Here is a 132,546-nt window from a genome sequence, read left to right as displayed (position 1 = left end):
CGACACCGATCGTAAGGTACAGAGATGTCTCTGGGTGAATGGGCGGCGAGGAGGCAGCAGGGGGAGAGAGGGTGCAGGTGATAGCACACACACACACACAGGCGAAAAAGAGAGAGCCAGTCGATCACTGCAAGCGCTGAGTGCTTGGCCTCGTAAATGCGCGTGTATGTGAGCGGAAGGCACGGGGAGGCGGTGCGTGAGTGGGAGAAGTACTCGGATGCGTCCGAGAGGGGGAATGCCCCACAAACACACAGGAAGTGAAACTTGTAAGCGGAATGGAAACAGCAACGCAGAGCAGAGAGACGGCGGAATCGCAGAACAGCGACGGAAACGGAAGAAAAGTTGACTGCGCCTCCTCAACCGTGGATGCGCAGGGAAAGAGAAGTACGCCAAGAAAGAAAGGGGAAGAAAGTTACCACCACAGCCCCCACGTAGCGTGTAGAGGGGGCCGGGAGGAGGCAAGCGTGATCGAATAGGTAGATCGCGATCGTAAAGGAGACACTTACACGCACACACGCAGGCCGGCACGCGCGGTTAAAAAAAAAAAGAGGCTCGCCGGGAGTTTACCCTCACCTTCCAAAATTCGAAATGATAAGCGGGTGGACAAACGGACGCACCTTCAGGTGCACGTACGCGCCACCCCACTTGTCTCGGTGAGAATCGCCTCGTATTTTTTTGCCTCGTCTCAGGGGAGACGACGGCGACAGCCGCGACTTCCACTCGTGTCTCTGCAGACACGGCAGGTGGGGGCGCCGATGCCAAGCACCGTGTGCTTGTGCCTTTGTGTGTGCGTGTGTGTGTGTAAGGCCACGCTTCACGAGTCTGTGCCGAGGGGACGAAGCGGAGGAAGAAAAGAAGGAGACCGGGGTTGCTTCACCGATTCAACACCGTGTTCGTCCACAAGCCTTTGCGCACGCACCGAGAAAGCGGCAGAATCACACAATCGGTGCGGCAGGCGCGTGTGTATTCGACCCACCCCTCCGCAGGCGCACACCTCCGCCGCTCGATGAAGAAAAGGGTGACCGACAGCGACACGCGGCTACTCGACGCGGAGGAAAAGAGGCGGAAGAAGGGGGGGTGATGGCGAAACCGGCAGCAGCAAGGGCACAATAGAAAAAAAGAGGGTGGGGGAGAGAGAGAGACGGGCAGACAAATACACAACGGAAAGACGACACTAAAAAGACGAGTGCTACAAGAGAACAGAAAAAAAAGCAGAGAGGGGCGAGAGGGTGAGAGGGAGGCACTAAGACATCTCTACACCGGCGGTAAAAGCGAGAACAAGAGCAAACACGACGAGATGACGAGGGGGAGGGGGGAGCAGGAACGGCCGCTTGCGCTGGTTGTTGTATGGTGCGGGAAGCCGCCGAGGTATAGAGTGCTGAAAAAGGCGTGTTGAGCTTCGAGGAGGAAACTCTGGCTAGAGATCCAAGAGGACTGTCCCGCCTCTGAGTGCTTCTAGTGTGAGCCGTGGTGGTGAGTGCTGTGAGCGCCACGGGTTCAGTGAATCCGTAAGTATGCTGATATCGAGGCTATTGTGAGTGGCACGCCGTGTGCGCAGCGCAGAGGAGTGTGGGGGGTGTGCCAAACAGACGAGCGCGTGGATGCGAGGAGGAGTCCGAGAAGGGTAAAGAAGAAGGTGAAGAGGGAGACGTGCGGGAAAGAGGAGGTCCAGCGGATGAGCACAAGCCGAGAGGGCGTCCCGAGATGAAGCGGCGAGCAATGTACGGTGGGAAGGAGGCGGGTGTTGCATGCGCTTGCGGTGCGGTGTGTCTGTCTGTGTGTGTGTGTGTGTGTTCCAGCAGCCATCCTCTACTACGACACACATACACACACACACAAACGCACCGCCACGCCATTTAATCAATCCCATGGGAGAGATGATCGGACAAAAAAGTGCAGGGAGCCAAGAGGGATAGGGGCAGTGCACAACACACACACACAGAGACGCAGATAAAACGTTGACAGGGAATACGCAACAGGAAGACAGATAACGTTATGTACACGTTCCCAGCACCAAGAGGAGAGAGCTCCCCCAAGTCTCCATCCGCAGACGTATAAATGCACACAGGCATGAAGCCGAAACACCAAGATGAGTGAGCTTTGGTCGGTTTACATCCTCTGCCTTCTTCCATTCGGCGGCACATACAGACACGCCTCAACACAGACGCAGATGCCCGGGCATAAACCTCACCGTGACGTGTGTGTTGCTTGCTCGAGTACTCGCGCGCAGCAATTCCCTCTCATGGCTTCTCTTTTTCCTGTGCATAGCCAGCCGCATTACCTCCCCCCTGCGCTTCCAAGCTTTGTTGTGCATACGTGCAGCAGCCGAGGGAGACGAAAAGGGAAAAAGCTGCACTTGAGAGTGAGGCAGACAACTACTCTCGAGTGCGATAGCAAGATGGGAAAGGCGGACACTACAGCATTGCAACTCCATCTGAAAGCATATCGTCGCCCTACAACGACGGTGGCGAGTGGGTGAGTGGTGGGCGGCATCGCTTAAAGTAAGCGGCTTCGTCCTCCTCCTCTTGGTCGTAGTAGTCGTCGTACTCCCCTTCCGCGTCCTCGTCGTCGCAGTAATAGTGGAAGTAACCGTCCTCGTCATAGTACCCGTACTCACCCTCCTCATACTCCTCGTCCTCCTCACTGTGATAGTAATCGCCGCCCGCATCAGCCGGCGAGCGAGGGTCGGCATGCTTCGGGTGGCTCTGGGGCGCCATGCCATGCCTGGTGATCGCGTCGAGCGTCGCAGAGCCACTGCGATGGCAAGGAGAACCGGTGGGCTGACGAGGCATGAATGAGGAGGCGGACGGAGCACCGCCTGCTGGTGGCGTTCGCTCGTCTACCAACTTCACAGGAGGAGGGAAATAGGCGCTGCCGCTGTCGCTGCGACGCGGCGGCGGTCGACTCATCTCCTCAGCCTGCGCGGACGGCGCTAACACGTTCAGCTGACCTCGCACGAGAGACGCGGTGACGCCAAGAACATCACGCACATGCTGCACCATGCCAAATGGGCCCCACTGCTTGCTTTGCCGGTGACTCGCGGCGGCGACCGTGCTGCGCCTCGTGTCTGCCTCCGCGCTCACTGAAGGCCGCCCCGCTATACTAGTCTGACCCGCTTTTGTCGATCCCCCTTGCGATGACGGTTTCGATGCCTTGCGGCCGCCGTCCGCGGCGCCGTACAGGCCGAGTGCGGTGGAGCCCGCTGCCGCACTGAAGTAGCGATGGGGCCCGTGAGGGTGCATCCCAACCGACTTGAAGAGGTGCATCGGCGACTGTCGCTCCACCGATGGGGGCCGCAGCGGGCTCGGCGGGCTACAACCCAAGCGGCACAGGTGGCGCACCGAAATAGGGCTGGGCGGGTCGGCAGTACCATGAACGACGCTGAACAAGCGCGTCGTGACCGCCGGAGGGCGAAGCAGTGCGTCGTGGATCGGCAAAGGTGGCACCGAGCCTCCAAGGCACGATAGGAGAGAGGGTGCGCCGCCTGGCAGACTCGCCGTGGTGGGGGCACTCCAGGTACTGTCCAACAGAGTGGTCGAAGGGAGTACTGCAATGTCGGAGGTGCGGGGCGGAAAGTTGGAGAGGTCGGTCAGGGGAACAGTAAGACACGGTGCGTCAGCCGCCACTGCCGCATCGGCAGGGGACCGCGAGTTCGCAGTGGCGCTGACGGCCCCGTGCGCCGTCTCGACCAGATCGCTCGCCACTTGAACCCTCGAAAAGCTGCGCAGGCCAACCTCCGAGGATAAGGTGGTCCCAGTGGTCTCTTCTTCGCCCCCAGCCACCTCGCTGGATAAGCCTGGCGTGCAACTCGCTTCACACACCGCGCCGGTCTTGCTGCTCTCTCGGTACTCTGCGAATGCGGGGCCGCTTGCGGGCGACGGTTTCGGGGTGCTGATAACTCGGGCGGCAGTTGGACCCGCGCTGGTGCCCAGTACGTAGCTGTTGAGTGGCGCCATCAAGTCGTAACGCAGCGCAAGCGCCTCCATCCAGACTAGCCACTGCTCCACCTCCGATTCCTTGAGCAGAAGATCGAAATCCAGGAGGTAGAGGAAGTCAAGCTCCAGCCGCGACATCTCGCTCAGGGGAATGCCGGAGGATCGGGCAAAGCAGGCGTTCAATCGGGAAGAGCTGTGGTCGTCGTAGACCTTGGCGGCAACGAGAATGGCAGTCGTGGTGAGGCGATACCAGTTGGCGCGGGTGACGCTCAGAAACTCGGAGGTGCACTGCGCGGTCACGCGCGTAAGGTAGGCCAGGCCAGCGATGAACACCATGGGCGCCATTTTGCCATGATACCGGCCCAGGGAAGCAAGCAGCGTCGACAGAACCCCATCGTCTGCTGTGTTTTTCTCTTCCTCCACCTGGTGGTCCTGCTCGGCAGTACTGGTGAACGCCATATGTGAACTCAGCGACAGCAGCGACGGTGGCTGATGCGATTCGGCGGTGCGGTGCGGGCCGGCTACGATGTCGTCGCTGAGTTCTCTGTGGCGAAACCGATTTGTATTGAGCGGCGAGTTTGCGAAGCACGGCGGATGCACTGGGGTGTGGCAGCTGAGTGCCACGCTGGAGGGTGCGCCGTCAAGCCGGGACATGGCGCTGCTACGTGGAGAGTCGAAGGAATGCGTGCTTGTAGCCAGGTCATGATTCATGCCGCTACCTATGAGCCGTCGCTGAAAGTCCCGCCATGCCTCTGGCGCGTTGGCGACGCGGCGCTCGCATTCGTCCATCAGCTCCACCAGAGCCACCTTAAAAAAGGCGGCAAAACGCTCCATCGAGAAGGCGTCGGCGGCGATCAAAGGCTGCGCGGATCCTCGTTGTGCAAGCATTGGTATTCCCAGCGAGCTGCCCACACCTGAGCCGGGCAGGTTGTAGAGATGGCGCATCCCCATCGGATCATTCGCAGAGGCACCGCCGACGAGCGAGGACAGGTCGCTGCGAGAGCAGTTCAACCGAAGAGGCGGCCCGGCAGTCGAGGCTTGGAGGGCGATGGCCTGCATGGCCCTCGACGCGAAGGAGCCGGGATTTTCTGGCGCCTTGGGCACGTTGCGCACTCCCCTGCCCGTCTCTTGGAGCGAGATTTGCAGAGGGGGTGAACAAACGAGCGAAGCGGCACCTGCCGCAGAGACGGCGTGCGAGTCACCCCCGTCCGCGCTCACCGGCGCAGTGAGCGGCAACCCCACCGCTGAAGTTGCAGCACTAGGCGAGGGTGGTACGACAGCCTCCTCGTCCCCACTGAACAAGAGGCTGCAGTTCACCGTGTCACATGCATCGTGCTCTTCCGCTTCTATTGTATGCAGAGAAGCAGCGGCGTCACCGTCCTTGACGCCGTCGCCGCCCTTAGGCGTGGCCGCAGGCTTCACGATATGGCCCTCTCCCCCTTGGCGACGAGGCCCCAGCGTCACCGGGCTCGAGTTGGTTAGCGGTTCTTTATCGGCATGTGGTCCGCAGTGTGTTGACCTCGTCGGCAGCGCCACCGCAGCGGCGGATTGCTCTGCCGACCCATCGGTGAGCATCGGTACTTGCATTTCCATTGTCGTCAGTCAAACGAAGGGAAGGCGCAGAGGGCGGGGAGAAGCGTTCAGCGTGCGCACCTTTGTGTGAGTGTGTGTGTGCCCTTCAATAGAGTCCGGTGACGGTGCGAAACAGTGGCAGTGTTCGGGGGGGGATGGGGTAGACAAATTGTGGCACCAGCAGAGCCGCTCAACAACCAACGCGCACGCACGCAGAGAGGTAGCGAAGACTCCTCTATCGAAAAAAAAAGGATATCAGTGTATACATACAGATAGAGCGAGCGAGCGAAAGGTCTGCACACCGCTCTTCCAGCAGGACGCCTACGAACCAGAAGCGAATACACACACACACACATACACGAGGGAAGAAGGAGTAAGCCCTAGTAATACACATACGAGACGCGATCCTTCGCCGTCACAAGCAAACGAAAAGAGGGAGAGACCCACCGGCGTTACTCTTTTCCGCAACGCCCATACGCCGTTACACACATACAAGAATGCGCAGGAGCATAAACTTAGATGTATGTGTCTGGGTGTGACGGGGAAGGGGTTTATGCATATCACAGTGTCTGAGTGTGTGCCTCGGGTATGGGAGAGAGGGTGGAGCACCACGACCGCCGCGTTCGCTTCCTCTGTGGGTGCGGTCGGTGGACTAGAGAAAGAGGGATGACGGAAGGGGGTTACGGACTCGCGACCCTGCGTGTGCTCGAACGAAAAAAATTTTGGCTTAACTCTCTCCTTAACGTCTTGCCTTCCGCTGCCAACGCTTGTAGTTTTCACGCAGATAAAAGGAAAGCAGAGAAAGAGGGAGAGCAGACTTACGTCCATGTACGCACCTGTGGCCTCCCTCGCAATGTGTGCGTGCGGCACCACAGAAACGCGAAGAGAGAAGCAATAGAGATTTGTGTGTGTGGCCCACCAACGACTTGAGCTCGCGCGCTTGATTATGTACGTGTGCACAGCACTCTGTCTTGAATTGTACGAGGAAGGAAGTCGTCCCTCTTCGCACGTTGAAACTGCCCGTGTGGTGGCCTTTTCCTTTAGACAGGAGAGGAGAGAGAGGTGAGAGAGGTGAGATAACAGCAACCAGGTAAGGGAAGCCCAACAAGTATACAAAAAGGCCGCGGAAAGCACTTACATGCAAAGGGCAGAAGGCACCTGGAGGAGAAGCGACCAGCACCCCGTCCAGATGCCTCTACCGCCACAGCTACCCCCCCCACATACACACACACCCGCAAGGGCACAAAGCGTGGTGGAAGCTAGGAGGGGTGGTGGAAGATGCTGCTGAAGCGGCGGCCGCTGAGGGGGAAGAGTATACGCGGAAGAGAGAGAGAGACAGCCCCAACGATGATGCCCGCTCTGATGGTTGTTGTATGCGGACCTTTGTGCGCTCTGCCTGCCGCTTCGGTCAGTCGGTTCGATGCCTTTCTTTTGGGGGGGGGGGTACCGGTTCGCTACTCTTCTGCTCCTTTCCCGATGCACACCTCGTGACAACGCGCGTGCGCGGTCAGTCGGTGGTGAGCAGAGGGGGGAGGGAGTGGGGAGTGGGGTCGATAGAGAGGGGGCGCGCAACAAAAGCACGACGCCTTTACTTTGCTAAACGCTGAGTCTCAGCCCCTTTTTACGTCCACAGGCGTACGAACACGCACGACGTTCTTGCGCGAAACAGGGAGGGGGGCAACAATTGTGTTGGGGGCACCGATAGTGAAAAAACGCACAGGCACATAAATATATATATATAGGTGTGTGTGTGTGTGCATGTATGTGTGACAGAGAGAGAGCGGGGAAGAAGTAGGGGCGTGAGAGCGGAAGTCAGAGAAGGGAAAGGGAGCACCAAGACGATTTGGCCAAGACGAGACGAGGCCACCGGGGGGAGGTGAAGTCGTCTAGACAGAATCCGCACAACACAAAAGCAAAGGGGATGAGTGCAACGGGGCACGGCATGCACTCACACTCACACATACACACATACACACACACCGTAAACACCTCTGCACCTCCTCCTCTCCCCTCTCTACATAAAGAGGCCCTCGTCAACGACTCTGAGAGGCGAATGCAAGCTTACCAAGACACAGTGCGCAGCCGCTCTCCCCCGCCCCCCGCCTCTTCTTCGGCGGCGCACTGCGATGGCCGTGAGGGAGCAAGAAGCAGCACTCCAGATCAGCACCTCCACCCTCCTCATTACCTAGGCAAACGTGAAAAAGCGAGGAGGTTCCCATGCAAGCAGACTATTTCTGTTCAGGTGCGTTCGCGTGCCAATCCCGCGACATCATGAACGGAAGAGAGGGCGAAGTCGGCCTGGGGTGACGCATAGAAAGGGAGAAGGGAGAGTAGGGTGGGCCAATTACGCTGAACAACGGCAGGAAAACATGGGTGTACTGAGAGAAGCCAGGCCAATGGAGCTGAACATATACATCAGCAGTAGCAACTACAAAGGCCCTTTTTCTCGTTTGTTCGCCGAACGTTACTGGTTGCTTAGAGAAGGATGGCCGCTGCCTTGAATACGTTGAGTAGTCTTCGCACATCCACGAGGGGTGTCTGCCGTGCACAACACGCCCTCTTCGGCACACGACGGCGGAAGCCAGGATGAGCTACGTGGTGACGCTGAGCGATCCTCGCACTCTCCGAGATCCTATCGTAGGCCGACTAGGGGTCTTCCACGAGGGATGGAGATGAGGCTCCATAAAATTCCCTAAGAGGGGCGCGGACATATATATAACAAAAAAAAACGCCCGCTGCCTCATGGCTCACACGGCCACTCTCCAGAGAAAGCACGCTCGCGTCCACGCTAGTTGATCGCCTTGGATGGTGCGCGGGTGGAAGGTGGCGGCGCGGACTCCAGCGACCCCGACGTGCGTGTGACGGAAGGTGAGGCAGACTCCGCTGCTACTCGGTGGAGGCCGCCCGCGTTGGCGGGTGTGCTTGACTCGATCTTCTTCACGCGCTCCAGGAGGCTGTTACTGGTGCTTTCCAGCGCGTCCATCCGCTGATGCAGCTTCTGCATCGACGCGGACTGGTCCTCCATGAAGTCCATCAGACGCTCCAGCAAAGCATGCGAGTCATTCCGACTCGTTAGGTGGGGGCTATTCTCTGGAAGCGAGCGTCGACGCACCACCTGAGCGTTGAAAATTGGCCAGCTGGCGCTGCTGCTGTTGCTTAGCACCCACGAAGACCCGCGCCGCCTCCCGGCGTCTACCGAACTTTCGGCGAAGTATTCGGCCATCTCCGGAGTGCTAACCCCCATCTCCTCCATCCTCATGGGCGCAACCGTAGGCGCGGCGTTCTGGCCTCGGGCACCGTTTACACTGCTGTCGAGCACCGCCTCCGCTGCGATGCTTCCCCAGCCAGCTCGGCTGCTCGACGGTGGGGTGCGTTGCATCGAGTGGCGTGGCGTCGACAGTAGCGACGAGGAGGGCGTGACGGCCTGAGACGGACTCGCTTGCACCACGTCCTCGACCGGCTCGCCGCGCAGGGCGAGCGCAGGTGGCGGGCTTCGGCTGTTCGCACCGCTTACGCGTCGATGTCGCTGAATCCGTGACGGGGTGAGGCGACTGTTTCGGTAGGCCTCCAGCGCCTCAGCGACGGTCTCGCCCTCGTCAGCCCCCGCCGAGTCGATTATGCCTTGGAGTATACTGTGAGAGGACGGTGACGTGGAGGTGATAGAGGTGTGACGAGCGCGGGCTGCGGCGTTCGACCGCGCAGCCATGCTTGCGCTCGGCTCCGCCAACTGTAACTGTGGCGAAACTCTTCCGCCAGCGCGTCCTTGCACAACGGGGTAGTGGTACTCCTCACCGTCACGGGTGGCGACACTGATGACACCGTCAGCGATTTGGACAGAGGAGCTCACGCGCCGGTGAGCCGGGTCACCATAGTGGAGAGAGAGGGCACGGTCGCATGCCTCCAACGACGGTAAGACAGGCGTCTCTGGGGCGGCGAACACCCCCGTCATCGATTTTTGACCCGGCGTCGCACAGTTAGAGCCGGGCATTGGCCTCTGCGAGTTGTATAGCGTCTCGGTAAGGAGTTTTTGCGAGAGGTCTGCAAGCATCAATCACACCACCCACAAGACACACACACAACCCCGATGTGCACCTCTTCGACTCCTCCTCCTCCTCCCCCTTCGGACGCTTCGATTGATCTGGTTCACTACCAATGCACGAGAAGTGAGCTGTAGTGCCCTGCTCGGCCTTGTCGACGAAGCGGTGTCGGGAGGTGGAGCCGAAGAGTAGACGCAGAGGAGGTGTACTCACTGCAAAGTCGGTGGAGGAGGGGAAAAAAGAAAATGGGCGACGAGGAAGGAAGGGTTGTCGTTGAGCGGCGTGGACGTGTCTCGCAGAGCAAACACCAGCGCCGTAGAGCAACTCGGCGGCCACCTGTGCAGAGACGCAGCTCCCTTCACACGAGGCACAATCGACTTCGTTGTCTGTGCCTGTTTCGCCTCCTTGATTCGTCGTTCAGGTGCACGAGGTAGAGAGGCGGACGGTTGGGGAAGAGCTTGAGGGGAGGAGCCTCACCGGAACAGCGCCGAGGAGGGCAGCGAAAAGACCATGAGACCCTCGCTTATCCGCAACGAAGGTGGCGCTGTGAAGAATCGGTGGGCAGGAGGGGGGGTTGGAGGATGGTGAGATGTCAAGAAGCTGCGCAAGCGAAGAATAGATGAGAAAGTGAAAGAAAAAAATGGCCGATAGCGTATAGACCGCACAGATATGCACACGGCGCGTCACAGGCAGAGTGGTGAGGAAAACATAGAGGAGAAAGACTGCTGGTAGAGGGCCGCCCGGGGCAGCAAAAGCGAGCGAGTTCGTGATAGGGGCGTGATTTGGACGGATGCCTTCACACGAGAGAGACGGAGAGACGAAGTGATGCGGGCAATGCCACCGATAAATCAAAATTGGTTACGTTGAGCCACAGAAATTGTACTGAGAGCACCGATATGAACCCGCGAAACTGAGGACGGTGTCGGGGAATACAGTCGGAGAAGACAAGCAAGTGTGTGTGTATGGGAGGTAAGGGAGGGAAAAGAAAAATAAGCGTCTGTCAGAATAGCCCTCACAGAGAGCGACGCGGGGTGTTACGGGAGACGCGGCACGTCTCCTCACTGCGGCCCTCTCAGCAGCCACCCAGGGCCTCCGAGCTGAGCAAGTCGTACGGCATCGGGCCGTCGGGAAGGGGTAGCAGGAAAGGGCGAAGGAGGCGTGGGGAGGGAATAGAAGGGTAGGAAGGCATGCGCGTAGCCGTCTCTCCCCAGCTGGAAGCGTGTTTAGCTGCTGTGACCGCTGCCCCTCGCTCCCTCCCTCACGAGCCTCGCTTTCTTGTATCCTTGAGCGCAGCCAAGCGGCTATGCCGCCTAAAGGGCCCGCCCCACCCCCTTCCCCCGTGCGCCCCCCTCACTGCTATCTCCTCCCTCCGCTTTCCTTCTCTCCTGCGTGTGAGTGGCATGCATGTGTCTGTTCGCCTCCGTGGGCCTGTGAGGTGACTCGGCATTTATTTTTTTAGCACGAGGGGGTGAAAGAACGGCCTGGCCAACAATGCGAAGACGCCGCAGTCACGACCCTCGGCCACCGCTTTTCCCTTCTCGCGCCTCTCTCCTAGGACAACGACGCAAATAGAGAAGCACCAATCCGTTCATCGCAGCGACGCGCGGCTGCGACAAGGGTGGCGTCATTCGTGCCACGGCAACTCTTTGCTTGACGCATGTCAAAGATCAGTCGTGCATGCGCGAGTACGGCGCTGCGCGCATCATCCGCTTCCTCTTTCGGAGGCACAGCAGCAGCAGGCTTTGCGCTGCCCTTCGCCTCCCCTGCTTCAGCACGCGACGCCTCCTTAGATTCCGGCGTCGGCGGCGAGCCTGGTGCTGTGTCGTCGATAAGGTCTTGAAGCTCAGCGAGAGTTGGTAAAGCAACTGGGGCCGAGTCAACGCGCTCCGCTGATGAAGATGCTATTGGTGATGCCTCCGCCGTATCGCGAACTTCGCTGAGCGGTGCCGCTGCAGCCGCAGCTGAGCCAGAGGAGCTTTTCTCTTCCAGTAGCGGCGCTTTCATGATACGTTCATAATAGTCGTCGGAGCCCAACTGACACGCGAAGGGCGACACGCCATTCCCTCCTGTGGCAGGGTGGCTTGTGCCCTCTAGGTGCCGCAAGTACGCCGCTAACGGGCCGTCGCTTTCGTCGCTGCTGCCGTCATCGTTGTCGTCTTTCACCTTCGACTGAGGCCCTGTGCCCATGCCCCCGCTGCCCTTCGCTGTTGGGCGAAGGTTGCGCTGTAGCAGTGCCTTGTAGGAAGCTGTCACGAAAACACCGACTTCCATGTCCTTCTCCGCTAATGCCTGAGCCCCGATGCTCTCTTCCTCAGCCTTGCGCTGCTGCTCCAGCCGCTTTAGCAGCGTCTTCTCCCTCTCCTCTCGGCGAAGGTGAAGCGCCGCAGCAATGGAGGTGCCAAACTTACCCGCCTCGCAGCAGGTGGAAGAGCCTCTCTCCGCCTCTGCCGAGGACGCAGCTGTGTTGCAGCTCTTAAGGGCCGCTGCGGAGGGCCCAAGCAGCTCGTTGACCCACCGGGCCCCGCGGGGGTGCCATCTAGCAGCATCCAGCTCAGCCATGCGGCGCCGCTGCTCCAGAATGGAGAGAGGCGCAGCGCCTTTCCCACGGCCGCTACTACAGGGGACGGCCGCTTTGCCATCGAGCGGCGCCGTCGGCGGAGGCGGAGGCGGGCAGATGGGCAGCGTGCCCTCGTCCCTCGAGGTCGTTGACGCCTCGGAGGAAGAGCGGCTATTCTCCAGATCGAAAAGCGACATGGCACTCGCCTTTGGCTTATCCCTGAAGCCGAGAACGGGGCTCTTCACGTTGAAGCGCTCCAATCCTGCTACATGCTGGTATGTTAACATATATATATGTAAATATATGTGTAAACATATATATATATATGCGGAGGTCCCCGTCCATTTGCCGGGGAAAGTGGAGAGAATGGGAGGAAAGCGGAGGGGCGTATCGCTGAGGTGCTTCTTGGCCTCATGGGCTCAGCCACGAAAGGCTACTCGAAGGGTCATACATACCGCCCTCTCCTCCATCGTCGAGAAAGGGTGATCGCCACCAACTGCTGAGACGAAAGCCACGCACTATGTTTGCCCAAAAATCAGTCTGCAGGGCGCCATACACTTAAACGAAAGCCTTCAGGCACCGCTTGCCTCCGCCACAACCCGACTTACGTCCTTGCCCTCCCGCGACCCAAAGAACGATCGTACGCCGCTCAGCGTATCCCCTAGGTTAACACTTCTTCGAACTAATCCATCGAATTCGAATAACCCACAGCCAAAAGCTCTCCGCTACCACCTAAGAAAAATCACATCATCAGCAAGGCTCTCGCAACGCACAGGCACACCAGGTGACGCCCGCCGCACCGCTCAGCACTCCCACGGCGGGCACCGCACACGCACAGGCAGCAGCTGCCGCACACAGACGCTCCCGAATCTAGGGGTTGCGAGATAGGGTCGTACCTACGGAATGCAAGGGGTCACGCCCAACCGACAACGCCGTACGGGGGTCAGCGGAAGCAGGGGTCCGCAGCGGCAGCGCACAAACAGCAGGCGCCGCATACACAGCCACGCGCGCCACCGGCAGCAACTCAGAAGATATGTAAGAGAGAAATGTGCGTCACGCGGATCTGAAACACGGACCATATCAGCCTCATCCCGGTCGCTAGCGGCAGCACAGCAGAGAGAGAGAGACAGTGGGGCGGGGCGTGGGAGGGGGGGAAGAAGCCTTGCCCGGCGTACACATGCGCGCACCCACCACCACAGCGCCTTTGCCGTTCAGTACCGCTCGGCATCACACAGGCGCAGCAGCAGCAGCAGCCGCTCGGAGCCGCCGGCACCCGCGAGGGTGGCCGGGACAATGAGGGGCGCCGCCGCAGGCCGCACCGTGAGAGCGTCAGCTGGTTAATTCTGCTCTTTTGGAAGATGAGAGGAGCGCTCTTCACACATCATCAGCAAGGCTCTCGCAACGCACAGGCACACCAGGTGACGCCCGCCGCACCGCTCAGCACTCCCACGGCGGGCACCGCACACGCACAGGCAGCAGCTGCCGCACACAGACGCTCCCGAATCTAGGGGTTGCGAGATAGGGTCGTACCTACGGAATGCAAGGGGTCACGCCCAACCGACAACGCCGTACGGGGGTCAGCGGAAGCAGGGGTCCGCAGCGGCAGCGCACAAACAGCAGGCGCCGCATACACAGCCACGCGCGCCACCGGCAGCAACTCAGAAGATATGTAAGAGAGAAATGTGCGTCACGCGGATCTGAAACACGGACCATATCAGCCTCATCCCGGTCGCTAGCGGCAGCACAGCAGAGAGAGAGACAGTGGGGCGGGGCGTGGGAGGGGGGGAAGAAGCCTTGCCCGGCGTACACATGCGCGCACCCACCACCACAGCGCCTTTGCCGTTCAGTACCGCTCGGCATCACACAGGCGCAGCAGCAGCAGCAGCCGCTCGGAGCCGCCGGCACCCGCGAGGGTGGCCGGGACAATGAGGGGCGCCGCCGCAGGCCGCACCGTGAGAGCGTCAGCTGGTTAATTCTGCTCTTTTGGAAGATGAGAGGAGCGCTCTTCACACATCATCAGCAAGGCTCTCGCAACGCACAGGCACACCAGGTGACGCCCGCCGCACCGCTCAGCACTCCCACGGCGGGCACCGCACACGCACAGGCAGCAGCTGCCGCACACAGACGCTCCCGAATCTAGGGGTTGCGAGATAGGGTCGTACCTACGGAATGCAAGGGGTCACGCCCAACCGACAACGCCGTACGGGGGTCAGCGGAAGCAGGGGTCCGCAGCGGCAGCGCACAAACAGCAGGCGCCGCATACACAGCCACGCGCGCCACCGGCAGCAACTCAGAAGATATGTAAGAGGGAAATGTGCGTCACGCGGATCTGAAACACGGACCATATCAGCCTCATCCCGGTCGCTAGCGGCAGCACAGCAGAGAGAGAGACAGTGGGGCGGGGCGTGGGAGGGGGGGAAGAAGCCTTGCCCGGCGTACACATGCGCGCACCCACCACCACAGCGCCTTTGCCGTTCAGTACCGCTCGGCATCACACAGGCGCAGCAGCAGCAGCAGCCGCTCGGAGCCGCCGGCACCCGCGAGGGTGGCCGGGACAATGAGGGGCGCCGCCGCAGGCCGCACCGTGAGAGCGTCAGCTGGTTAATTCTGCTCTTTTGGAAGATGAGAGGAGCGCTCTTCACACATCATCAGCAAGGCTCTCGCAACGCACAGGCACACCAGGTGACGCCCGCCGCACCGCTCAGCACTCCCACGGCGGGCACCGCACACGCACAGGCAGCAGCTGCCGCACACAGACGCTCCCGAATCTAGGGGTTGCGAGATAGGGTCGTACCTACGGAATGCAAGGGGTCACGCCCAACCGACAACGCCGTACGGGGGTCAGCGGAAGCAGGGGTCCGCAGCGGCAGCGCACAAACAGCAGGCGCCGCATACACAGCCACGCGCGCCACCGGCAGCAACTCAGAAGATATGTAAGAGAGAAATGTGCGTCACGCGGATCTGAAACACGGACCATATCAGCCTCATCCCGGTCGCTAGCGGCAGCACAGCAGAGAGAGAGACAGTGGGGCGGGGCGTGGGAGGGGGAAGAAGCCTTGCCCGGCGTACACATGCGCGCACCCACCACCACAGCGCCTTTGCCGTTCAGTACCGCTCGGCATCACACAGGCGCAGCAGCAGCAGCAGCCGCTCGGAGCCGCCGGCACCCGCGAGGGTGGCCGGGACAATGAGGGCGCCGCCGCAGGCCGCACCGTGAGAGCGTCAGCTGGTTAATTCTGCTCTTTGGAAGATGAGAGGAGCGCTCTTCACACATCATCAGCAAGGCTCTCGCAACGCACAGGCACACCAGGTGACGCCCGCCGCACCGCTCAGCACTCCCACGGCGGGCACCGCACACGCACAGGCAGCAGCTGCCGCACACAGACGCTCCCGAATCTAGGGGTTGCGAGATAGGGTCGTACCTACGGAATGCAAGGGGTCACGCCCAACCGACAACGCCGTACGGGGGTCAGCGGAAGCAGGGGTCCGCAGCGGCAGCGCACAAACAGCAGGCGCCGCATACACAGCCACGCGCGCCACCGGCAGCAACTCAGAAGATATGTAAGAGAGAAATGTGCGTCACGCGGATCTGAAACACGGACCATATCAGCCTCATCCCGGTCGCTAGCGGCAGCACAGCAGAGAGAGAGAGACAGTGGGGCGGGGCGTGGGAGGGGGGGAAGAAGCCTTGCCCGGCGTACACATGCGCGCACCCACCACCACAGCGCCTTTGCCGTTCAGTACCGCTCGGCATCACACAGGCGCAGCAGCAGCAGCAGCCGCTCGGAGCCGCCGGCACCCGCGAGGGTGGCCGGGACAATGAGGGGCGCCGCCGCAGGCCGCACCGTGAGAGCGTCAGCTGGTTAATTCTGCTCTTTTGGAAGATGAGAGGAGCGCTCTTCACACATCATCAGCAAGGCTCTCGCAACGCACAGGCACACCAGGTGACGCCCGCCGCACCGCTCAGCACTCCCACGGCGGGCACCGCACACGCACAGGCAGCAGCTGCCGCACACAGACGCTCCCGAATCTAGGGGTTGCGAGATAGGGTCGTACCTACGGAATGCAAGGGGTCACGCCCAACCGACAACGCCGTACGGGGGTCAGCGGAAGCAGGGGTCCGCAGCGGCAGCGCACAAACAGCAGGCGCCGCATACACAGCCACGCGCGCCACCGGCAGCAACTCAGAAGATATGTAAGAGAGAAATGTGCGTCACGCGGATCTGAAACACGGACCATATCAGCCTCATCCCGGTCGCTAGCGGCAGCACAGCAGAGAGAGAGAGACAGTGGGGCGGGGCGTGGGAGGGGGGGAAGAAGCCTTGCCCGGCGTACACATGCGCGCACCCACCACCACAGCGCCTTTGCCGTTCAGTACCGCTCGGCATCACACAGGCGCAGCAGCAGCAGCAGCCGCTCGGAGCCGCCGGCACCCGCGAGGGTGGCCGGGACAATGAGGGGCGCCGCCGCAGGCCGCACCGTGAGAGCGTCAGCTGGTTAATTCTGCTCTTTTGGAAGATGAGAGGAGCGCTCTTCACACATCATCAGCAAGGCTCTCGCAACGCACAGGCACACCAGGTGACGCCCGCCGCACCGCTCAGCACTCCCACGGCGGGCACCGCACACGCACAGGCAGCAGCTGCCGCACACAGACGCTCCCGAATCTAGGGGTTGCGAGATAGGGTCGTACCTACGGAATGCAAGGGGTCACGCCCAACCGACAACGCCGTACGGGGGTCAGCGGAAGCAGGGGTCCGCAGCGGCAGCGCACAAACAGCAGGCGCCGCATACACAGCCACGCGCGCCACCGGCAGCAACTCAGAAGATATGTAAGAGAGAAATGTGCGTCACGCGGATCTGAAACACGGACCATATCAGCCTCATCCCGGTCGCTAGCGGCAGCACAGCAGAGAGAGAGACAGTGGGGCGGGGCGTGGGAGGGGGAAGAAGCCTTGCCCGGCGTACACATGCGCGCACCCACCACCACAGCGCCTTTGCCGTTCAGTACCGCTCGGCATCACACAGGCGCAGCAGCAGCAGCAGCCGCTCGGAGCCGCCGGCACCCGCGAGGGTGGCCGGGACAATGAGGGGCGCCGCCGCAGGCCGCACCGTGAGAGCGTCAGCTGGTTAATTCTGCTCTTTTGGAAGATGAGAGGAGCGCTCTTCACACATCATCAGCAAGGCTCTCGCAACGCACAGGCACACCAGGTGACGCCCGCCGCACCGCTCAGCACTCCCACGGCGGGCACCGCACACGCACAGGCAGCAGCTGCCGCACACAGACGCTCCCGAATCTAGGGGTTGCGAGATAGGGTCGTACCTACGGAATGCAAGGGGTCACGCCCAACCGACAACGCCGTACGGGGGTCAGCGGAAGCAGGGGTCCGCAGCGGCAGCGCACAAACAGCAGGCGCCGCATACACAGCCACGCGCGCCACCGGCAGCAACTCAGAAGATATGTAAGAGAGAAATGTGCGTCACGCGGATCTGAAACACGGACCATATCAGCCTCATCCCGGTCGCTAGCGGCAGCACAGCAGAGAGAGAGACAGTGGGGCGGGGCGTGGGAGGGGGAAGAAGCCTTGCCCGGCGTACACATGCGCGCACCCACCACCACAGCGCCTTTGCCGTTCAGTACCGCTCGGCATCACACAGGCGCAGCAGCAGCAGCAGCCGCTCGGAGCCGCCGGCACCCGCGAGGGTGGCCGGGACAATGAGGGGCGCCGCCGCAGGCCGCACCGTGAGAGCGTCAGCTGGTTAATTCTGCTCTTTTGGAAGATGAGAGGAGCGCTCTTCACACATCATCAGCAAGGCTCTCGCAACGCACAGGCACACCAGGTGACGCCCGCCGCACCGCTCAGCACTCCCACGGCGGGCACCGCACACGCACAGGCAGCAGCTGCCGCACACAGACGCTCCCGAATCTAGGGGTTGCGAGATAGGGTCGTACCTACGGAATGCAAGGGGTCACGCCCAACCGACAACGCCGTACGGGGGTCAGCGGAAGCAGGGGTCCGCAGCGGCAGCGCACAAACAGCAGGCGCCGCATACACAGCCACGCGCGCCACCGGCAGCAACTCAGAAGATATGTAAGAGAGAAATGTGCGTCACGCGGATCTGAAACACGGACCATATCAGCCTCATCCCGGTCGCTAGCGGCAGCACAGCAGAGAGAGAGAGACAGTGGGGCGGGGCGTGGGAGGGGGGGAAGAAGCCTTGCCCGGCGTACACATGCGCGCACCCACCACCACAGCGCCTTTGCCGTTCAGTACCGCTCGGCATCACACAGGCGCAGCAGCAGCAGCAGCCGCTCGGAGCCGCCGGCACCCGCGAGGGTGGCCGGGACAATGAGGGGCGCCGCCGCAGGCCGCACCGTGAGAGCGTCAGCTGGTTAATTCTGCTCTTTTGGAAGATGAGAGGAGCGCTCTTCACACATCATCAGCAAGGCTCTCGCAACGCACAGGCACACCAGGTGACGCCCGCCGCACCGCTCAGCACTCCCACGGCGGGCACCGCACACGCACAGGCAGCAGCTGCCGCACACAGACGCTCCCGAATCTAGGGGTTGCGAGATAGGGTCGTACCTACGGAATGCAAGGGGTCACGCCCAACCGACAACGCCGTACGGGGGTCAGCGGAAGCAGGGGTCCGCAGCGGCAGCGCACAAACAGCAGGCGCCGCATACACAGCCACGCGCGCCACCGGCAGCAACTCAGAAGATATGTAAGAGAGAAATGTGCGTCACGCGGATCTGAAACACGGACCATATCAGCCTCATCCCGGTCGCTAGCGGCAGCACAGCAGAGAGAGAGACAGTGGGGCGGGGCGTGGGAGGGGGGGAAGAAGCCTTGCCCGGCGTACACATGCGCGCACCCACCACCACAGCGCCTTTGCCGTTCAGTACCGCTCGGCATCACACAGGCGCAGCAGCAGCAGCAGCCGCTCGGAGCCGCCGGCACCCGCGAGGGTGGCCGGGACAATGAGGGGCGCCGCCGCAGGCCGCACCGTGAGAGCGTCAGCTGGTTAATTCTGCTCTTTTGGAAGATGAGAGGAGCGCTCTTCACACATCATCAGCAAGGCTCTCGCAACGCACAGGCACACCAGGTGACGCCCGCCGCACCGCTCAGCACTCCCACGGCGGGCACCGCACACGCACAGGCAGCAGCTGCCGCACACAGACGCTCCCGAATCTAGGGGTTGCGAGATAGGGTCGTACCTACGGAATGCAAGGGGTCACGCCCAACCGACAACGCCGTACGGGGGTCAGCGGAAGCAGGGGTCCGCAGCGGCAGCGCACAAACAGCAGGCGCCGCATACACAGCCACGCGCGCCACCGGCAGCAACTCAGAAGATATGTAAGAGAGAAATGTGCGTCACGCGGATCTGAAACACGGACCATATCAGCCTCATCCCGGTCGCTAGCGGCAGCACAGCAGAGAGAGAGAGACAGTGGGGCGGGGCGTGGGAGGGGGGGAAGAAGCCTTGCCCGGCGTACACATGCGCGCACCCACCACCACAGCGCCTTTGCCGTTCAGTACCGCTCGGCATCACACAGGCGCAGCAGCAGCAGCAGCCGCTCGGAGCCGCCGGCACCCGCGAGGGTGGCCGGGACAATGAGGGGCGCCGCCGCAGGCCGCACCGTGAGAGCGTCAGCTGGTTAATTCTGCTCTTTTGGAAGATGAGAGGAGCGCTCTTCACACATCATCAGCAAGGCTCTCGCAACGCACAGGCACACCAGGTGACGCCCGCCGCACCGCTCAGCACTCCCACGGCGGGCGCCGCACACGCACGGTAATAAAGTGTGCGGGCAAAGATGAATGGGTGGCCCAATCACAGGAGGAAAAGGCTGGAAGAAGAGCAGCTTGAGGAAGAGATAATGAGGGAAGATGGAGGCGGAGGCTTAGAGGGTATGCAGAGCTGCGGATGGTGGTGCTCGCAGATCGCAGAGCGGGAACGGCGACGACTTATGCCTTTGCACTGAAGCGCTAGTGCGGGAGGGGGTGAACCTCGTGGGATGCGTCGAGCTCCGTGTGCGCAAAATGGTGTCTGCGCCGCGTGGAAGTCATGGGCACTTCGAGAGGAGCATGTTCGCAATGTCGTGGCGTTTAGCGGAGAAGCTCGGATGCATGGAGACAGAAAAGAGCAGTAAAGCCCACTGTATCGCTTTACGGTGCATGGCGTGTCAGTGAAGACGTACGGCGAGGGCACAAACAGAGACGTGAGCGGCCGTGCTCTCCGGTTGCGCGCGATGCAGATGAAGAGGGGCGAGAAAGAAGCAGCCGGCACCGGGAGAGACGCTTGCTAAAGACGGAATAAACGCGCTGCTGCCACTCCGAGCAGCGTCCACTTCGATGGTTCGGCCAGGTACTCGATCAGACGCTCGCGAATAAGCGCATGCGATGCCTCCTCCGCCGTTGCAGCTTCCAAAGCTCTGTCTGGGGCGCCAGTGAACGTCTCTGGATCGTAACTTGGGGACGAGGGGGCCGCAGCACGGACGGCGCGCTGCAGTTCTGCGACATCCGATGGCGAAAATTCGGCGTGCAGGCCACTCGCCACATCGCTGCTGCACCTCCGCCAGCACCGTCCCAATCGTTTCAACAGAGTCGCCGCATAGCGCAATGGGTGCGATCTCCAGGCGGACACCATATCCTTCGCCACGAGTGTCCTCTCGACGGCCCGGTAGCGGAAGGCATTGCCCACCTTCTCGCTAAGAAACACACCCTGAGGGAAGAAGAAAAGTACATCGAGGGGCGATGTGTTGATGCCAACAACGCGCACATTACTGGGCAGATGCTCCAGCACCCATCGCTCAAAGCGATAGGGAGTCAGGCACGACTGGGTGGGGGAGTAGAGCAGCTCGCATGTGTAGAAGCGATCCTCCAGCGTCTCCCGCACCGTCTCGAGAAAGGCCGTTGGATAGGAAGCGCCGCAAGCCATGGTGTTCCGTCGTCCCACGTCGAACCACCCGCCCATCCACTGAGCTGCTGCCAAGATGGCCTCGGAGGCTGAAGCCCATGAGGAAAAAGTTCCAGAAGGGCATCGCTGCCGCCGGTACGGCCGCACCCGCCCTTCCTCTTTGTCACTGTGGATGCTGTCACCGACGGCAGCCCCAGCCGTGACGGACGCTCTCTTTGTCGCAGCCTCAGCAGATACCGCAGCGCCCACTTCGACCCACTCCACCGCCCTCGTGTTCTTTGGGTCCAGAGCGCTTTGCTGAAACTGCACCTCGTCCTTCAGTTGCCTTACGTACCCGGCAGCAGCGCGCCCCTCCACAAGTATAGTACACGGGGCCGCCCGCACAATACGCGCAGCCCAGTTGCGCAGCGCTGCGGGTGAATAGCCGCTGCCGTGCTTGGGGGGTATCAGCACAAGCACGCTGCGCCAGCACCAGGGCGGATAGTACGGTCGATACGCAGCCACCTCCTCCTCAGGAATCAAGGACACGGACACAAACTGCTCCTGCACAAGCTCCTCGAGCAGCCACCGCACATAGGCAACGACCAGCGGGTGGTTGCTGCTGAAGCTCACCACACGGCCCTCTATGAAAAGACTTGAGAGGGTCGCCGCGTGTGCCATTACACAGTAACGCACGAGAGCCTCCGCCTCCGTCCACTGCGCGCTACCGTAGGTAACGGCCGCTTTGCGATTGCTTTGCGGAACGTAGATGAAGATGGGCACTGGCGATGCCTCGCCGTCTTGATTCAGTGGGCAGCCCTCGCCACGGTTGTCGTTGCCGTGGTAAGCAGCGTCTATGAGCGGCTCTGACTCGAGCGACACCGGCGGCAGGCGGCGCGAGGCATCGCAAGCAAATTCAACTGAGGTCGGGCGCGTCGAAGAAGCGGGGGACGACTCCGCAGAGAGGGAGCTGGGCTCTAGCGAGACAGATCCGCTTCGCCGCCGAGGGCGGCGACGTTGGCGGCCACGCGGCGAGACGCCGTTCGTTAAACGAGCTGCTATTTCGTCGTCAGCACTTGCCCGGGGCTGCAGTCCCTGCACCCGCTGTAGCAGCGACTTCCCACGCAAGCGAGCTTGGTGGTGGCCATGGAGTACTCGCCCCGCATCCAGCGTCACGGTGGCCTCCGTCGCTGCGTCCTCGATGGTCTCTGACGTCTCGGGATCCCAGGTGTGCGGCGCCGGGATCTGCTCTGCGGTCGAGTTCAATTGCGCGTTCATCTTCGTCGAAACAGTAGTGTGCACATCAACCCAGTGTTCGTTCCAGCGGGTTGGAAATACGTCTGCCACGGTGTACCGCTGTAGGCGACGCACCACAGCGAAGGGCAGCTGCATCCGTGCTAACGTATCCTGGACATCGGCCAGGCAGTGGATCCACAGAAGCAGCGAAAGACAGAGATGAAGGCGTGCGGTGTAGGGTAACGCATGGCATAGCTGCCAATGCGCCTCTGTAGCTTCTCGTCCAAAGCGCACCTTTGGGTCGGCACCCCCTAGCAGCGTTGCCTTGCCACGAACTTGAATGTAGACTGGCGTCGACAAGTCCGCTGCATCGTGCGCTGACGGCGAGGGCCGAGGAGTTGGTGCTTCGATCAAGTATGCGCCACGTCGACCGAGGTCCTTCAGCAAAGTCCAGCGCTCTACTGGGTGCATGCGCATCCACATGGCGCGCCGCAGCTTCGCGGCCCGTGAAACGGAAGTGGCACGCATGTGTTCTGGCTGCTGGAAACGTTGATCATGCCGATATCGGTACAGAAACATGAGAGCCACGGTCGGAATGCAATGCGCAGACGTGCCTGCTAAACTGCCGTAGGACCCACGTGCGCAGCATCGACTTGAAGCAATGCGCCGGAGCATGATCATCTGCCACGCGCACGTCCCAGCACTGAAAGCCGGTATGCATTAACCAATGAACGAGTGCTCGCGCCGAAGTGGGCGGGCGCACATGAGTGGGCCGTCGGGAGGCAGAAAGAGAAACAGAAAGAAGTTTGGGATGCCGCTGGTGTATAGACACGGCGCACAATGCCGTTGGCATACGCAAAGCGCTGCCGCTCGGTTGCTCCCTCCTAAAGTGCGCCTCACGCAGCACCGTTGTGCCTGCGTCTCGCGCTGGCGTTTGCCTTGCGAAATCGACGCAGCGAGATGGCGCGCATAGCTGCGCAGCAACGGCGAAGAAGGCTAAAAAGAGAGCAAAGATAGAGAGGTGTGCCCTAACCTTTCATGCAGGCCCCACCCGGTCGTCTTCTTGGCGCTCGAAGTTTCCCATGGTGAAGGCCGGCGCGTGCAGCGCAGAAGGAGCAAACGATGTGGAAATGCGAGGCGCTGCCAGGAGCGTACAGGTGCGAGCGCACTGCCCCAAATCCGCTTGGCGCCCATTCATCCATCTCCCCCCCCCGCCCTTCCTCTCGTTTGCAAATCAGCGCATGGCGTTCTGCGAGTGTGCCGAGTGAGGAGGGGCCCCAAAAACAACAGTCTGATTAATGCCGCGGCACTGACATGCAGGTAGCGAATCCGGGGCACATACGCGCACCCAATCGCTTTGCTCCCCAACTTCGGAACGCCAACGAGAGAAAAAGGAAGAATGGCGGTGACAGTGGTGACTTGCGCTTTGCTGCTCCTGCAAGCACAGCACTATCCTGTGGCCGCACTTGGGGAGGCGAGCAGGGGTGATAGAGTGCCGCACCAGAGGTGTGTCTTCTGCTGATGTTTAACGCTCATTGGCCCTCACGCCTTCTCACATTCTCAATGTCTCCTTCGCACATTCGAGGCCCCGCGCTATGTTTGAAGAGGGAAGTGGCCTTCATCTCATTCCATCTAGAAGCGCAGCCCTTCGTCGAGCAGCCCAGTAGGCGCCGCTCTGTGAGTTTGCGCCTACGGGCGGGCGTTTGTACGCACTTCGGACTGCATTCTTCTTTGTCCCTCCCACCCCACCCGCCCCCTCGGTGGGGCAGGTTTGCGCTGCAGGCTCCGCCTCTTCGTGAGATGCTGCGCAGGCGAATCACTCGTACGCGCGAAACGAACTGAGAATGGGTGCCCCATCGGCAGTGAGAAGCGGGGACGAATGGCTGTGGGCTTCTCTTGCATGTCTCTTCCACTAGTGGCACTCGCGAAGTCTCGCAGCGTAGCCCGCGAAATCCATGGGCTTGCCGTCCACGATGTCCTGCAGCAGCAGCGTCTTAATAATGTGCAGCCCCTCACGCTTCGCTGCCACGGCGTTGCAAGACGCCACGTATTGAGCATGCACATTCCTCGACTGCGCCACGTACGCTGTGTACCGCGAGTTCCGCTCACGGTCCTCCTGCGCCCGCTTCGCGGCGGCCGCCTCGCTCGCTGCCTTCTTGGCCTCGGCAGCGCGCAGCGACGGTAGCAGCCACGGCTTGCTGTAGTTGAGCCATGGCTTCTGATTCCGTGGTGCCTCAGCTGCATCGCCTGCGGAGTCACTGGCAAGCACGATCGGCGCCTGTGCGTATTCCTTTGGGTTCAGTCCAGGAGAGGTGGCCGCCGCAGCGAACGGCAGCGCTGACTCCGTTGCGTCAGTGACAGAGGGGATGGGAGTAAGGGCTGGGGCACACCGCAGCAGGTGCTCAGCCGGCAGAGGCGGGTAGTCGCGCACCGAAGCGCACACGCCCTCGTCGTCGTCCTCGCCTCGCCTTCGCTTGAGGTATGGCTCTCCAGACTGCAGATGCCGGTGCAGCGCGCGCAGTGCTGCTGCGTCGTGGTTGGAAGCAGGCACAAACCGAAGCGAGAGGCTGTACAACCAGTGCTGCACCTTTAGGTGCCACAGAATGCAGGCCGCGCTGCTCTGTAGCAGTTCCGGGTGCAGCGCCGACAAAGGCGCGTCCGGGAGCGCCAGCGCCCGTGCGGCTTGACAGAACACACGCAGATTACCCTGACGCTGAGATAGCAGCGGATTCGTTGACCAGTTCAACAGCGAGAGATCGATGCAGTGGCTCGGGAAGCAGGCGGCCAGGACGAGAGCGTAATCCGCACCCGTGTAAAGGTACGGCGCTACCCATCTAGGAGAGTCTGTGTGCCGGCAGCCTACGGAGGAGGCAGCTTCGGTCTCGCTTCCCTGCCGCTGGTCTTCTATGTGGAGCGCAAACGGGAGGCGTCCAGCGTACCATCGCATGAACGCCGCGATTTCCTCCCTGGTCGGTGGTCGCGCGTACGGGCTGGACGGCGCTGTGATGCGATGCTCGGCAGACGGCATGGCGTCCTCGATCGCATGCACCCCGGCCGCTGCCTCCGGCCCACAGCCGCGGCTTGGAGAGGAGGCAGCAGTTGCTATGAAAACGAGGCCCAGGCAGAACAGTGAGCAGAAACCACTGCAGTGCAGCCTGCCGCGTCTCCAAGAGCAAACTTCGACCCGTCGAGTTTTGCCGGCGTCAAGAGGCAGAAGGGCAGTGGAAGCAGCGCCCTTCGCACTCCACAGATGCACAGAGCCCCACACGCCAAGAGAAAAAAAAACAGCTGCAGCCAACGGCACCTGAGGGAGGGGAGCGGGTGGCGTCTTGTCTGGATGACGCGCCCCCTCCCTCTCGCTTTCCGGTAGGGTGGCCGCAGGGACGCGAGGAGTCCTGACTGAGCACTGGTGTGCGCCAGCGGTGAACCCGGTGATCGGGCTGGACGGGGGGATGGGAGGGGCAGCACGTAAACTGATGACGTCGAATAGAAGGAGAAAGAGGAGGTTGAGGCGAGGGATAGTGAGAGAGAGAGGCGCGCAAAGACAAGAAGCACAGTCGCCCCCTCAGAGAAGCGGAGTGCGGCTGTGGTTCAGAGCACAGCACATCACTTCGGCCACGCTTATACAGCCATGTGCACGTGCCTGCAGGTCATGATATAAGGGCACATCTGCAGCTCAGCGCCCTTCAGTAGGCGTGCGCCGTCTGCGTTCGAATGAGGGCTACCCTCCCCCTCCTCACCTCTCCCCGTTGGCATCGTTTCATCGCGAATCTGTTCCGTTTTTGATTCGCTACTCCTTTTCGGCCATTCATCCATCCATCCAACACCCCTCTCAGCGTGCCCACACGCGCACGCTGAGGCAGACGTGACGCCCAGCAACGAACGCAAAGACTCCGCCACGTCTAAAACAGATCGTGGATGAGATCGATGTCGTCGTCGTCGGTGCGCGGCGCCTTCTCACCGACGGTGCGCCCGTATCCCACCTTCTGCGGGCGTGTCTGCAGCCACGCTTCGATCGGCTGCGGGGTCGTCGCAGCGCTTGAGAAGGCGCGGTACACCACCACCTCTCCGGAGCTGAGGCCGGCGAAGACGCAGCCGTCAGCGCGACTGGTATCCGCGCATGCGCAAAGAGCGTCCTCGTCCTGCATGCCGGCCTGCCAGACAAACGTCGGCTCCAGGCGGTAGCCTTCCGTGTAGCGGTAATGCACTACGTGTCCGCCCTTTCTGTGCGTGTAGCCGGCACGGCTCGTGCACGTCAGTAGCGTGGAAGGGTCACCACCGCAGCCAACCGACAGAGCGGTTGTGTCGAGCACGTGAGGCAGCCCAGTAGCCGCCTCGTGTACCACAGCTTTGGGCGCACTAGCGGCACCGCTGCCAGAGAGCTGGCGGAGGTCGATCAGCTTGACGGTAGTCCCCAAACGGACAGCAAGCGCGTAGCTGCCAGAAGCACCAGAGGCGCCCAGCCCCTTCTGCCCCAGCTCCATCATGCCGCCCACGTGTTTCTCCATGAAAGGGTCTTCCACCACCTGACAAGGACCCGCAGGTGCTGCTGCGGCGTACACGTCCACCGTGGCGATAGCCCCTCCGGGGCGGTACTTGGTCCTGCTGTCCCACAATTGCACTCGTCCGTCTTGCCCACCGCTGGCAAAGACGCGCCCCAGTCCGCTGTGAAAGTGATCCAGGCTGGCCACGCTCTCCACAACACAGGTGTCCGTCACCTGCCCCGATCCGTGCTTCACCGCGTAGGTGCTGCGCTGCTTGAACGTGGCAGTGCTCCAAAGCCGCACCGTGCCATCTTGGCTGCCCGTGAAGAAGGCGCCTGCGTCGTGGGTGTGCGCAGCGACGCACGTGACAGGAGCGCGATGGCCCTTGCACTGAACCACATCCAGCAAGCCACGCTCCCCGGCCGCGCAGTACCCCGACTGCTCCCCCGACGCCCGCACTAGCACGGGGCTGTCTCCGTCTTGGCAAGCGACGAAGTACGCGCCATCCCTCGCGCAGGCCAAAGCGATGATGGGCTGTAGGCCGGAAATGCGATTCACAAACGGTGTCAGAACCCGCGTTGGCTGCACGCGATGTGATTTGAGAGGAACAGTGAAATCCCACATGCACAGCTGTCCATCGTCGCTGCCGGCGCACAGCGTTGTTCCAGCTGGATTGAGTACGAGGCAGCGGACGCGGCCCTTGATGTCGCTCTGCAAGCGGTAGCCACCGTCCAGATCGCTGCCCCCATTTCTCGAGACCAGCAAGGAGGAGGAGGCGGAAGCGACAGTCGCCGCCCTAGGAGTCGAGGCAGAGAGAGACACCAAAGTTGTGGCTGCTGTGGACGCCTGCTCCGTTTCCGACCTCGACGAAGGCACCAATGAAGGGGCCACAGCATCTCTAGGAGACGGCGGTGCCGCGATTGTGTGCACGGCCACCTCTGCTGGATCGTACTCGTCCCCGCTACTGCTGCCACTGATGTTCATGAGTCCTTGACGCCCTTTTGCCCTTTTAACGGGGTAAAATCAGTATGCGTGCCCCTCTGCATGCATAGATGCGTGTTTAAGTTTTGAAAGGGGGCCGAGCAGAATAGGCGGGTGCGTTCGTATGCATTCGGCCGCATACGGCAGCACCATCGCCATCAGGAGAGAAGGGGGAGGAGGGGGCCACGAAGTGAACGCAGCAGGGATCGCGTCGCGATAGACACGCAAGCACACATCCAAAGCGCAGAGGACGGTCGCGTGAATTACGCCAGTGTGTGTGTGTGTGTGTGCGAGGCGGGAGGGAAGGCAAAAATTGTGTTCCAGAACGGAGAACCACTTTTGAATGGGTTGGAGAAGGGAGAGGAGAGGATGCGTGCCGCGATGCCCATAGGAGCCGCCGCAGGGCTTCCCACCATATCGGCACGGCCTTGCAGACGCCTTCGAAGCCTATACAAGTAGCTGAGTACCAGAACGCGCCCCACGCAGCATCGAGCACGCAGCACCAGCAATGCAACCACGGCGTGCACGACTACCAGTGGCGCAAGTAGACGACAGAGCTACACCAATCCGTACAGCCCACCCAGCTCGCGCCGATTCGCAGGACCGTGATGATTCCCTACGGTTATGTGTGTATGCCCTTTTTTTTTCGTGGGGGAGGAGGGGTAGGGGAGAGGGTCAGAGGAAATCAAAAAGAAAAAAGAACGGAGCAAACGGCGTGAGGGCCGACCAAAGCCGCGTCAGACCGGCGTGCCTTCTCTGCACCGCAGCGGAGGAGAGGCTGCAGACGTGGCGAGCCTTCGACATGACCGGTGCGCGGCACACAAGAGTGCGTACGGATGCCGTCGGCTTACCAGTTCCAACGGTGTGGCGCGTCACCGGGCTTCACTGTGAAGACGGAGCGCAGGTATCCGGCCTTCTCCTTCCCCTGCACGTCCTTCTTGATGGCCGCAATGAGGGCCGTGTCGATCTTCTTCTGCAGCTGGGCACGTGCGTCAGACACCACAGCCTTCTTCTCCGCCTTGGAGGTCTTCTTGGCAGCCTTCTCCGCCTTGGCCTTCTGCTTGTCGCCCATGAAGTCCGCCTCGCTCTTGACCGGCTTCTCCGCCTTGGGGCGCTGGAAGACCTCGGGGGTGATGGCCGACGTGTCCATGCCGGAGATGTCGACCTTGGTGCTCGTGGCGATGACGTAGCGGGAGTCGATGCGGCGGATGGGGACGCCGTTGTACTTCATCGGGCCGGACACGACCAGCGGGCCGTTGTGCGGCAGCTGCTTCAGGATGACGGCGCGGCGGCCGCGAAAGCGGCCAGCGAGGATGATCGCGATCGCGCCCGGCGCACAGCTCTTACGCAGAGTCGTGTACTCGGGGCTCTTGCGCGACACCTTCTTCGCGGCCTTCCTCTTCATGGCAGACGCAGCTGACTTGGTGGCGGCCATTTGCAACAACTTCCGTGGAACCCACACTGTGTACACGCACCAGGAGATTGGCAGCAGAGGAAAGTGAGGGAGAGAGAGGCACAGCGACGTGTGGGCATGCGCAGCAAGACAGAAAGGGGAAGAACAGTTGTGGGAAAGAGAAGTGTGTGTGTATGTGTGTAGAAGAGGTGCCGCCACTGCGGTTGACCCGGGTGCGGCGAAAAACTGAGGGGATGGGGGGGCGCCACAGGTGCGCGCGCCGAAAAAAAAACACGGCACCCTTGCACGGTGCGCGGCAACGTCGAGCCGACCACGACTGAACTCTTGTGGCGCCCTTGTTCATGTGTATCGTGTGATGCAGGGTACGGAAAGTGCGCAGCTGTAACGCGCACGTGTGGTGCATGTCGCGCCGTTTTCCATGACTCGCAAGCGTATCGGCGAATCCTCCTCGTTGATTTGTTTATTTTTTCGGTAAGTCACACACACACACTTCCACGCGCGTATGTCATTCCTCTCTACGCGTACGATGCGATTTGTGGAAGAAGAGGAGATGTGAAGAAAGAAGCAGAGGTGCGCCAAGCACATCATTGCCGTACCTCAGGAAAGGATACCACGAGTGTGTGTCACTGAATCGATCGCAAGAGGAGAAGATGGCAATGCCCCCCCCGCGCTCCACACACACAGATACACACTACCCACGTTCAGTAGCTGCCCCCCCCACTCACACACGCACACGCCTACCCCGCCATCTTCTACGCACACACACACACACAGGCACATGCCTTCCGATCCCTCGCATGCCCTTCTCCCCTAGCCACCGCGAAGCCGCAAGGAAACCGATACGCGTGAGCCTGTGAGCGATGCCGCCGCTTAGAGTAGGCTAACCGAGGGAGAAAGGAGGGAAGGCCGAGGTGGAGACGTGACGGCACCTCACCTTACGCCTGCCGCGTCCGTTGCCGCTGTGGATGTCGTGATGATATGAAGCGCAAGAGGGAGAGGGAGTCGTGTACGTATGCAGGTTTCGCAGCGAGAAGAGGCAGCGGTGGCATTGCCATCGAGAAATGGTGCTTACACAGAGTCGCATGAGCCCCCAAGTGAGCACACGCCTTTGCTGCCCCCGCGCCGCTCCACCTAAGAAAGGAAGAAAACAAAGAAAGAGGGATACGAGCGCTGCCTCATATGGCGCCGTAACGCGATGCCCAGGGCACCGACTTCAGTATCGGCCGCAGTTGACGAAGTAGAAGAGCACCGACACGGCCATCTGCGCCGCAGCGAAGCAAAAGAAGAGCGGCACCGCCTTCTCAGGCTTCATCACTGGTGAGAGGGCGAAGCCCAGAAAGCCGCTTGCACTCGAGGCGGCCCAGTACAGCCCCATCACTGTCCCCCTCATCCGCTCTGGGGCGTCGCGGTACGCAACCTCCATCACACTAGGGTCCACGAAGGCAGAGGCGAGCCCTTGCAGAATGTACGGCATGACTAACCACCCTGCCGACAGCTTTCGTTGGCCCTCTCGGAGCACGTAACGTTCGTCGCTCTCATAGTAGCCGCGGCTGGTGATAAAGCACTGCAAGAAGCCGCACCACAGCATTGAGGCGCACATGCACGCGAACCCCGACACAATGCGAAGGCAGGCGGACGGAACTCGGTGCCGAAGAACGCGTGGGAGCAGCCACTGATCCCAGAGAGCCAAGAAGAGCAGCATGGTAGCGGTGTTGATGTTGTTGAAGAGCTCTTCAGGGGCGCTTACCGGCATCTCCAGCGCCGCGGCCTGGTACATGAGGTTCGTGCTGAACTGATTGCAGATCAGCCAGTAAATAGGCAGTGCTATGAAGGCCTTGCAGATCTGCAGCGTCGCGCGACAGTCTGACACCCAGAGTGAGGTGCCAGTGGCGTCGCCGTCAAGGCCTGAAAAGGAAGCACTGCCGCTCAATGCGTGCGATGCGGCGGTCGGCTGCTCGAAGCTCACCGCCCCTTCGTCCAGATCGACGTGCGGGGCATCAGCGATGCCCCATGACCCGGATGAGACCGACCGCAGCTTCAGGCTCGCATAGTCGAGCCAGTCCTCGGGATCCGATATGCCACCACCGCGGCCGGGCACTGCTTGCGCGGTGCCCCGCAGCACCGCCCACCTGTTCTGCAGCGCGAGCACAATCACGCGAACAAGCACAAAGTTGGGTGCGGGATCGTTGCGGGGCAACCAGGCAAAGCACCAGCAGAGCAAGGCGCCGCCGACGCCGACCGACAAGGTCGCCAGCAGGAAACTGTAGTAATAGCCAGTTGTGTGCTCCTCACTCCCCTGCACAAGGCGTCGGCTCTCAAAGTTGCGCACGAGCGGGGCAACGAAGGTGCCAACAAGGCCGCCGGCGTTTCCCACCCAGTAGGCGTACACGAACAGGCGAGAGAGGGCCGCCTTCACGTGCTCTTCGCCGCAGTGAGACGCGGCAGCATCTATGCTGTTAGTGGCGCCGTAAAACGAGAGGCCACCCATCGGCGCGTCTCCCGCTGCTGCAGTCACACCCGTGGCGGCACTTTCGGTCCTACTAGCCGAACTCACCCCCGTCTCCGCATCGTCGCCGTCAAGGATGGTTGGCGCCTCATCGAAGGTGTTGCGGTAATGCAGCACGACACAATCCGCCATGATTGGATTGGTGCACACTTTCATCGAGCCGTACCCGGCGCTAAACCCCAGCAGCGCTAGAGCGAACAGCGCCCTACTTTCCCATTTTGGATTGAGGGGGAAGGAGGTGTAGAGCCATGGGGTAGCGGAGACGTACAAGAGAAGCAGTGCGGTTGTGTAAGCAGCTACCGCCATCGCAAGCACACGCGGCCTACCGGCCCGACTGTCTGCCACGCCCGATGCAAGGAATGCCGCAGCGGGGACGAGGATGTACACGATGCTGATCAGCGCATTCGCCATCGCAGGACCCGTTTGAAGCATGACGGTACAGTAGGTGAAAAGCGAAAAGGCAACGGCGTAGTAGCCGAGGCGCTCGACAAACTCGAGACTGAGCACAGCCCAGGCAGCGCTTGGCAGCCCGAGAAAAAGGCCCATATCGCTGGACTCGCTCCGTGCTTTGTGCGCGTCGCTGTGGGTGCGCTACACTCCTGTGGCGGCGAGAGAGGTACCAAGGTCGAGCGGAGAGCCGCTCGCGCCTTCGACTGTTTATGCTGTGGTCCAGCACGAGCCACAATCCGCATGTGTGCACCGGAGCTGTGGAGGGGAGGGATGGGAGGCGGGGAGCGGCACACGTGAGGCGTTGGCCGCGCAGCGCTCCAAAAAGAGGATGGGGCGCACAGACGAAAGAGGGTAAACAGAATAGCATCCCGTTCATGGGATTCACGGAGCAGCACACATGCTCAGAGAGAGAGAGAGAGTGCATCGAAGATTCGCTGCCGCTCTCTCTCACATGCTACTCAGTGCTGATGTGTTTGTATGGTAATGGTGGGGAGGGGGGGAGGGGCGCTTGTTGGCAGAGGTGGGCAGGACCCATCGCTGCATACCTGGAATCTGTGGATCCGGCAGGGTTACGCAAGCGGAAAAAAGATGCGAGCTCAGCTCTGCGCAGGAGCCTTCAGATGCGCACGGGCATTTATATTTATATACAACGACAAAAAACACGAAACGTGCACAGGGGAGGGGGGAATGAGCAAGTAGAGTGTGCCACAGCCGCCAGCGACGTGTCAGTAAGCCCTTGCAGAGCCAGCAGGAGGACCAAGAGCGTGACATCAGAGAGAATACGCATGTCAGGGCACTCCTAGAACCAGAGAGAGACACACACATACGAGCACACACACGCACCAAGCAAGTATGCTCACGCACACACCTCCTTCGCACTCTTCGCTTTTGAGACCTTACGAAGTGCACACACACTCTCACCCAACGCAGTGGATTTGGAGGCGGTCCACGAGCTCGCTGGCTTTGCACACAACGTGCAGCACTGGCATCAGCTGCGGCATCTCGTAGGTTTCTTTGTGAAACACCTCGAGCAGCGGCCACGCCTGGTCCACCTCGTAGTACTGGGCCTCATGGACGCCATCGCCGATCTTATAGAAGACAATAATGTCGTCGAACTTTTGGTAGCGCCCACGATCGTCCCACGGGAAGGGCATGAGCTCATCAAGGAGCTCCGCGGCGCAGAGATCGCACGCAACGTCGTGCATGATGTCGGTCTGCTGGTACTCGTCGTACATGAAGAGCAGAGGAACATGCAGCATGCCATCCGTATCGAAGTACGGCTCCGGGTTGCCGTAGACCCCCATCTGCTCGCTCGTCACCTCTGCCTTTGGAGAAATCTTGATACCGCTGGAGGCGATGGTGCGCGCGACGTTTGACACTTTTGCGGCCTTCGAGAGCGCCAAGCGCCGCTGCCTCGCCTCCTCGGCCGTCTTCTGTTCTTTGGCCTGCAAACACTTCTTTTCCATCTCCAAAAACTCCGCCTGTGTCGATGCGCCTATGGGTGGATCAGCGATGCTCCGCCCCTTCTCCAGCAGCTGAAGTCCCATGTCGTACCTCTTCAGTGCGAGGGCGCACTTTGCCGCTCGGTAGTATGCCTTGCGGTACTGCGGGTCAAGGAGGATGGACCGCTGCGCGTCCGCGAGGGCGTGGCCGTAGTTGCCAATGAGAAAGTGGGCGAGGCTACGGTTCGCAAATATGGTGGACGACAGCTTCTTGTCCTTTCCCTTGGCCTGCAAAGCCTCGGTGTAGCTGTAGCAGGCAGCACGCGCCAGGTTCTCGCGGCGCTCTTGGCTCGGGTCGAGGGCCATCTTCAAGGCGCGGTTGCCATGCTCCTTTCGATTTGCGGCAATCTCATCTGGCGGTACCTCGTCGTACACAATAGACGCGAGCGCGGCGCAGTTGGCATTTTTGTCGATATCGTCCGGTGTGATATTCTCCATGAAGAACGGCATCGTTTCCCACGCATCCGGGTCGATCTGATAGTTGCCGCGCCGACTCCAGACGTCGTCGATCTCCTTCTGAAGCTGGTCAATGTGCTCTTCCTGCTCCGAGGTGAGCGCGTCCGCGCTGACGAGGCCGCGGAGCATGGCGAGACCACAAGAAATAGGAGACGAGAGAAGGCGAGAGAGGGGGAGGAAGGGCAGGTGCAAGCAGAAAAGAGAAGCAGAACGGATCGCGCCACAGAGAGACCGCGTCACTGTGAAGAATAATGGCGAAGGAGATGCCTGGAAAGCGCTCGGCTCTCTCCCTCTCGATGTGTAAGAGGTAGAAAATGGAGAGCGGATACGCTTCATGCGCACAGGCGGGAGCCGCGTAAAGAGTTTCCAAAGTGAGGGAGGTGAAGTGAAAGTGAGGTAAAGATCAGTAAGATGGCCAAAAATAGCCCATGGCATCTCGCAACGAGCAGCCAAGGCACGAGCAATGCATACTCACACGTCGACGCACGTGAAAAGGTATCAAGTGGCCCCCCGAGGGTGAGCCGGAAAGAGTGCGACGGGCATACCAGTCAGCGACGGCTCACAGGGAACACGCACATGTCTTTGCGCATACGACGGAGCTCTCGCACGCACCGCTACCGACCGCTTCCGGGATAACGCAGCGCGCGAAGACTTCGGTGACCTTCTTCCCGTGGCTCTTTTCTTTCGCTCACTCGCTCTCCCTCTCTTGTGCTTCGCTCCGTGTGCGTGGCACACACGAACACAAACGCAGAGTCAAGTGTGACCGCGGCTCTGAAGCATGCAGCTCCTGCGCTGCTTCGACCGCCTGAAAAAAAAAAATCTCCATCGAGGACCTCACCGAACGTGAAGTGTCGGCCAGCAAAGCCGCAGGCGCCGTCCACACGCACACGCGCATCGATGCACGGAGAAGAGCTCCCTGACATCCATGGTCGCGCACGGCGCCTTGAGAGAGGTGTCTATGTGCGAGCTAATACCACGTGCGGGGAACGACTGGCTTCGTGCGCTGCATGTAGTCCTTCCAGCGCGGGAGGTTCACCGGCTTTAAGAACTTCGTGTCTGGATCCTTGGCGTAGTCGACGAACCGCACGAACGGTGCAAAGGGCAAGAAGAAAGTCTGCTGCGGCTCTTTCCAGAGGTTCTCCTTCGTGACGAGGGGCAGAATGGTGCGCTTCTCGCGCGTGACGTCAGGGTCCTCGACAAACGCGAATTGATGCACAAATTCGTGATCGTTCGAGACCCACCAGCGATTGTATTTATAAGTCACCTCGCTTGGCTGCACCCCCGAGGCGGCCGCCGCCGCTTTGGCCTTCTGTTTGCTGAGACGAGCCTCCTCCCGCTTCCTATACCGCTGCAGGGCAAGGCGGCGTGGGAGGTGTACTCTGTGGTAGTGCTCCTTGAAGCTGTCCGCCAACACGCGACTAAGATGCAGCATGGCGAACACTAAACAACGTTTTGCGATCTTCAAGCTGTGTTAGAGTGGAAGTGGGCACGCGCGTGTGCAGCGAAGAGAGCGAGCGAACGACGATAAGGAGAAAGGAGGGGAAGCGGCCACGAGAGATGAAGGAGAAAATGCAGACATGGCACGTTCGAGAGCGAGCAAGTGACGCGGAGCAACAGAAGGTGGAGGTGCGTCCTTTGGGCATGCCCCGACGAAGCGCAATAAAAGGGGTGGTGACAACGTGCTTGCGTAGGTGCCTTTTTGTGCACGCCGCAGAAAGAGAGAGGCCGGAGAGGGAGAGAGCGGCAAAATCAGTCGTAGACGCGGACGGGAGGGGAGGGAGGGAGGGCGGCAGGCGACACCAAAAGGGAAAAGAAACGAACAAAAGGGCAACACACAGCGCCCCCACCCCCTTCTCCCGTTGCACACCGCATCGTATAGATCGGCACACACACACACGCACATACACTTGCGCACGCACGAGCGAGACCAAAGGGAAAAGGAGAAGCAAGCGCTGCCTCCTCCCCGTCTCTCTTTTCCTTCACTCAGCTAGGCACACATGCTGAGGTCTCACGCTCCTCGATGGCATTGTCGCTTCTCATGTGCGCACGCAGGTATGTGGGAGGTGGCATCTAGATAAGGTGTCCAGTACACCTCGTTAAAAAAGGCTCACCGCTACAATCGCTGTGCATCAGTCCTCACACCTCCGCTGCCTGTCGACTGCGACACGACAAACAGTGCTTCTGCATCAGTGTGTGTGTGTGTGTATGTGTGCATGCGCGTTGTTGGTTCGTCCCCATTGATTCTTCCTCTCCTTCTCCTCCTGCCCATTTCTCGTCGGGCTCATGCGTATGGTGGCTAGGCACGTATGCCCATGCACACACACACACAAGCGTACACATGCTCTAAGAATACTCCTGGTACACCGCGAAGAGTCAGGTACGGAGGAGGATACCACTCACGCGCTCATCCGTCAGCGTCTTCACAGAGACCAACGGACGTTCTCCTTTGCCTGCCTGAGCGCGCCGGTGTGGGAGCGCATCCACGTGCGACGCCCAGGCAGCATTTGTTTTTTCTCTCGCTCTCTGCTCTTCTCTGTGAGTGCTTTGAGAAATGCATATGGAGGACCGGCCCATGAGCAGGATGGCGCATGCCACTAACGGAAGCCACCGTCGGGAGACAGAGGAAGAAAAAAGGAGGAGGTACGGCGTCCGCTGATTACAAACGCCTCCTCCGTCATTTTGCCCTTCCCGCCACTCTTGTCTGCCCCGTACGCAAGGCCCCTCTTTTGAACTTTCGTCATCGAGTGCTGCAGGGCGGGTGCCCACGTTTGTGCGCCGTTCCTCGTCCGCGTGCGCTTCTCTATAACTTTGCTGCACCGATGTGGTGCCACATTCAGTACATTAGCTTTTTTCGCTTGCCTCTGTCTTCGGCTGCCGCCGCGCCCCTTTCGTCCGCTCACGCATGAGGCACAGCACACACACACACAAACCTCCACCACTCAGAGAGAAGCGGCGCATGAAAGGGTGCGTGAGTACATGAGCGTCGAACAACAAGACGGAAAATGGAAAAGAGGCCTCCTCCCAAGCGCGTGCGCCCTTGACACATACGCACACGTGGCGAGAAAGGCGCTTGTATACTGGGCGATGCGGCATCCTGCGCCACTGAATCAAGTCGGTGTCGCACAGGACACCAACACGAGAAGAGAGATCACCAAAACAGCAACCCAAGCGAACAGTGGAAAGAAGAAAAAAATCACTCAAACGAAAAACGATCGGGGCGACAAACAGGACAACAAAACCCCCACAGGAAGGACCCCAAAAAGAGACTCACAGAGGCAGAGACACGCAAGCGGCATCGCGGAGTCTGTTCTGGAGGTGATTGCAACGCCTCAGAGGACTGCACTCGTGGGAGAGCGTACTCTTCCGAGACCTGCATCTCTCTCTCTCGCTCTCCTCCTCCCCCTCCCCACGCCACACTCTCGTGCGCATGCACACCCACATGAGAAAAGTCGGACACAGGGGCGAACGGCCATGACGAGAGCAGCCCCCTTCTTTTCCTCGTCCATGTTTGCCTTCAGGGTGCAATGTAGGTAGGCGCGCGCACCGTCCCAATCATGTCGCCCTTGTGTGCCCGGCATATGTGGCGGGGTGGGCACATGCGCGGTGTGCCGATGGGATAGTACGAGAGGGAGAAATGAACTACACGGAAGCAAAAGAAAGAGCCGATGAACGCGCATACGCGTACGCACAGGAGAGGATAAGAAGGACAAACACAAATGGAGTGGTGTGTGTCTGAAGCGTACAAAAAGAGCTGAGGGCAACGACCTCCCTGCAACTCAGAGAGGCTCTCGCTCACAGTACGCCTACGCCGATCTCACACCACTGTTCTCCCTTCTTTTCTCTTCTCCTCCTGCCACCGCCCTCTTACGTACACATCTTTTTCATGTATGTGTGTGTACCAAAAACGCCGTCCCATCGCCACCCCACACGCACTGTGTCTCTATCAACGATGGCCCATCGTTCTTTGGTGTCGTCTCCCACCCACCCCGCTTCGCTCACAGTCACACCGGTCGCCCATTTTCTCTCTCGCACACCCGCACCGATCGCTCTTCTCCCCCCCCCACGTATCCCCCCTCTCCTTCTCGTGCCTTTTTTCTTGCCTTTTCTTTTTTTTGGTCCGCCGCATCCTTTGCATAAAGCGAGGGCCTTGCTAAGCATGTGTGGCCCACACCTGCTACTGTTACCTCGGCAGCTCTATAGGTTTGTATGTGTGTGAGTGCGTGTGCCTGGTAGTGCGCCGCCCACTACTACGGACAAAAGGAAAAGAGGTCGCGTAAGAGAGGTGTGGGTGCCACGCTCGGAATGCGCTCGAAGCTTCCAAAGCGGCAGGGCGAGATCAGTGAAAAGGGGTGGGGGGAGGAAGAAGAAAAAGACCTCAAGAGGAAAATCCCTCTGCCCCCTTCCTCTCTCTTCACCGCTGTCACCACGCCCCCTGCCTGCCCCGCCCGCCCATTGTAGGGACTCTCTCTCCCCCCACCCATCCACCCACCCTCACATGGCCATGGCCACCTCGAGTGCGCAGCATGGCTCCCAACGGTCGCGGCTCAAGCGCGCACACACACGCGTGCGAAGCAGTGGCCTCTTTGGCCAAAAGTCGGAAAGCGTTGGCACACCCTCGTCCCTTGCCAACCAAAACGCTGCCACTGCTGCCGCTGCCGCTACGGCGCACTCACCCCTTTTTCATTCCCCTCTGCGGTCTTTCCGTGTCCGTCAAGACTGAGGCGGTGGAGATGGGCGAAGGCAGGTGCGCTATGCGGGGCGATGCACACCACAAAGGAACGTGGAGAAAGGCGTTATCTAGTAGATGTAAGGAATGAACTTGTACGGGACAAGCTTCACGTAATCGTCCCACATCTTCCCATACTTGGCCCTACAGCGGTTTTCGTCGCGGCGCTCGCGATCAACGAGATGGGCGAGGAAGAAGAAAAAGTAAAAGAAGGGGATGAAGGACTCGAAGCCGCACGCGCTGCCCCACAGAAACGCCATCACCAGGTCCACGGTGTAGTGAAGCTTGCGGCCATAGCGGAAGAAGCCGTCTACGAAGAGCTCGCCTGTGGCACTCTTCAGCGTGCGGGGATTTTCGATATAGCACCACGGCATCTGCGGAAAGGCGTTGCTGCGGATGATCTCCATCGGCACGCCGCTGCGGTGCATGCGAAAGTGGTTCTTCTGCGAGTTGATGGTGTCCCATAAGTAGTATGCAGCCAGGAGGATGCACACCATCAGTCCCAGAATCCACCGCGGGTGCTCCTTCTCCTTGAGTACCGTCTGGATGTACATGGCCTGCATGCAGTAGAGGAACGGCACACCGCACGTGTTCCAGTACGCCAGCATCCAGCCAAACTTCTCGTACGCGATATCCCACGTCGAGATGATGCACTCCTCGCCTTTCTCGACGGCGTTGACGTATAGCAGATGGGCGAGGATCATGAATATCATGTTGCCAGTGAGATACCCCAGCTCTCGATACTGTTCCGCGGCGCAGCTGAGGGTGAGCATCATGAGCAGCACCCACGAGTTGCGGCACTCGGCAAACAATTTCACATCGATGTTGCCCGGCAGGCGGTAGTTCAGAGCGCTTCCCATGAAGAAGTCGTAGATGAAGTTGCCCGTCATGCGGATGCGGCGCTTGTAGCCGGTGACGTATACCCACACGGAGATGAAATCCGCCGTGATGGTGGCCGTGGTGAGAAAATGACCGTAGTTGCGGCGCAGCTCATTCAGCGGATAGATTCCGTAGTAATGCAGAAGGCCAACAATGATAAGCACACAGTACCACGCACTGACGGCGTTGCACTTGTACGTCAGGCGGTATCCGTTCTCGGAGGGGAGAGGCAGCCCTTTCACATAGATCGCAGGCAGCATCAGGGCCAAGACGTACTCCAAAAGGAGGAAGCCAAGGAAGACGGCAGCAGAGCCGAAGGTCGGGCAGGCGTGCTCCGCGAGGAAGGAGAGGAACACCGTCTGCATCTTCTCGCCCCTCAGCATGTGATGGCCGGGGTAAATAAGCGTTCCCTTAAACTCTTCGATGCACACGTAGAAGTAGAAGATCAGCACGTGCGACAAGGCCATGATGGCCAGAACGCCAACAGGGCCGTTGAACTCCCAGTTGCCACGCCAGGCATCCTTCTCGGGCGTAAACTTGCGCTCTACCGTGGCGTGATACGCCTCCTCGGGGGTGAGGGCCTTAGGCCGACTCGGCGTACTGGAGCGCGCGCGGCTTCCCTTGCGCGAGCGAGAGCGGCTGCGAGAAGCAGCGCGGCTGGTGGACCTCTTATTCGACGACATGATGCCGTCTCTGGGACTTCGATATCTGTCCACGGAAGAGACCTGATACAGCTGAGAGACGAACAGGAAGGCTGTCGGCCCCAACCACCACTCTGTCGCACCGTGTGCGTTTTTGTGTTGTGCGTGTAGTTGGGAGGAGGGAGTAGGAGAGAAGGCGGCGTGTCGTGCCCTTTCTTTTTTCCTTTTTTTGCGTTCCTTTGCCTTCTTCTCTCTCTATCTGCCCAGGTGCCACACGACAGCTCTCACTGATGTTTCACCATAAGAAGAGGAACACAGTAAAAGGGGGAGCGTAGCACAAATCTGCGTGCTTTCCCAAATTCACGTGCGTCCGTCGACGAGAGGAGCGGACACGAGATCTAAAAAAGACAATCACGAAAGGGGGAAAAAACAGGCGCTGCCGAAGAGGCGTGCGTGCCTGTGTGTGTGTGGGGGGGGGGAACGAGCTGGCAGTCCTACTGAGTGGAAGTCGTCGCGCTGATGTGTCTGATCGAAACGGAGAAGATGCGGTACAGGAAGGAAGGAGGGAAGGACACAGAGGCGGTGACCACCCCCGAACTTACGAAGGCGCAAAAGAAAACAAAAAGAAAGCCGGAGATGTAATCGGACTCCGTTTGGGCGAGAGAGAGAGAAAAAACTGACCTGACCGATTATGTGCGACTGGGAGACTGGAGAGGTGCGGCGGTTATGGTGGGGAGGGGAGAGGGGGAGGACAGAGACGAGATGCTAAGTGGGCTCTTCATTTTGCGCGTTGAGTGCAGGTGTGGATGTGTGAGTTTGTGGACGTGATAAGGCATAAAGGGGATAACAAAAAGCGGTGGTAAAAGAGGGAGTCGGGGGGTGAGGGGGGGCGATCGAAGGGAGAAGAGGGAAAGGCAGCGGTAGAGAAAAGACGCGCAGCAGTGCAGACGGGCGCGCACAGTAGGCTTATGTGTATGCGTGCGTGCAGAGAAGGGCTGACGTGAAACGGTCGTGGATGGAGACACGAGAGCAAAGCAGGGCTCCCATCACCGAGGAGACCTCCACTCCACGCAGCGACCACCTCAGAAGAGATTCGCCACCCTTTTGGGGGTCGAGCGACGGACATGATTCGCATCATACACTCCAGCTGAGCGTAGCAACACCCCACCCTACTGCTCCCCACTCTACAAGGATTGCATTGAGCTGCACGAGTGCGCGCATTCGTATATGATTGGGTGCAGATGCATGCCGGCAACGGCAGACGTATCTAAAAGCTCAAGAAGTGGCCAAAGAGAGAGAGAGAGCGAGAGCACTCACCGAACAACAAAAAGAGTGCGCGAAGGAGCACGCGGACAGTGAGAGAAAACGGGATGCTAACGTGAAACAATTCGTGCATGAGCACATTCCCGTTCCTCCACCGCCTCACTTCGGTAACCCATTGTAGCTGAGCTGCAGCACCGCTTGCCCACACGCCACCATCATCCCGCACGTCCCACTCATGGACATGCACGGACGCGACATGAGCGTCATGCGCGAGCCGAGGCCCTGGCCAGTGCTGGTGCGGTCCTCGCCACGTCGGTGCGCCGAGACGGTAGTACGGCGGAATTCAGAAATGCCCTCCGTCTTCAGTAGCTGAAAGGTGCGAACGTCGCCAGCGGTGTCGGCGCTGCCGCTTTCCACGTCGATGGTATAGAGTGTGTTATTGAAGCCTCCGGTACACACTTGTCGGCTTGACAAAAATTGGACGTCGAACCTGTCGAAGAGAAGATTTGACTGGTAGATGGTGTCGAGGTCGTCACGCAGGTGGGGGTGCAGAGCCCAGCGCCGCACCATACTGCACTCGGCGTTACCATCGCCGCCGTGCGTGGTCGAGGCCTGCCGACGCAGACTTTCCGGCGCGTTGCGTGCGCCACCGCTGCCAGCCATGCGGATATCCCACAAACACACAGACATGAAGTCTCGGCCGACGATGTACCTTCGAGAGGGACTGAGGGCGCAGTCGCAGATGCCATTGGTGACGTTGCTGAAGGGTTCCTCCTCAGCGCGGGGCGGGTTCACGAACACTTGCGCTGCCTGATCGGCCCATCGAAGCGTCTGCCGCGTGTCGACTACACGCACGCTGCCACCTGAAGTAGCGACAAAGAAGAGAAACGGCTCGTGCGGGAAGTTGCGGACGGCATGAATGGTTTCGTATGGGCCATCCTCGTAGGGGGAACGCAGGTCGTACACCTCAATCGACGTGTCGGGGTATTCGGTGCACCACAGCAGCACTGTGGCGTCATCGGCGGTCACGAACTGATCGCTGTACGCAATGGGGCAGATGGAGTTGATGTTGTACTCGTGGTTCATGGCGTAGCGAGCGACCGGCTTCATGGCCACTGTAGACGCGCGCGAGCTCGAGGTCAGTGGGCCAATCGTCTTGGTGTTGATCTTGTCTACTGCGCGGAAGGGATTGGCCGACTCCCGCACAGACATGACCTTGTAGAGCTTCGGCACCTTCTCGTTCGCCGCAAGGAGGTAGGTTGTGGGGCCGCACTGCGGCAGGAACGCCAGCGCCATCACCGTCGGCGACACCTCGATGCTGTTCAGTGTATCAATCACAGGCGCGTAAGCTTGCTGGGCGACATAGAAGTCGTACGGGTCGCGCGCGCGATTTAGATTGTGGGTATGGCGAGACGGGGAGGGCGGCCATGAGGCTGTGGACGTGGCCGTCGAGCGCCACTTCGCAGACCCGCTCTCTTCGGCCTCCCCGCTGCGCTGGATGATGTCAAGGAGAAAGCGACGCTGGCCAGCCGCCATCTCGCGCTGGCGCATCACTACGACCCTCCCGGTGCGGTCACCAACCGCGACGTAGTCACCTTGACTGGCAAGAGCGGAGATGTACTGCGAGGGATTGTGGTGAAAAGTTGCTGCGATGTGCGTACCAGACGCGGCCGCGGCCGTAGCAGTAGGGACAACATTGCCGCTCGTGGCCGTGGGTGTCGCCGGCACATCCGCCGCTGAGTGTCGCGTAGAGGCGGCGCTCATGTATGCGTGGAACGGCCTGCCGAATATGTACAACTCCTCGGCTGTCATGACGGAAATGGCGCCCTTTGCCGGAGGAGACGAGCTCGTAGCACCAACACTGGCCCCTGCGAGGGCGGGGACGCACTCGCTGGAAGCGCGTGAGGAAGGAGATGGAGAGGCCACCCGGCGCTTCACATTTGGGGGCGAGTTGGAGGCCATCCTCAGTACCGGAGAGGCGCCTTCAGGCGTACTGCTGCAGTTGTCCCTTTCGGCGGCGGCGCCTTTTCCAGATTCAGCGTCGCCCTCGTGGGATTGTTGACGCACATCGAGCCGCGCTTGCTGGTGATCGGCCAGCGCCGCGAGAGGCACGGCGCGGCGCTTGCTGAGAGGCGAGTGGCCGCCAGGACCCATTCCGCCGCCGATGCCACCGAGTGCGTCCATAGGAGGAGAGCGCTCGCCCGAGCCGTGGCGCGACTTGAGAGAGAGGATAGAGGTCACTTCTGTGTCAGAGGTGCCCACCACCCCGCCCTCCACGAGCGATAGTTTGTGCGGGGACAGCTGCGGCGGAGACAAAGAGCTGGCATGGCCCAGCGCAGAAGACGCTGGGGAGAACGAGCCGGCCAGAGAGTCACCGCCCAAGTGTGAAGGGACGCTGAGGCCTTTCGGTGGCTGGCTGGCTGCCAGACGAGGGGAATACATCCCAGGCTGCCCCTCCTCCGTCATTCGCTCCTGCACGCTGGAGGGGCGCTTGTTAAGCGTGCCATCCAAGTTCAGCTTTGGCAGCATGGGCGGCAGCGAGGTGTGTCTGCGGTAGAGAATGCAGCGATGCACGATGCGGTTGCAAGCGGCGCGCTGACCAATACAAGGAAACGTCTATGTGTGCTCGTATGTGAGCGTAGGACTGTACTTTAGGGGTGGCGCGACCGAGTCAGAACAAGAGAGAGATAGGTGGAAAAGTGGCGATGCGGCATCTTGAGCGGGAGACGCAGAGCCGCCTTGATGGTCGCAGACCAACTCGAAGCTGGGGAAGGAGTGCGGACTGGCATGCAGGGCCCCGAAATGACGGCAGGACGTCGGCGTCGGCGCCCCTCTTTAGTGGCAACTGTGCCACGCCGCCAGCATGCGTGTGAAGAGGCGCGCACGTAGCGAAGCGAAAAGGGGAGCGCAAAAAAAAAACACCCGCGTACTCATGTGCACCTAATGCAGAGAAATAGCGCCTCACTGCCACCCTGCACACACGCACACGCGTTCTCGCTTTCCCTCTTCAGGACTGGCGCCCCTGGAGGGCCACCCGCCCACCCACCAGCTCACCCCCCCCTCTTTTGCCCAGCTCACAAGCCTGTCTCCTCCTCACGGCCTCGGTAGGAATTCTTGTGTGTTAGCAACTCAGCAAGCAGGAGCAGTCCGCGCGCTGGCCACGGTGGGGTGAAAGAGAGACGCATGCGCCGCAGGAAAGAGCCCCGACTCGCTCATCCAACGTCCATCTACACACATCCACCACCACCACTGCCCCCAGCATCAGTATCAGCAAATATGCCATTCAGCGTGGCCGCCATGTGGAGCGCTCTCTCAGTTCTCCCGCACATCCGCAGCCGCAGCAGAGGTGACAGACGCACCACCAAAGAGAGCCGACGCACCGGGACAAAGAGGACCAGCCAAGGAAGCTGCTCTGCCCCCCCTCCCCCCACACACACGTTGACTCACATACGGCAGGTTTCTTGGTACCACCCCTAACCCTAACCTGCGCGCGAGGGCGAATCAGAAGGAGAGATTAAGAATCAACACTGACTGGACTCGCCCAGGGCACAATGACAGTGACACAGATAAAAGATGCCACCTGCCTGCCTTCTTGAGGCATTTAGCTGCGCATATCCTTGGCGTTCGCCACCACATCTTCGTAGGAGTACTCAAACTTTTTGCGGAACGCCAAATCCTGGAAGTCGTACTTGAGCTTGTCCTTGGTGTGCATGCGGAAGTGCACCCACTCGGTCGGGCACTGGACGCGCCGGGCCTGCAAGTCACGCCACCAATACGCGTCCTTGTACTCCTTCGGGACAGGGATGTAGTAAAACTGCTGGTCTGGTACAAGGTGAGCATTGTGCTCCCAATGCGGATCGTACCTCTCTTCATAAGTGTCATGATCGACGTAGCGGTTAGCGTGCACAAGCTTGCGAGGGTCGTACATAGGCAGCGAATCCCAATTGTACTTGTGCAGCGATTTTTTGTTCAGAATGCGCTTCAACTGGTGCGAGAACATGCCCTGCCCCTGCTTGAACACCACCGGATTCTTCCGGATAGCATGCGTGAAGCGGAGCATTGTCGTGCGTGGTCGAATAAGACTCTCCAAGCGTTCCCCTCGTGGCGCGCTCCGCTGCTGTCCAGGATGTAGTCGCCCAACGTGCCCCCACTCCACCCCTATCTGTATCCGTATTGGGAGGGAGCGGCAGAAGAGGCAGTTCTCGCCCTGTGAAGGGCGGGGGCGGGGGGAGGGGGGACGAGAGGCGAAAAGTAGATGCGGCCACGTCCCCGGACGCACACACGAATATCCCTGTGTTCCTTCCCTTGGAGAGACGGAGCTCAGGAGCTGACGTTCTCTCTTCACCTGCAGCCGTCACACACCCGCAGATCCAGCACACCCACACCGATGGAGAGAGAGGGAATGGAAGAATGCGTGCCTCGAGGGGCCGGGGGGAGGGGGGAGCAGGAGGAAGGAGACGGGCGACGTGAGAAGGGAAAGGGGAAAAAGGAGAAAGTTGCCAGTCGGTGCATCAGCACGCGAAGGAGAGAGGCAGCGCTTCCCATGACAGCAAGCGCCGGCACCGACGGGTTAGCAGATGGGTCTGCCTCCCTCATGAGAGGCCATGACCAGGGGAAAAGTGATAGCAGTATCCCCTCCTGCGCCATCTACACATCAAGGAAGAAGCGGGTCGCCGAACCCTGCGCAGCAGGCGCGTGCATCGGTCAACGCGACGAGACAGGGACCGCTGGGGTTGGGCACGCCTGTCACACATTATAGCAGCTTTTTTGGCTCATGGGCAAGGCTGATACCACCACCGCTTGAATGAGGCTCTCCCCCTCGATCAGACGCACATACAAACAGAAACGAAGGGATGGAGGGAGCCCAACTCATGGATTTTAGGAGGGTCATTGAAGATTTTTTTCTCTACACACACACACACACAGGAGGAGAGAGAGGCGGTCTTAGGTGCTACACAATTTTTGTTGGCTTGCTTTCTCTGGGCCGCGTGCAATACTTGACCTTCTTTGGTATCTATGCAAAGAGAAAGGGGAGGGAGGGGAGGGGTGCGGAGACAGTGGTTCACTTCTACCTACCCACCACGCGCGCACACAGAGAGAGAGACAAGCAGCGCAGGGAAGCGAAGTTGAACAGAGGGCCGTGCGACACAAAAAGGGGAAGGAGCGAGTGTGTGTGTGTGTGTGTAAGTGAGTGAGAGAAAATGGGGAATACGCGTCGAAGCCGACTCGCTGGCGCTAAATGGGAGCGCCTATTTCAGGCAAATAGAGAGCGCACAGGAGACATACGGACAAACAGTTTCGCTCCATGACAGGAACGCGTCCAGAAGGAAAAGCGCCAAGACACTAAAGACGCCCACCCCGCACCGATGCGCGCGCGCGCACACACACGTCAACAGCACTTTCACTTCTCTTGTTCTATGGAATGCACCCGAGCTCCCTATTGCCCCTCTCCCCTCCACCGCTTGATAGGTCTTTTTTTTGTCGCTCAGTTATCGCTACATTCCTCTCCGTCCAGCAGACAGCTGCGGAAGAGGCGGTCGAAAGGCACGAGAATCTGGACGTGCATCAGCAGTTTTTGCGTGCGGTGCTTGAGGGGACCCGCGCAAGAGGGGACGGAGCGCCCTTGCAGCCCCCTCCCCTATCCAGACGTCACGGCGGCTGCCGCATGAGTGACTCTAACGACGCCGCTGCGTGGAAAAGCTTCGGGCGGAGGCGCGAAGCTTTTTGGATGCCATCGGCACACGGCTAGGCTCGCTCTGCTGAGAAGCTGGGGGACCGCTGTGGACGGTGGTGCCGCCTCGGCCGATCACCGGCGGAGTTCCAGCGGCAGTTAGCGGTGGGCGGATGACCTGGGTAGGCCCTCCAGCGCTGGCGGAGCCGTTCAGTGACTCCTCTACCAAGGCACATTGCACTTGGTCGCGCAGACGGAGCAGTTGGCTCAGTTTGTCCTTCATTTCGCGAAGCACCACTTCCGTCTCCTCGTCGTCGTAGTCAGAAGTGCGCTCCTGCGCCTCAATGCTATCTTGCAGGTGCTGGATGTCCTTCACCATGCTGTCGAGCCGCACGCGCAGCTTTTCCGCATCCGGACTAGTCGCCGACGGCGCGTCCGCGGCCGCCTTCGACTCCACCATGCGATCAGCTGATTTGACGCCCGCAGCGGCACTGTAAGCTTCATCATCATCCACGGCCTGAGCGTCCGAGCGCATGACGGAACTCTTCGTGGCTACAGAAGCCCCGCAGCAATCTTCACCCATGCCCTTGGGCACCTCGTCCGTCAGGTTCGCCTCTTCCTCGTCTTTCAGCTCATGCGCGAGCGTCTCCGCAATACTCATTGACGGGGGCAGTCCCATGGAGTCACGGCCAGCGCGACGTAGACGGTCCTGCTCCACGCGCAGATGCGTAATGGACTTGCGCGCCTGCACGATGCGATCCTTCAGCTTCGCGATCACCGTCTTCTTCGAGGCGTGCTGCAGGCGCTTCTCAAGGAGCGATATCTGGAAGCGGTGGTGGTCGATGCCGCTCTGCAGCCGATGCGCGTCAGTGTCCGCCACCTTGGCGGATAAAGCGTGCTCGCGAGCACGCTTTGCGTCTCGAGTAGCGGCCCACGGCGCGTTTGCCTGCACAGAGCCGATACAATCCTCAAGCTCTTCGAGATCAGAGCGCGACGCAGCCAGGACAGCCATCAGCGTCTCATCTTCCTCGTCTCCCTCTTCCTCCATCTGGGCCTCCAATGCGGCGATTTCCTTCTTCAGGCGCTCCGCCGCCAAATGCAGGCCATCGTACTGCTCCGGGGTGCACATAAACTGGCCAGCTGACACAGGAGAAGTGGATACGTCGGCGGCGTCCTCCGCAGCGCTTGGCAGAGGCTCCGTGACCGCATGGCGTACAGGGGCTGCGGCACGGGCCACCGACTCGGGCACGCGAGAGTGCGGAGCAGAAGACTTTTCCCCGTCAGCCCCTCCATGCGCCTCCGAAGCTTCCTCAGCCTCTGCTTCTTCGGCTGCCGCAGCATGAAAGGTAGCGGCCGCAGCGCTGTTGTGGGCAGCCGAGCCGCTGTCCTGCAGCGCACGCAGCTTGGATTGCACCTCCCTCAGCTTGCGCTGCAGCTCCTCCTCCATCGCAAGTGTCTCCCGTTCGGCCTTCTTCTGGCGCTCCACTGCCCTCGCCGCCGCCTCCTGAGCGAGGCGGGCTTGCTCCCGCTGCTGCTCCAGCTCGGCCAAGCGCCTCTCCCGCTGCGCCTTCAGCTGGGTCTCTACCTCGAGGGCCTTGCGCTCCGCCTCCTCACGAGCCAGTGTATCTCGTAGGGTCGTCTGCTCCTCTTTCACAGCGGCCAGCTGATCCTCAAGCTGTTCCACCTTTGCGCTGGCATCCGCCAGTTGACGGTCCAGCCTCTCCAAAACATCTTGCCGACGGACTTGTACCGTGGCCACGTAACGACGGGCGCGGTCCGCCGCCGAGGACAGTCGATCGTGCAGGGACGCAAGCTGCTCCAGACGAGAGGTGGGGGTGCTAGCAGGAGTGTCGCTGAAGGCAGCAGTTAAGCCATCCTCCTGCTCCTCCATCTCGGCCTCGTGCTGCTCCACAGCGGCCGACAGCTCATCCTGCCAAGGTGGGCTGCACCTCTCTGGTGACCCATTCGCCGCCCCATCCGCGGACGCGCCGTCGCCTCCTCCGGCTGAGTCACCCACCCTGCTCTCTGTGGTGAGAAGGTCGGCCTGTGAATTGGCCTGCAGCCCCTCTGCCGCCGCATGGCTGGACGCCATCAGGTCATCCTCCTCCTCCTCTACCACCTCGATAACCTCCTCGACTTCCTCGCACTCGTCGTTGACATCAGCGTCTGCGGAAGTGTTAGGGGCGATGGTGTGGTGAGGAGTCAGCAAAGGGGCCGACCGCGCCGTACTCGCCATCGGTCGCCTCTCCGTCATCCGCAGTGCTTCCTTCTCCTTGAACTCCCTCAAGGCCTGCTCGATCTCGTCGTCATCAATGTCCTCGACGGCGCTACCGTTTTTTGAAAACTTCTCCGTGTGCGCTGGCGCCTCCGGGTACTGTGGCTGCCCGCGCGGCACGGCGAATTTTGGACTGTTCTTCGATGTCGGTGTGTTGCGCTTCAACTCGCGCATGCGCTCCAGCTCCTGTTCCAGACGCAGCTGCTCGGTGCGGCCACTCGCCAGTTGCCTCTGCAGCTCCTGCGCCTGGTCGACGCTGTCCGTTCCAAGCATGCGACGGCGCAGCAGTGAGTTTTCCACCTTAGCGTTGTGGTAAGCGCTGGAGAGCTCCTCGAACTTCTGCTGGTCGAAGACGGCCTCGCTCGCCATGTCTGCTTTGCATGGCGCGGCAGGTGGCGCCTCCGCCGCGTGCGACTTCGGAATGGAGAACTCACGAATCGTGCGGCCACCGGGATGGCTCGCCTGGCGCAGCGGCGGGACACTGTCCACGGCATGCTGCAGCTTCGTCGCTTCGTCTCCGTCGACGGCGCTCGCGGTGGCCTCGACGGCGCCGAAGTAGTCAGCCACGGAGTCACCGCCGTGTTGACGCATCCGTTGCGCCTTCTTCCCTTTGGTCGGCGTTGCCACGGCGGGACTGCCCATGAGACGAATGGACTCTGTGAGGGACGGCTCGGCGTCCACGGAGGGCTTGCGGCGGAGAAGCAGACGGGTTGCCGGGACGGGGTCTTTTGCGGCGCGCGACACGGGATCATCGATCAGGATCGCCTTTGGCTCCCCCTTCTCGGTGGTCCGCATCTCGGCCATTTCAACATACTCAGGAAAAGCTGAAAAGTACAAGAGGTAGTCTCGGTCTGACATCATCTCCGGCGTCCAGCCAAAGCGGCGGCAAATCACATCCATCGGCTCCCATGACAAGTGCACACTCTCGTAGCGGCGGCGCAGGAAATCCTCCTTTGACCAGTCCAGCAGCATATCCGTGTCTTGCGAGCGGTACAGCTGCAGGTGCTTGCACGCAGCCTGGTCACGCAAAGAGCTCTTCAGCACCGCTGGACTAATGCTGTGAGAGAGGTGCGACAGCTGCCTGGCCGTGAGCGGGTAGTCCGTGAGCTGCAGCAACGGCCGCACGCACTCGTTGACAGCGTCTAGGCTGTACCTCCCCACGGCGCGCGTCTCCTTGCGGAAGCGGATCATGTTGCGCTCCACCCGGCGCAGCATGTCCATGAAGAACGGGTGGCTGCGGATTTCGGCAAATTCATCCTCATCGTCCTCCGAGGCGTGGGTCTCTATCCCCTCCGATGTTGTGCGTTGCGCTGCCTCTGATGTAGATAGCACGCCGCCCATTGCACTGCTGGATGCCTTCGCTTTCGAGGCCTCACCGGTGCTCACGCACCCCCTCTCCTGCATGTTTCGGACCTCTTCTCTGCTGTAGATGCGAGTCACGTCCGTGCCATCCACACCTACAGCACTACAGGAAGAAGGCCTCCGCGCTGTGCCCGCACGCGGCGCTTCATCCGCTGCGTTCAAGATGGGCTTCATCTCACGCCCACGGAAATCGCTCGTGAAGGCGATGCGCTGGTCGGACTTGAAAAGATCCTCATACTTGTTCTTGTTGCTGCGCGGTGCAGGCACCTCTGGCTCCGACTCCTCAGTAAACATGTCATCCTTCTCCGGCTCCGCTGTGGCGCTAGTGGGGGCAGTCGCGGCATTCCGCTGCTCTCGCAGCATCTCCTTACGTGTTGGGTGACGGTGAGCAGCGCTGCGGCTCTCATGTGTGTAGGGGCGCTTGTAGTTGCCAAGGTCGTCGCTGCACTTGGACCCGAAAAAGCGACGTGGAGACAGCAGTGTCACAGCCGTGGCGCACGACGCCGCAGAGAGACGGGCGGAGCGAGCCACCAAGTGAGACGCACAACGCATCATCTTCGCAGCAAGGGAAGTGTGGAGCAAGAGGGAAAAGGCGGCTGAGAGAGGGATCAGAAGGGCGAGGGCGCCCTGAAGGTCACTTCCACGGCACAGAAAACAGAGGTAACGTGCTCCCTGCGAGGGGTAACGGATGAGACAGAGAGGAAAACAGCGGAGTGCGCAACAGGGAGGAAGGAGCTCGAAGCCAGCCAAAAAAAAAGAAGATGGGCGGCTGCGTGCGGCGATTGGGATAGAAATGCTCTACCAAGCGCAGTGGTCAACAAGAGAGAGAGAGGGTGCCGTCTATGTTCACGTGTGGTGCAGTGGGCAGAGGTACAACGAGGAAATGAAAAAAAAATCCAAACACAGGAGAAAAGGAAACACAAACTGGGAAAGGTGTGTACGCGCTTCTATGGTGCCTTTCTGAGGTGCTGCCGCGGCTCTTGCGTGGCTTCTATGTCCCCCCTCCGGATTCGTTCCTCTCTCTCCTCCCACTCTCGGCGTGCGAAAGCCTGAGGACGGGAGAGGGTGTCGTGGAAGGCGGAGGAGAGAGAGACAGAGAGGCGGGTGCGAGCAGGACAGTGGAAATAGAAAAGACGGTGTTTTGTACGTCCCCCTTTTTTCCCTCTTTTTCCCTCTCTCTATAGCCTACACAGAGAGAGAGAGACGCAGGCCGACAGCAAAGACTTGTGGAGGGAAGAAGAGAGATGGGTGAGTGTAAAGACACACGCACGCACACGCGCAAGGAGCAAAAAAAAAAAGAAGTGAGATACGACGGCGTTGCGCACCCGGACAAACCGAGCAGACTTTTTTTTTCGCCCACTCGTCTTTCTCTATAGGTTGGTTTGGTATAGAATGTGTACGTACTCGTACCCCTTTTAACCTCACTGGCAAGGTTTGGACATTCATGCTTACATGAACGTCAGTGTGCGTGTGTGTGTGTGGGTAGGTGGGCGTACACGGAGTGATGCATGTTCCCACCCGGGGAGAAGAGTCATGACGTGGATATAGCCGTGGATGCATCAAAAAAAAAGGTCGGTTAGTCGAAGGGGAGAGACGCGCGGTAGCGAGGGTGGGATGTGAGAGAAGTAAAGCATGCAGTTAAAGCAAAAGGCACAGACATGCATTCACGCTTGGAGCTCACACTGGATGTCGCGGCTTCCGCTGGGGGCAACGGCAACGTGTGAGGAGAGAAGGGACAGTGCGGCGCGCAGCACGCCACGAAGCCTGCGGGTATAGCTTGCCGAGCATCGATGCCTCGCAGAACACAACGCCACACACGCACGTCACCACTCTTGTGTAATGCATGAACTGATGCAAAACTCCTTTTTTCAGCGGTTGCCGGCATTGCGGTAACGCGGACTTTCGCTTTCCTGTTTAGCGTGGGCCTCAGAGCACGTTTGCTCAGGAAGCTATGGAAGGCATATCCCCTGCGAAACATCACGTCCCACAACACTTGCACTGTACACGCGCACCACATCTCGCCTTGATACGAGAAGGTGAGAAAGAGAGAGAGAACTGAGGTAGGAGAAAAAAAAGGCTGTGCTAAGCAACGAGGGAGAGAATAGAACGTGCCGTTGTCCTGCCTCTGAGGTGTTCATGAGGCGAGAGCCGTAGATGCCGTCAGGGGAAGGTGAAAGAAGGGTAACTGTTCGTACCTGATGGAGACGGCTCTTCATCACCACAGGTTTTGGCACACCGCTGGTGGGCCGCGGAAGAGGGAGGAGAGGAGGAGGGAGGGGGGGGTGCATCAAATCGATGCGCTTAGCGCTTTCGCTGCCCTCACTCACTGGCAAGTATCTCAACAAAGTCACGGTAATATGCTCGATTCGTTTCTGGGTCGCACATGGCTAACCACATGTCGTCCACTTCCTCCGGAGAGAGGCCCTCTTCGCCATCCTTCATGGCAGAGCGGAGCTGCACCTCTTCTAGGTAGCCTTTCTTCTCCGTGTCTATTGCCTCGAAGGCTCGAAGCAGTGTCGCCTTCTCCTCCCGCACGCACACGGACGGTGCGAAGCTCTTCAGCCGCTCTGCAGAGAGGAAAACAGGGTCGTCATCACTAATGGGTGCTGTCGAGGCACGACTCTCAGTTGAAAACGGAAGAAGGGTCGGTCCACCCAGCGTGCCTGTCATCATTGCATCGACGAGAACAAGCCCAAGCTTCTGACGGTTGACAAACCCGGCTGACGGGATGTCATCCTCGACGAGCTCCACAATAGAAGCCACTTGCTCCTTTGACACATTCAGACCCAGCACCCGCGCCAGATACCCAACTTCCAGCGTCGGAAAGAGCTTCTCCGTAGGCAGATTTGACGCAGGTGGCAGTGAGACGACATCAGCACCACCAGCGTCTGCAGTGTTCTCCGGTGGAACACCCGCGCTCATCACGCCTATGAGTTGCGCGAGCTCTTCGAACTGTTTTTGGCACTTTGCGCGTCGGTTAGCCGAACGCTGCTTCCCAAACAGGTACGCGATCGACTCCGGCGGCTCGGTTACGTCGGCCTCCGCGGCATTGAAGCGGTTTTGACGCTTCTTCAGCGACGATCCGCCGGTTCTCGAGCGAGGGCCTTCGCTGCTCCTTGTAGAGCCTGGACCCCTTGGAGAAACGGACATCGCCTTCGTCACAAGTTCGCTCAGCCAAGACCTAGCGAGCACAGAAAGCACTTAGCGCCGAGATTGCCCTACCGCCCTAACGCTTTTTCCTCTTGTGGCTCGAGCTGGGCACAGAATAGCACCGTCGGTCACGGGCCGGATAATACATGCGATGCTGGCAACGTTACAGCGACGGCGAGCTACACAGATAATACGGAAAAAGAAGCATAAAAGGCACAGGCCAAAATCGTGAGAAGCCCGCAGATGAAAAAACACAGAGAGAGTGCCAGGATGGAAGATGCCGCGCATACAATGAGAATAGCAGAAAGGCTCCATACTACTTGCCCAGGAAGCGGCACAGCCCCTGCTTCCCCAAAAACTCTCTCATGGTCACACAGATGTGGCACATCATGAGCCCTCATGTCAAGCCTCTCCGTGCCTGCCGAGTACGCGCCGGCAAACCGATGCGCACACCATCTCATTCCCAACCGCCCCTGACTGCATCCTCGTCGCCCAGGACAAGAAGCCCTGCCGTCGAAGCGGGGCGTGCGCACAGCACGCTCCCACGCCCCCATCTCCAGGTGCGCGCTGCATTCACGGCCCTGCTCGAGGGCGCAAGCGGTGACGCCTGCCGTACAGGCAGCAGGGGGTGGGGGCCTAGGCGCACGTCGGACGTGCCCAAGGAGAGCGCGCGCCGGCTCCAGGTCAGGGCCCTCGGAGGCCCCGCGCCCTCCCTCTATCCCACCGCGCCACCACCACCCCCCAAGTCGCCTCGAGGCGCTGCCCTCCATCATGCTAGGTGGCAGCCCTCCGCACACTCAGCTCGGGGGACTTGGCAGGGCCCCCAGTCGTGCCCTCACCATCTTTCCGGCACCCGTGCCCCACCAGCCTGCCCGGCAGGATGCGGGAGATGCCGCGCATGCCGAGCGCATACACCTCCGGGGCGACTGCTGCGGATCCCCCCCGCCCACCTCGCTCATCGCCCGTGCCTCTCTCGCCCGTCGATACGTGGCTCGGATGGGATGCATCATGCCAGCTGCGCATGGCAGCGCTCGCATGCCCGCACCCAGGCGCCTCTGCCAGGGCGGTGTGCGCATCGGAGAGGGCAGGTCCGCTGCCATCACCTTCCATCTCCACCGGTGTCCGGGGAGGGGGGAGCGTGTCTCGATGGCTTGCCCCACCCTCCATGTGCCGCACCAGCAGTGGGCATGTCGCATGGAAGATGTGCCGTGGGGTTAGCAGGTACATGCGCAACCAGGGAGAGGGGAGTGTGAGCGCCTTGAGAACGGTGAATGCAACTCTTCATGAAGGGCAGGAAGTCTTACAAGAGACAGTCGCAGAAGGACTTCCGTCTAGCGGCGCGTTCGTCTTCGTTGTGGAAGGAGGCGCAAAGGATGATGTGACGCACGCATGAGAAGTCCGTGACTGTGATGTAATCTAGCGACCCATCATCCGGCAAGGGCCTCTGCGCGGCAACGAACTGAGTTTAAGAGCTGTCGAGGATAGCCCGAAACGGAAAGCTCCTCACATTGCACCAGTTTGTCCGACCGAATCCGCCAAGGAAAGCTAAGCTGTAGAGGGCTCCATCCACATCACGCCAGGGAGGATCGAACGATGCGTGCGATCGAGAAAGTCGTCGCATACCATGCGGGCGAGCTCCGGCACGTGCATCATAGAGCGCCGCCAGTAGGTATCCATTAAGCGCAGCACTGCTTAGAAGTGAAACACCTCTTCCATGCACAAAAGCACTCCCCGCCAAAAGCCTTCGACTGCGATCCTGCTACCACCCGCTGTGTGCATTGCCGCTGGGCAATTTACCGATAGTGCAGAGGGATGCAGTTTTTTTGATGGCGCCTATTGATCAGGGCGTCGCATCTCCGCCAGCGGAGGCAAGTACAGTCCTTGAAGGTGGAGCGCAAATCAGCTTCTCCCTGACACAATCGGCTGTTCCCTCAGTCCACACGAGCGCTTCCATAAGGATTGCTTGGTTGAAAGCTCGCTTGCGACTCCTTATCCCGACTGCAGGCAACCCATGCGAGCTGTTTTCCTTAAGTGCGCGTAGGAATAGCTGTGGCTCATTGAGCTGCGTCTCGCCCCTGCAAGCAAGCGCTTCACTTCAACCTCCAGCTCCTATGCCCAGCACTTTCCGTTGCCTTCGGAACGCGCACGCCTCCTCCATTTACTAACCTATGCGAGTCGCAGTGGATGTCTGACACCTAACAGGTACTGCCATGCAGCAGGCTAGACCAACTAAAAAGATCATACATACACCGGCGATGGGATGGATACGGCCCTTCCTGCGCCGTGCCGTCGGGTAAGTGAACGCCAACCACGAAACGAGAAAAGGCTCACAGATGTGAGACATCGACGCGCAATCAGGTAGAGAGCGCGCGAAGAGGCGGCGCAGACATCATGTACGTTGACGGCGCTTCGACGGGTCGCATAGGCTTCTTTTCCGTACTTGTACGCATTTTAGACACTCAGCCCCGCCGCCTCTTCACGTCGCTCGCGTGTCGCAGTCATCCTTTGCGCACGCTGCTGGCCAGGGCCACACCTCGTCCTCGCCAGCAGTGACAAAAGGCACATCGCCGAGACTCGGGTGGAGCAGAACCCCAGCATCTTGTGGTGAGAAAAAACACAGGCAGGCACTTCGGCTGCTCGCAAGACGAGCCTCGGACACACTCCCGAACCGTCTCGAGTGGTTCGGCAGGTCGTGGTGGGGGTCCTGCTTCTGCAGCCCATTCGTAGACAGTGCCGCCCGCCAAGAGCTCGCCAGGCGAAGGTACCTGCAAGCGCGCTTGCTTCCCAGCAAATGGGAGCCGTGAAGAACGTTCACCGACACGCCGACGGAAACGCGATAGAAAGGCAAGAGCATAATGAGGCCTAACCGCCAGCAGAACACAAATGGCGAGGCACAAATACACCTTGACACGGAGGGGGGAGGGGGCAGCGGAAGAGAGAAAGAAAGGCGCCTTTGCAGTTTTATCGCAGTCGCCGGGGGAAGATAATAATACTCGATGCGCACACATATGTGGCGTCGCGTCTGCCCCTGGCGCACTCCTTAAAAGAGATGGAGGCAGAGGGAGGTCACAAAGAATAACCCCAAGCGGCGCAGAGACACGGAAAGGAAAAGCGGGGTCTGGCGCGCTTCTGCTGCGTTCTGTGCACATGCACCTTTTTCGTCTGTGCCGAGAGGCCGGAGGAGGGAGGAGAGGAGGACGATTGTGTGCTTTGGAGGGCGACACCGCTTTACCGTTTCACCGGGCCTTTACGGTATGTACGCAACGCGTATAGTGGGGCGGGGTGGAGGTGACGAGACAAAGCTCTTCCGCCTTATCTATTTGTACCCATACCGCCCCTGCTCACACCATGTTGTGCCCGGCCTTCGCCCCGGTGTCATCCGGCCTCCATCGGGTAAAAGCACATAATTCGTGTCTCGTTTCGTCCGACTCTCGCCCCCAATCCCTTTACATGTCGCAGGGCATGGCTCGAGCCTATTCTGCTTGTGCCTTGTTGTCGCCTAAATCGAGACTCATCTTTACGTAAGAGGAAAATAAGCACTGCTGTATGAGAAAGGCGGGAGTGTGGTACGCACGGCAAAGTGACCACTGAGGCATATGTGAGAGATTCTGAAAGACAACATCCATTTTGAAGAAAGAGAAGCAACAGGTCATTCTGAGAGCAGCTTACCTTCGGTTGGAGGACTCAACTTTATCCACATCACTGAGTGCCTTCTCTCTACGTGTTTTCACCCTCAAGAACGGTAATGAAAAGGGCCATGTTCCCTAGGAGAGGTAGGCTGACTAGTGATACCGTCCGTGCGCACAAGTCCTTTCCTCACCAGTGGCTGAGTTCAGTTGCACCTTGCAGCATCGCTTGCTTTCGACATTGTAGGCTGCAACGCTCTCATTTGGGGGGGGGAGTTGCATCAATCATGAGTTCCGGAACAAGGTTCTGCACAGTCTTGAGTAGCACCACTCTATGTAACTGGAGCCGCGTAACGCACGATACCACCATTGAAAAAGTACATAAGAGCGCCGCTACCATGCCCCACCGCACATGACTCAAGCGCAAAGAAAAAAGAACAGCGCACCAAACAAAATGATGTGTTTGAGGGGAAGTACAAGGAAAGCCTCGCAGGAATCCCTCATGCATGTAGCCGCGAGTGGGAGAGGTTGAAGGTAGAGCTCATGCTCGTCTCCTCTGCCTGAGAGAAACAGCTACAGGGTAAAACAGGGTGCAAAAGAGGGGGGATCGGCGACTGTACCCCAGAGTAGCTCATAAGCTGCTGAGAAAGATCTTTAAGAAAACATGGCCTCGCCGCTAAACATCTCTGCATCCTCGACTGCTAGCCCCTCGCTCCGAGCCTTGGTTTGCTTCATAACATGCTGCAAGACACCGTTTTGGAGGATTCCAATGCGTAACGACATGAGTTTTATCTCCGCATGCACCTTGACCACCGCCTCCTTCACCTGAATGAGTGGAGTTGTGTCAGATATCTTGGCCTGCCTGTCTGCAATATCACGCTTTGTCTGTTCTAGAGCCTCACTGATGTGGCTCAGCTCCACCGTCATCTGCTGAACGGTTTGCTGAGCCACGCTAGCTGCGTCACGCGAGGAATTCAGTTCACGCAGCTTCACCCGATATTCCTCCACCTGATCCGAAAACTGCTGCGCTAGTGTTTGCTCCCGCTTCTGTATCCTATCACGCGATTTGTCCATGTCCCCTGCAAGACGCTCGAGCATCTGCTTCACATCGGGGTACATGTTCTCGACAGCTTTCAGCAAAACAGTAGCGCTCTCGATACGCGATCGCCAGTCGTCCAGCGATGATTGGCGAACCTGAAGCAGAGGGGCCACACGCTCCACCTCCATCTTCCACTCCTCTTCATCTACTTTGGGAGTTGGGGGACGGTCTGTATCGCTTTTGGCATTTCGACTTCCACTGACAGCGCGCACGTAGACCTCATCGTCATCGTCGCTATCAATCACGACATTATCTTCGATCTCGTCTTCGCCCTGCTCGTCCTCGGCATCCGCGACGGCAGCCAGCTCATCGTACCTGTTCACCTGCCCATAATCAATCGGCTCGAAATCGTAGCCACTGCTAGAAAGCGCCGCATTGACAAGGGTGGAGAGCACAGCCAGAACCGCCTCACCACTCCCCTGCTTGAGACGAGTGGGTGCGATGTTCGCAATGGCGATATTCATCGAGCGCAGCTCTGCCAGGATCGTCGTGGACGACGCGTTGGGATCATCGAACTGTCCGGGTGCTGCAATCTCATGCCCACAGAGCTTCATGAGCCACACACATAAGGACGTAAAATAGTAAAACTGGGTATTTGGGTTGTCCAATGAGGAAGGGCCTGAAAAGTAATAGGGGTTCAGAGGACTAAACGGCGGCTTGAAGCTCCGGCAAAAACTGGTTTCGTAGTGTAACATTCGCAACTTGTCAATGATGTCGCTCATGGTACTGTCATCCACACCAAGAGTGCTTGTTGTCCCAGTTGCTCCCTCAACGGGTTGCTTCATCAAGCCCGCTGCTTCTTCTGACATTGCCATAGAAAAGGAGAACAAATAGCTCTACGTGATATTCGAGCAGATGACTTGGAAGGCAAAACACGCGGATAAACGAAGAGAGATACGAGATGCACGACAGATAGAGCACAAATAACAGCAAAACACATCATCTGCCCGGCTGCCGAATCGCTGCAGTGACAAGCGCCTTGTTGATGCAGGTATGCTTTCGCGAGGCAGAAGGGAAGTCCCAGCAATAGCATGTAGAAAAATGATGTTACACTTTTTGAAATTCTGTTTTGGCATTCAAAATATCTCAGAAAAAATATATACATATACATATATCTGCTACCCACACCCAAACTAGGCATAGCAAATGCTATGTAAGCTCTCCATCTTGTGCAGTCCAGCAGCACTGATCGACGTGTTTCTTTTCTCTGTATTGTCCTTTTATCCTTTAAAAGGCTAGAATACATAGTCAGAGATATTTGCGCGCTATGCAGAAAACAATCGAATCAGTAAGAAAGCGACTGCTTCGGCCGACTCTGCAATCTCCAAACAAATGAAGACACAATATCAAAGCGTGCAGGACCTTTTCTTTTCCCATTTCAGACGCGGAGGTGAAAGTGATTTCGAACAATCCTTCCAGCACTTGAACTACATAGGTATTCACTCATCATCTTCGTACTTGGAGAAGAAAAACTTGTAGTTTTCCACAAAGTCCTGCTGCAGCGGCCCGGCATCACGGGAGCTGACGGACTGGGAAGAAGTCAGTGTCCAGCCACCCTCCTCCTCGAGTGCATCCAGCAAAAGAACCATCAGCCGCGACGCCCCCTCAGTGTCGCAAAACTGGCCATCCAACTTTATTCTCCAGTGATCAGGATTCGACAGGTACTCGAACTTGGGCAGACTGCCCCGGATGCTGCGAGTCGACGTTGTCGATGAAGGAAGCACCTTGTTGAGTCGCTCAATAGTGCCCTCCTGCACCGGCCCGAGAATCTGAACTTCGGGACAGTTGAAGGACATGTTGACAATCAAAATGTGCGGCATTGTCAAAGCGAGAAACTGGTGAACTTCAGTTGATCCCTCTGAAGATTAACTATACAATTCCTGTGGACGAGGGTGATAGCGATGTGTTCGCTTCGTGGATTGTACGTCTTAAGAAGAAGAAGCGCACCAGCAGTAGAAGAGTGAAAAGACCCCATGCTGGGAATACGAGGAAACAGCTCGCCGAACTATTCTGCATCTGATTGAGAACGAGGTGTGAGTGATCACAAGAAGCACGCACTCGCACGAGTAGAATAGCATATCATTGATATAGCTCATTTGTTGATTTACCATTTAGCATAGGTGTTTGTTTATATAAGAAGCCTTTTTATGCTCTTGCGCTCTCTAAAGCGAGAAGTTGCTCTTTTTTTCACAAGAGCACCTTAAACGATGTTGCGTAGAGATTTTCTACAACGTGAAAAACTGCAACGTTTTGACCCAGGATGAGCAACCCCCACGCAGCATATCGACGATGATGCGCTCATTATCGCTTTGTGCCGCAGTTTTTCTAATCAATGTGGCCACCTGCAACGCCTCCTCCCATCGGCTTTGAGATACCAGTGTGCTCGCGAGTCGATCTAGATTGGTGACGCTGTTTGCGAATGAGGGCGGCAGCGCTGCATTAGAGGGCGATACTGGCATCGCAATGGAGGAGAGAAAAATGGGTATTTTCAAATCATAGTCGGCGCAAAAGGCAGCGATGAGCTTCTGCAATTTTCTGTCCTTCACTAAAGACGCTTTCTCGCAGAGAAGAGTTTCGAATCGAAAGAGGTCCTTTCTTGTCCATGTTTCATGAGATGACAAAAGCAGATGGCAAGCCGATTCGAACTGCTTTACAGATATAGCCGTCGAGCCGAACGCACAAAGCAGTTCAAGAGAACTGAAGGTGAGACAGATGTCGTTTGTTGCTATAGCACAGCGAAGCAGAGAGCGGAGTAGCGAAGGTGATGTTCGGAATCCTACTTCGCAGCGACCTTTTTCAATTACATCTCTGTACGCTTTCCCGTCGTGTACAAGTCGAGCGATTCTGTACTCGTAAAGCTTCTTTTTAGTATCCCGGTCCAGAAGCTGCTCTAGGTCGTGTACCATTTTCACCGCTTTTTTCCAATCACGTTTTGAGGGATATGCGCGAGCAACTGCAGAAATGAATCCGCAGTATGTCAGCTTCTCCTCTTCTGGAAGAAAAGCAGAATTCACTGCCATTTGGTAGGAATCGTTTAGCTCCTCCGCAGTCGCCACTGAAGTGTGACGTGGCGTAAGACTGCTGTCCCTCGATGTTTCCTCGGCACGGCACCGGGGGAGAAACTCTGCAAGCTGCAATGTTTGCTGCCATAGCCCTCTGGACACAAGGCATTGGCCCAAAACTTCACTCAGTTCGCCAGCCACTCCGCTGTCTCTGTTAAGGTCAAGGAGCTTAACTGCGGTCTGCCACTGACCATGACTTACGAGTGCCTTGAGAATAAGTGCCGTGGCTGGAACATCCTCGGCATCGAAAATTGATGCCCACCGTTTCAGTTCATTGCTGCTCCCAGTACTATTAGAGAAAAGGAGCCCGAGCCTCTGCGAATGTTCAATGTCTAACGGAGAGCCGCACTCAAGCAACGCGCAACGGAAATGTAGTAGAGCATTTTCCCATGTTGCTGCTAGCAAGTGTGATGAAGATGTGAGACGGCCACTGGTTGTGCTCGGGAACATCTGCGTTGACAGTTTCTTTCGTCGTTTTCATGCCTGTGTATCAAACAACGAAGTCTGTGTTTCTCTGCGGAACGGCGCCAGTGATAATGGCGGGTAGCAGTAGCAAGAATAGAGGATGATGAGAAAAATACTCAAAGCAGTGCGGCAGGGGTGTAAGCGACGCTGCAGATGCCTCTGCATGTACCACGGCGCAATCTTGCTAGCGTGCTTGTGTATTTCACAGATATGCGCGTGAGAAGAATGGTGAAGACTTCAATGCGAGCATTCATGCCACATCACGCCGAACGCATGCTTTCTGCTGTTGTAGGCCGGCACGCATTTAAATTATATCAAGTGACCCAATCTTTCAGAAAATGCTTGCCTGAAAAGTCGCTTCTCTTTACGACAAGCGACTGTAGGCAAGGGGGTGCTCCTTTTAACCTTTGAGCTCTCACACAGTAACTGAGCCCATCGATCGAATCCTTTCCCTCATGCGTCACTCACAGCTTCGCCATTCACCTGAAGAGGTTTTGCGCGGGGGGGGGATGGCGGAGAGCGAAAGCGACAAAGGAGCGGTATAGCTTCACGTTCTGTGAATACAGCTGCTGCATGCCCATTCAGTGCGGCAATAGCAAATGAAGGGCGGAGCACAGGAAGAAACATGCCTGCATGCTCATACAGAGGCTGCCCTACCAGCAGGGCGATTCTGTCAAACAATCAATCCCTATGCACCATTAAAGCATCTAGGCAAGTGCGAATATGAGCAAAAACGGTAAAACCGTTATAGTTTGTACTTCACTCGCTCCTGAGGTGAAATGCAGCGCTAACCATACGCTGCCAATAAAGGAGAAAATGCATGTTGTATTTGCTTCGCTGGCAAGGATTGCAGCGCCTAATTCTGCAAGTCATGCTGCTCACAGGACATTGACACAGAAGCACTACACCTGGAGCCCGGATTCAACCTACACAGTGCTGTGCCTCAGCAACAGCCCGTCTCTTTTTTCGAGCACATCGAAAAGCGAAATCTACTCATTAGCCCACATTTGCATATAACAACGGAAGGTACTCACTTTGATCGGTAGAGTTGCGTCCAGAATTTGCTCTGCTGCCCTTCACATCACGACACAACCTTTTCCCGAACTAAACCACACTGGCGCTTCATTTCTTGTAGGGGAAGGCTCTTCAATTCAGTGATTCGGAACAGAGATCCAACGTTTCGTTCTTTTTACTCAATGTGCCCCCGAGACTGCACCCATGATGTGCCTTCGTTCAACAACGAAAAAATGCAGCTCCGCTCGAATTCGTTGTATTCATGCACCTTTACTTCATACTCTGTGACTGGGCTTCTTTTACCTTTGGGAAGGGACCTGTCTCACTGACTTCAGGGCGTGACTTCCAGTGGCGTCATCAACCGTGCCTCGGAAACAGAACTTGCAGTAAAGCGACTCGGCAGACAGCAGCTGGAAGGCACAATAACAATCTCAACAACATAATAAACACCAACGGTTAATATTCGACTGGCAGCACCTGCTTCCTTTTCATAACCCCCACGTTCTGGTTCTTCCGCTTCTTTTCATTTTCTCGACATAACAATGGAGCAGTTGACGATAGGTAGAACAACTACAACCTTTGAGAACTCATTGCAACCTCTCTTTCCGGGGATGCCAACGCAGCGCCCACCTTCCCCTATCCCGTCCGCTGCCCATGACGAAGCGCTTCTCATGGCAACATGGGTTGTGGCGCCCGCGGCGTAGCGGGAGCTCAGAGCGGTGTACCGGCGCGGATGTCTGAGGTCAGGTGCGGTGCGGCGTGGCGCCGGAGCGACGTGGGCGGAGTGACGGCAGACGCGTTAGTGCCATGGATGCGATTGGCAGCGCGGCCGCGCGACTCCGTGGGTGCTGCCCTCCTAGCCGCAGTGCCGACTTGTGTGAGGGGCCTGAGCCGCCCCCGCGGGCGGCCGCTGTGTGTGGCGGCCGGCATGGTGTGTGCCAGCTGCGGGGCGAGCTGCGAGGCGTTGTGTGTGTGTAGCTTGTGCCAGCGATGATGCTCGGATGACAGAGCCCTTGCGGGCTGCTGTAGTGTGTGTGTGTGTGTACGCGGCTGCCTTGCGCGAGGGGATCGGGCCTGCGAGAGGGCGGCGCGGGGATGGAGAGGGGAAGCGGCGTTGCGCTGGTGTGCTGTGTAGCCGATATGGAGGAGAGGAAAGAGATGCATTCGGTCGTAAATGGCGACAACTTTGCTACTAAGTGATTGATTCGCCTCAAGTGGATGAGGTGTACCTGAAGGAGGAAAGAGATGCAAGCCGCTGTCAAGTGGCAAAATGGATTTCATTGGGGGTATAATCATCTTTCGGGCGCGTACGTATCTCCTTTGTCTAGAAAACTGCCATAAAGTCAAAATCATTCTGTCGCTTGTGCTCCAGAGAATGGTTGTCAGCACTTTCCGGTGCGCGAAGATCACCTATAATGAGGTTTTGAAATACCTTTTTCTTTCTGCCACTTCAGGCTGCTGCGTTGCGTTTAAGAGTAGGCTTGTGCTGCCCCGCTATCCAAGGTGATTGAGTTTTATCTCTCTCCCAGCCACGTCGTAGCCGGAGAGCGGAGGAGCTAAAGGCTTTTGCTTGTTCAATACAGTGTCATGGGATGAAGAGGAATGATTTTCAGCGTCCTTCCTGATGCTGACTTCTAAGGCCACGCGCGCTCGGTGACGAAGTGGTGATGACCCATAGCTTAGGCTAAAAAAAGAAAATGATTCTATTCAGTACTCCTGCTCCTGCCCGTTCCGTGCTTCCTTCGTTCATATCAGGTTTGGCTGCTACGGTGCCGCGTTTTTTTTTGGTTGCATTTCGTAGGTTGCGTCAGAATGCGTTACACAGCTAGAGTTCTGGATCAGACGACTGGTCCACACAAAGCTTACAAGTACACGTACATGCCTGACCCGCGCAAACTCGCACCCATCGAAGCAGCGATGCGTTCCGAGTTATTACCCGTAGTGATTCGGCCACCGACATCGTACGTGCCAAACCATGAGGTATTTTTGGAAAAGGCTGATGTTCACCGCTTAGCCCCGACGAGTGATTTTAAAGCGACGTTCAAAGATTGGAATGATTTGATGACATGTGGCAAGCGCGAGCTTCGTACGCGCGGCGTACCACTTTTCACACGTCGCGCTATTCGTTGCGCAGTTTTGGCCTTTCAAAACGGCAATCCCCCTGAACACTATGATACAAAGGAAGAATGGCTTTATTACAAGCAATTCAAGACGAAAGACTATAGCTACCGCGTTATACCGGAGCTGCCGGAAAAGTACCGTCCTCATCAGAACGGCATTGATCAGGCGCCGGTCCCTAATTATAACGAAATCAATCAAATGCCGCAGTGGGCTGTGAAGGAAGAGGCGCGCCTTGCCGTGAAGACTGGTGTGGCGACCAAGTAACCGTTTTTTTTGCATGACTGCACTCTTCGTTCTCAGTGAGGTTGCTCAAGCACCTGAATGTGTCGAAAAAGGAAAAGGCGGTGGCCGTTTTTGTCGCATGGTAATCGAGCTGTAAGGCAGGCCGAAACGTACTGTGCTTCTATCTACGCACAAACGATGTTTGTTTACCCCTTTTGGGGACTCGTAGGTGTGGGTGGTAGTGAGTGTTTCCGTTCTTTTTTTTTGTTACCGGCTCTGTAATGAGGCATTTGAGCGAGTGCCAAACTCTGTGCACTATGTCTCAAAGTGAAAATATGAGTCTTTAGTCACTCTTATACCACTTTTCTCTCTTTCGGCTCTTCTGCCTTTTATCAAATCTGCTTCTTGTATCTTTAGGCTAACATACGTATTCATTCTCTTCTTTAAGCTTCATGCCAGCTTTCAGACTCTTTGCGCTTTTCATAGGATTCCAATAGCGACATAAGGGGAAATCGACGGAAAAGATGCCGTCTCCAAATGAGAGCGTCGCTTACGAAAGCGACAGCGACGTTTCTGAGATGGACCCTGAGTCAGAGGTTCTCGCACCGGTACAGCGCCGTATTGAGGAGCAGCTGCGGAAACACTTGCATGACCTATCGCAACAGATCCACGAGACGAACAATGAGCTGACAGGTGTGGAAAAGGAGCGCGAGGGGTGTGGCGTAGATCTTTACAATGCCCAGCAGCACCTTGCAAGACTGCAAAAAAGCCTGGAAGGGTATCATGAAAAGCATATGGCCATCCAAGAGCAGCACGAAGGCAAGCTGCGTGCGCGTGACGAGCTGTCTGCTGCGGCAGAGAGTGCGCAGAAAAAGGTTGATGACATGCAGAAACAATACACTCGCTACCAAAACGAGCTGGCGAAGCTGACGGAGACGTTGATGAAGGTGGAGCGATTCAATCAAGAGCTGAAGGATGAGGTGGAGCTCGAACGCCGCGCCGCTCACAAGACTGAGGATGATATCACCAACTTGGAGAAGGCAAAGCTGCGACAAGACTCACTCATTCTTTCCATGCAGGAACGGATCAGGACGCTGGAGAACGAGAGTTCGACGCTAGATGAGCAGATCGCTAGCCAGCGGGAGGAAACCAAACGAGCACGGGAGACATTGGCCGACGCCACGTTGGAGATGGAGGCTATTGTGATGGAGAAGAAGCAGCTTGTTCAACAATGGCGAAGCTCTCTCATCGGCATGCAGCGGCGGCAGGATGCGGTAAGGAAGACCGAAGAGGCGCTACAGCAGCAGAAGAATGAACTGCTTGTTCTGGAGAACGAGATTACTGGCTACCGTCGTGACATTCGCACGGCACAGACAGAGAATGCCAAGCTCACGGCGTTCATGTCCCGCATCGATAACGAGATCATCATCTTGGAGCGCCAAATGGATGGGCTCCTAGCGAAGAAGGACGAGGCAACGAAAGCCTATGCGCTCTTGGAAGCGAGTATTGCAAGCGCAGTGCAAGAGCGCAAGGCTGTTGAGCAGAAAATGAAAGGCAAAGTGACTGAGCTTTCGGAGGTGGAAAAGCAGATCGCAAAGCACGCTAAGGCTATTGTTGAAATGGAGAACGAAGTGTTGGTGCAGCTGAGCAAAGAGTCCACGCTGAAGCAAGAGAGCCAAGGGGCGCTGCTGGACATTCGGAAGATCAGGGACTCGATCCGCGCAAAGGAGCAGCAGGTGACTCAAATGGAGAACGAGTTGGCGCGAATCCGGGTGGATACGCTGCAGTCGAAAGCGTACAATGAAACGCTTGCGACCACCCTCGCAGACCTAGAGAAGGAGCTACAGTCGCGCAGCTCGATGATCGAAAAGATGCAAGTCGACATCCGCCGTCGCAACGACGAGATTGACCGCAAACAAAATCAGCTTGACCAACTCAATCACCAGTATGAGCAGATTCTGGCAGCGCACAGCGACTTGCAAGGCGATCATGTAGGACCACTGGAGGCGACGATAAACAGCCTTTCCAAAGCCATCACCTCCAAATCTAGCGAGAACGAGGCACTGCAGCAGGAGTGGATCCGACTTCAGACGGAGTTGGTCAACTACAAGAACACTATGAATGAAATCAACGAAGCCATCCTTGATGCCCAGGCAAAGGCCACCATTTTGACGCAGAAAAGGGACCGCCTTCTCGCTAACATCAACGAAGGAAAGCAGCAGGTGGCAAGGCTGCAGAACAAATCAAACGCAATGCATCTAGAAATGAAGCGAGTAAACACGCTGCTCAGTCGAAACGATGGTGCTCAGCGGAACGCCTCTGACGACGTGTTCTTCCTTGAAAACGATCTCGTTCGGCGACTTGAGGAAAGAAAACGTGAAGCCATTCAGCTTGAGAAGAAAGTGGAAGATACACGCCAGGTCAAGTCGGACATCATGGAACAGATCATCGCTTGCGAGCGGGACATCATGTTCTGGGAACGAAAGCTGCAAGTTGCACGGGAAACAGAGATGGCACTGGACCCCTCCATAGGGTGCGCCGAGATGGAAAAAATGAAGAAGGAGATCATGTTTATGGAGCAGCGAATGTCGCAGTTGCAGCGCGAGCAGAAGTTTCTCATTGAGGAGATGCAGAAGATGATCGACCATCGTGACGTCATTCGGACGAAAGGCAAAGCAATCCAGATAGCGTCTCAGAAGAGCAAGGGCATCGTTACTCGGCTCGCTGTGGAGAAGGAGAACGCGCGCCTTTTCAAGGAGCTAAATGCGAAGCGGCAGGAGTCGCGCAAGAAGGAAAAATTGATCAAGGAGAGCATGGCAGAGATGGATCGCATCGCCGCAGACGTGGATCGCACCCAGCACGACATACAAAACCTAGACACCCAGATAGAGGATCTGCGGGGTCAAATTGCGGCGGCTCAGAAAGAGCGCAATCGGGCCGAGGGTGAAAAGCGACTGCGGCAGAACAATCTCCAACGACTGAGAGATGGCGAGGCAGGCACGTACCGGCTCTCGTGCTACCCCGAGGAGTCCGCAACGGAGGCGGCACGGCTGGATGAAGGCCGCCGGGCGGTGGCGAATGTCATGGAAGAGCTGTCGGTGCAGTTTCCGGACCTTGCTCCGTCCTTGCAGGACCTTATGACAAGTATATGACGGAGCTGCGCGCCGGTGATGAGAGCTCACACAAGCGGTGAGATGAGGCGGCTGCGAATGTGGCGTCTAGGCACTACGCTTTCGGTATGTACACCAATGTTCTCTGCTTTCTTCATCCAGCGCTGAGAAGGACTCGTTGGTCTCATGTCTTGCGAGACACATACAACCTCAGGGATCCATTAGGCGTTGCACTGCTAGTCGCCGCCCTTTCCGCATCCGGTTTCCCCTTTACCATTTTTGTTTCTTCAGGTGTCCTCTTTCGTACTCATGACCATCTCCGAAGCTCTTCGCCTTCTTTCATTTTTTACTTCCTTTCTTTTCTTGTTAGAGCACACATGTATAGCCGCGCCTCTACACTCGCCTTTGCATTTGGGTGTGTGTGTGGGGGGGAGAGTAGACGATGTTTATGGCCTTTTCTCTTTACCCCCCCCTCCCCCCCGAAGACACGTCCTGACTTACCTTCGGTTTTCATTCCGATGAGGGGAGACACACGCATGTACATTCGGAGCTTATCGGAGAGGAAGCGGTAACAGCACGGAGAAAGCGATCTAACGCTTTGGGAAGAAAATACGGCTTTGTAGCTGTGGTTCCTATCCCCCCCCGACTCTTTCTCGCTCCATATGTGAGGGGACCAAAGGGTAGAGAACCCTGATCCTGTCTCCTCTTGCATTCACGGTGCCAGCGTGCAACGATCTCTACATGGTACTTCAAAAATTTCACCTGCACCTGGCTTGCCCCGTTTTCTGGTACGCCCTCTGCCTTTTGTGGGGCCATTCGTATGCGCCATAGCGTGTGCCTACGCTGCGACACAGGAATGGAGGGCTGATTCACTTGCTTGAGCGTGCTTTTAGAAGCCATGTGTATCCTTCATACTCGCGTCCGTCGTCCATCTCCCCGTTCCACTTTTCGATTCCATTGCACATTCCACAGAGCCGACTTTCTCCCGACCAAACGAGCGAAAGAGAAAAAGAAGGGCTCCTTCTGGCTATCGTACGGAATTTGACACCCGCTAGCCTGCTTGGCTTGTTCTCTTCCCATCAGTATCACGCATCTCTCTCCCCCTTGCCAGCTTCACAGCAGTGCCAGCTGGGAGGAGGGAGAGTAGAAGCCGAGGATAGCACGATAGCGGACATTCGAGCAAGATCGAAAACCACCGCTGGCCATTCAGCACACACACTGATCGATGAGCAGCGGACAGCGCTGCGTCACGCAATATACACTTTAGTACCTGCTTGCTCGGAACTGCCGCTCCCTTGTTTGCTGCACGGTCGCTGGTGGCTCTCTTCTTTTGCCAGAGGGAAAAGGAGGATAGTCAGCGGGGCGCTCCTTTGAGGCTGCGGGCGTGCATATCGTTTCGCATGTGCTAATCATGCTGAATGGTGTTAGTGATGTCTTGACGCCATGGACTGCGCTGCGCATCCTCCAGATCATGGAGGCGGCCTCGGCGTTTCGCAACGCGGGCGGCAGCGCTCCTCACGGTGGAGGATCCGCTGATGGCGGGGCGGATATGGAACTCCTTCTGCGGCTCGCAAACCAGCTGCCGGACGTTGCGGGACGCGTGATGACAGCACCTCTGTTTGCGCAACGACCTCTGGTAGAGTCGTACAATGGTGACTCAGCGTCTCTCACCATGGAGGCGTTCGATACGTCGTCTGATGGGGCATCATCGATGTCGATCACATACGAGGATGCACGGCACATGTGTATGGCCGCATTGGCTGCGCGCCGAGGCATGTGGGATGGGGAACCGTGGAACAGCAGTGCGTCTTCGACGCACGAGGCGAAGCTTCACTGCTCGCCTGCACACACTGCTCCTCAAACGGCGGCGGCGGAGCTGGAGGAGGTGGGGTTCGCTGCTGAGTTCTTGGAGCCCTGCCTTCGCGGCTCCTTCCCAGATGTTGCCGCGGCGCTGCGTCACGTTCTTCCAGAGGTCGGCGGCGGGCTGTCATTGGGTAGCGATGCGGCCGATGCTCAGAGTGCGATCCAGCGTGGCACACCCGACATGTTTCATGGCGCTCTAAGCTCTATTTCCAGACCCCCTCCTATACCGCCCGCAGCCCCTCTGGCGAATGGCACGCCATCGCCAAGTGCCATCGACGATGGTGCTCCAACTACCTCACTCCGTCTGCATCTTGCCCAGAAGCTGCATTCAGCGGCATCGGCAACGCCTCGGTCGCTCGTGCTGGAGACGATTCCACCTCCCTCCTTGCTGCCGATCGCCGCCCGAGGTCCTCCGGGTCACCCCATGTTCGACGGGGGCTGCGTTGCCTACACCTTCTCTACGGCTGAGAGGGAGGAGTTACTGGCCTCTTTGCGCACCGGGCCACCGCCGCTCCACGTGTTCGGCAAGGAGGAGGTAGCGGCGCACTGCCGCCCAGGAGGTCAGAGTCGTCACCAAGCTTCCACGCCTCTGCCTCCAGGGGCAGGGCCAGCCGCAGCAGCGACCATGCATTTTCCTCGCAGCAGTTTCGCATCGACTGCAGCTAGAGGGGCACCTGGCAGTGGCATCACCGATGACGATGGCTGGAGCGCCTCCTCTGGGTGGAGCAGTCGTAGCAGCAGCAGGCCGCGCATCAACGTAGACGGCGGCAAGGCAGCAGAGGAGGCGCCGCGAGACATGTTAGCGGTTGACGCAGTCAACAGTGAGTCAAGGCCAGGGAGTCGCGCCGTCGCACCTGCCGTGGACGGGCCCACCTCTGAGGTTGCATTGGAGACTCCTTCGCGTGGTACTAACGGCAACACTCGCACGTGGGTAGACGACGACGCTGACCTGGTGCTCGAAAACGGCCGCATCACCATACGCAAGAAGAAGATGCGGCTTGCCAAGAATCTTTTAGCCACGCTTCCCATGCCGACGGTAGTGAGCGGCCCTCTTGTGAATCCGTCGCTGATGACGGCAGTGGCGAATGCGACATCCGCCGAGGAGCGGTACTTCACCTTCTCCGCCCTTGATGGCGCTGATTGTGTGCACAAGACGGCTGACGGCACCATAGCGGACGAAGTGCCGCATGAAAAGAAGCGAACTGCTGGCGCCAAGCGTAGTCGCGATGCAATGACGGCCTCCGCTCCACCAGACAGCCACTTCACTACACCGTCCTCTGAATCTCTCAAAACGGCCACAACGGCCAGTTCAGTGACAGAGGCTAAGCGCAGCACCGCTGCGGCGGCAACGTTGAGTGAGGCGGGGGTGGCATCAACGCCTATCGACACGAAGCGCGTGCCGAGATTGTCACAGGAGGAGATGCTGGAGTTTATTGAGGGCTTATGCGTCTCCGACACACTGCGACGCGCCTTGCTAGTCGGCGTGGTTACATCAGCCGTGACCGAGGCGACTGTGGTAAATAGCCCAGATACGGCGGGTGAGGGGCAAAGCGAGACGGACAAAAGAGATGGGGCTCATTAGAGGGTAGTCTCTCGGCTGCAGGCGGAAGTAGGTGTATGGCTGCGTGAGTGCGTTCTGCTCGCCTTACCGCCCACCCTCTCTTTTTTCCTCTTGCAGCCGTTTAATTCTCATCTCGGCGCAGGTAGTCGCCCTACTCTACCCCCCTCTCCTCCCGTCCCCCGACCTCCCCCTACGAGGTCTTCCATTCAGCCTCCCGTTGCCCGCGTGCCTCCTTAGACTCCATCGTGGTCTACAATGGTGGGTGCTGCTGCCGATGCTGTTGCACCGGCTTGCTTTGCCTGGCAACGGCTGGAAACTTGCAGCTCTCTGCTTCCTTATTGTGTACTCCTTATGTGGACCCCATTGTGCAACACACAGACGTGTCTTCGAGGAAGAGGTCGGTGTGCGTGTGCGTGGGGGAGGGGGGGCGGCGAATTCATCTAACGCCACCTGCACGTGGCTTTTGCGAGCTCACTTTGTGTTCCCCCTTTTGCATCTTCAGTGGTGGTCGAGTAGGGGCGCCGTTGCTGGCATGCGTGACGCGGCTACAAGTACCTCAGTAAACGACAATTGCTCGCGCATGGCGGCGAGTACGCCTGCTTTTTTTTTTCGCGTTGCGCCTGCTCCGGCTTTCACTATGGACGACTCTGTACCGCTCCACATCACACTCTCAGCATCTCTCTTCTCTTTTGCCATACTTTCGTACTCATTCGAATGCGCACAAACATATGTGCCTTCACGCACCTCTGCTATTCCCATTGCTGTCCCTTTCCCCTCATCTTCCGTCCAAAGTTTTGGTATCCCTCTTTATTCACCAGTGCTCTTTTGCTGACGCTCTCCGCTCTTAGTGTCCCCCTCCTCCCCCCTTTCCCCAATTTCTCTCTGTCTTTCCGTGTATTGTGTTTCACCACGGTACTGCAGGTGTTGTGGCGCTTTTCAAGTGCTCCTCTTTTTTTTTTCGACGGCGCGCCATCAGCAAAAGCATTTGGGCGTAACTCACCATGGCTACCGCACCGACAGATATTCCGTCTGGGGAAGAGGTGGAGCAGATGATGTGCCGCAGCCTTGAAGAGAACCTGTACAGCGTGCAGGGGTTTTGGTTGTGGCAGTCCAACTTTATTCAGTTGCGCCGTCGCCGTGAGCAGCGTCGACGCCGGCTCCGCTATGATGCTGCGTCACCGGCGGAGGAAGGCGGAGGCGAGAGCACTTCGGCTCGCAGTGAGGCCGAGGCAATCTTGCTGCAACGCGCCGATGAGGTTCGTAGGTATGTGTCCTCTGTTCTCCACGCCACCGGATACCCCTACCGGTCAGCCTCTGCCGACGACGCAGGGAAAGGTGCTGACGGCTCTGCTGGGGCCATAGTCGCCGATAACGAGTCGCCGGCAGCCAGCGATGGGCTCGCATCGGCTTCGATCGCTACAGCCGTGGCAGATCCCACCAGGGTATCCGCCGAGCCTCCGCAGAAGGTCAGCCGTAGTGAAGAAAGTGACGTAACCGCGCGCCTTCCTGCCGCGCCAAAGAGCGCCCTCGCAAAGCTTGTGGCCAAGGCCAGGGCCCAACATCGCGATCTCGCCCAGCACGCTCCTGTGGCAGTCGCGCCCATGCCTTTGAGGCGAGCCCTGCCGGAAGAGACGGGGGTCCAGCCCAGCGTAGGGCAAAAGCGGATTCGATTTGCTGGCGGCTCTACTCTAAAGAACGACTCGCAGCAGCTGCATGCGAGCTCTGTCCGTGGCGGAAACAGCGATGACGATGATTTTACGGTTCACGTTCCGGGTCGCACAGATCCGCTAGGATCAGGGGACACAGGCAGGCTTCATGAAGGCGGTCCCAACGCCGCGGCTGGCGCTGCCGGCGGCGCCGATGCGGTTGCTGCCAAGCACCCATCGCAGATGACTCGAGCGGAGTTTCTCAGTCAGTTCAAGCGAGCCCCACGCCGCGGCGAGGTGGGACAAACTGCCGAGGAGATCGCGGCTGCAGAGAAACTGGGCTATGTCATGTCCGGCTCCCGCTCCGTGGCATCTCGCATGTATGTGGATCGCATTCAACGGCAGCTGCATGAGCACGAGGCGGCAAAGCTGCAGCAGCAGTTCCGCAAGGTAGAAGATGAGCGCATGGATGAGCAACTGGTCCTTGAACTTGCGCAGTTCATAGACAGCAGAAAGGAAAGCTGAGCTGGCGCAGTCCCGCACGGCGGTTACGTGTATGGACTCGCGGAGGTAGAGGAGGAGCCACGAAAAGGAGTGACGCTCCAAGGAGTGCATGCGTGTGTGCGTGTCTGTGTGTGCGTGTGTGTGTGGGGGGGATGCTCTTATGAGACAACGTATAAAAATGTTCCGCTGAGCTTTCACGCTCTGCAAACAGCTGCTCAGCGCTAGTGACGCATGCCGCATCATCCACCTGCGTAGATAAGTTTGAGAACGTACACACACACACACAGGGCGGCACGGCGGCAGGGAAGAGGAAGAGTTGTGGGTGGAATCTATGAAGGGGATGAGACAGTTTTTTGGACGCAGTGGAACTGCCGATCCTGCAGTTGAATTGCACATTCCGTACGCCCCCGCGCCTTGTGTGGGTCGAATTGCAGATGTGCACATGTGGTGCTTTCCATGCGCTTCACCCCTGTGCTCCTACCTCATCCGCTGGCCATGGGCCTAAACATGCAGCCATACCCACTCGTCTCGGTCGCCGCTTGCGCTGCTCTCAGCCTTCCGCCCATTCAGCGTTTCTTCAGTTGGACAAGGGCTGTTAAAGGAAACAGCTTCCCTCCTCCCTCCTCAAAGAAAAGAAAGTGTGGGTGTGTGTGCGAAAGGAACAGCAACCACTCCAAAAAAAAATATGGGTGAGTCGGCACGAGTTGCTGTCACCGCTCTCTTCTCGTGCTCATGTTTCCTTTTTTTTCTTGCTCGTCTCGCTCTTTCCCTCGTATACGCACCTGTCTCCCCCTCCTCTCCTTCCCCATATCGACAGACAGACAGACGTCACACCCAGGCACAAGCCCGCATACACGTGCGAGGTAGTCTTTCCAGCAGGAACGAACGGGTCGCGACCGTTTGGTCAGAACAATGCCGCACAACTTGAGCGATGCGCCATCGCTCAGTGTGGCCACGCTGCCACGCAAGGCTGTTGTGATGGGGTTCGAGTCGACGCTCATCATTGGCCGCTACCCGCTTGGTGACGACACGACCCCGTCGCCGCACAACTCTATCGTGGTCGACGACGGCCAAGTTGTGCGTGCCGTGGCCTTCTTGCAAATCCCTGATGGCCCTCTGTGCGTTGTGAGTGCTGGGGATAAGAAGTTGATCAACGTGTACAACGTTTCGTCGGAACGGCATAACAATCCGAAAGCCCTTCAGAACTCCTCCTCCGACGTCGACGACGACATCAGCGATGGCCAAGGCGGTGGCGATGGTGAGACGGACACGGCAGACTGCGTAGGCGGCGATCACCGCAGGAGTTTCATAGCGGGCCCGCCGCCAACGTCTTCGAGGGGGAAGGAGCTGGCCGAGGCAGAGTACTGGAAGCCGTCATACCAGTATGGGCCGCATACAAAACGCATCACATCGCTGGCCACATGCCCGGAGGGGACGATAGTGTTTGCCGACAAGTTCGGCGAGGTTTACCGCATCCGCTTGAGCTGGTCACCATCACACACGATCGAGGTGGACGGCGACTCAACGAAACCGGCTGCGTTTCTGCTGCAGCACTTCAGCACCATCTCCACCCTCTACCTCACGGCGCCCGTGCCGCGAATCGAACCGGTAGCAGCCTCTGAGGAGTGCAGCGGTGTGGCATGCCGCCGCCTGTTCACCTGCGACAAAGATCGCCACGCGCGTGTCAGTCGTTTTCCCGAAACATATGTGGTGGAACAGTTTCTGTGGACACGCTGTGCTGTGCAATCAGCCGTCACGTGCGTGACCGAGATCGCCTACGTAGAGGACGAAGCAGTGTATGACTCCTCCTACTACAAGAACGCAGCCCGCGTCAACAAGCAAAACAAGTTGTTGAACGCTCCCTACTCCTACTACGTAACTGGGACACACGCGGGTGACGTGCACTTCTGGGCTGCCAAGAACAACCTACCGATCGAGAGCAACAGCGAGACGTTTCACCTGATTAGCACCTTCCGCCCTCATACGGCGGGCGGCCAACCAGAAGACTTTGGCCCTGTCGTAGGGGTAGTGATGCTCACAAGCGGCATGGATGACTTGGGTTGCCCGCGTCATCCGCGCGATTGCCCGCGCGGCGTCCTCATTGCGTATGAGCGGTGCACCGACGTCTTCTTTGTGCCTATCTACGACAACGTTGGTGCCCACAGCATGCATCCGGTAATGGTATCCGCAAGCCGCACGCCGCTAGACGCCAGGCCAGCAGCGGTGGCCAGCAGCAACGACGCCACTGCGTTTGTGCTCAAACGTAACGGGTGTGTCTCATTTCTCCACCTGAGCGCTGCAGCGCCGTCCGAGACAGGGGTGCCGGCCAAGACGTGCAGCTTCAACGCCAACATCCCCGTCAAGGTCCAGGAGCTACCTGTACGTATGCCATACCTGGAGGAGCGCATCAAGGCGGTCATGTGCAGGCCTGCCGCCCTTGCGGACGGAGGACCTACGGGGTCCGGCAGTGATCAGTTATCTGAGCTGGAGGCGCTGGACTTGTGCGCATCGTGGCGCTACGAGGCGGTGGATCCCCGGGCGCGGCGGCAGCGCAACGACGAGAGCGGCGACGAAGACGGCTCCGACAGTGGCGGTGATGAAGGTGAAGAGTCTGATCCATCTCCGAACAGAAGTAAGGGCAGGAAGAAAGCTCGAGTGGAAGTGGAGAAGGCGCACTGACGCCTGCGCATGCGACTGCGTCGCGCTTTGTTCGCCTCTTTCCTCTGCATTTCCATCTGCTCCGTCAGCGCTTTCTCACTTTTTTTGGCCGCTCGCTTTCTTTCGCACGGGGGTCGACTACGTCGCTGTAGCGCCGTAAATCTTTACCGCTCGACGTTTTTCCTTTACGCCATTTCGCGTCTTGAGACGGCTAGATGGTCCTGGAAGAGGCGCCTGGGTGCGGGCATGCGAGCGCTGCCATGCGCAGCTGGCATGATGCATCCCATCCGAGCCACGTATCGACGGGCGAGAGAGGCACGGGCGATGAGCGAGGTGGGCGGGGGGGATCCGCAGCAGTCGCCCCGGAGGTGTATGCGCTCGGCATGCGCGGCATCTCCCGCATCCTGCCGGGCAGGCTGGTGGGGCACGGGTGCCGGAAAGATGGTGAGGGCACGACTGGGGGCCCTGCCAAGTCCCCCGAGCTGAGTGTGCGGAGGGCTGCCACCTAGCATGATGGAGGGCAGCGCCTCGAGGCGACTTGGGGGGTGGTGGTGGCGCGGTGGGATAGAGGGAGGGCGCGGGGCCTCCGAGGGCCCTGACCTGGAGCCGGCGCGCGCTCTCCTTGGGCACGTCCGACGTGCGCCTAGGCCCCCACCCCCTGCTGCCTGTACGGCAGGCGTCACCGCTTGCGCCCTCGAGCAGGGCCGTGAATGCAGCGCGCACCTGGAGATGGGGGCGTGGGAGCGTGCTGTGCGCACGCCCCGCTTCGACGGCAGGGCTTCTTGTCCTGGGCGACGAGGATGCAGTCAGGGGCGGTTGGGAATGAGATGGTGTGCTCTCCTGTTTGTGTGTTTGTGCGTGGGAGGACGGCTGTTCACTCGCGGGCGCGGCCACCGGCAAGCAGTTTAGTATCTGTGGCGGTAATGATGGACGTTTTTGTTATCTGTGTGCTTTTTTTTCACGTGGCTGAGGTGTGGTTCGCCTCTTATGCCTTTGATGACAGCGCGCTCAACGGCGCGATCGGCGTAGGTGGCAGTCTGTGAGCTTCGCCGCGTTTTGTAGCAAGTAGCCGCTCTGGTCGTCGCCGTCATCGCCAGCGATGTTCGTGGTCCAGATCGCCGTGCGCCTTCAACGCTTGCAGGAGCTCTGCGCTCGCAGAGCGGGACGGAGTGGAGAGCATCGTGCGTGTCTGGTGCAGTAACGCGAAAACGTTCCAGGCGACGGGTCAAGAGGCTGCAAGCGGGTTGTAGTGGTGGCCGTAGTGGTTGATGTCGATACATAAGCGCGAGTCGTGCGTCTGTGGTCTTGTGCAGCGACGTCGCCGGGGAGACGCAAGCATATGGTAGAGAGGCGCTGGCGCCTCTGCGGCGAAACGGTGGCAGCGAGACGAAGAGGAGGGAGAAGCACGCGTGTGTGACGCCACACAAAAAAGTAGAAGGGAAACCTTATGGTGCAGAATGGCGGCACACGCGCACACCTTGGCTGATAGCGCTCGCTTGCACAGGGCACCCTCACGCCAGCACTTCCCCCCCGTCCTTACCGGGCGCCATGAAGCAGCCCAGACGTCTTCTCCGTCCATCATCTGTGTTTGTGTGTTGTGAAAGGGAGGGGGGGGGCTCTGCAGCTTTTTTTTTGTTCCCGTCGCGAGCTGCGTACTCGTTTTTCGTGACCCCCCCTCTCTCTCTCAAGCCCGGCTAGAGCGATCCCTGTGTGTGTGTGTGCGTCAGAAAAATGTTCCTTGAACGTGCCTCGTCTGCCGCTCTCTCTCCACACACACACACACACACACGCATGCGTGGCGTTGGGCGAGGTGAAAATAGGGAAAGATAGGGGTGGGGGCCGGGAGCGGTGAAAGAGTGCGCCGTGCATCATTTTGACGCATCTCGTAAGACCAGTGACAACGCGGTGCGCGTGTGCACGATGTTTTTCCATGACCGCCTGAGTGGCTGTGCACGTCGCCGATACAGAAAGGCTTGCAGGATGGGCGTCGCTACAGCTTTCTTTTCGCTGCCCTCTTTCGCCTCCCTCGGTCTCTCTAAGTGTAAGTGTATGTGTATGTGTGTGTGTGGGAGCTCTTTCCCCCTGCCCACTGCTGTCCTTTCCACTTTAGGAAGCGATCCACATCAGACACACGCGCCAACACGCTCACACAGGCACAGACATTTACGCTTCCGCTTGGATACGCATCAGCAGGCGCGCGGATCAGCTTGCCCTCTTGGCCACGCGCCATTAGTGGCTTACACGAACCCGCGTGACGGCATCGTTTTCGTGTTCGCCATCCACATCGTGTTGTGGAACGTGCCTTTTTACGCCCTTGAAATGGGCCAGTCGCTAAATCCGCTGTGAACCCATGATGAGATCCCAGATGATGTCAAGGCGGCCATTCCACCCATCGCGTACACAGCAGCCTCAGAGGAAAGCCGCCATCACGACCGTGAGATGTGCGAGGACTGTGGCGTGCACTTTGGGTTGTTCTGCTGGAGTACCAACTGCGACTGGTGTGGTCGTCAGCTCTGCAGTCGGTGCTGCCCCAACGTCCACCTCCTCGGAGGCAAACCTGGATGCAGAGAGTGTACGAGGAAAGCGTTTTGCATTCGCCGCCAGGCGATGCTCGAGGATCACCTGCTGGGGGCTGGGCTTTCACGTTAGTAAACTCGTCGTGATAGGGGGGGAAGGGGGGGCCACCCTTATCCGCGATATTTGGTGCTGCGGAGAAGCTGCGTCGATGCGCTTGTGCAGCAGAGGGCGTGCGCTGCCGCTTCGGCACGCTGTACACTAAAGCAGAGGACATCTGGGGATGGCCTGCGGTGTTCATGTCTCTCGTTCTGCGAACACGTTCTCGCTAAGCGAGAACGCAGCGGTGAGTAAGGGGACGGAAGAGCATCTGCGCATCCTTGCACACTCGAGCGCGCGTTTTTCTTCTGCTTGTGAGGCATACGTATAGAGGCGCCATTGCTTTTGTTGTCGATGCATCTTCACCCTGAGTCTAGCGGCGGATTTGACAGGTTCTCGATACGTTTATACGATGATACCAGATGCTCCGCAGTTGCATTGGGCAAACGAGGCGGCGTGTGATCACCGACGACCCCTCTTCGAATGCTCGTGGCTGGAGTCCCCAGCCGTGGCCCTCAAGCATAGGGAGGTGCTCTGGAGACAGCACTTATTCACTCGGTGCCATTTCCGTTCCCCATCTCTTGCGGGCCTTCACTTTTGCTGACTCCAGCTTCGCCTCCCTCTTTTGCCATCACGGGGAAAGTGACAGGCTCCATACTGGTTGCAGCTGCTGGCCGAGGTAATGACAGTCTATCGGTGCGAACATTTTCTCTTCCGTCGCGTGGTTCCTTCAGTACCCAACGCCAAAGGCTCTGACGCGCCTGTGCGCACCTACGGCTGTGCCCCTCTTCCCCTAATGATGAAAGAGGGGGGAGGGGTAGGGAGGAAGACCTTCCGCACAGCGCGTGTGGTGGCTCGAGAAGGGGGCGGTGTGCCCCCGCTCACTGTGTGTGTGTATGTCTGTCCGGGGATGCCAACGCAGCGCCCACCTTCCCCTATCCCGTCCGCTGCCCATGACGAAGCGCTTCTCATGGCAACATGGGTTGTGGCGCCCGCGGCGTAGCGGGAGCTCAGAGCGGTGTACCGGCGCGGATGTCTGAGGTCAGGTGCGGTGCGGCGTGGCGCCGGAGCGACGTGGGCGGAGTGACGGCAGACGCGTTAGTGCCATGGATGCGATTGGCAGCGCGGCCGCGCGACTCCGTGGGTGCTGCCCTCCTAGCCGCAGTGCCGACTTGTGTGAGGGGCCTGAGCCGCCCCCGCGGGCGGCCGCTGTATGTGGCGGCCGGCATGGTGTGTGCCAGCTGCGGGGCGAGCTGCGAGGCGTTGTGTGTGTGTAGCTTGTGCCAGCGATGATGCTCGGATGACAGAGCCCTTGCGGGCTGCTGTAGTGTGTGTGTGTGTGTACGCGGCTGCCTTGCGCGAGGGGATCGGGCCTGCGAGAGGGCGGCGCGGGGATGGAGAGGGGAAGCGGCGTTGCGCTGGTGTGCTGTGTAGCCGATATGGAGGAGAGGAAAAATGACGGTTGCCGCGCTGCTGCGTCGCACCGATGAGGGGCGCAAACGACGAATCGAAATTCACAAAGACACGAAAAAAAGGGGCATTTGACTGCAGCTGCCCCACTGTGCACCGGGGCGATAAACGAAGAGGCGGCACACACACACACTTACACATGCCCGAAAAAGCTTTCGGGCGTGGAGGGAGGCTGCTCTGACTTTTTCCCGCTGCGCTCCTTAGCATTTCAAGAAAATACCGCATGACGTAGAGAGACGCCACGGTGGGAGGCAGAACAAACACGCTCGATATGCCACGGCTTCTTCGTCCCTCGGGAGAATCTGTCGGACGCGAGCGCGCCATCGAATCGTACGATGCGGAGGAAGGAAGCGGGGTAGAGGGGATGGCGCAGCACCTGTTTGTAAAGGGCTGTATTCCTCGCCGCCAATGCTTGCTCTGACCAACCTTTGACGTGTGCGTGTGTAGCCTTCCGGTGGCGTCGTGTATGCGGGAAGGTGGGCTGCGAATGATACGTGGGCTGCGAATTTCCCCTCTCTCTCTTTTGAGCTCGGCGGCACAGCCGTGCTGTGGTGCGCGCACTCACCCACTCGCACGACAGGCCCTCTTCTCTTTCCTCGACAAAGGCGCGCACCTCTAGTGACACTCGCGTGACAGGGACGCACAGATGAGAAAGGGGGGTGGCGCACGGATTTTCCGCGGTCTGTGGTTGTTCGCCTGCCGCACGCATGAAGGACGGCGTCATCACGTGGATGTGCCTGCAGTCGTGCAGGACCCCTTCGAAGCCCCTTCAAATTACGAGGTCATGAGTAATCCTTCCAGCCCTGTTGAGGTTCGAGTGTGGCGCAAAGGGGTGGAGGTGGAGCGGACCGCGGCCGACCAGCTGCATCGCATTTCTCAAATGAGTGCACACATCATTCCAGCACCTGTGGCTGTCATGCCGGACGTGCACTCTGGGATTGGCTGCACTGTCGGGTTGGTCTTGCCCACCGTGCACGCTATCATACCAGCGTGCGTCGGTGTTGACATCGGGTGCGGTATGATCGCCGTGGAGACCTCCCTCACCGCAGAGGATCTTCCGAGTTCACTAGAAGACTTGCGGCTGGCTATTGAGTTGGGTGTGCCACACGGACGCACCCATGGCGGTCGTAGCGCCGCGGACGCTGGCAGCTGGCGCAATGGTGTGCCGACGAACGTGCAGCAGGTATGGAAGAAGCACCTCGCCGACGGCTTCGAGGAGCTGTGCCGCCGGCAGGCACACATCGAGAAGACGAATAACCTCAATCACCTGGGCACACTTGGCACAGGAAACCACTTCATCGAGCTGTGCCTGGATGACCAGCAGCCGCGGCAGCATGTGTGGGTCATGCTGCACTCCGGGTCGCGCGGTGTGGGCAACCGCATCGGGTCCGTCTTCATTGAGCTCGCCAAGAAAGAGATGGAGGCACGCATGATTCACCTTCCCGACGCCGACCTAGCCTATCTTGAAGAGGGTACGGAGCACTTCAGCGACTACATCTTTGCAGTGGAGTGGGCGCAGCGGTACGCGTGGTGGAATCGACAGGTGATGCTGGACGCTGTGCTCGCCGCCATGCGCGAGTGCATTACAACCCCATTTACAACTGTAAAGGCAGCCGTGAATTGCCACCACAACTACGTAGAGCGCATTCGTATACCCGTTCGAGAACAGCTGCCTCACGATTGTGCCGCCCACCCGCCTAGCCGGGAGACCCTCCGCGAGCAAGATGTGTGGCTTACCCGCAAAGGGGCTACGTCCGCGCGTATGGGTGAGCTCGCCGTGATTCCGGGGTCCATGGGGGCGCGCAGCTACATCGTGCGAGGTAAAGGCAGTGTGGCCAGCTACTGCTCTTGTTCGCACGGTGCAGGGAGGCGCTACAGCCGCGGCGAGGCGCGGCGCCGATTCACCGTGGCGGACCATGAGGCCGCTACAGTCGGCATCGAATGCCGCAAGGACAGCGGCGTGCTGGACGAAACACCCGCGGCGTACAAGAGCATCGGCGCCGTCATGGCTGCTCAGGACGACCTCGTTGAAATTGTCACGGTGCTGCAGCAAGTGCTATGTGTGAAAGGATGAGGAATGACGTGCGTCACGGTCTGCCATCTGACCACACCCACCCCAGCGCGCTGATGTCGCCTCGCTACGTCACTTGCAAGCAACGAGGAATGTGCGCACAATTTTTGTACCCCCCCTCCCCCTGCCGCCTTCCAGCACGGTCCCTTGGCCCTCAGCCCCTATTCCCCTCACCGGATGACGAGGTTCGTGTGTGTGTGTGTGCGTACGCGGCTGCCTCGCGCGAGGGGATCGGGCCTGCGAGAGGGGGTCACGGCGTTGCGCTGATGTGCTGTGTAGCAGAGAAGATGGACACGCTCGGGCAGAACAGAGAGGCTCTCATCGAACCTTCGCCGATGCCATGTGACACCTTCGCCGCCGGTCTCAGCGATTAACACAACTCTCGCTTGTGCGTGGCGATACGCCTGGCGAAGAATGGATGGGAGGGGGGAGGGGTAGCGTGCTGGGCGCACGCCTCGCTTCGACGGCAGGGCGGCTTGCCCTGGGCGACGATGCAGCCAGAGGTGGTCGCGGATGAGTTGGTATGCGTATATGTTTCCCGACGTGTTCTCGGCAGCCTGCCCGTGGCTGCCGAATGATGTGTTCTTTCAAAGCTTCGCGATACACACACACACACACACGCTTGCAAGGGCACATGGGCGCGGGCCTCTGGCCTCTCTTCACCTGATGTTCCTCCCGCGTATCTCATGGTGTGCACAAGTGCGCATGCGCTGCTGGTCGAGGGCGACTTTCGCTGCTTTCTGCTCTTCATGTCTCATTTCGCCGGAAAAAGATGGCGCGCCGCCTGCGATACGACACTCGGGAGGATGTGGAGCTTTACTCTCAGTGGGCTATGCTCTCCATCCGCTGTCCTTGCTGCTTTCCAGCACTACCCCACGGAAGCGTAGACGCACCGTCACACCCATGGGCACAGCGCATATGTCGCCTTCTTGTGCCAGCTTTCCGCATCAATGCCGCTGCCGCGCTGCCCTCTTGGCCGTGGCAGTAGGCGGGGCCGCCGATCACTGCAGGAGAAGGGGATGTGCACGGCAATGCGCTCTGATCGTTCGCGCTCGAGCTCCTTCACCTTTGCGCATCTGTTTTTCTCCCTTCACCTCTGCTTCTTCGTGGCGCTCCGTCCCTCACGCGAGAACACATCCGCGTACACACGCACACCGGGTACTGCACGTCTTCAGCTCGTCCTCGATAGGGCCTGTGTCTATTCCCTCCCCCTGCCGCGGCCTCAGCTGTGCGCGCGTGTGTCCGTGTCTGTGCATCTTGGCGATTGGTGCACCAGCGTTAACGACGCCCGCCCTTCGGTAGAGCACGCGCGGCGCTCTGCCGTTGTAGCTGTTCGCGGGCGTCGGCGTGGGCTTCGACAGTTCATTGAGCCGAAGGCGAGTTTGCACCTCACTCTTTAGCTGCTTTTCTGTGCTGCTGCGGCTTTTGCCCGTGGCCGCACGTTGGCATACCATTACCGCCTCCCTTCCCGCCCGCCAACTCTTGGCGGCGGACACGGTGGACAGTGCCTTCGTATAAGGGGAGTCGGGCGTCTGGCCATACTCATCACGCCCACCAGCGGCACGGCGTCGTCGTTGGTGCATCTCCCTTTCCCGCCGCTTTGCCCTGAGCGTCGTCTCTGCAAGCTCTTCCGGTGCGGAATAGAAAGCTCTGCGCTCTCCCAGGTAAAAAACTGTGTGCGGTCTCTCTTTCTCGCCTTTCTTCCCCTCTCACCAATGAAGCGCGCCCGTCAGGAGGCGGAGGTGGTTTCGCCACGCATGGGGGCGCACGATACCCCTGGCGGTGCCTCGGCCACCTCCAAGTCGTCGTCTCCTTACGCGTTGTACTTTGAGGTCATCTTCGGCATGACTTCCCGTCGAAGTGGATCGCTGGAGGCAGAGCGTGCGGCGCTCGTGTCGCGGCTGCTCGGGACGACCACCGCCACGACCACGCCCGCAACTGAGACCTCGTCCCATGCGACACCCTCGGTGACCGCGGTCGACGTTGCCACGCTTGTGGACGATGATGTCGCTGTCTGCCTGGGCGGTTTCACGAAGGAGCTGGTGTATGAGCAGCTGCTGCACTGCAGTGAGGAGGGGTCCTTTCTGCGTTTACTCACTGTCGAACTGGTTGCGAACGACGGCCGGACGCTGGTGCTCGCGGCACAGAAGCCGTCGACAGCGGGAGGCGATGAAGCCGATGCCTCACCGTTGCTGATGGACGTTGCTGGCGCTGGCGGGGGATCTTCTGCACATCCGGCATCGATAGAAGACGCCGTTATTGCACATCCTGCCGACCTGCTGCTCCTTCGCTTCCAGCCAAGACGGCCGCCTGCGAACGTCGCTGAGGTGCCCGGCACGACCAGCGATAGCGGAGTGGCGTCGGGTGCGGCTTGGGCGACGCACCGAGAATTTATAACGTACAATACGTCTCTTTTCACGCCATCAGATGCCGACCTCTGGCGTGAGGCGACCGAAGGAAGCATCGCCGTCGTTGTGCGCTGGCTGGCGGCGCTATTGCAGCAGCCACCGGGCCTTGCGCAGCTGGCCTTCCTCGAAGCAGCGGCAGCCTCATCGTCGCCGAGCGTTGACGGCAGCACCGGTCGCGAGGGCTGGCGGCGCACTCTTCAGCTGCCGATGCTGCTGCGCCTAAAGCCTGACGTTATGCGGGGCGCCGATGCTGAGACGCTCCACCGGCTGCGGCGCACCATCAGCTTTGCGCTGCGTACCCTGCTCGCCGTGTTCCTCCACGTGGAGTTGGCTATGCGCCTGCCGCGGCTGTGCCAGAGGCTGGTGTATCTCTTTCTGTCGTCTCCGCTGTATGTCGACGGGGCTTCACATGTGGCTATGAAGCTGATTGCCACAGACCCCGTAGTGTCTTCCCGGCAGTTGATGACGCAAACACTTCACTCCTGCCTGCTGCTAGGGTTACAGTACGCAAGTGATAGCTCTGCTCTGTCGGCGGAGATCTCGCTCGGTACGGCCGAGCTGCGACGCAGTGCCCGGCAGGCCTGCAGCGGCTTCGAGCTCGTCATCGCTCGCCTTTCTCACGTGTGGCTGCAGCATTCTCACGGCGGGCGCAGCAAAGAGACCGCGGTGAATTTGAGCGAGTCGGAAGAGGCGATATCCGCGGTGCTCGAGGGAGTGGCTGCCACCGGTGTCTTGAAGGAAGTGCTACGCTGGCTGCAGCTGGAGGACGATGTGCGACGCTCGCATGAACGCCTCGAGGCTAACCTCAGCGGTTCCAGCGACGACATAACCGGCACCCTCGCAGAGCTCCTGAATCCGCCCACTCTAGGGCACATTCGAGACGAGCGGCACCTGCAAGAGGGCGCCGTTGCAGAGCAGTTGGCGGCTCTGCGGCGCACCTACAACCCCTACCTCAGCCACGAGGTGCAGCAGTTTATCCGCGGAACCGCACTGGCAGTCTACGCTGAGCTCTACGGCAGTGCTGCGCGCGCAGTGCGACGCGTGACAAAGCTCCCTGGCGGCGCGGCAGAGCTGTGCAGAGGTCGTGTTGATGGCGTGATAGCGGTGCGCGTGAGCGGTGTGGAGGCTGTGGGCCCGCGGTCTGGCGGGCTGGCGGAGTACTCGCTAGCAGAGGTCCAGCATTACGCGGCCTTTGGCTTGCCTGTGCACCTGCACGTGCAAGGGTCGCGTGAAAGGCGACAGCAAGACGAGATGAAGGCACTCCTGTCGGCGTTGGAGTTGTGCCGGGTGTCCGACACGGATGCATCTCTCTTCGCCTATGCCGTCGTACAGCTCAACGGCCAGTGGGTTGTCTTCCCACTGGTGCTCACGCACGCAAAAACTAACACCTCGCCCGGGGAAAAGGCCAGCAGCATCTCCAACGCTCCTTCTCGCGTGACGGCTCACGTGCTGCGTGACGCCGACATGCTCGCGGACTTCGTCTTGACGAGCGCTGCGGCGGCAGAAGATGGGCAGGCGCAAGCGTGGATGGTGCTAGGGGCAGAGGCCGCGGGGAATCAGCGACGCGGCTCTCGGCGCCGGCGTGTGGCGCTGCCCTCTGCGACCTCCGCCGCACCACCGGAGCGGATCCTTCCAGCCGGCACACCGGCCCTCACGTACCTCGACTGTCTACGGCGCCTCCAAGCCGTCTCTCTTAGCGTACGCCAGGCAGAGGCGGGGGCGAGCAGCAAAGGCCGCACCGACACCGCGAACGGTCGCGGCGGCAGCCACCGCGCAGGCCGCCCGTTTAGTGCGGATGCGGCGGCAGGCCTTTGGACAGAACACTTCGTGAATGGCGGCGTTCCGACGCAGCGCTACGTGTCCTCTCTCGCAGCGCCCGTAGCTGCGCTGCTCTCTGGTGCCGAAGTCAGGGTGGATGCGGCGTCATCTTTGATGTCGTCTGGCACAGGCGGAAAGGGTCGAGGCGATGCGACAGTCACCTCGCTGCAGACCCTTCTGGCTTCGGTGAACGCAGCGGTTGGATTCTCCTCGGCACAGGTGGAGGCACTTCACTCCCTTACTGCCGGCACAGGTGGAGGCAGAAGCGGCAGTGGCACTGCCGCGCAAGGGAACAGCGGTGTGCCCATCTCGGTGAGGGTGGTTGACGGCTGTACGGGGAGCGGCAAAACTGCCGTCCTCTACGCCTCGGCCCTGGTGAGAGGGAAACTGCATGCGGCCGCACGCCAGGAGCAGCAGCGCAGCGTGCAAGGCGACCTCAAGCAAGCAATAGCGTCGGTGAAGCAGACTGTCACTGCTCTACGTCGCGCCACCGTGGCAGAAATCTTCTCCCCCTCTGGCGGAGCACGTTCCGGGCTCAACTTACTGGATGAAGCCAGCCTCATCGCCGCGGAGGCCCGTCGGCTGTACCGGCAGCTCAACGAAGGGCTCCTGTACTGCTCTACGCCACTGCTTCTGCGTCCAGCAGTCACCACGTCGGCCGTGCCGGCTTCGGTTGCCCAATTTCTCTTCGACTCTAGCAAGGTGCGTGTGGATGGAGGCCAAGAGGGATGGCGGCAGAACGGTGCACACAAGACACCAGCAGCGTGGCAGCCGAGCGAGATCACCTCTCTCGCAGCACTGGTGAAGGAGTCGCATGCGCGATCTCTCAATGCTCCCCTCGCAGCGCAGCTGGACGCCGAGCTGCAGCGCCTTCGGGCTACCGGCTTATGGAGCGGCGGGTGCCGCGCTACAGAGTCACTAGCGGCGCCGCTGCTCTCGCTGACGCTGTCTGCGCGTGACGCGGCTGATCTGGCGGCCCGTGCGAGTGCATCTTCGCCTGCGCACAGCTGGGCGGAGTTCATTTCGACCGACTTCTGGCCGGAGTGCAACGTGGCTGCGTCCCTCGACCTCGCCGCCGCCGCTGCTCATGACGAAGCCGCGGCGGCAACATGGGAGTCGCTGGCCGTCGCCCCGGAGGAGCGATATGCACCGGTGACGATGCCGCCCACCACCCACCTCTCGTCTTTATCCAAGGAGCAGCTGGAGGGGTGGTACAGCGTCTACCTCGAGAAGCAGCGAGAGCTGGCGCAGCACCTCCACACGGCCGTTCACGAATCCATTAGATGGATCTTCCAGCTCTTTGAGGATCTGGTCTGGGGCGTAGCAGCTACTTCGCAGAGCACGCGACACACTGTCCTGACCAGCACTCCGACGGAGTTGACGCAGGGACTGCTGCTGCCGTGCCTTTGGTGCTGGCAGCCCTCGCACATGTGCGTCGACGACATCGACGCAGTGCAGGACGGAATATTTGCCATGCTAACCCCGGTCTCTAGCTTCGTTTACTCGCTCACCTCAGAGGTGCCGGTCTTTCAGGAGCGTCGCCGATCGCATGAGCGCATCGTGCTGGCGCTGCTACGGTCGCTGCAGACGGAGCTAAAGCGTACTGGTGACATTACCATCACAGTCCTGCGCGACTCGTTGCGGTGCCGCCGTGCGGAGGTGCAGGCGCTGCTGCGCTACACTATCGAGGATGTCCAGGCGTTGCCCGAGGTAGCTGACGAGTCGGTGAACAACGAACGCGATGGCGCTCCGCACAACGGCGAAGGCGGCGAGGTGTGCGGGCCAGCTCAGGGAAGTCCAGACACCGCCTCACCGCCCCCGGCGTTTCCTGGGTTGGCCTCATACAGTGCGGTGGAAGTGTGGAGCCATGGCGCATCCATGGAGAACTGTGTTGCTGCCGACACCGCGGCAGCGACATTTCTCATGGAGTACCTCTCCAGCTACGACTCGGTGCGTTGCGACGGCGCGTCAGGGCCAGCGACCCCGCCGGCTCAAATATCCTTCGGCATCTACACGAGCACCTCGGCCGAGGCAGAGGCGATGGCAGCGTCGCTTTCAGCGTCCCCTCTTGCGCTGTCTCCGCATTTTCGGCAATCCGTGCGCGTGTGGAAAGAGTCGCTGGAGGATGCCGGCAACGAGGCCGTCTCCCCGGCGTCTGTTGTGTCGACAGCGTCGCCAGTGATGGCGACAGCCATGTCCTACACCAACCTCGAAGAGGCAGAGTGCGAGGCTGAAGTGGGCATTGTATGCCTCTCCGGTCTGGTCGAGGTAGTGATTGCTGCGCTGCAGAAAAGTCGCGGCGGCTCCTCCGGCACCGTGGCCGACGACGGAAGCCATCGGCCAGATGTGCGGCAACGAGAGTGGCAGCAGCTTTGGGCCGAGTCGTCGGACGGATCTGCGTCGCTCTTCGTGACGCGCCTGCAGTGGTGGCTGTGGCGGCTGCTGCGACGAGTACGTCATGGTGTGTTTCTGATTGGTAGCCGCGAAGTGTTCACCTGCATCCCATTATTTGCCAAGGCTGTGTCTCTCGTGCAGCTCCAGCGGCGCCTGCTGTCGCCACAAGACCACCGCGGGTACTGGTTGCCCGCGGAAGTGGGGGCCAGCGTGCTGGCGATGGTTTGCCCAGATCACTTCAAGTGCCGCCGGATCGCCATTGTGCGGGAACGCGACGCCGGCGAAGTCGCCGCGGCGGCTTTGCCGGAAGGAGAGGAGGAGGATGTGGATGCCGAGGAGAAGATGGTGACGATTCATGTAGATGGCCCGACGGAATGCCTTTCGCTCTGCCTGCAGGTGTACGACACGTGCCCCAACTCGTCGCATGCTTGCTTGAGGCCGTGCCACGTGCAGCGTCGCATCGGCGCTGTATGCGTTGAAGAGAGCGGCAGCTTGATGGCGGTTGATGCTTCCCACGTCTCGTGCCCCTACCCCTGTGGCGCAGTGCTGCCCTGCGGCCACACCTGTCATCGAGCCTGCTGTGCGTCGTGTGCACCGTGTACTTACGCCGGTCTGACAGAATTGGCGTGCGGGCAGCGAGTGGTGAGCGGAACGGACGGCAGCCAGGCGGTGCAGTACGGATTCTTCCGCCATTTCCAGGAGCGTCGCTGCGGGGAGCCGACGAGGCGCTGCCGCACATCAGTCTCCGTCTTGTGTATGCGGTGCGGTACGCGTTCGATGGTCACGTGCCACCGTGTCACAGCACAGCTGTTGCGTCGGCAGCGCGCCGCCAAAGAGGGGGAGGCTAGGCAGAGTACTGTGGCTGACGACGCCACGTACGTGCTCGAGGAGACGGCGTGCGCCGGGTGCGTAGCCCTTTACAATAAGGTTGCACAGAAGTTCGGGTATGAGCTCCTGGCGACACCACCGATGGACCATGCGCAGAATGACACTCACGGCACCGCGGCCGGTGAACCAAACGGCGGCGCAGATGTGGCCAACGGCGACGAAGAAGAGGAGGAGGATGGCGAGGCAAGGGGCACCACGCTTCCACGCCATCTCCTCTCCACCGAGGCCCAGACGGAGCTCCGTCGAGAATTTGCCATCGCCAGCAAGAAGTCTGAGCTGCTTTTAAGGAAGGAGGCACTGGAGATCAGCAGCGGGCGTGCGACAGAGAAGACGGACTACCAGGTGTACCGTGCGCGGTACGCGGCGCTGAGGGCGACACAGCAGTCTCAGGAAAAGGCGTGGCGAGACGCATATCAGGCGGTGCTGGACGGCTGGGCTGTGAAGCTGCGGCGCGCTTTGGAGGCGCAGACAGCCCTCAACACGGAGCTGGACACGCTCATGCCACGCCTTCTGGCGGAGGCGATCGAGGAGGCCCGGGCCCAACGACTACAGTTCGCTGAGTAGAGCACCGCAAACGAAAGTAAAGCGGAGCGGCGCGTGGCTACAAGAGACAGGGTGGGACGGGAGTGTTGGTGTGACATGACTTGGGGAGGCGATGGGAGGGCGGGGTGAGCTGCTTGTGGCAAAGATCAATCTCCGCTGCTGAAGCGGTAGGCGCGAGGGACGTGGAGGGGCCTAAACGGGAGCGGATAACCTTTTGTCGATCCTCGCTCGCCAACACCCAACCTGTTCGTGGTGTGGACCATCGCTCCAGCAGCGCTGACAAGCAACGGTGCCTCGGTGTGACCGAGGGCGCATCCTCGGGCGTTCCAACACGTGCACCATAGCGACCCTAGCTCTCGCACCCCTCCCCGGCTGTCGTGTGCGGTCACATACGGCTCTGTCACAGACACACACACACACGTTCGTGTGCGAATATATGACGCAGTAATAAACGACGTAAAAATGATTTGGGAACTGCCTGCCGCACAACTGAAGTGCCGCCACGGCGGTTTTGTTCGACTGCCCAAGCTACCCTCAGCTAACGCAATGCATACGCTATCTCTGATAGAGGTGGGAGTGGTGGTAAGTAGAGGCAAGACCGCAGCGGCGATCGCCGAGGTATGCCGTACAGTTGCTACTGAAGGGGTGCGAAAGCACCGCCGCCGCCGCAGGGGCCTTTTAAATGCGCCTTCGCTCGTACGACGCCCATTGTTTGGGTCGTCAAAATGTGGTTGGCCTCCCTCACAAGCGTATCTCTGTCTACCTCACGCCCTCTTCTGCTCCTCTTCTGCAATGGGCTTACACACGCACACGCACACATGACGATTCACGGCATTGCACTCACCGCCTCCGCGCCTCCTATGGCCTCCCCTCTCCTGCCCTCTAGTCGCACACACACATATATATATATATTACCACTGAAGGGTTACTATTCAGTGTGACCGAACCTGAAGCTGCGGCACCTGCAAAAAGGCGGAAAGGGCGGAGCAACACGGGTCGGTCGTTATCGAAACTGAGATGCGTACGTGCTTGTTGCCTCTGCGGTGGCCTGCAAGGCTGCCCAGAAGGGCAGCGGTCGCTTGCATGAAAATCGACGGCCTTGGCGCTTCTCTCATGACCTTCATCTCCGTAGCGCCAGCGATGTGGCGGCGGGGCTTGGCGTTCCCACCCAGTGCCTCTCTTCCGTCGCTTGCTTTCAGCAGCTGCTGCACCCCTCATCGAACTGTGTTTGTGCGCTTCCAGCCGACCCCCAACGATGCGTGCTATAAATTCTACATCGATGACATGCAGTTTTTGCCGCCGAACGCGCACACGATGATGTTCAACAGCACAAACAGTTACATGTCTCCACTTGCCCACACACTGCTGGAAGCGCTGCCGATGGTGGAGGAGGTCACGGTGGGCACATCTTTTGTGACGGTCAAGCGTGTGGAGGAGGCAGATATGGCGGCGGCCGCGCGTCAATTTGCCATGAAGCTCCACCAGGTTCAGCAGAACCACGGGAGTGAAGAGGCAGCGGCTGCGGCGCGCTCTCAGGCGCTGCAGCGGAACGTCGACGATGTTTTGGAGAGCGACGGTGGGGCGGCGGCTACACCCCGCAGTGGCAATGCTGCGCCCGCCGCATCATCACTGCCGCCCGAGGAAGCGCCCTTCGACGTCGGCGGGGTTAAAGTCTCACCGCCCTCGCAGGACGGGGACGTCGACGTAGATGCCTTGCGCTCAGTTATGGCGGCGACTGACTGGTCGGACCTCAAGTTTCATGTGAGTGCCCTGCTTACAGACCACATCTGCAGCGGTAACCCGCACGTTGACCCAAGCGCCCCCAACCCCCACGCAGACACCGTTCCAGGGGAGGATGACTCGGAGGTAGTGCTGATGATAAAGGAGCTGTTCGCCACTACTATTCGGCCGCAACTGCAGGGTGATGGCGGTGACCTCCGTTTCGTCGGCTTTGACCCTGTCTCCGGTGTCATGCATGTCGAGCTGCTTGGGGCGTGCCGCACGTGCAAGAGTAGTGCGACAACATTAGTGAATCTCATTGAGCGCACCACAAGGCATTGGATACCCGAGGTGAAGGCTGTACAGGACGTCTCGTGGGCCGCCCCCGTGTTTGAGGAGAAGGCGGCACGCCCCAAGGCAGCCGCAGCAGAAGGCCCGGCTAGACTCTCTCGCTCTCGTCCTTGACGGACCAAGTCGACGGGAAGGTCGACGACCGGCTTTCCAAACTCACGTGGCACGGTGCGGCTCTCGTCCTCGCCGACATCGGTGTCGACGAACGCTGCGCCATGCGCACGTGAGATCGTGCGAGAGGTGCGGGACTCCCCTCCCGGCGAAGCGGTTACCTCATACTCCGCAGCTGCGTCGCCATCATCTTCGTCATGGCGGCGCCTTTGGTCCTGATGCTCCGGTGCGCCCCCGTCCCTTTTCGCTACTCCTCTTCTGAATGGCGTTGCGACTCGCAGATTTTCTGCTAGGCCTCGCGCCTTATTCGCCTGAACAGGATTACTGGGGAGGGGGAGATGTGTGTGTGTGTGTACGGAGGTGGAGGGAGGAAGACCTTCCGCACAGCGCGTGTGGTGGCTCGAGAAGGGGGCGGTGTGCCCCCGCTCACTGTGTGTGTGTATGTCTGTCCGGGGATGCCAACGCAGCGCCCACCTTCCCCTATCCCGTCCGCTGCCCATGACGAAGCGCTTCTCATGGCAACATGGGTTGTGGCGCCCGCGGCGTAGCGGGAGCTCAGAGCGGTGTACCGGCGCGGATGTCTGAGGTCAGGTGCGGTGCGGCGTGGCGCCGGAGCGACGTGGGCGGAGTGACGGCAGACGCGTTAGTGCCATGGATGCGATTGGCAGCGCGGCCGCGCGACTCCGTGGGTGCTGCCCTCCTAGCCGCAGTGCCGACTTGTGTGAGGGGCCTGAGCCGCCCCCGCGGGCGGCCGCTGTATGTGGCGGCCGGCATGGTGTGTGCCAGCTGCGGGGCGAGCTGCGAGGCGTTGTGTGTGTGTAGCTTGTGCCAGCGGTGATGCTCGGATGACAGAGCCCTTGCGGGCTGCTGTAGTGTGTGTGTGTGTGTACGCGGCTGCCTTGCGCGAGGGGATCGGGCCTGCGAGAGGGCGGCGCGGGGATGGAGAGGGGAAGCGGCGTTGCGCTGGTGTGCTGTGTAGCAGGGAAGATGGACATGCTGAAAGAGAAGTATTTCTTTTACCACAGTCAGGGAATTAACAAAGGTGAGCAGGCGAGCCAACGGGAGGTAATGGCCGCGGGGCTCGAAAATACTTCAACCGATGCTTTCGTGTTCAAGAGGAGCATGGGAGGTGAAGACCACCGTTTCAGGGGAAGGTCTCTGGCTGAGCATCAAGTCAGGCGCGCACGCGGTGAAACCTCCCTCCTCTGTCTGAACACGTACGTGCGCACACACTCTGCTCCACGGCAGCTTTCTAATCACCTGTGGCGAACGCGTAGTTTACGGGATCCTCTCCTTTTAACTGCTGGCCGCTCACATAACGGCGCGAATGCGTGCGCCGCGCTCCTCTACTGCATTACATTGCTTGGGTCCCTCGATGCGCACCCAAGTCACGGTTGGGCGGTGCGACGTGCATGTGTGGATGAGTTTTCTGCAGCTCAAGCAGAGACGCGGCGCGGCTGGTACGTCACGTTTGGCGATCCTTCAGACCTTGCGCGCGTAGTGGTGCGCATCCCAGTCTCTGCGCCCATCTACCCCTTCTGTGGCACGTTTTTCTCTCTGTGTGTGTGTGTGTGACAGCGGCTCCTCTCACAGGATGCAGCCGCGCATGGCTGACTTGGCGCAGTGGAAAGGCTCGGGGACAGTGCTGCGCATCGTGTCCTTTGCTCTGAGTTGCTTTCCCGTCTGTGCGGCTGAGATGCTCCCCCGGATGGAGGGGGTGGTAAGGAGAACGAAAGAGCGCACCCACCTGTACGTGCCTCTCACCTCAACATTTTCACCACGGACATAGTACCCTTCACACGCGTTCGATAGATCACCAAGGGAGGGGGCGATGGCGAATGGGGGGAGGCGTAGCGAAATAGACGGGCGGTCAGGGAAGGGGCACGCGCAGGGTGCTCGTGTTGGCTGAGACGCCCACGCACGTTGCCTCCTCCCTCTTCCCTTTCTCCTTTCTATTTCGCCCCCCCCTCCCTCATTTCTGTTGCTTTCTGCCGGTGTCTGGAGAACAATATCATGCCGCTGTTGGGCCTCCCTCTTGTGGAAGATTACAGAAAGTTGACGCGACACTGCGTGCTACTTGCCGTGCCGCCGATTGTGGGCTGGGACTGTCGAATGTGTATGTGTGTGTATGTGTAGAAAGGTGGACGCCGATGCCACCCATGTTGGCACTGACGCGGTGCGCAGAGGCGCTTGCTGCTCTGCCCCCAAACACAATCGACCGACAAAGAAAACGGCGCCGGTAGTCTGACACCTCGTCATGGATATCTCAAATGCGCGCACGCCACCCATTCTCGCTTTCCGCCCCCTCGCGCGCTGCTCAGATGACCCCTTTTCTTCTCTGTCGCTCACCCGCTCCTCCGCGCTGGCGCTCGCTCTCGCTGTCTCCCTCTATGAAGCAGTATGGGGCGACGGTGCACATGACTTGGCGTTACTCCCCTTGCATCTCCCTCTTCTCCGCACTCTCGCTGAAAAGGTACCCTTCTTCCTCCCCTCCTCTGCTTTACTCTGGCAGGCGCCGAGCTGGTGGAATCGCACCGGGCGTGGTCGAAGCGCATGGGGCGACGGATTTTATTTTTTTCAACAAAATTCTTTCGCACGCAGACACGCTCGCCCTGCACCAAAGGAAAACACACACACACACACACGCACACACACCTCTAAGGTGAATTCCTCCCGCTCTCGCATACCTTCTCCGCTCTCTCGATGAGGAGGGTTGTGGTGGCGGAGCGCGAGACGTTCTTCCAGGCTTCCGTGCAGGAGGGGGAACCGTACCGGTGGACTGCATTGGATACCTCCCTTGACGTCAGTGGCTATCTTCGGTTGTCGCACCTAGCATACCTTCCCCCATCATCGTTGGAGGCGCTGAGAGTGTTTGAGGCGTCGCGGGGCATCACACCTGCGGCGGCTGTGCATTCCGTTCGCGCGATCGTGCGCACGTTAACAGCCAATAAAAAGGTAGAAGAGTATGTGGTGGCATGCTTCCCGTTAGATGTGCAGCGGCTTTCCAACGCGCATACATTTACAGTCCCGCCAATAGAGCTTCGCAAAAGCGATCCCGCCACCACGGGTGCCGACCCTTCGTCCACGCGCTCCGTCGCCTCCCTCCTTCCGCATCGGCACAACGCGGCAGCAGGGCTGCCAGGCACGTTTTTGCTGCCGTGCCCGACAGATATCGCCACTCAACTGAACGTGCGGCTGGGGCTGGATGGGTTTACGGAGTTGCGGGTGGATGGCCCAGGGACGGTAGTCTTCACGGGGGAGCAGCGGCTGACGCTGGTGAGCCGTCGAAGGCACGAATGCGATGCTTACTAAGAATAATGTTTCCGCTTCGCTGGTATGGGCAACATAACGGCAGTGTCTACTCGCCCTTCCCTCTCTCGCCCTGCAGATGAGGGAGAAAGGCGAGGGAGCCACCGGCGGTGGTGCGCTCCTTCACAACGTCAGTAGAAAATCTCTAAAGAATGCAGCCATTCGTGCCACATAGCTGGGTAGGCACGAGCAGCCGCAGCCGTCCGAACCTTTGTCGAGTGCCACGACTTCCGTGAGCGACGCGCGCGCAGAATGGTGAGGTTGCCGGCGCACGGGGTTCTGCGCTCCGTCTCGCCTCTGTCTACTGTTCATGCGGACGTAATCGCAGTACCTGAGAGGGTCATTGCCCACGGCGAGTGACCTCAGCGTCTGCACCCAACACCGCGTGCTCGGACAGTCCATTTCTTCCCTCCTCCTCCATCCGTTCTTTGCTTGCTTCTGTCCCTTCCTCCAGGTCGTCACAACACCGTCGAGCATAGGCACACGCGGGAGCGTGTGTCGGCCTCTCTTACTCCCTATCAGCGGACTGCCGCGACACGCCCTCCTCTCCTGTGCCAGTGTCACAGCATCTACGCCGTTCTTCCCACCTTCATCGCGCCCTACATGCCGCAAAGATGGCCGGTAGCCCGACACCTCTGCTTTACTTGTGAAAGAGGCGCTAAACGCGGGGGTGCCCAGTCATCGCGTCGCGTACACACTCTCGCTCTTCCTGATGTGTAAGTGTGTGCGTTCTGGTCTGCTTTCCTGTTTAGGTCGGCAGAGTCCCTCACTTACCCATGCCCCGCCCCCCCTCACTTCACCTCCCCTCCCCTCCCATCTCTTTCAGTGAATACGCCACGAACATCTTTGCCGCCCATTGGAGGCGGGCAAACACCAACGTCGAAGAGGGAGGCAAACGTACCCCGCACTCACACTCACCAACCGTCGGGCCACCCCGCCGCCGCACATGGACAGACTTCGTTTCGCTCGAGCACCACCCCCACCCCCTCGCCAGCGTCGCGCCTCTTCGTTTACCGCCCGCGTAAAATGAGCACGTCCCCCTCCGAGCCCACACACGGTCTCCCATGTGCCGCTGCACCCGTATTCCTCACCCACAGAACGTTTTCCACGCCTGAAAGCCCATCGGTTTTTACCGCCCCCATCGACGCCTCTCCTCGCGCCGCGCCCTCGCTCACGCCGCTGGCTGCGCTAAAGCCGGCGCATGACATCGCCGCCGACGACCTGTTGACAGCGGCCGTGCCTGCCCTTGTGGAACTTCAGCGGCGGGTGGGAAATGAGTTCTCGCTGCGTCAGATGCCAACGCCCTCGTCCTTTGGCGTAGCAGCTGGACGTGCTGTTGCGTCATGGAGCATCGCTCCTGGGAGCCATGCCACATCCTTTGCAGGATCGGGGGCCGCTGCAGCAAACGCGGCCACACCCATGTCGTGGACACCGGCAGAGGCGTCACTGCAAGCGAGATGGCCGAGTCGCACCCCACTTTCTGCTGCCGCGACATTGGGGCCACATAAGAGCACCGCTTCCACGCCTTGCGCGCAGCAGGGCACCCCGGGAAGCCCAGCCCGGGCTCTGCCGGCGCCGCCATCACGTGAAGCAGAGCAAGGTGATGGCTCCGCGAAAGCGCTCATGAGACAGTCGACAGTGCCCTGGCAGCGAAAAGGGCATCGCCGATTGTTCTCCGAAACGGCGCACTCTTCACAACCGCCCCTGTACAGGAAGCATCTAAGCGATGCGCAGAACAAGCTCCCGACTGCGTACACCTTCACGCCCCCCGACATCCCCGCTGGCACGGCGTCACCGTTCAGCTCACAGACCCCATCTGCTCCGCAGAGCATCCACAAGGGTAGTCTCAGACACATCGGCAGAGCGCCAACGGCTGCGCAGCAGCTGCACCTCACCAAGGCCAGAAGCACGGTGCTGCCGACGCAGCGGCAGCTGCGTGACGGTGGCGACAATGACACGCTGGATTCCACGGGGCAACAGTCGCTCCTGGCCCTCTCCACCCTTGGCGAATCTTATGCTCCAGCCACTCTTTGTTCGGGACTCGCGTCCCAGCCGATGCCACCACCTCAGCAAGCACCGACGTCGCAGCCCTACAGGGTGACCAAGGGTGCAGGGGCTCACACACGAGCTCACGTTGCCGCTGAGGAGGTGCTCATGAATGGGCACCTCTCACCGCCCATACCAGCCAACGCTCTTTGCAGGCTGTTCGGGCAGTACATCAACGCGCAGCGAGCACTGAAGCCAGCTGTGTTGCAGCAGCTCAATGGAGCATCTGGGGAACTTACGGTGCCGCTACAGCTCCAGGAGCTGGTGCTTCGGCAGGTGCAGGGCTTTGCCTCGCAACTCGATGCTGCCGCTTACCTGCCGGTGGTGCCCCACCAACGGGCTCTCGCTGCGGCGACAGAGGCGAGCCACTCGTCGCCAGGTGCGCGGCAAGAGCCGCCGCTAGTGGTGCATGCCGCGCACAGGAGCGACGACATTGCCTGGGATGCTATCATTAACTACCTTGACTCTCCAAATGTGACCCGCGCCGCGCTGCGCGCCGTGGCCCCTGCGCCGCGGCGCCGACTGGAGCAGCGGGGGTGGCAGTGGATGATGACAAAGATGGCCAGGGACGTCTGCCCGTTCATTTGGGAGAACGGCCCGGAGACTAATATGCGGGACGCCTATGCGCGCTTGGATGGGCGAGAGCGGCAGTACGTTGGAAGCGTATCAGTCGCACGCCTTGCACCGCAACTCCCGCCTCACCGACCGGCGTCAGCCATGAAGGAGCGCCTGCTGGATGGCAGCGCCCTGCTGGACTGCCAGCGGCAATCGCTGCTGCTGGACTGGGCGTGGCGCGAGGGGTGGCTGCATAGCCTCGCATGCTCCCATCACACTTATGTATTGCCTCGCCTTTCCGGTCGTGGCAACGTGACTCCGCGCATTCGCGTCGACGGCATTGCGTGCGACGTGCTGCGGCCTATGGGCAACCGCCTCGACGGCACTGGCGGGCGCGAGGGCATATCGAGCCGAGCCTTTACAGCATCGGAAGGTGCGGTAGGTATCAGCGCCCTCGGCGCGAATGACTCGCGACTGACACCGCCATCTACGCCTATGCCTGAGGCGCAGCCTACCGAGGCACTCAGCGCGACGAGAAAGCTACTCGATAGTGCCGTCCGTACGATCTCGCGAGAGAGCGCGCGCAGCGCTGATGTGACGCTGTCCGCGCAGCCTTACGCTAAGGTGGCCCTCTACTCGATGCCCGCCAGAGCCGTTGCTGGATCGTCTATTTTCACAGCGTCAGTGGACATCCCCATCATCCGCCCACCTCGGGAGGCGGAGAGGCGCGGCAGTCTGGGCCCAAACACCGCCCTTCAGCATCATCCTCACTACGGTCATGCATCGCTGCCTGTCCTTGTGGAGGATGTTAGCGGGGCGGCACATCTCCTGTGCACACGCAAGACTCGATTGGACAGAGAAGAGGTGTGGAGGTGGACCAGTGCATGGCTGCAGCACCGTCACCGCCTTCCTCGCCAGCCAATTTGCACCAGCGCTGCGGAGTTTTTGCTCGTGCGGTCACCCTCGGCGCCACCGCGGGCTGTGAACGACGAGATCGACTACTTTGTGTGCACTACCGCCGCAGCCGTTGCCGCATCGCCGGCGGCAGGTGCCTGCAGAATGGGGCACGTCACCGGCACCCTACCCGGAGCGGAGGATGGCGCTGCAGCAAGCCCGCCTCTGCTGCCCGACTCGGCGATCTCGCCTGAGGATGACTGGGCGGAGGAGAACTGCGGTGCGGCCATGACGAAGCTGGCTTCCGCCGAAGATGGATCGATGAGTAGTACGGGCAAAGCCAGTGGGAAGGGGCTCGTGCGCGTCGCGGCCGTCGGTGAAGTCGGGCATGCAGGTAGCGGAGCACCCGTGGAGTCCCACCTTCGCGTGCGCCTGCAGGAGTGGCGCAACAAGCGGTGTGATGTAGTGCGTAGGATGAACGACATCGATCCACCATGGCGGATGCTTGGAAACGCATCAGGCCCGCAGCCTCGGCCTCTTGCGCTGCACCTGACAGAGCAGCACATACCGTGGCTGGCGCAGCAGCTGTGCCCTGACAGCGAGGGTGGCGGCCTTGTGGATTTACAGGAGCTTCACCTTAGCGTGACGGAGTCCCTGCTGCCACCGGGATGGGCGGCGTCGTGGCGATGGTGCGTGAGTGTGCTGCGTGATCGCAAGAATTTGCTGGTTTTGAATGTGGCCGTGCAGCCATCGACACCTCTCACCTCAGAAGGGGCAGCGCCGGATGTTAACGCCGATGGCCCACCGCACGACCTCACTGAGGTAATCGAGGTACTGGGCGCGTCGACGACCCGAGCTGCTATGCTCACAGCGCCACTGCAGGTGCTGAGCCTCCAAGGCGCCGTGGCGGAAGCTGTTGCACCACTTTTCTGTGACGTGAACCGTGAGGCACGCGTGGAGGGCGACGAGGATGAGGTGCCACCGGCACTGGAGCGCCTGCGAGAGCTCTATGTGAGCGTTCGCGGCTACGAGCGTGCTGGAGGTAGCCTCCGTTCTGCCGGATTGGGTGACATCCATGTCACCGCTACCGTGTATCCAGCGCTACAGGTGCTGTGGCTTGACGTGCCGCGCCTGCGCCGCATTCACATCGATCGCTTCCTCGTCTTGCGAGAGCTCCATCTTGTTTCTGACGTGCCGCTCGCCTGCTCCGCTCTGCGTGGGGTAGAACGGCTTCCTCACCTGGAGGTTCTCCACTTGGAGAAGGCTATCATCGACGACTGCTCTTTTTTCGGCAACTGCCCCGCGCTGCGCGAACTGCTGCTGCACGCCTGCCGGCTATCGCTTCTCCTGCCGTCGTCGGCGATAGTGCCCCGGAGCGGCGTTGAACGCGCGGAGGAGCTGCGCGGTGTTGAGAGGGCGCCGCACCTGGAGACGCTCTCACTCTGCTACACCGAGGAGGTGAGGAACTTGCAGAATTTTGCTCGCTGTCACAGCCTGCGCCGCATCATCCTCACCCGATGCAACGGCATCAGCTCCAGCTCCGTCGCGGGGCTCGAGCATCTGCCTCGCCTTGAGTGGCTGGCGATGGAGTACACGCGAGTGAGCGCTCTCTCGCAGTTTGCGGAGACCCCGGCGCTGCGCGTGCTGCGGGTGGATGGGTGCAAGCGCGTGCTACACTCCTCAGTGATGGGCCTGGAAACCGCCGCCCTTCTCACCGAGCTCTTGCTACGAGAAACGAACGTCTCGACGGTCGCCAACTTCGGCGGGGGGTGCCGTGCGCTCCGCTCCCTGGACTTGAGCGGTTGCCGGCATCTCGATGTCGATGGCCTCCAAGGCATCCAGGCCCTTCCCCAGCTGGAAATTCTCTCCCTCTCTCACACATCCATCACGGACGTCGACTTCCTCGCCGACTGCGTGAGGCTTACGACGCTCTACTTGGAGGGCTGTACGAAACTACTGCCGACGTCTTTGGAGGGTCTCCAGCATGCACCGAAGCTCTGCAAGCTGGTCGCGAACGGATGCCCCACCCTAACCCGAGTGGGCCGTCTTGGAAAGTGTGCCTCCCTCGAAGTCTTCGCTGTCGCCGGTGCCGCTGCGCTGGGTGCGGAGGGTGTGCAGGGGATCGAGCAGGGTCGCCGCGTCCGATATCTCGACCTCTCTTCTACCGCCGTGAGCACGCTTAGCTTTTTGGCGGGCGGTTGCCGCGCCTTGCGCTACCTCTCTGTGAAGGCGTGCCAACGAATCACCACCACGAGCGCGTTAGAGGGGGTCGAAAAGCTTCCGCGGCTGCGGGTGCTCAACATGGAGAGCTTGACTTTACATGGTCGCCTAGATTTCTTGGCGACATCCACCTCTCTTCGGTTCGTATCTTATGCAGGGTGCACAGGGCTCTCTACCGACGATGTGCAGGCGCTCCACCAGTCGGGCGTGCAGTCGGTGATTCCCTAAGTTGCGTGAAGAGGTACGGGCCGGTACAGCCGACGAACTACGGGCCGAGGAGGGAGAGGATGCGCCGTCCTGTCGCCTAGCCCTGCCGAAGGAGTAAAAGGGTGCCAGGTTGGCCTGCACGCGAATCTCTGTCACTACCGACACACGCACGCCTGCTTAATCGAAACGATAGAAGATAAACACGGAACGCCATCTTGGGAGAACCTGCACAGACACACACACACACACACACGTACGCATGTCGGATTCTCTGTCTGGCTGACGAGACGGTTCACACTTTTTTGACCAATGCCACCGCCTTTGCCGGCGCGCGTTGGCGGGGCCTCTCTCTCTGTTTCTGTTCTTCGCCTTCAGCCCCTCAGCTGTGCACGCTGCAACGCACGCTCCACTCACCATCTCTTCTCTCCCTCCCCGCCTTCCGTTATGCGTCCACCCCCTTTTGCCTCCCCGCACGCGGGTACCCGCCGGCACGCGCCCACGCTTCCTCAGTTGAACGCTCCAGCACCTCACAGCCGCGGCCAGTTCTCCCCGCCTCTTCTTATTCTATTCCGCTCGGCACACAGCCATCCCCTTCTGTTTTTTCCTTTTCGTCTTTCACGCATATTCTCATCCCCCGTCTTTCTCCCCCCTCTCAACACGCCCCCCCTCCCCCCTGCGCGTCGAAAATGGTGCTCATGCAGAGTCTTGTGCTGGAGAAGAAGGGCGAGCTGGTGATTCGCGAGGTGGATGTGCGCGACGAGCTCGGCCCGAACGACTGCCGGGTGAAGATCCACAGCGTGGGCATCTGCGGCAGCGACGTGCACTACTACGAGCACGGCCGCATCGGCCCCTTCGTGGTGGAGAAGCCGATGATCCTCGGCCACGAGGCGTCCGGCACGGTTGTGGCGGTGGGCGCGGAGGTGAAGAACCTGAAGGAGGGCGACCGTGTTGCGCTGGAGCCGGGCATCCCGCGCTGGAACTCTGCGCAGACGCTGAGCGGGCTGTACAACCTGGACCCCGAACTGACGTTCTTCGCGACGCCGCCGGTGCACGGGTGCATGTCGACGACCATCATCCACCCCGCGGCGCTGTGCTTCAAGCTGCCGGACAACGTGAGCTACGAGGAGGGCGCGCTGTGCGAGCCGATCGCGGTTGGCATGCACTCGGCAACGAAGGCTGGCATCAAGCCCGGCGACGTGGGCCTCGTGATTGGCTGCGGCACGATCGGGATCGTGACGGCGCTGTCCGCGCTCGCGGGCGGGTGCTCTGAGGTGATCGTTTGCGGCTCGCGCGACGAGCGGCTGGAGATCGTTCGGCGCTACCCTGGTCTGCGCGCGGTGAATACGTCGAAGGAGGGCGAGCTGAAGCGCGCTGTCGCGGAGGCGACGGGCGGCAATGGCTGCGACGTTGTGTTCGAGTGCGGCGGCTCGGCGTCCGCGTTCCCGCTGATTTACGAGCACTCGGCGCCTGGCGCGACGTGTGTGCTCGTGGGGATGCCGGTGGATCCCGTGCCGGTGGACATCGTGATGGCGCAGGCGAAGGAGATTACGTTCCAGACGGCGTTCCGCTACCGCAACGTGTACCCGCGCATCATCCGCCTGCTGAGCTCTGGCAAGATGGACGTGAAGCCGCTGATCAGCGCCAAGTTCGCGTTCAAGGACAGCGTCAAGGCCTACGTGCGGGCGATGAACCGCGATCCGAAGGACATGAAGATCATGATTCAGATGGAGAACTAGTACCAGTTCTCGCTACGCCGTCGTTGTCGATGCCACCCTTCCGGCCTAACTCTGTCTGCCGTCCACCCATTCATGCGAACACAGCGCTGCTGTGCGCAGTGTTTTCTCTAGTGCTTATCCAAAAACATTCCCCTTTTCTTTCTCGCTCTCCCTTTCTTCTTACCTCCTCTCCCTCGTGCCCTCTTCTCCGCCCCCCTCCCCCCGATGTGTGCGCACATTGTGCGCTTTCACGTGCCCCACCCTCCCGGCGTCTCGGCCACAGCGGCAGCGCTGCGGACGCTCAATCGCTCGGCGCAGTTCGTCCGTTGCGTGAGGAAAGGAAAGCGGTTTGCGTTGAACTTTTGCCGTCGTGACACTTCGCTTCCCCCTTTACCCCCTCTCCTCAGCCACCGACAGACTGGCGCGCGCGCGCGGAGACTCCGTTGAGCACCATTGGCACTTCGAGAAGCGCCGCGTGCGCGTCCTTACTGTATAACCCGAACACCCGTAGATTGGTATACACACACTTCGTTGCCGAGTGCCTGCTTCTTCACCTCTTTATTTCCCGTGGCTGTCCCTCTCCCCCCTCTCCCTCTTTTGTCCGTTCGACACTCGCGACTGTCGAAGGAACGGGTGTGAGACGGGAGGTGCTGTGCCATCGTATTGGGGGACCTGCCGAAGTAACTCAGAGGGCTGCTGCAGTGGTCTGGCTCGCGCCTGGTGAGGCGTGTGTGTGTGTGTGCGCCGTTATGTATAAGAAACTCTGCCTCCTCGTTTTACATTTTTCTCCCCTTTCCCCGTTTACGACGAGCTGGCCCCTCTTCTCCTGTGCCCGTCCATGACGGAGCGCCTGCTGCTGTGCCCCCTCCCCTCCTCCCTCTATGCGCAAGTGCCCGGGCTTCTCATAGGAGGGAAGAGGGGAAGGCAACACCAAGAGGATAACGTATTGGTTTCCATTTCCAGCGGATTGTTCTTGGCGCGTTTTTATTTTTGTTACTCACGTATTCGTGCTTAGCGGTGACGTCGGCGCGGCCGAAGGATGCTTGGAAGGACACTGATGAAAGGAGGGGGGCCGGCTGGACAGCTGAAGAGGGTGGCGAAGCGAGAAGATTCCTGTAAGATGCTTCTGCGTTCATCTTCGGCGAGACGTCTCTCTCTCTCTGCCCCCTCTCCCCCCGCCTGTGTGTCGTTTGCGCATGGCCGACGGATGTTCGCCGCCCCGCGCACATCCGTTTCCGCTCTTTTCCCTCTCCCTTCCGTCCCATTCCCTCCCTCCCTCCCGCTCTCTTTCCGTTAACGTATATGTGAATTTCTATATATTCGGAGCCCTCCTCCCCCGGTCAACTCGTCTCCTCCTCCCTCTTCACTTCCTGTCACCATCCTCTTCTCTTCACCCTTCTGCTGCCGCTTACGCTCATGAGGATACGCTGGGCGAAAGAGGAGTTGTCTGCGCTCATCACGGTCGCCGCAGCTGCCTCCTCCTTTTCGTTTCCCTTCGCTTTCCGTCCCTTTACCCCAGTCGTCTACCGCCCCCCCCCACAAGAGAGCGCGCGCGCTGGGTGCCCATGTACCCCTCCCCTGCCTCCTCCCCCTCTTCCGACGATATATACACACATACACACGCATATATATATATATATACATGCGCGCAGTAGAGTGCCGCGACACAGCAGCACATTCGTTTCCATTAGCCGAACGAAGGCGTATGCGTCCAGACGCCGTGACCGTGACCGTTGTGGCTGGTGAGAGCCTAGGGCAGTCCGGACATAGCTGTCCCGTTCGGAACCCACCACACACGCGGTGCACACTCAACAAAGAAAAAAAGAAAGGAGATAATCACGAGTGAAATGGAGGAGGTGAAATGACCGCAGAGCGCTCATGGGAGGGGGAGACAGGGCGAGGGGAGGGAGGAGGCCCTCCGCTACTTCCCCCCGTTTTGTCCTTCCAAGGTTGCCTCGCACTATGGGGCTTTGTTGCACTGTTCTTCTCTTCCCCTCCCCCTCACTTCTCGCTTCAGCTGCTGCTTCGCAGTTGTGTGGTGCTGTCTGCATGCCAACATGGTGACCCTGCTTGCGCAAGGCAAGTGGGATTTCATCTACGCAGCAATATGTAGAGTTAAGGGTAGACTGGAGACTACGGACAGGTGCTATAAAATGCTTCGTCTCGCACCCGCATTTACGCGCGTAGCCTCACCACTTCGCTTCTTTCCCATCACCTCGCTTACTCCCTTCTCTGGAAGAACAACGTAAGATACACAGTAGTTGTTCAGTATCGGCGGCTCTGCTTAGATCACCTCTCAGCCTTATCGCCGCTCATAAGACGCGAGGGCACCGTCTTTCTCCCCCCTCTCAACACGCCCCCCCTCCCCCCTGCGCGTCGAAAATGGTGCTCATGCAGAGTCTTGTGCTGGAGAAGAAGGGCGAGCTGGTGATTCGCGAGGTGGATGTGCGCGACGAGCTCGGCCCGAACGACTGCCGGGTGAAGATCCACAGCGTGGGCATCTGCGGCAGCGACGTGCACTACTACGAGCACGGCCGCATCGGCCCCTTCGTGGTGGAGAAGCCGATGATCCTCGGCCACGAGGCGTCCGGCACGGTTGTGGCGGTGGGCGCGGAGGTGAAGAACCTGAAGGAGGGCGACCGTGTTGCGCTGGAGCCGGGCATCCCGCGCTGGAACTCTGCGCAGACGCTGAGCGGGCTGTACAACCTGGACCCCGAACTGACGTTCTTCGCGACGCCGCCGGTGCACGGGTGCATGTCGACGACCATCATCCACCCCGCGGCGCTGTGCTTCAAGCTGCCGGACAACGTGAGCTACGAGGAGGGCGCGCTGTGCGAGCCGATCGCGGTTGGCATGCACTCGGCAACGAAGGCTGGCATCAAGCCCGGCGACGTGGGCCTCGTGATTGGCTGCGGCACGATCGGGATCGTGACGGCGCTGTCCGCGCTCGCGGGCGGGTGCTCTGAGGTGATCGTTTGCGGCTCGCGCGACGAGCGGCTGGAGATCGTTCGGCGCTACCCTGGTCTGCGCGCGGTGAATACGTCGAAGGAGGGCGAGCTGAAGCGCGCTGTCGCGGAGGCGACGGGCGGCAATGGCTGCGACGTTGTGTTCGAGTGCGGCGGCTCGGCGTCCGCGTTCCCGCTGATTTACGAGCACTCGGCGCCTGGCGCGACGTGTGTGCTCGTGGGGATGCCGGTGGATCCCGTGCCGGTGGACATCGTGATGGCGCAGGCGAAGGAGATTACGTTCCAGACGGCGTTCCGCTACCGCAACGTGTACCCGCGCATCATCCGCCTGCTGAGCTCTGGCAAGATGGACGTGAAGCCGCTGATCAGCGCCAAGTTCGCGTTCAAGGACAGCGTCAAGGCCTACGTGCGGGCGATGAACCGCGATCCGAAGGACATGCAGGCTCATTATCTCTCTGCGAAGGGTCGTGTTTACAAACGAGTTGCAGGGTACTTTACGGGGACGTTCTCTTAGACGGCCTGGGCACAAAGAGGCGGGGAGGTGGCGGCAGATGGTGGTTGCGGTGTGTGTGTGTGTGGGGAGGAGGGGGCAAGCAGACTCCCCTGAAACATCCGCTTCCCTATTTGTTGCTTGCCTTTTTTTTACCGAGCAGCTTCGCCACTGCGTCTGCTCAAAAAGGGCGGGAAGCAGCCGTGCACCTAAAAGACAAGCTCCGGGTGAGGGGCGCGCCGTTGGGCGAGATACGTGCTGGCGCTCCAGGGCGTGAGGCGGAAGAGAGGGTTGGTGGTGGGGAGCGAAGAGGCGGCGCATCGAGGTGCGCGCTCTTTAGTCCCTCCTGCTTATTCTCTCGCCGGTCGGCTCTTCCACGGTTTCGAAGCTTTTTTTTGCCTTATTTTGGTGTTTGCGTATTCTCGTTCGCTTCTCGTCAACACCTGCCCCCCCCGCCCCCGCGATGGGCGCTGCAGGGCCTCTCTCTTCCTCCCCCTTTTTTGACTTTTTGCTATAGCACTGGCGGCGCACTGATGGCTTTGTGTGAGGGTGAAGGGCGTGCGTGTGTGTGTGTGTCTCTGTGCCCCCCTCCGCTTCACTTCACCTCACGCTCTTCACGAATGGTGAAGCGACGCAAAGGCGTTGCCTCTTCCTGCGTCTCTGTATTCTTTGCTGTTTCGCAGCGTTAGCGCTCTTGTATTCTCTTCAATGCTCAGCGTTGCTCCCTCTTCGTCTCCGTCACGCTCTCTTACTCCCGTTCTTTCTGTCTTTTTTTTTTCGGCTCCGCTTCTCCCCCACCATTGCCGATGCACCGTGAAGCGGCATGATGGCAAGGCGAGTGCGAGCCTAACGCCAGGGAGAGGGGACGAGAAGGAAAGCGTGAGATTGAGGCGAGCGGCGGCGTTTTCGCTCGCTGAAGGGGTCGGGGAGGAGGGGGGCTCATGTGAGGTGGTTGCCCATTTCCCTTCGCTGTTGCCCTCGCAGTGTGTGGTGGCGCTTTTAGCGAAACGTGGTTTACTGCTTTCCCCTTCTCCTCTCCCTCTTTTTTTTGCCCCGCCCCGTCTCTCAGACACACCCTTTTGCGTGGTGTTCACTGCGACGTCTCTCTCTTGTGCCGCCCTTGCACTGTCCGTGCGCATTCTCTCTCTCTATATGTGTGTGTGCGTGTGATTTTAGGGCGAGGTGGATGGCCGTGTGTGTGTGTCTGTGTGTCTGTTTCTCAGGTGCGTGTAGGCGTTTTCTGCGTGCCTTTGGCGTTGATGAAAGTCCACAGCCAACGGTGCGACGTGCCCACCCTTTTCCCTTACCTCTTTGACCCTCTCCTCCGCCTCATCGCCGTTTCTTCTTTTAGTGTGACCTCCCTGCTACTCTCTTTCGCCTTTTTTCTTCCCTTAAAGCTGCTTCGATGGCGAGATCGCTCGCTGCGACAATCACAGCCCTCCCTTCGAAGGGCATCATCGTCAACCGGATGACATCTCGACGAGGGCTCTTTAAATGCTACTTTCTGGTAAACCTGACCGACCTATGAGGTGGCGGAAGACGCCCCCGTATGGCCGGCTGCGCTTCTCCGTGGCTTCATTAGCTGTGGCATTGCCTTTTTCCGTTGACAGCCTTGCGTGCACCTGCACGTCTGTGCTTGGGTGAAGAGTACCAGCACCGCCCGACTTGGAGGAGTCGTGAGGAAGGCACGTTCATGTCTGTGTGTGTGTGTGTGCACCATCGCGCAGCCGCCCTCACTGCCGGGTGATGCCAGGTCTCCCGCAGTGGCACCCCCTTTCTTCTCTCCCTGCGGCCACTCTCCCCCCTCCCGCGTACCGACGCACCCATTCCTGCGGGCGCATGCCGTTTAGTCACCACCGCTGTTTCTCATTTGCGGTTCTTGTCTCCATAGCCCCCGAGTGTGCGCCCCCGTTGGCGCGTAGCCTCTTCGCCCCCCTTCCCCTCCCCCTTTCCTTTTCTCAGTGCTGTCGGAGAAGAGGGCGGGTGGGAGGGTGGGGGGGCGAAGAGGCCATGCACGTGCAAGAGAATGCATGTGCCTACCTGAGGGGGGCGCGTGTGCGGCTTTGCGAAGAGCGAAGAGGGAAACGCACGGCGGAGTTAAAGTGACTGCGACTGCGGCACACTGAGCAGAGCATGTCCTCTCCTGAACGCGGAGAGGAGCGTTGCCTCGAGGCTCGGGCGCTTTCCTCTGCGAGGCCGCTGCTCACTGGGTGAGAGGGGAGGGGAGGGGGAAAGGCTCAGCCACTTTTTCCTTCGCGTGTTGTGTGACAGAGATCGTCGCTCGCCTGCGAATCGTACAGGTACAAAAAAAGTGTGTGTGCGCGTGCGTGTGTGTGGAACGTTTTGCGCATGCGTCCGTGTTTTCATACGTACCGAGAGAAAAACTGTGTAGGCGTCGTGCACAGTCCCTCTCTGGATGTCCCACACTCCCTCATTGGCGCTCCCTCTCTCCCTCTTTGCATTCCTCTCTGCGCTTGTTTCGCCGTTGCCTCTGTACCCTCGGATGAATGCAGGGCGAAGGAAAGAGCAGCGCCCCCACCCCTCCTGACACCATCAACGCGACGATCTCAATGGGGCCCTCCCGCCCCCGGAACACGCTCGCTCGCTCGGTCACCGGGCTCAAGGAGCACAAGCACAAAATCCGTCTGCGCGCACTCGATCGTCCACGCGGGTTGGAAGTGCCGGTGACTCAGCCCTGTCAAAGTATCCGCTCCGAGTGCTTTCCGCACGGGCTGTAGGGGTATGCCGCGCAGGGATGCCGTCTCACCCAGCGAGGCACGCCTCCCTGGGGATGAGCCACTGGTTCCTCCATCCGCGATGATGATGTCATTGCTGAGCTCACTTTCTGCTGTGCCTGGGGTCCTGTGTGTCTCATCGGCGCCGCCGCAGACTCCTTTGTTCTCCCGGAAAGTTACCCCATGTACTGGCGGTGAGGGGCTACCGGTGTACGCGTCAGTTACGTATCGTCGACTCTGCTGCCTCGTGCTTTTTCTGTGCCGATGGGTCGCTGAGCGTGTGGCGATTCCTTCAGGCGGCGAGTTGTCTGCGGTTCTTCGCCATATCCCAAGCGCACGACTCGTAGGCGGCCCATCTCGTTCATGGCTGGAGACTCGCGACGGGGTCGATGACGACGACGAGGAGGGCCGGGGCGGAATTCACTGCAGTACGGCGGCGCTGGCGGACTGCCGTTTATCTACACTGCTGCCTGCACCCCCGCCGCAGCTCACTCGTGCAACAATAGAAGCAGTCCTGGAAGTGAACGCTAACGGCATCCAAGGTGATGATGAGTCTCACATCGATGTTGTGCTGTGGCACCTGTGCGCTGCGTCGAGCCGGCCAGGTGCGGACGCGAATGTCTGCGATGACGCCATGCGAGGCGCCATCATCTCACTGCGTGACACATGGCGCCAGGCGAAGAGGCGCATTTTTCTCGAGGCCACCCCCTCTGCCCGCCTCACGGATGGTTATATTTCGGCGCTACTTTACATGTACGCCGAGGCCGGTGTTGAGCTCGCGTCGTGTACACTTTTGCGAACCCTGACACCAGCGACCGAGCCCATGGCTGCCGCAGAAACAGAGGTGACTGCAGCAGTGGCAGCTCTCGATGCGGTTCACGAGCTTCTCGCTGCTCAGCAAGTGGCCCGCATCGCCACTTCACACACTGCGCCCATGCCAGCCGGCAAACTCATCCTCAGTCGCATCCGCACTCTCTTGCTTGCCTTGCTTAGCGCATCGCCCTTGTCATCATCGTATATCGAGTTTCATCTACACGCTCATGTCGAGCTCAGCAGCGACCCATCTCGTACTGTTGCCGGACTAGGTCTGGTGGCTACCGACCCAATCGGGGAGGGAGAGCTGCTCGTCCGAGAGGCGGCGCTTTCCACGCTGACAGATACGGGTGTGGAATGGTTTTCTCAGGGCGGCGCCAAAGCTACGAGTACGGCTACAACCGCCGAGGAATGTTTCAAGGACAGCACGCCGATTCAGGGCGAGGGTGCGCGGTGTTTCCACGAGAACCCGGCAACTGCTTCCGTGACGGAGGAGGCCGCAGCTGCATCGAGCGTTCAGGCACGCCAACGGGGCGACTCGGCGCTGCTCATGCCAGAGAAGGGTGATCGCGGCGCGGCTGCGCAACTTCTCTGCGCCCTGGCCTGCTTCCCCAATCTCCTCTGCAGGGGTTGGCAGCAGTGGGCTGCGCATGTGATGGGCGACGCATTGGCGCTTCGGTCCACTTCACGCGTGCCGCACTGGCAGGTCGGGGCGGCCGACAATACACAGGAGAGGGCGGCACCAGAAAGCAGCCCGTCTGCCCTATGCTCCACTGCCGGCGCGCCACCACGGAGGGCGCTGAGCTGGCAGGAGGGTGCGGCCCATGCGTCTCTTCCACCCGCGCTTCAGCTGCTTCTCGACGTGCGAGGCATCGATGAATTTCGCATTGATCCTCCACCCCGATTGTGCCGGCACACGCAGTGCGATGATCACCGCGGGTGCGTCAATCCAGGGCCGAGGCGATCTGCTGGCGGGTGCGGAGTCGGTGCGGGCCCCTTTCCAACTTCAAACGATGTTTCTACGAAGGCACTCTTTCCGTTCCTGCGCCACCTCAACCACGCGTGTGTCCCCAACACGATCCTCGTGCTGGAAAGGACACCTGTGCGTCGCAACGGCGGCGGCGAAGATGGCGTTGTCGCGTCATTAGTCGCGTTACGTGCCATCGAGAGCGGAGAGGAGATCACGGTGTCGTACGTGCCTGCCACCACAGCTCTGACGGTGTCGAAGACGGAGCTATCGGAGGTGCTTGGGTTTCAGTGCCACTGCTATCTGTGCACACAAAAAGCGGCGTTGCTACATGGGCAGGTATGTGGCGACTGCGGACAACTTATCTACGAGCCAGGCAGCCAGGGTGAACCTGCGCCCCCCTCCGGCATCCACACAACCGCTGGGGCGTCGAGAAGGACCACTGTATTTCGGCATGAGGAGCAGTGCCCGCAGCGGCGAGGGACTGGTGAGGCTCGCGGTGCCGTTGACCGCAAGAGCTCTCTTGTTGCTGAGCTGCAGCTGCAGCTAGATGGCATCTCAGTACAGTTGGCGGAAGGTCAAGGCGAAGACGAAGCCATAAAAAATGCGCGTGATCCGGTGGCGGCAGCGGTGCGACACCTCGTCGACCTGGACATGTTCGTCGCCCAGACTCTTTTGCCAACACACTACCTGCGACTGCGACTCCGCTTGGAGGTATTCGCCTACTCGACGATGGCGAGGGGACTGGGATCCACTGTCAGCGCCGAGCTAATTCATCTCTGCTCGAGCACGCTGGAGGGGCTGGAGATGCTCCTGCCGCCCAATCATCCTCTCTTGACTGGGCTGCGCATGTACCTCGTGTTCAGTCGTGGTCGGCATGTGCGGGCGGTAAACGCCGCTACGGATGTGTCGCAAGGCACGAAGCACGCCGGGTGCTGCGGCGCTGTGCGCGAGCAAGCCGCGCTGATGCAGCTGCCTTTCGTTCTCGACCCGCTGGTTCGCCGTTGCGTGGCGCGCTGCTTTCAGGAGCACTTTCTTCAGCTCCTCGGTTGGAGAGCAGATTGGCTCTCTCGCGCGGGTGAGGCAGGTGCCTTAGGGTCTTTCCTTGCACGATACCCGGTGGAGTTGGAGGCGTGCGGGGTGACGACGACGGAGCACATGGAGCTACTTTCCTGCCTGGAGGATGGGACCGAGGAGGTGTAGCGCAACCACTCGCAGGGTTGTGGGGGTGCTCTAAGACGCCAGAAAGCCAACGTCTGCAGCCGCAGGTGCGAGTGAGTGAGTCTGCATGTGTGTGTGTGTGCGTCGTGGGATGGCAGCCGCGCGTTGTCGGCGGCACTATCCGTTTTTTTTCCTCTTTGTTGATCCGTTCTGCCTCCGTCATGAATGTACGTATCTAAGGCAAGGGATTGGGTGGGGAAGGTGCCTGCGGTCTTACCCCCCCCCCAAGTACCGCGACCGAGCACTTGAGCACATTCCTCTTTGCATATCGGCTCGCATGCAACCCGTTGACGGCAAACGCCAGGCGCACAGGAGGGCGGCACCTTCCGGCTCTGCCTTTCTTCCTACGTGGTGTGCTGCTCAGGGCGATACACCTTATGCTCACCGCCTCCCCCCCAACACACACACCTCTGCTCCGCCCTTTTTTATCTTTGGAAATGTTTTGTCTCTTCACGCACCTTTCGCTCAATCGCGCCCCGCTGTTGCCCTCGTGCGGTGGCGGAGGCATCTTGCTCTTGCCGCGGCTGCGACGGTATTACACAGGCTCTGCCCGATAAAAGGGGAGAAAGGGATGCATCAACTCTGCATGACCGATTGAATACCTCCCTCTTTTCGCGCTTCACGTCCACCTCTGTCCTTCTCCGTCTCCTACTACACACGCCACATCGTCAGATCCATGGAGGCGCTGCACTACGACCTGTGGGCTCGCTGTACATCTTTTGTTGCCTCTGCCTGCGCTGGCCGAGATGCTTCACACGGCCTGGCCCACATGCGCAAGGTGACGGAGCAGGCGATCCTGCTGTACCTTATGGACGCCGCTGGCGCTGCGGAGCCTGGGGAGATAGCGGGAGTGCTCTACAGGATTATACTGGTGGGGATGCTGCATGACGTGGCGGACCACAAGTACGACGCCGATGGAACCCTCCTGAGCCTAGTGACGACCTTCGCTGCCACCGAAGCGGCAATGCTCGTGGCCCACGCAGCCAACACAGAATCGAGCTGCTTTTGTGTTCCCCTGCCGCACGTCAAGGCGGGTGCTGGCGAGGAAGAGAAGGCACGGCTGGTGACGCAGCTCCTGCTCACCTCACTGGATGCCATTTCGTACTCTAAGGAGGCAGCGCGGGGGATGCGCTGGTTTGTGCCCGCATTGAGTGACGGCGTGGAGACAGTGGGGTCGAAAGGCAGCAGTTGGGTGGCAGTACGGGACTATGTAAGTGACTCGGACAAGCTGGAGGCCATCGGCGGGGATGGACTGCTCCGCTGCTACGAGTACACGTGCGCACACTATCGCGCTGAGGCACTGGCACAGGGTGCGCTGAAGAGCTCGCAACCCTCCAGTGAGATGACGGCACCCCGTGCGCCCTCCGCTGAGCGACAGCTTGAAGCAATGCTGCTACGTGAGGTGGTGAAGCACTTCGACGAGAAGTTAAAACGCTTGCTGCCGGTGTTCATTGTGACGCCTGCGGGGAAAAACTTGGGCACACCACGTGCTGCCGAGATGGCTGCTCTTCTGGACGAGTGGCAGCACGCTGGCCCACCTCCGGTCACGGTGTACTGGCGCAACGCTGTTGCTGAATACACACACACCAGCACGAGGCGATGAGTTTTTGGGAAGTGGCGGAGGCGACGCCGCTGACGCTTTTGTGACGGGTGCGCGTGCACACACGCCGGCGCGTATGCGCTGCGTGGCGCCCCTCTCCCCCTTCTCTGGGCTGCTCTGCCTCCTGCAGCGCAGCCAAGCAAAAGGTTTCTTCGCCCTCGACGGTGTGTTTCCGTTGACGTGCGTGCTGGCGGTGCACGGGAGTGGTCGAGCCGCGCTGGGAATGTGTGCGTGCGTGTTTACTTGTGTGTTCGGTGAGGGGGGACGCGTATTGCTCGTTCCCCTCCCCCCTACTCCTGCGTTTCGCACCCTCTTCTCCGTCATCAACGTCTTACCGCGGTGGCTGCGACTGCCGCAGAGGGCGGCTGCATCTGAGCGGAAAAGACGCAGCGAGCCGATGAGCCTTCACCAACCAGCGCGCAACCCGTCGTACCCCTCTACTCTTTCCCCCCTCCCCCCTCGTATCTCCCTCCACGTGCCTCACCGCCACCCTCTCCCTCCCCTCGTTGTGCATTACTTCTTCACTACTCCGGCCATCAAGCGAGCCACATTCGTCCGCCTCAAGAAGATATGGACGCTGCCGCCCTGTTCCACGAGCGCCAAGCAGATGTCGCCGCTTTTTCGGTCCTTTTGTTTCGTCCACCTACGCACGTGATCGGCAGGCCGCACACATTGTTGGTCCCCACTTCCTCAGCGGATCCCGCAGCTTCGACTCGGGAAGAAGCCTCCGCCTCTTCTCCTCTTTGGGTACGCTCAGCCGCGGTGAAGCCAGCGTACCGCCGCCCCGCGTCCGCGAATGTGCCGGTGTCGCGTGTCCTTCAGGAGACCAAGACGCGGCTGCAGCGCAAAACGAGAAAGACCAACAAAGGCGATGCCCCCGGTGTGCCCGGCCATCTTCCATACGCCGCGTCGAGCGGCAGCCGCAGCGATGCTCCACAGAGCGCCATGGGCTTCTCAGCGCAAGAGGTGCGCGACCGCACCTACCTCTGGATGATGGAACCGGGGTCGCAGCTCAGATCTCCTGACGACATAGCACGACGCGCAGCCAGCGAAAGCTCCGCGCTTACACCCTCGCAGCAAGCCCGGCTGCGGCGATTGCGCATCAAGCGAACACATCAGCGCCTCTTGTCGCATGCGCAGTGGTCCCTGTGGCTGCGTCGTCGGCGTCGACTGTGGCACCGCCGGCGGCCGTTAGCACGACGACGGCACCTCGCTCGGCAACTCGCACTCGAGTACGGTCGGCCTATCGGGCTCTGTGGCTGCTGCAGGCGCCGGAGACACGCGGCGCAGCATTCAGCTCCAGCACGCAAGGTGGTAACACAATGGCTTCCATCACACTCCCGGCTGGTGAAGCGCTTCCACTACCGTATCGTGTCTCTTGCGGTACAACCCAGCGTTGCATGTGCGACGCTCTCAAAGGCAGCCGCAACATTGTCCTCGCCGCATGACAGCGCCGCCGCGTTCAGCTCCACGGCGCCTTGTGAGACCCGACGCGCGAGGCGCTTGCGCCTGCGTGCGTCATGTGCGGCGCGAGTTGCCATACCGTGCGAGCCAGCGCGGAAAGATCAGCGTTTTTTGCAACGCTGGACCACCGCGCTGGCGGCTCAATCGTGCCGACTCCTCTGCGGCTGCAATAGGAGGAATGACCAGCCAGAGAAGGCGTGCGTGCCGTCATCGGCGCCTGCAGCAGCCGCCACGATGCTGGCGGACCTATCACACCACTGCGTCTACGCATTGGCGCCGCGGGGTAAGTGGCCTTTTTCTGGTGCTGAATGTTGCGTTTCTGATTGGCTGAAGGACACCGCGGCTGCGACTTGGTCTGCGCTGACCATCCTCATTGAAGTGCTGCGACTGCGTCCTGATGCGGAGGACGTGAGCGCCGCACTCTCTGGGGTCGTCTTTGCGCTCTCTCCCACTGCGCGCCACCACCGCACGCGGCAGGCTCCTGCCACCGCCGTGCACGGGCACATGTGGTCTGCCGGTGCAGCGTGTCTCAGCGATGCTGTACTGCGGGCAGGTGACGTGAGCGGCGGCTCTGTCAGCACTCTCTCTCGCCACACGCGTGTGGTGCCAGTGGTGCTGGTCGCCTCGCTGCGCCCCAACACCTCGGTCACTGCCCTGGACGTGCTTCTCTTTAGTGAAGGGCCAGTGCACTTTACACGCCGCGCTATGGCACAGTTTAACATTCAGTTGGTGTCCTTGTGGAACCCATGCGCGCGGAGCCTCGTGCACGCCTCTGTGTTCGAGTACTGGCGGTGCGAGCTCTCTGCGCCTTCCTCCATTTCGGAGCCTGAGGCGCTGTCAACGTTCAAACGCATCTTCCAGCGCTGCGCCCGGGTCTACCGGCGGCTGCAGCTTCGTCCTCCTCACCCTCGCCGTGACCTGCGCGTTCGCAAGGGAAAGCTGTGCAAACCTCCGCCCCGAAGGAACGCGCCGAGCAGCGGCGCGGGGGCTGCAGAGGCAAGGACTGCCGCGCATGGTTGCCCCCACCGGGCTTTGCTGCCTGGGCATCAGTCACAGCGCCTATCCCTCGTTGCCTTCCCGAGCTTGTCCTCGCCGTTTATACGAGACCAGCGCGGCAGCGAGCCGGCGGATGAAAGGTCAGCGCCCTACGCGTGGCGCCTCGCACTACTCGTCCGCAGCCCTGCAAGCGGGCGTCGTACCTCGCGCACCCGCATCCGCGGCGTGGCTGCTGAATCTGCACCCGCATCCGCGGGTGCGAAGGGGGCTGCCGTCACCCTTTCCGTCCGACACGTTTGCCTCAAGTCAAGGCAGGCGCGTCGCGCTCACTTCCAGCTAACTCGGCGTTTCTTTGGACTCCTTCTCATGGCGCCCCCAACCGCCGAAGCAACGTGTAGCGGCGCTGCGGCGCGGGGACGGTGCCGGGCGCTTGGCTTTGAGGATCGCGCGACTCTCCTTCACCTAGTAGGCCGCCCTGCTTATCCTATGGACTACGGACTGTCCCGCCCTTCGGCAGCGGCGCAGCAGCGGCAGCGGCAACGGAGCCGGCCCACACCGATCAAGGCTCGGGTGACAAGGCAGAGCAGGAAGCGCAGTCGCACGCCAACCGACCGCACATCTGCCGTCGCAGCACCGACGACTGCGCCGCTTCCTTCGTACTCGCGCATAATGGAATACTACGGGAACGTCTCGAACGCTGTGTGCCGCGTCTTCGTTCGGGCGGCGCACACAGATCGCAAGCTCCCCGCCTTGCACAGCAGCACCGGAACGATTCTGCTGCAGTGCCGGTGGCGACAGCAGCGCGAGGACAGCGCTTCGCTCGCACCATGCGTGGAACGTGTCGGTGTGGTGTCGTCGTCCGCCTTCTTTGCGCAGCGGTTTGGGTGCATGGTGGCGCCGGTGTGGTGTTGCTTTCCAGAGGCGGCGTGGAAGACTGGCGGCGGCGCAATGCTGGCTGCTCTCACCAACGAGGACGAAGGCGCGCCGCTTGTGTCACCTCCCCGGGATCGATGGACTGCCGCCGCGCTGGCTGGTGACGCCGCTGCTTCTTTTCGCGCACTCGGCTACTTGCTCGCTCCCCCTGAGGTGGCGGACGATCTTCTTCGCCGCAGCGCACTTTTCCAGCGAGACGATCTGCCGCGACCGCGAACCCGCAGTCGCCATCAGCGCGCATTGGACCTTCGACTGGGGCGTGCCGCTCGAGCGCTCGAGACGCTGCTGTACGATCCTCTAATCTGCTCGCCGGTTCAACTCATAGAGTGGTACGCGTAACGCGCGCTGCTGGGTGGTGACCGCAGAGGGAGGAGGAGGAGGAGGGAGAAGAGGGCAGTGCGTCCGCACACGCGCACAGAGGCCCGCGCATGCTGGTGCTTTTTCTCTCGTGCGTGGAGAGGCGGGAAGGCTGAGAGGAGAGACCCCTGCATGGCACCACGACAGTCCGTTACAGGCGCAGGAGGGGTCTCTGCGCGGGTGTGGCAAAGGGATGCCGACGCGGCGGGTAAAGAACCACGCACGTGGCAACGTGGCCGTCTGCGCCCTTCACCGCCGACGTGATCGATCGTGCCAGAAGCTTGCCAGCGTCTTTGCTGCTCCAAGTCTTTCACACAGCGAAAACCTCTCTATCTCACACACACACACACGCACTTACACACACTCAGGTATATGTGTGTACACCGACCCATTTCGACTACGCGCCACGCTTGCGCCTTTCCGCTTGAGGACGAGGGCTGCGAGGGGGAAAAAGCGTCACTGCCGATGAGGAGATCGTGCGAGCTGGTGCCGGATGCTGCCGCATGGCTCTCCCACCCTACTCTTGCCTGGTGCGCCACATATGCTCTACATATCACTCATCTCCGTCCCCCATTTCTTGCGCTCTGCGCGTCTGCACGTGTCTGCACCGTCAGTTCACCCTCTCCTCTTTTTTCCCTGCTTTTTCTTGGAGCTCAGGCGCTGGCAGGGGGGGAGGGGGCATTGCTGCGGCGTACATTTGTCCTCACCGTACTGGCCACCCTGTGAGTGGAGGGGCTCCTCTCGTGAAGGGCCGTGGAGGCGAAGACCGGGGAGGAGAGCTGTAGGCCAACCTAGCCGCGCATGCACACCCAGGGAAAAAAAACGAAGGCCTCTGCGCCAACACCTGAGCGCCTGGACAACCTTGTCACGGATGCCGGCACTGTGTTGGACAACCTCCTCGCGCGTCACCGCGGCTTCGTTGCGGCTTCACAGGATACGCGACTGATGAAGGCTCACCGTCGCCGTGGACTCCTCCCTTCAGCAGCGCCACCGCCGAAGATATTAGAGGCTGTGGAGCGAGGCCTTCATCCACTCATGCTGGGGGTGCAGACTCACAAGGCAGAGTCCACCGCACGCGAAAGAGCAAAGAAAAGACGGAGGGGGCTAGAGACGGATGCTCCTCCACGGTCACAGACATCATCGGGGCGATCAGCATCGGCGTCCTCAAGCCCCCAAAGTGCTTCTTGCCAATCGAGGAACTCGTCCACCTCTGCTAAAGCAGTGCCCGCTGCGAACACGCACCTCCCAGCAGTACCAACGGCAAGAGCGATACAGCGCACGCGGGAGGGGGCCGTTTCTGCCACCCTCACCTCGCGCTACGGAGAGCTGCGCGCTAAGCGTCAGGAGGAGGAGGAGTACGTGGAAAAGCGCAAGCGCAGTCGCTCCAGCGCCGCACCCTTGCAGGACCGCGCTGCCGAAAGCGCTGGCAGCGACCGTGGGAAGGGTACTCACAAGTGCGGAAGAGCGGAGGAGAAGCAGCTGCCTCGGCAGGATTTTCCCTTTCAGGCGTCTACTGCTGCCACCGCTTCTCGCAGTCGGACCGATGTCTGGAGACGGCGGTGCACGAAACGGAAGATTCAGCGGCTCTCGTGCAGGGTCACGCGGGCCGCCGCGTTGCGGCGCTACTGGTACACAGCCTTCTCCGGCATCGAGGCGGGCGCTCTTGCTCAGGCTGCTTCCTCACCTGTCGCGTATGCAGTGCCCGCTTCGGGTGCTGTGGCAGAGGATGGGAGGGAGGGGGCCGCTACGGCTGCGCGGGCGCCCCAGCCAATGCTGACGCAGGGGGAACTCGAAATTGCGCCTCCACTGACGTCGGTGTTCGGATCGAACAACCCCACAGAGAAGCGCTGTGCCCTTCGTCGCCTCCGCGCCGCTCGCCGCAGCGCCAATGGTGTGCAGTGCGGCACCAAAATGACCAGAAAGCAAGGCGGTGCGGCGGGGGTCGCGGAAGGTGCCGCTTCGAAGGTAGAGACTGGCCAGCACCGGGCCGCAACGGTGATATCCGCTGCCGACCGCACCGCACTCTCGCACAAGAGTCGCCGCCAGCGCAAGAAGCTCATTCGTCGCGTTCTTAGCTCTTCTGCTACGAGGATGTGGACACTCGCGGGTTGCGTTGTGGCAGAGCGCGTGCATACTGTTGCTCAGCTTCGTCTCGAGTGCACCGGCGCTACAGCGCTGGCATCGGGGTTAGCGACCTCAACGCACAGTGCAGGTGCGCTGCCCCTCGCTCTCGCCCGCTTGTTCACGCTGTTTGGTGCGCTGGTGGAGGTGCAAGAGTTGGAACTCACCACAGCGCCTGCTCAACTGCGCAGCTCTCGACATGCGCGTCGCAGTCACTTCACATCAGCTGACAGTGACGAAAGCGCCCGTGACACACCACAGTTACGCGTTTTACAGCAACGCAAGGGCGTGGTGATGGAGGAATACAGTACCGCACTGGGTGTTCTGCTGCTGCCTTCCCAGAACGGGGCCGATGCGCAGGCATGGGCACATGGGGTCACAGAGATGTGCGCTCATCGGCGGGGCACGCTCACTTGCGGAAAAGATGACGCAGCTGCACCGTTTGCCCGCATGATATCGTCGCCCAGTATTGTGCGAGTCCCCAAACACTTTCCCGGGGCGTCTGGCAGCTTTGCGGAGCTGGTGCAGCTGCTACTACTGCGCGCACGCACCGCACACTCCACAAGCCACGGCGGCAGAGGGTCGGCATTTACTACTTCAACGGCAGCGCGGGCACCAGGAGCTCATGCTGCGGGCCTTCACGTGTTGGCAGCTGTGTTTTGCGGAGAGGTGCACACGGCAGCTGAGGACTGCGACGTCGCCGCCTGTGACGCTCGCGGCAATGAAGAGGGTCCGCCTGTGATTGCAGAAGACATCATGGCCACTGCATACCCGCTCCATCGGCTGCTGCACCGGTGCCTGTGAGTTCGGCGTTGTGGGGGGATACCACTGGGGCATTGTGTGTGTGACCCTACATTCGCCTTCGTGGACAATCTGCATGTCGGGGGCTGCTTCAAAGGAGAGGGAAAGGCCTCCGATGGGGCAGAGGCCGTTGGTGTGCAGCTCGAGAGCTCTCCCGTGTGGTCGCGAATTGTCCGGCGCGTGCGCTGCCTCGGCTCGGACCTGTGCGCGTGTTCCTCGGATGGTGGGGAGGTGGGTGTCTCCCGCCTTTTTTCCCTCCTGCCCCTGCGAACCTGTGCTTGATGGCGCTTTTAGCCAGTAAAAGGGCTTCTACGTGGCGATGAAGGAGCGCACTGTTTGCGCAGCACGCGCGTCGCGGCCATAATTGTCGTACTGCCGGCAGTGCGGGAAGCGCGCGATTCGAGTGGTCTGCTCGCGTGGGACGAGGTCTGGCGAACCACCCGGCCTCATTCTTGACCGATATTGCATAGGAGGCGGGCAGTAGCGCACCCTTTTTCCGTCTCCCCCCTCCTTCCTCCCTCCCCCCGTCATTGCCCCCATGGCTTGCTGAGGTGCTCTTTGTGCCACTGCGGGTCCCTTCTCGCATTCCTTCGCCTTTCCCTTCCACTCGTTACCCCTCTCCTCTTCTCTCCGAACAATTCTCGCACGCGCACCGGCAGCGCGCACACACACGCACACGGACAGACAGACACACACATATCGGTAAGTCCGCCCCGAAGCGTACGCTCGGCCTCATAAAGAGGGCGCCGAACGGGAGGAGAGAAGCGGATAGCTCACACGGATGAGAAAACGCCACTGTGCTATTGTGCTTGCCCTCTCTCCGGTTCCAACTTCGCATGCTACACACGCCTTGAGCCTTCACCCTTTTCAACACGTAGCGGCGCGAAGACGTCCGTCTCTCTTGCTCGTCGAATCTTGCAGCGAGGTGGGGCATATCTTGGGCGTGCGTCCGCCTCTGCTTGGGCGGCTCCCAAGATGAAGCGCAGCCGTAGTCGCTCTCCGCCGTCCAGCTCCGTGGCGGCTGAAAAGAGGCCGAGCCTGGAGCGGGAGGAGGTGGCGCTGTTTCTCTTCCGCCGCGACCTGCGCGTGGCAGACAACACCGGCCTGCACGCCCTTTGCGAGGAGGCTGCGCTCCGATCCATTTCGGTTCTGCCGGCGTTCTTCTTCAACCCAACACAGTGCGACAAGACGAAAAATTCTTACTTTGGTGACGCCTTTTTTCAGTTTTTCTGCGAATCCCTCGATGATTTGGACGGCACGGAGCAGCTGAACGGCGGACTGGTCTGCCTGCGCGGCAGCGACGAGGAGTGCTTGAGGCACATCCGCGAGAGTGGCTACGACGTGAAGGTGATAGGGTTCAACGAGGACTACACCCCCTTTGCCCTCGTGCGCGATCAGCTACTACGCGACTACGCGGGCAAGCAGGGTATCGCGTGCGTGACAGGGCCGCACGACTACTCGTTGCGCCCCCTCAACGCGGTGGTCAAGGACTCCGATCAGCCATACAGCGTGTTCACGCCGTTCTATAACCGATTCACGGCGGAGCACGCGCGTCACGTGCCGCGGCCGCTGCCGGAGAATGTGACGACGGTGCAGGCGATGCTCGCGTCGCAGCCGAAGAAGCGCCTGCACCGTCATCTTGTGAGCCCCTCTCGGCTGTACACGCGCATGCCGCAGGTGGAGGACCGTGGAGGTCGCACGGAGGGGCTCAAGCGACTGGCATATGTGGGGAGGCTGAAGAATTATGCGGATGTGCGCGACGATATCGCGGGCGAGCACACCTCGCACCTCAGTCCCCATATGAAGTGCGGCACGGTCTCCACGCGGGAGGTGTGGCACGCCAGCGTGCAGGCGCTTGGCCTTGGTCACCCCTTCACTCGTCAGCTTGTGTGGCGCGAGTTCTACGCGATGCTCGCCTTCACGCACCCACGACTCTTGCAAGGCCAGCTGAACTCGTTCATTGGCCGCACGGACACGGTGAAGGCGACACAACCGAAGCAGAACGCACCTTTCCAGACAGTGTACGATAACTACACGTGGAGCTGGAAGGCCGAACACTTCGAGGCATTTAAGGAGGGGCGTACCGGAGTACCCCTCGTCGACGCCGCCGTGCGGTGTCTGACTTCCACCGGCTGGTGCCACAACCGTTGCCGCTTGGTCATCTCCAACTTCGCCGTCAAGGTGCTGGGAATCGACTGGCGCGAGTGTGAGCGATGGTTCGCGACGGTCGCGGTCGACTACGACGCAGCGAACAACAACGGTGGCTGGCTGTGGTCCTCGGGGCAGGGAGCAGACGCACAGCCGTACTTCCGCACCTTCAACGCTTTCCGCCAGTCGGAGCGCTTTGACGCGGAGTGCAACTTCATCTTCAAGTGGGTGCCGGAGCTGGCGAAGGTGCCGCCGAGCGTGGTGCACAAGTGGGACGAGTACTGCGCGAAGGGGAGGGGCAGGGCAACTGCTGCCTCCCCGACGAAGCGGGCGGGGAAAGATGGAGCAGAGCGGTACCCCACGTCGTACCCCGCGCCGATTGTGGACAGCAAGGCCGCTACCAAGGCCATCATGGAAAAATACAAGACGTACCTCAAGTCTCGGGGAAAGTAGTCGATGCGGTTCGGCCTCTCTTGTTCCGTTTCTGTGGGCTTCTGCGAAGGCTGAACGAGCGGTGGTGAGGAAGACGCGCGAAGCGTCTCATGCCTCCCTCCCCCTCGGCTCGTGTGTTACCGCCATCCAAGCTTAGACACGTTTCAACACATCTACCTACAAGCACACAAGCACACGCGCACCTTTGCCAGCAGGCGCATGCACGTGCACCTGAAGGCGGCCTCTATGGGACACTCCCTCTTGCGCACGGTGTGTCCGCTGCGCCGCAAATCAGGGCCACACCCATCTCTCCGCTCCGCTCTCGTCCCTGAGGTGTTGTGCGCCGTGTGGGCCGCCTCACCTCGCGCCCACGGGCACGACACTGCCGTGCAAACCGTGCGGAGAAGCGTGAATGCAGCGGCTTAGCTCTCCGGCACAGCACACCCACACCCACCCACACCCATACAAAGAAAGAGAGAGGGCCGCCTTCGAAGCAGAAGCACTCGCAGTACCACAAGCATTCGGCGTCGCGAAAAGGGTTGCGTACGTGTCCCGCTCCGTGCGCGCGTTTGGTTTCGCGCTGGCATCGATGCCCTCGTGCGGTGTTCCATGCAAGCCGTAACACTCCTTCCATGACCGCCTACCCCGCGCAGTGATCCGGGGCCGCCAGCTGCGCGGGCGGTCACCATCGTGGCCACCGAACATGGAGGCAAGCCGCCCACCGTGCAGGCGAGCCGTCAAAGTGTCTTATCGTTACCCCTCTTTTTTTTCTCCCTCCTGCTCTGCTCCCGCGGCGCAACGCGTGTTGTGTTTCGCTCTTCTCCTTTGTGCGGGTGTGCCTTCACGCGGCGGACGGTGGCCGAAGATGCCGTCACGGCGCACTCGTGGAGTCTTCGTCAGACAACTTTTACGGCGTCGGCATCAGCGCGGGTACGGCCAGACGCCAACTTTGCGCGTGAAGGTGTGCCACAGTTCCTTTGAAGACTCACCTTCGGCTGCGCGCCCGCGTGTCTGCCTTGCACACCCCTTGACTGGATCTTCTCTCTTGTGTGCCCCTATATGCACCAACTCAGCGTCTTCCACTACGTGGCGTCGGAGCTCGGCCACGACGAGCCAGTGCTGCACGCCGTTGTTGCGACCCATCGCTGCCTCCCTCCAGACCCACCAGAGATGGACTTCATGACGACCCTTCCTCACACCGTCACGGCCTTTTCCTCGCGCAGGGCGAGTAGCGGCCATGAAAGCCTTGGAGACGATGCGAATGCGGAGAGCGCCTTCGCAGCAGCGGCGCAGGACACGCCTGCGGCGCCACTGGCAGGAGCTCTGACCGTGGCGCAGGAGCTCGTCAACCTCAACGAGAAGCTTACTTCCTGGAAGGTGCGACGCCTCGCTGAGCTTCAAGTACCTGAAGGTATTCGCAGCGCGTCTCGGCTATCGCAGCTGGAGGTGGCGATGGAGCAGCGGCTGGCGCGGAGGCGGGCCGGGGAACAAAACCGTGCTCAGAAGCGCATGCAGTTTCTCCTCACCTCTCTCGGTCCGCGCATCGACAAGCAGTTGCAACTGCTGACGCGTGACTTTGTTTGTGAGCAAGCACCAGTGAACAACAGTCTGGGGGCGTTGACGTCTGACGATGTGAAAGATTCCGCTTGTGTGGAAAAGGTGGTGACCGCTGCCGCCGCCGCCGCCCCGCCGCCAGCTTCCTCTCGTGCGTGCATCCTCTGCGAGCAGGAGTACTATGTGGCACTGCAAGGGCTTGCTCTTGAAGAGCGGAGCGCAAGGCAGTCGCTGCGGCACAACATGTGGAACGTCCACCGTCTGACGCGCCTCGTAGAGGATGAGGCGGCCTTTCGCCGTAGCATCGAAACTAGCGAAGGCACCTGGCGCGATTTGCTCGATGCGGAGTCGCCCGCTGACGCTGAGGCGGGCCGTTTGTAGGGCCTCTTTCCCTTTGTTCTTGTCGTTTGGTGCCGTGGTGGTGCGAGACTGAGGTGCAGCCTCCTCCCCTCCCCCTTCGTCTTCGCACAATTCTGTGCCGTCATGTACATTCGCAGGACTTTTGGCCGCAAGCGCGGATTTCAGCTTCCGGTCTCACACACCTCTTTGGCTCGTGGCGTCCTCCATCCCCCTCACCCCTCCGATCCGCTAAAAAGCCGGGCCCCCTTCGCAGAGGTGTACGCATACACTCCTTGGCAACTTCGCGCTTTCATCGATGGCCGGCGTCATGTGCGACGACCACGGATTCCCGCCCACCGCCGCTCATGGGAAGTTGATAAGAAGTGGTAAAACAGCGGAGCGGGGGTGTATGCCCAGAGGGGAGCTGCCAAATACGCTGCACGGAATCAGCTGAGGTCTTTTGCCCGAAGTCACACTCACACGCACGCGTGCTTGTCGCTGCAACCTCAACCAATGAGTGGATGATGCACCCGCCTTATTGGCACGCGTACCCGCTCACGTGCCCTCTCTGTTCGAGCAGGTTGACCGGAGCTGAGGCGCATCAGCAGCGATTCTGGGAGGTGCACCGTCGCCTCTGTTTATCTTCTGTTTCGGAGCGTGCGCGCATGCGAGGAAGTTGTCTGCCACCGCTGCTGATTTCCTTCTCCCCCGGCGCACCCTTTTACACACGGGCACAGGCCCACGTGGTGGGACGGAGACACCCCTTTCACTTCCCTCATCCATCCCTGACCGCTCCATTCCCTTCCAAGAGTAACACGCAAAAGTCCCTCGCGTTTCTGCGGCCGTCGCGCACACCTCACGGCGGTGCTCTCACACGTGCGCACCGGCTCGCCACAGCCGTCTTTCTTCATCGTCCATGCAAGCCTCCCCTCCCCTCCCCCCACTCTCTCTCTCCGTTTCGTAGTCCCGCACCGAACTTGGATCCGAACTGCATCCGCTATTGCTCCCCCTCCCTCTCCCCCTCGCGCACGCGCCCCTGATCCGCTGCAAATGCTCGAGAAGGTCGTGCCCATCCCGTTCTTGGGCAAAGAAGTGTCCGGGTGGCTCTACCGCACCACGCGGCGGGCTCGTGAGCACCCGTACAGGGTGGTCGCCATCCTCGCTGCCTGCGTCGGCAGCTCCCTACTCTACGAGGCTCAGGTGACCCACAAGAATCGCATGCCGTCTCCGAACGTCAACAATCATCTCGAGTATCAGCTGAAGGAGGCGTCGCTGTGGGAGCGGTGGTTTCGTCGGGCCAGCACGACCCACAAGGACGTAAGGGCTGAGCAAGCAGCAGCACTTGGGAGTACTGATGAGGTGCCTACTACAGAAGAGATGGCGCGGCAGCAGTGGCTGTCGCAGCGCACCATCGCAGATGCCGAGCGGCTGCTTGCAACAACCACCGACCTTGAGGAGCGTCAGGCCTTAGAGAAGGTCATTGAGCACGAGAAGAAGCTAATGGCGGGTGTCAACAATACCACCATGCTGGTACGCAGCGGCCAGCTGGCAGTGCGCGCCCCACACTGGGAGATACGCAACAGCGAGCGCAACTGGAGCATCCTGTCGCGTGACCTGCAGCAGCAGAAAGATCATTACTGGTACCGCCTCGAGCGCAGTCGCGAAGATGACTTCGCGCGCAACACCTACTCCACACCGTAAGCGAGGGAGGCGGGACCGATGTGCCTCTGTGCCCTCTGGGTCTACCGCCATGCGCGTTATAATGTGTACTGGAGTGGGGACTGGTGCCCCCCTCCCCCCTCTGACCGCCTCTTTGCAGTGCCATAACGCTGCCAAAGCAGCCACAAAAAAGAAAAGCCAACACGCGCGCGCGTGCGTGTATTGCTCCCTCCTCTCTCATGCACTCTCACAGCGAAAGCTGCATGTGCGGAGCCGAGAGGGCGGGAGGGAGGATGTCAGCAAATGAGCCCGCCACTCAGCAGTCGTCGCATCGCACCAGTGGGTGGCGTGCCGCCATTGGCAAGGGGACCTCAGTCACCTGCCCTTCTTCATGCGCTCCCTCCTTCCCTCGAAGCCGATGGGCCGCGAAATCAGCTTTGAGCCTCCACGTCGCTCCGCATCTCCTGTTCCTCCTTCTCCTCCCCCTCGCCCCAACGACGCCGATGCCACAGAGAGGAGGGGGGCCAAAGCAGATCGCCGGCGCGCCTCTCCACCGACTTGACAGTTTTGAGTGGCTCGCACGTGCCGCCTGTCATCGCGGCCTCACTCCCTCCTTCTTATCACGTACCAACTCGACCCTCAGCAGCGACGCTGCAGTGTAGCGGTGTTTCTTCCAGCCGCGCTCGCCAAGTCCGCGGAATCTGCATAGTTTCAGGATGGCATTGCTCAGGCCCAGCTGCGCGAGAGCTGCCACAGCAGCAACCAAGACGGCTTGCCGTTGCGCCCTCCGTAACGACTACTGCTGCATAAGTGGTGGCGGTCGTGGAGACTTGTTCAAGCGACACGCCAGCGCCTTCAAACCACCCACCTCCGGTGTCCTCCGTGGCCTGACCCACTCTTCCCAGACAACACAACCGGCGAGCGGTCAGCTGCAGTCTCGCAAGCGCATCCAGCATGTCTTATATGATCGAGCCTGTTCGGGTAGCGGCCAACACCGCGCCGCCATTGCAACGTGGTCCTACCTGCTCCCCTCTCTGCGAGATAGTGTGGAGCAGGCGGTGCCGCATGCGCTGTACGAAAAGCTGCTCACTGACAAGGGACCACTTACCCCAGCGGAGTCGCAGAGGCTCGCTGATGCGCAGCGTCTTTTCCGCTTTGAGCTGCAACAGCGGATTGGGCTCCTCGAGGACAGCCTGGCAGATGCTGAGCTTGTGTATCTCGTGCAGTGGCCCGCGCTCTTCCAGCGCTTGTGGCTTCGCTTGCCCATGGATCGAGGTCGGGCACTGGCCAGAGAGGCACAGCGCGATGCCGTCGTCCCAGCGCCGCCGTCCTCTGTGCGCATCCCGGCTGCTGTGCCCATCACTGCATGGGCGCCAGCGCTTTCACCTGCATCGCCTATCGACGGCTCAAGCGAAACCATGGAAGGTGGCTCTCTTGTATCCCGTCTGGCACTGCTCACTGGGCACGTGGTAAGCTGTGTCGAGGAGGACCTGCGCCGGCTTGACCAGGGCTCTGCGCCACGAGAGGACAGAGCGCCACTCAGTCGTCGCCAGGTTGCTCTGGAGGCGGCTTGGCGGGCGCAATGGGCAGCCTTGCTGAGCTGGCACGCTGGCACGTCGTAGTACGCAGTGAGAGGAGGAGGGTGCCGAGGCGATCACGAGATGCGGTGGGAGGGAGGCTGACTCAGGCGGAGAGTGCTTGTCACCGATTCGTTGACCTGGGTACGTGTCAAATCCGCTCCATCGTGCTTTTCTCTTGTTCACCAGCAGTGGGAAGCTGAGGCAAAGCCAGACACACTCAGTGGCCAGGCGTGGAGAGAGACCCCATGCCTGAGGCGGGGACGCCGGTGCGTGTCGAAACCGCGGCACGCTTCTTCTTTTCGCTCCTCTCGGCGTTATCCTAGGTTTCAGCTTTCCCGTGAGTATCTACTGCGTGCGCCTTTGCGTTAAGCTGGCGTATGCCGACCGCGGTGGCAGCCGCCGCCTACCGCTCGTCTAAATACGGTGATCAGCAAGGCTGACGAAAAAAAAATGAAGTGAAACAAAATCGAGCGGCGGAGGCATGCTTTTGCGCAACTGTGCTTGCGCGTTGTTCGCCGGTGATGCTGTGCACTGGTGGGTCGTAACGTGGGTGGGTCAAGCTCACTGCACCGTCGCAAGCAGAAAAAAAGGGACCTGCTGCCGCATCGCGTGGTAGCGAGCTCTAGCAGCCTTGTCGATGGTACACCTCTCTGTTCCTTCCTCACGCCTCTTGTTCAATTTGCGGGAACGCCGTCATTCCTCGAAGCAGACAAGTATGGACGGTGTACTGTTGGCCCTTTCTCGGCCGTAAACGCAACCCAGTAGCGACGGCAAGACCTCATGGCGGCTGCCTCAGCACGTCTCGCCCAGTCTCTGCAGCAGCTGGTCGATACGGATGCATCTCTGCAACGTCACATACTCGCGCGCATGACCGCACGTGTTGCGCTCCACGAGTCTAAGAGCGCGGCCTCCCGCTCGGTCGGCCCGGTAGCACCCTTCGATAGTGTGCCTCTGTGGTCCCATCCGGAAGGCTTTCCGCCTCTTCCACATACTGAGCCCCCACAGTCGCAGTGGGAGTGTGAGCTGCCTCTGCGTTGGGCACCGGTCGAGATGGTGCTGATGCTGGACGTGTTCGAGGTGGCTCAGCGCTCCCCGATTACGTGCCAGACTCTCATGCTCAGCGCTGCCGGGTCTGTGGAGGCCTCAGCTTCTGCAGCGGTGGCCGCGTGGCTGCGCGCTTACGTGGCAGGTTTCCTGGAGGAACGGCGTACCGAAGGAGCTGTGACGCCTTCCTGCATTGAGGAGCCGACGCGGTCCTTGCCGTGGCCGTGGCCCTGGTGTGCGGCGATGTTTCACAGGAAGGTGGAGCTTCGGGTCCGGGTTCTTCTTCTTCGTATCCCAAGCCTCTACGCCGCTGTCACCTCTGGCCGTGGGCTGGCACCCGGCGACGCGCCCCCGGTGCGTCCCGGTATCGCTGCGCCCTCAGCCCTTCACTCGGGAGAAGCCGACTCCTTGGCGGAGGAGCTCAGCTCCATTCTGCCCCTCTCCACGGAGCTGGAGCAGATGCCCAGCGCACGGCTCACCAACACCCACAGCCCCTGCTGCGCTTATCCATGCGATCGCTTTTTGGAGCTCTGGCACACGGTTCAGGTAGTCGGAGTGGTACACCAAGTCTTCTACGAGGGCCACAGTGCCGCGTTGCCTGCTCCTTGGGTGACACTGCTGCTGCTGCCAACAACAACAGAGTCTTGTCCTCAGCCCACGCTTGCAAAATGGGGCAAAGAGCCGCCCAGGCGCTGCGAGGTCGACTTGAGCTCCCTTAGTCTCTGCCAGCGGAGTTCTGTGGCTGTCATCGGTGGCGTCGTTGCGGTGCGTGGGCACGCGCAGGTGGCACGGCGTCGCGCCGGCACAAAGGCAGAGGCCGCGGCGCCACTTCGCCTCGCTGGAGCTGGAGAGACGCCGCTGGAAGAGTACATCGTTGCCACCTGGGCAACTCCAGTTCAACTGTCGACTGGATTGCTACGCGCACCCACTTGCTCGTGGTCGAGCAGGAACTGTGCGTGCTCCGTTGTGAATGAAGCAGCAGGTGCTTCTCCGATGGCCACGATGGCGGCCATAGATCACCTGCCGCTGGGGTCAGTGGCAGCGTCGCCTGAATACTCGAGAAGCGATTTCAATGGCGGCCGTGGGAAGAACTGCGGCGATGCGACGCTGTCATTGACGGCCGCGGAGGAGGAGGCCGCTGCACGCGCTTCTCTGGTCTTCTGGGAGGGTGCTCGAGTGGCGCTCGGGGTGGAGGCGCCAGAGCAGGCACCCGGCATGGACAGAGCGGCATGGGTCGCGCACTCTTTCAGCGCCTCGCTTGATTTCCTCGTTGCCTCGCAGCTGGCCCTTGTGTCGGCTCAAATGACTGAAGGCGTGCTGCTGCTTGTCGTGGATGAGGCCGTGCCGGAGTCGCTCCTCACGCGAATTTTGCGGCGGCTGGATCGTGTGGTGCCCAGTGCGACACTCGAGGTCCCGTCCTCAATTCTAACGCGCGCGAAGCCGTCGTTTTTTCTTCCCTCATACCGAACGCAGCGCCCCCCGACTGCGCCCGCGCCTAGACGGAACGCGCCAGCATCAGCGCCGAATGTGGTGATGGGGGCGCCCATGGGGCCACCCACGGCGCGTCGAGCGCTACATTATCGCTCGCACACAGAGACTGCTGTGGTAGGTCCACCGCCGCCTTGTTACCCTGAGGTTCTCCAGGGTGGCGCACTCACACACGCTAACGGTCGAACGTTCGTTCTGCAACGCATCGAGGCAATGGCTGCGCCGACGCTTCAGCTTCTGCAGGAGGCGCTACAAAATGAAGCAGGCGATGCGGAGACGATGGAGGCGACCGTGCCCGCATCGCAGGACAGCGAGTGTGCGTTCGACGCCTCTGTCACGGTGCCGCCATGCACAGAGGAGCAGCAGCGGGAACAGCAACTGCAGACGTCGTCCACGAATTCCTGTGGCGCAACCCGTCGCTTAATTCGGCGCGAGGGCGGTCAAACGGTGACGTACTGCGCCACACACAGCGCTCTGTGCAGCGTACGGCAGGGGGCGTCGCTGATGCAGAAAGCGAAGCTCTTCGAGTTTGCGGCGCGCTGTGACATCGTTCTGCGGCCCGC

General features: G+C 60.1%; 40 protein-coding genes across 40 annotated transcripts in view; 22 read left to right on the top strand and 18 right to left on the bottom strand.

Annotated features, from left to right (window-relative positions):
* Positions 1 to 2,453: 2,453 nt before the first annotated feature.
* Positions 2,454 to 5,528, bottom strand: LSCM1_02566 (uncharacterized protein; the record flags this gene model as incomplete). The annotated part of the gene is made up of 1 exon (XM_067320149.1): positions 2,454 to 5,528. The coding sequence occupies one exon, from the start codon at positions 5,526 to 5,528 to the stop codon at positions 2,454 to 2,456; it is 3,075 nt and encodes a 1,024-aa protein (XP_067175524.1).
* A 2,767-nt stretch (positions 5,529 to 8,295) lies between these two features.
* LSCM1_02565 (uncharacterized protein) lies at positions 8,296 to 9,555 on the bottom strand (the record flags this gene model as incomplete). The annotated part of the gene is made up of 1 exon (XM_067320148.1): positions 8,296 to 9,555. The coding sequence occupies one exon, from the start codon at positions 9,553 to 9,555 to the stop codon at positions 8,296 to 8,298; it is 1,260 nt and encodes a 419-aa protein (XP_067175523.1).
* Positions 9,556 to 11,095: 1,540 nt separating this feature from the next.
* On the bottom strand, positions 11,096 to 12,298 carry LSCM1_02564 (uncharacterized protein; the record flags this gene model as incomplete). The annotated part of the gene is made up of 1 exon (XM_067320147.1): positions 11,096 to 12,298. The coding sequence occupies one exon, from the start codon at positions 12,296 to 12,298 to the stop codon at positions 11,096 to 11,098; it is 1,203 nt and encodes a 400-aa protein (XP_067175522.1).
* An 8,104-nt stretch (positions 12,299 to 20,402) lies between these two features.
* Positions 20,403 to 22,913, bottom strand: LSCM1_02563 (uncharacterized protein; the record flags this gene model as incomplete). The annotated part of the gene is made up of 1 exon (XM_067320146.1): positions 20,403 to 22,913. One exon carries the CDS (start codon positions 22,911 to 22,913, stop codon positions 20,403 to 20,405), a length of 2,511 nt encoding a protein of 836 aa, XP_067175521.1.
* Positions 22,914 to 24,144: 1,231 nt separating this feature from the next.
* LSCM1_02562 (uncharacterized protein) lies at positions 24,145 to 25,260 on the bottom strand (the record flags this gene model as incomplete). Its single annotated transcript, XM_067320145.1, has 1 exon — positions 24,145 to 25,260. One exon carries the CDS (start codon positions 25,258 to 25,260, stop codon positions 24,145 to 24,147), a length of 1,116 nt encoding a protein of 371 aa, XP_067175520.1.
* An 874-nt stretch (positions 25,261 to 26,134) lies between these two features.
* On the bottom strand, positions 26,135 to 27,700 carry LSCM1_02561 (uncharacterized protein; the record flags this gene model as incomplete). The annotated part of the gene is made up of 1 exon (XM_067320144.1): positions 26,135 to 27,700. The coding sequence occupies one exon, from the start codon at positions 27,698 to 27,700 to the stop codon at positions 26,135 to 26,137; it is 1,566 nt and encodes a 521-aa protein (XP_067175519.1).
* Positions 27,701 to 28,544: 844 nt separating this feature from the next.
* Positions 28,545 to 29,132, bottom strand: LSCM1_02560 (uncharacterized protein; the record flags this gene model as incomplete). The annotated part of the gene is made up of 1 exon (XM_067320143.1): positions 28,545 to 29,132. The coding sequence occupies one exon, from the start codon at positions 29,130 to 29,132 to the stop codon at positions 28,545 to 28,547; it is 588 nt and encodes a 195-aa protein (XP_067175518.1).
* Positions 29,133 to 30,324: 1,192 nt separating this feature from the next.
* On the bottom strand, positions 30,325 to 32,163 carry LSCM1_02559 (uncharacterized protein; the record flags this gene model as incomplete). Its single annotated transcript, XM_067320142.1, has 1 exon — positions 30,325 to 32,163. The coding sequence occupies one exon, from the start codon at positions 32,161 to 32,163 to the stop codon at positions 30,325 to 30,327; it is 1,839 nt and encodes a 612-aa protein (XP_067175517.1).
* An 821-nt stretch (positions 32,164 to 32,984) lies between these two features.
* On the bottom strand, positions 32,985 to 34,154 carry LSCM1_02558 (uncharacterized protein; the record flags this gene model as incomplete). Its single annotated transcript, XM_067320141.1, has 1 exon — positions 32,985 to 34,154. The coding sequence occupies one exon, from the start codon at positions 34,152 to 34,154 to the stop codon at positions 32,985 to 32,987; it is 1,170 nt and encodes a 389-aa protein (XP_067175516.1).
* An 838-nt stretch (positions 34,155 to 34,992) lies between these two features.
* Positions 34,993 to 35,457, bottom strand: LSCM1_02557 (uncharacterized protein; the record flags this gene model as incomplete). Its single annotated transcript, XM_067320140.1, has 1 exon — positions 34,993 to 35,457. The coding sequence occupies one exon, from the start codon at positions 35,455 to 35,457 to the stop codon at positions 34,993 to 34,995; it is 465 nt and encodes a 154-aa protein (XP_067175515.1).
* Positions 35,458 to 38,822: 3,365 nt separating this feature from the next.
* LSCM1_02556 (uncharacterized protein) lies at positions 38,823 to 40,313 on the bottom strand (the record flags this gene model as incomplete). Its single annotated transcript, XM_067320139.1, has 1 exon — positions 38,823 to 40,313. One exon carries the CDS (start codon positions 40,311 to 40,313, stop codon positions 38,823 to 38,825), a length of 1,491 nt encoding a protein of 496 aa, XP_067175514.1.
* A 1,380-nt stretch (positions 40,314 to 41,693) lies between these two features.
* On the bottom strand, positions 41,694 to 44,063 carry LSCM1_02555 (uncharacterized protein; the record flags this gene model as incomplete). The annotated part of the gene is made up of 1 exon (XM_067320138.1): positions 41,694 to 44,063. One exon carries the CDS (start codon positions 44,061 to 44,063, stop codon positions 41,694 to 41,696), a length of 2,370 nt encoding a protein of 789 aa, XP_067175513.1.
* Positions 44,064 to 45,135: 1,072 nt separating this feature from the next.
* Positions 45,136 to 45,594, bottom strand: LSCM1_02554 (uncharacterized protein; the record flags this gene model as incomplete). The annotated part of the gene is made up of 1 exon (XM_067320137.1): positions 45,136 to 45,594. The coding sequence occupies one exon, from the start codon at positions 45,592 to 45,594 to the stop codon at positions 45,136 to 45,138; it is 459 nt and encodes a 152-aa protein (XP_067175512.1).
* Positions 45,595 to 47,209: 1,615 nt separating this feature from the next.
* LSCM1_02553 (uncharacterized protein) lies at positions 47,210 to 51,397 on the bottom strand (the record flags this gene model as incomplete). Its single annotated transcript, XM_067320136.1, has 1 exon — positions 47,210 to 51,397. One exon carries the CDS (start codon positions 51,395 to 51,397, stop codon positions 47,210 to 47,212), a length of 4,188 nt encoding a protein of 1,395 aa, XP_067175511.1.
* Positions 51,398 to 53,161: 1,764 nt separating this feature from the next.
* On the bottom strand, positions 53,162 to 53,992 carry LSCM1_02552 (uncharacterized protein; the record flags this gene model as incomplete). Its single annotated transcript, XM_067320135.1, has 1 exon — positions 53,162 to 53,992. One exon carries the CDS (start codon positions 53,990 to 53,992, stop codon positions 53,162 to 53,164), a length of 831 nt encoding a protein of 276 aa, XP_067175510.1.
* Positions 53,993 to 58,272: 4,280 nt separating this feature from the next.
* Positions 58,273 to 59,526, bottom strand: LSCM1_02551 (uncharacterized protein; the record flags this gene model as incomplete). Its single annotated transcript, XM_067320134.1, has 1 exon — positions 58,273 to 59,526. The coding sequence occupies one exon, from the start codon at positions 59,524 to 59,526 to the stop codon at positions 58,273 to 58,275; it is 1,254 nt and encodes a 417-aa protein (XP_067175509.1).
* Positions 59,527 to 60,156: 630 nt separating this feature from the next.
* On the bottom strand, positions 60,157 to 60,537 carry LSCM1_02550 (uncharacterized protein; the record flags this gene model as incomplete). The annotated part of the gene is made up of 1 exon (XM_067320133.1): positions 60,157 to 60,537. The coding sequence occupies one exon, from the start codon at positions 60,535 to 60,537 to the stop codon at positions 60,157 to 60,159; it is 381 nt and encodes a 126-aa protein (XP_067175508.1).
* Positions 60,538 to 60,942: 405 nt separating this feature from the next.
* LSCM1_02549 (uncharacterized protein) lies at positions 60,943 to 62,229 on the bottom strand (the record flags this gene model as incomplete). The annotated part of the gene is made up of 1 exon (XM_067320132.1): positions 60,943 to 62,229. One exon carries the CDS (start codon positions 62,227 to 62,229, stop codon positions 60,943 to 60,945), a length of 1,287 nt encoding a protein of 428 aa, XP_067175507.1.
* A 2,841-nt stretch (positions 62,230 to 65,070) lies between these two features.
* Positions 65,071 to 65,643, top strand: LSCM1_02548 (uncharacterized protein; the record flags this gene model as incomplete). Its single annotated transcript, XM_067320131.1, has 1 exon — positions 65,071 to 65,643. The coding sequence occupies one exon, from the start codon at positions 65,071 to 65,073 to the stop codon at positions 65,641 to 65,643; it is 573 nt and encodes a 190-aa protein (XP_067175506.1).
* Positions 65,644 to 66,125: 482 nt separating this feature from the next.
* Positions 66,126 to 68,753, top strand: LSCM1_02547 (uncharacterized protein; the record flags this gene model as incomplete). The annotated part of the gene is made up of 1 exon (XM_067320130.1): positions 66,126 to 68,753. The coding sequence occupies one exon, from the start codon at positions 66,126 to 66,128 to the stop codon at positions 68,751 to 68,753; it is 2,628 nt and encodes an 875-aa protein (XP_067175505.1).
* Positions 68,754 to 70,122: 1,369 nt separating this feature from the next.
* LSCM1_02546 (uncharacterized protein) lies at positions 70,123 to 72,156 on the top strand (the record flags this gene model as incomplete). The annotated part of the gene is made up of 1 exon (XM_067320129.1): positions 70,123 to 72,156. One exon carries the CDS (start codon positions 70,123 to 70,125, stop codon positions 72,154 to 72,156), a length of 2,034 nt encoding a protein of 677 aa, XP_067175504.1.
* A 980-nt stretch (positions 72,157 to 73,136) lies between these two features.
* On the top strand, positions 73,137 to 74,306 carry LSCM1_02545 (uncharacterized protein; the record flags this gene model as incomplete). Its single annotated transcript, XM_067320128.1, has 1 exon — positions 73,137 to 74,306. One exon carries the CDS (start codon positions 73,137 to 73,139, stop codon positions 74,304 to 74,306), a length of 1,170 nt encoding a protein of 389 aa, XP_067175503.1.
* An 891-nt stretch (positions 74,307 to 75,197) lies between these two features.
* On the top strand, positions 75,198 to 76,964 carry LSCM1_02544 (uncharacterized protein; the record flags this gene model as incomplete). Its single annotated transcript, XM_067320127.1, has 1 exon — positions 75,198 to 76,964. The coding sequence occupies one exon, from the start codon at positions 75,198 to 75,200 to the stop codon at positions 76,962 to 76,964; it is 1,767 nt and encodes a 588-aa protein (XP_067175502.1).
* Positions 76,965 to 79,293: 2,329 nt separating this feature from the next.
* Positions 79,294 to 79,722, top strand: LSCM1_02543 (uncharacterized protein; the record flags this gene model as incomplete). The annotated part of the gene is made up of 1 exon (XM_067320126.1): positions 79,294 to 79,722. The coding sequence occupies one exon, from the start codon at positions 79,294 to 79,296 to the stop codon at positions 79,720 to 79,722; it is 429 nt and encodes a 142-aa protein (XP_067175501.1).
* A 1,950-nt stretch (positions 79,723 to 81,672) lies between these two features.
* LSCM1_02542 (uncharacterized protein) lies at positions 81,673 to 83,100 on the top strand (the record flags this gene model as incomplete). The annotated part of the gene is made up of 1 exon (XM_067320125.1): positions 81,673 to 83,100. One exon carries the CDS (start codon positions 81,673 to 81,675, stop codon positions 83,098 to 83,100), a length of 1,428 nt encoding a protein of 475 aa, XP_067175500.1.
* Positions 83,101 to 84,812: 1,712 nt separating this feature from the next.
* Positions 84,813 to 91,169, top strand: LSCM1_02541 (uncharacterized protein; the record flags this gene model as incomplete). The annotated part of the gene is made up of 1 exon (XM_067320124.1): positions 84,813 to 91,169. One exon carries the CDS (start codon positions 84,813 to 84,815, stop codon positions 91,167 to 91,169), a length of 6,357 nt encoding a protein of 2,118 aa, XP_067175499.1.
* Positions 91,170 to 92,165: 996 nt separating this feature from the next.
* Positions 92,166 to 93,332, top strand: LSCM1_02540 (uncharacterized protein; the record flags this gene model as incomplete). Its single annotated transcript, XM_067320123.1, has 1 exon — positions 92,166 to 93,332. One exon carries the CDS (start codon positions 92,166 to 92,168, stop codon positions 93,330 to 93,332), a length of 1,167 nt encoding a protein of 388 aa, XP_067175498.1.
* Positions 93,333 to 96,032: 2,700 nt separating this feature from the next.
* Positions 96,033 to 96,641, top strand: LSCM1_02539 (uncharacterized protein; the record flags this gene model as incomplete). Its single annotated transcript, XM_067320122.1, has 1 exon — positions 96,033 to 96,641. The coding sequence occupies one exon, from the start codon at positions 96,033 to 96,035 to the stop codon at positions 96,639 to 96,641; it is 609 nt and encodes a 202-aa protein (XP_067175497.1).
* A 1,023-nt stretch (positions 96,642 to 97,664) lies between these two features.
* On the top strand, positions 97,665 to 102,581 carry LSCM1_02538 (uncharacterized protein; the record flags this gene model as incomplete). Its single annotated transcript, XM_067320121.1, has 1 exon — positions 97,665 to 102,581. One exon carries the CDS (start codon positions 97,665 to 97,667, stop codon positions 102,579 to 102,581), a length of 4,917 nt encoding a protein of 1,638 aa, XP_067175496.1.
* Positions 102,582 to 103,246: 665 nt separating this feature from the next.
* Positions 103,247 to 104,296, top strand: LSCM1_02537 (uncharacterized protein; the record flags this gene model as incomplete). Its single annotated transcript, XM_067320120.1, has 1 exon — positions 103,247 to 104,296. The coding sequence occupies one exon, from the start codon at positions 103,247 to 103,249 to the stop codon at positions 104,294 to 104,296; it is 1,050 nt and encodes a 349-aa protein (XP_067175495.1).
* A 2,361-nt stretch (positions 104,297 to 106,657) lies between these two features.
* On the top strand, positions 106,658 to 107,755 carry LSCM1_02536 (uncharacterized protein; the record flags this gene model as incomplete). The annotated part of the gene is made up of 1 exon (XM_067320119.1): positions 106,658 to 107,755. The coding sequence occupies one exon, from the start codon at positions 106,658 to 106,660 to the stop codon at positions 107,753 to 107,755; it is 1,098 nt and encodes a 365-aa protein (XP_067175494.1).
* A 2,718-nt stretch (positions 107,756 to 110,473) lies between these two features.
* Positions 110,474 to 113,449, top strand: LSCM1_02535 (uncharacterized protein; the record flags this gene model as incomplete). The annotated part of the gene is made up of 1 exon (XM_067320118.1): positions 110,474 to 113,449. The coding sequence occupies one exon, from the start codon at positions 110,474 to 110,476 to the stop codon at positions 113,447 to 113,449; it is 2,976 nt and encodes a 991-aa protein (XP_067175493.1).
* Positions 113,450 to 114,143: 694 nt separating this feature from the next.
* LSCM1_02534 (uncharacterized protein) lies at positions 114,144 to 115,070 on the top strand (the record flags this gene model as incomplete). The annotated part of the gene is made up of 1 exon (XM_067320117.1): positions 114,144 to 115,070. One exon carries the CDS (start codon positions 114,144 to 114,146, stop codon positions 115,068 to 115,070), a length of 927 nt encoding a protein of 308 aa, XP_067175492.1.
* A 990-nt stretch (positions 115,071 to 116,060) lies between these two features.
* LSCM1_02533 (uncharacterized protein) lies at positions 116,061 to 118,799 on the top strand (the record flags this gene model as incomplete). Its single annotated transcript, XM_067320116.1, has 1 exon — positions 116,061 to 118,799. One exon carries the CDS (start codon positions 116,061 to 116,063, stop codon positions 118,797 to 118,799), a length of 2,739 nt encoding a protein of 912 aa, XP_067175491.1.
* Positions 118,800 to 119,762: 963 nt separating this feature from the next.
* On the top strand, positions 119,763 to 121,742 carry LSCM1_02532 (uncharacterized protein; the record flags this gene model as incomplete). The annotated part of the gene is made up of 1 exon (XM_067320115.1): positions 119,763 to 121,742. One exon carries the CDS (start codon positions 119,763 to 119,765, stop codon positions 121,740 to 121,742), a length of 1,980 nt encoding a protein of 659 aa, XP_067175490.1.
* Positions 121,743 to 122,714: 972 nt separating this feature from the next.
* Positions 122,715 to 124,340, top strand: LSCM1_02531 (uncharacterized protein; the record flags this gene model as incomplete). The annotated part of the gene is made up of 1 exon (XM_067320114.1): positions 122,715 to 124,340. The coding sequence occupies one exon, from the start codon at positions 122,715 to 122,717 to the stop codon at positions 124,338 to 124,340; it is 1,626 nt and encodes a 541-aa protein (XP_067175489.1).
* A 1,038-nt stretch (positions 124,341 to 125,378) lies between these two features.
* On the top strand, positions 125,379 to 126,254 carry LSCM1_02530 (uncharacterized protein; the record flags this gene model as incomplete). The annotated part of the gene is made up of 1 exon (XM_067320113.1): positions 125,379 to 126,254. The coding sequence occupies one exon, from the start codon at positions 125,379 to 125,381 to the stop codon at positions 126,252 to 126,254; it is 876 nt and encodes a 291-aa protein (XP_067175488.1).
* Positions 126,255 to 127,262: 1,008 nt separating this feature from the next.
* LSCM1_02529 (uncharacterized protein) lies at positions 127,263 to 127,913 on the top strand (the record flags this gene model as incomplete). The annotated part of the gene is made up of 1 exon (XM_067320112.1): positions 127,263 to 127,913. One exon carries the CDS (start codon positions 127,263 to 127,265, stop codon positions 127,911 to 127,913), a length of 651 nt encoding a protein of 216 aa, XP_067175487.1.
* Positions 127,914 to 128,587: 674 nt separating this feature from the next.
* LSCM1_02528 (uncharacterized protein) lies at positions 128,588 to 129,493 on the top strand (the record flags this gene model as incomplete). The annotated part of the gene is made up of 1 exon (XM_067320111.1): positions 128,588 to 129,493. The coding sequence occupies one exon, from the start codon at positions 128,588 to 128,590 to the stop codon at positions 129,491 to 129,493; it is 906 nt and encodes a 301-aa protein (XP_067175486.1).
* Positions 129,494 to 130,231: 738 nt separating this feature from the next.
* The window catches only part of LSCM1_02527 (uncharacterized protein), a gene marked incomplete at both ends in the record, with an annotated part of 3,132 nt that continues 817 nt past the window's right edge, over positions 130,232 to 132,546 (top strand). The window contains one exon of the mRNA XM_067320110.1: positions 130,232 to 132,546. This exon is cut by the window's right edge and continues 817 nt beyond it. Within this exon, the coding sequence (XP_067175485.1) occupies positions 130,232 to 132,546 (2,315 nt within the window).

This window comes from Leishmania martiniquensis, chromosome 33 (assembly GCF_017916325.1).
Source record: "Leishmania martiniquensis isolate LSCM1 chromosome 33, whole genome shotgun sequence".
Classification (NCBI taxonomy): domain Eukaryota; phylum Euglenozoa; class Kinetoplastea; order Trypanosomatida; family Trypanosomatidae; genus Leishmania; species Leishmania martiniquensis.
The sequence above is the reverse complement of the archived record's forward strand: the minus strand, read 5'-3'. Positions and strand labels throughout refer to the sequence as shown.